Source organism: Podarcis liolepis (genome assembly GCF_965112155.1).
Source record: "Podarcis liolepis genome assembly, chromosome: 9".
Taxonomy (NCBI): Eukaryota; Metazoa; Chordata; class Lepidosauria; order Squamata; family Lacertidae; genus Podarcis; species Podarcis liolepis.
In genome coordinates, this window is record NC_139564.1 from 20,799,836 (window position 1) to 20,911,359 (window position 111,524).

At 42.5% G+C, this 111,524-nt stretch overlaps 6 protein-coding genes and 1 long non-coding RNA gene across 14 annotated transcripts; 2 read left to right on the forward strand and 5 right to left on the reverse strand.

The window, feature by feature from the left end:
* Positions 1-2,682: 2,682 nt before the first annotated feature.
* On the reverse strand, positions 2,683-18,848 carry EIF4E (eukaryotic translation initiation factor 4E). 6 transcript variants are annotated; one of them, XM_083459355.1, is made up of 7 exons: positions 18,352-18,848; positions 14,162-14,268; positions 10,881-10,976; positions 10,001-10,064; positions 9,229-9,342; positions 7,088-7,227; positions 2,683-4,547 (listed from the first exon to the last, which is right to left on the reverse strand). In XM_083459355.1, the coding sequence occupies exons 1-7, from the start codon at positions 18,367-18,369 to the stop codon at positions 4,433-4,435; spliced, it is 654 nt and encodes a 217-aa protein (XP_083315481.1). In that variant the 5' UTR covers positions 18,370-18,848; the 3' UTR covers positions 2,683-4,432. The 6 variants fall into 6 exon arrangements, with proteins under 6 accessions (XP_083315481.1, XP_083315478.1, XP_083315480.1 ...); XM_083459352.1 differs by having other exon boundaries at positions 18,220-18,384; XM_083459354.1 differs by lacking the exon at positions 18,352-18,848 and adding an exon at positions 16,579-17,934.
* LOC310686166 lies at positions 18,288-21,437 on the forward strand. Its single transcript, XR_014515732.1, has 2 exons — positions 18,288-18,412; positions 21,098-21,437. It is a non-coding gene; the product is annotated as an uncharacterized lncRNA (long non-coding RNA).
* A 2,857-nt stretch (positions 21,438-24,294) lies between these two features.
* On the forward strand, positions 24,295-46,829 carry METAP1 (methionyl aminopeptidase 1). The gene is made up of 11 exons (XM_083459287.1): positions 24,295-25,211; positions 30,836-30,887; positions 32,549-32,661; positions 33,889-33,949; positions 35,442-35,533; positions 36,530-36,613; positions 38,501-38,639; positions 40,555-40,686; positions 41,568-41,711; positions 43,579-43,644; positions 44,550-46,829. Exons 1-11 carry the CDS (start codon positions 25,098-25,100, stop codon positions 44,711-44,713), a joined length of 1,161 nt encoding a protein of 386 aa, XP_083315413.1. The 5' UTR covers positions 24,295-25,097; the 3' UTR covers positions 44,714-46,829.
* A 1,623-nt stretch (positions 46,830-48,452) lies between these two features.
* LOC310686118 (alcohol dehydrogenase class-3) lies at positions 48,453-58,172 on the reverse strand. The gene is made up of 9 exons (XM_083459288.1): positions 58,044-58,172; positions 55,969-56,070; positions 55,527-55,668; positions 55,179-55,266; positions 54,345-54,564; positions 52,287-52,547; positions 50,410-50,545; positions 49,315-49,453; positions 48,453-48,811 (listed from the first exon to the last, which is right to left on the reverse strand). The coding sequence occupies exons 1-9, from the start codon at positions 58,053-58,055 to the stop codon at positions 48,778-48,780; spliced, it is 1,134 nt and encodes a 377-aa protein (XP_083315414.1). The 5' UTR covers positions 58,056-58,172; the 3' UTR covers positions 48,453-48,777.
* A 4,108-nt stretch (positions 58,173-62,280) lies between these two features.
* Positions 62,281-75,080, reverse strand: LOC310686139 (all-trans-retinol dehydrogenase [NAD(+)] ADH4-like). The gene is made up of 8 exons (XM_083459343.1): positions 73,050-75,080; positions 70,332-70,433; positions 69,876-70,017; positions 68,420-68,507; positions 67,293-67,524; positions 65,881-66,141; positions 63,069-63,292; positions 62,281-62,706 (listed from the first exon to the last, which is right to left on the reverse strand). The coding sequence occupies exons 1-7, from the start codon at positions 73,065-73,067 to the stop codon at positions 63,254-63,256; spliced, it is 882 nt and encodes a 293-aa protein (XP_083315469.1). The 5' UTR covers positions 73,068-75,080; the 3' UTR covers positions 62,281-62,706; positions 63,069-63,253.
* Positions 75,081-82,591: 7,511 nt separating this feature from the next.
* Positions 82,592-97,691, reverse strand: LOC310686116 (alcohol dehydrogenase 1-like). Of its 3 annotated transcripts, none has more exons than XR_014515719.1 (9): positions 97,504-97,691; positions 91,607-91,708; positions 90,558-90,699; positions 89,276-89,363; positions 88,945-89,167; positions 86,829-87,089; positions 86,107-86,437; positions 85,699-85,837; positions 82,592-84,851 (listed from the first exon to the last, which is right to left on the reverse strand). XR_014515719.1 is itself a non-coding variant. In XM_083459286.1 (9 exons), exons 1-9 carry the CDS (start codon positions 97,519-97,521, stop codon positions 84,827-84,829), a joined length of 1,134 nt encoding a protein of 377 aa, XP_083315412.1. In that variant the 5' UTR covers positions 97,522-97,676; the 3' UTR covers positions 82,592-84,826. The 3 variants fall into 3 exon arrangements, 2 of the variants coding, with proteins under 2 accessions (XP_083315412.1, XP_083315411.1); XM_083459286.1 differs by having other exon boundaries at positions 86,302-86,437; positions 97,504-97,676; XM_083459285.1 differs by lacking the exon at positions 82,592-84,851 and having other exon boundaries at positions 85,626-85,837; positions 86,302-86,437; positions 97,504-97,689.
* A 2,714-nt stretch (positions 97,692-100,405) lies between these two features.
* LOC310686119 (alcohol dehydrogenase 1-like) lies at positions 100,406-110,076 on the reverse strand. Its single transcript, XM_083459289.1, has 10 exons — positions 109,866-110,076; positions 107,779-107,880; positions 107,019-107,160; positions 105,675-105,762; positions 105,345-105,567; positions 104,285-104,545; positions 103,778-103,913; positions 102,801-102,939; positions 101,325-101,385; positions 100,406-100,954 (listed from the first exon to the last, which is right to left on the reverse strand). The coding sequence occupies exons 1-9, from the start codon at positions 109,881-109,883 to the stop codon at positions 101,361-101,363; spliced, it is 1,134 nt and encodes a 377-aa protein (XP_083315415.1). The 5' UTR covers positions 109,884-110,076; the 3' UTR covers positions 100,406-100,954; positions 101,325-101,360.
* Between the last annotated feature and the right edge of the window lie 1,448 nt (positions 110,077-111,524).

Here is a 111,524-nt window from a genome sequence, read left to right on the forward strand (position 1 = left end):
ATTTTTCTCTTGGGTGGTAAGTGTTGTGACATTTCAGAAGGCTGGTATTAAGTTTCCCTAAACCATTTTTTCCCTTCTACGTAATATTAAAAGCAGGGGAAGTGATTTTTGCTTCAATTTCTTTGCTTTTTGAAAATCGAATTCTACTAAATATCTACAGCTAGCCTAACATTTAACACAGCTGATGGATTATATGCAAGCCCACCATTTGTTAGTATTCTAAGCCCCCCCTTTCTGGCAGGGCCCTTAAAAGAAGCACCATTTAAAGAAATATTTTTATGTATTGAAGGTTCAGGACGTTCTAAAACATTTCATACCTTCTTGCAGCTTCCTAAGCCAAATATTACACTTATTGTAGTGACTGAAATGCAGCTGCAAATTACAGAGCTTTTGTTTTAGCACCAGTAATAAAAGCACCAGTACAATGCTGTGGAGGCAGCGTTTTACTTAATTGCCATCTTGTTTTATTAGATGTTTACTGGCCTCTCTCTACCTTAGCTATGGCATCTCTCCCAAGATACTGCTAGGAACAAACAGCAGTTATTTGCTTTCTCATTATTTCCTAATACTTCAGACACCTCTCTGAGAATTCTCTAAATGGCTGCAGTCCTGAGCTCCTCAGGGATTGCCTGTTCTAGAAGGTTATCGCCGAAGATATTCTCCCAAGACTATGCTGGGTATTCCCTTCTTCCTACGAAATTGAGCAGGGATTAGGCTTTGCTATAGCGCTGGCAGATCAAGGAGAAGCACCAGGCAATATCTTTGTTACGAGGAAGCATGCAATAGGGTTGGGAAAGCTTTTTCAGTCACAGGTGAGGGGCAGAGGCAAAAGTGGTTGGAGCAATAGATGGAATATATACTTACAGTAGGTTGCATTCTCTCCAGGCAAAACAGTGAGGTTTTGACATGCGTATGTCAATCCAACATAATCATGCTGTATCACCACTGCTGAACTCAAATCTACATGCCCTCTCTCCCTTTAGGAGACTAGGAAGATGCCCAATGTCTTGCTTGCCCCACAGCTCCTATTGATGTTTATGGGCCACCTTGCTTCAAAACGTGTGGGAAGTGATTTGGTTCATTGTAACAATTTTACTTGGAATCACAGCAGCTAGATAATTGGTAGAGTACTTTTTTAAAAATTAAATTAAAATCACTATTAATTACTTAACATCTCAAATATTCTGTTCAGGTAACAGGAGTACGAAAGAATACACCAGTTGCTGCAGATGTAAAAACATGCAAATTCACACCTACTGAACCACTAAGAACTTTTGCCTTCATATTTGTCTATACTAGGACTGGTCTTTTAATTTTGTACATCTCTCACACCCCACACCCCAATAATAAAGACAGCTAACCAGATTACTTAGATGACAGTATTAAAACAGAGCATAAAGCATTGACAGATCACAAGACATATATTTTGTAATTCAGCAGAATCTGGGATGTGCTCAGTAAACTACTTCGCATTTTATGTTGCTTTTATTCCTAGATTTTGAATGCAGAATATTTTTACAAGAGGGGCTGGGAAAGGAGATATTGGATGAACGTGGCAGAAATCAGAGGGTTTGGAGAAATGAGATATGTAGACACAGGTCTCCAGCCACAAGGACCAGTGCTCCTTTTGGCTGCCCAGCCCTCTACAGGAAGTTGTAGAATTAAGAGGAGAAATACGATGGCGGTTAGGAACTTTTTTCAACACACCCATTCTCCACAAGGTGACCAGCACCAGCATCTGGACTTGCCACTACTGTACTGATTACCGAAACTTATTGAAACCAGATGAAAATCTGGTATTTTATTTCCCAAGTGCCAGTATGGCAAGACCACTTGCTGTACTTCTGTGCAACCCACACGGACACATCTGAAAAATCTTGTTTGCATATCTCCCACTCTCCTTTCAAGACATACTCAAGTGCAGTTTCATTGGACAGCTGTTCTTGCCCTTCTCTGACTCATGTTAGATTGCAAGAATCAGCTACACTCAAATTTGGGAAACCTGTAAATTAGGATTCTATCACTTATGAGACCAGCAACCAACTCAGAACAAAACTAGACATGGCATAGCTTTTCTTATTATTTTAACAACCCTTGCTGGGGGGAGAGGCAAATTTGAACCATGGTGCCTTGAGGGCTGTTGGTTTTTTAAACTGTCTCCCCATGACATTTTGTTAACTAACTTCCCTCAAAACAGGTTTTCTGTCCTGCAAGGGAAAGCATGTTAGTATGGTATCTGCAAGGTCACTCACTCCCCTGCCTGGCAAATAGCAGGTTCAGGAGGGCAATTTCAATTAGAACAGCATCATGCAAAGGGGGGGGGGGGAGAGAGTTTAACCCCTTCTCTGCACCACCTTCTCAATCCAATTAATCCCCCTCTCCATAACTTGACTTTTTATTATTGATTATTTTAAAGTATCACTGATCCTAGCTACTTATTTCCTGCATCGTAATTAATTGTACTCGCAGAGGGGGGCTACCCGCTTTAAGCATGGTTTCAATTTGCAGTCAAATCCAAAGCTTGTTAGATCCAGTCCTATGATTGTTGACAAGCATGACTTTTACAAAACCTTACAGACCTACAGACCAGTCACTCTAGTTGGCAATAGTAAAACTTTGGCCAGGAACTCTGTCATTTCATTGTGTCAAATAGCATTAGACATTATTACACACCACATATGCTTTAATACAAGAGTGTTTCCATTTATTACAGGGGAGGGGGTAGTATTAACTGCAATAATACAGTATCAGTTTTTATACAAAAGGCTACTTGGGTTCATGCTGGATAGCCTGCAAGAACCAAAAGGCAAAACCAGCACACCTGGGGAAAGGTCTCCCACCATGACATTTACCGTAAGCGCGGCAAATGTCAACCTTAGTATAACTGAAGTTCTACATAACAGAAGAACTGTTTTAGAGACAGATTTCATATCAAAATGTTCAGATTTTTGTCAGCTAAACACACTCCCAGGATTCCTCAGAACTCCTACTTGGTGCAATAATGGCTGTACCATCTAGTTACCATGGCCTGTATTTTGGTACAGTACTGAGAAAGTTAACATAACTTAGTGTGGTAACTGGTACCAAACTTCTACTCTCTAAGCCACCACTTCCAGAGCCAGAAAGCCATTTTGTTATAGTTCTGCAAAGTCAATACAGTTAGCTCATTTTCTGTCACCCAGTTTATTAGTTCCAGATTTTCTGTTTCCTGTTGTTGCAGTGGCAGGCCAGCTTTCAGCTATAATGTTCCATTGGATTATTCCATTTCTGAGCATGCTGCCCAAACAGCAATGTAATTCACTGAACAGTTAAACAAACATATCCATTTAAGATATAGTCACCGCAATGCAGTTCTGTCTGAAGATAACACTATGAAAATCTAGCACAACTCGAATTAAATGCTACCTTAAGGCTCAACCTCGCCTACTACAGAGGCCGCAATAGAGACCGCCTTATCAGTAGTAGTACAAAACAAGTCAATATAACGAAATAAAAGGACGAATCTACTTGTCTAAAAGACAATTCACTGTACACATTTTATTTACAGTTTTGTACACTGTCTTAATATGAATGGGACTGCGTTTCTATTCGAGCTGTTCTTAAACCAAAGCAAAATATAACCTAAGGAATACAAAGTGTTAAAATACAGCATAAGATACAAAAAACAGGAATACTATTTCTAGTAAGGAATGTAATTATGGTGTTACATTTTTAAAAATCCACAATTATGTTCAGGAAATCACACAAACATATCACTGATTTGACTTGAAATGCATGAAACTCGTAGCAAAGCTTTGATGTTACAAAATAATTACCAAAGAATGCACAAAATTAATGTTTATTAAACCTTTTGTCATATTCCCAGATAGATCCTTCACCAATGTTACATGAGCAAGAACTGAAATTAGAATATCACTAATGTTATCAGAGAGGGAAACAATAAATTAAATCTAGCAGCCATCAGCATTCATTACAGCAAAGACAATGCTGTATAAAGAAATATTTGCTAGAAAAATGTATGCATCATACTATTCTTTCAAACCAGCAAAACATGTTGCATACAATGCAAAGGTGAAAAAGTAGTAGTTTCTTCCCCTGTAGAAATGGCACTGTTTTTGGGATATATTTAATATAATATTTACTTTCCTAAGAAGCATCACAGAGTGGGCTAGGGAGACCTTTATGGTTTCAGTGAGCAAATGTACTGAAATTCTTTGATTGGATAAAGATTACTTCAGCCAAAAATGGGGGAGAAAAACAAACACAGAAGTACAAGACAAAAGCAAATGAGACTTTCACAAATTTAGCAACATTTAGATGGAAATCAGATTTAAATGCAGTCCACTCTGCTTTTTATATAGAGGCTTTGGTTCAGCTCCCAAATCTCGATTGCTTGACGCAGTCTCCTATGAAATACTCTGATGGTGTCTTCTTAAACAACAAACCTATTTTTAGTGGTGGAGCCGCTCTTAGTAGCTGTGTCAGCATGGGACTGATAACCAATCACTATCTTTGGAGGAAGTCCTAACCTTTCTTTGTACACTCTCCTGAGAAATAAAAACATAAAATATCTGTTTAAATTGTATTCAGCTGAAGAAAACAAGATGCTAATTTCACATATGAAAGCTCTCAATCCAAACAATTTCAGAGCTTTATATTCTTTTAAATACTAAATTGGCTGTTATAAAAATCTCAAACAACTCAGCAGTCAATTCATACTGTTTTCACATATTCTCCATTTCAACTTTATCTGCCCAATAACTGATGCTATCATCTGACAAACCTAACTGCTCTTCATTATATCCATAATGAATCACCAGGACTCACTATCTTGTAACTTTTTTAGTAAGCTCTGACCTATCTCTACTTTCAAAGAAAGGCTATTACAGGCTGAATGTCCCTTAAAACCATCTGTCTCCCAGTGGCAGCTCACAGCCCACCCCCCTTAAGGTTGGTAGCAGCTGTGACTTCAGCATCATTTTATTTATCTCATTTAGGCTATTTAAGGAAAAAGGCAGAAATAGATCCAAGGGGGCAGAAAACTCTTTCGCCACTAAAAGCTACATTAAGGAAGGAAGTTTGGCAAGTACAGCTTATCACTCAAAGGTGAAAGTGCACAACATCTTCTGCACAACAATTACAGGTGAGAAAGCCCTGATTACATCCTTTGAATAATGGGAAGCTGGTCTCATTTTGTAGGCTGGAGGCCTGGACTGAGATAGCTGCTGAGATCAGGGATCTTCAACCTTTTCAGACCCAGGACTCAGTTTTAACCCAAACAAGCATTCAGGGACCCATTATTTAACCTTTTACCATATTTGCACGGTGACTGTGCTACTGCTGCAACCCACCTTGAATCAGGCCCGTAACCTAGGGGGTCCAGACCCTCCAGCTGGCTTAGATAAAGTTAATTCATTCACTAGCACATGCACAGCTGTAAGTCAGGCATATTGTAGTGCAGTTCTCAAAATAGAATCCTATTCCAATACTAATTGCAATGCTTCACAAGCCTACTCAGAGGTCCCTTTGTACCATGTAAGGGTGCTTAGGTTTGCAGCCAAAATAATGTTTGATTCCTGACATGACCACAGCTATCTCATAACACTTGCACAAAGTTTTATTGGCTCTGACACAAAACTTCTATTTTCAGAGAAACGTGGCCAGTCTTTACAGAACACCTTTGATTTATTCAACCCATTCAATGACAGCAATTACAAGTAACTAAGTGTATGTCCAATAGTGGACAATATGCTGTATGCACGATAAATGCAGATGCTTGCAATCACAGTTTTCCTTTCAATAAATACTCATTCCAAAGTCTATGTATTTCCAAATCCATGTTCATGTGGCTTCAATGGATTTAATATACTTTCATAGAATTTAAATATACTCTGAATTAAACCTCCTCATTCTGTAATATGTAGAATATAAAGTCATAGGGTATATTTCATGCTTAAGCAACACTATAATCTCCAATCTTTTGCAACTGAAATTAGTACCCACTGTGAAACTGTCCAGAAACAAACCATTACATCATACTTGTGAAAGAGTAACAGTTTCAGCTGAACATTCCCAAGAGGATGGAGTTGTTTCAATTTCCTTCATTATCCTTGGCATCAATGGAAACAGGCTGCAGATCTATGCACATTTACCTGAGACTAAGTTCCACTGAACAGAGTAAGATTTCTGAGTAAAGATTATGAGAATGTATAAGATTAGGCTGCACATAGTGGAACACTGTAGGCATCATGATTAGCCATGGTTTACAGTGATGGGAATAAGCTGCAATAAGTTTGGGGTTTATACATTTCCATTCCTTCTCCAGTGTGGCCATGGAGGAGATGGGATGCTCTTGCTTCCATTTGCAATTAACTGCAGTTTAGCATTACATCCATACTCTTAACAGTGGTTAATTATGGGTTTTTTGGAAACAAACAAACTTCATATTACATGCTTTGAAATTTGCAAACCATCGTCAATATTAGCCAGTTAGTTGGATTTGGACAAAACAAGCTACCTTTCTTAAAAAAAACAAAAAAAACCCTGAAGTAAAAGCTTTTGATCTTCTCCTTGGAGTAATGCTGGAGGAATTGGAAAGTGTCTGTGCTCAAGCCTTGCAACATATTGTTCCTATCACAATAAGCCATGGTTTATAGCAGAGGTGGGAAATCACTTTTGTCCACTGGGTTGGGTCAAGAAGTGGCCACCCCTCTGTGGGCCGTTTTTGACTGTCAGGCAAATCCACCCACTTGTAAATAACCTGTTGTCATGGTGTCAAGAGGACCTGAGTCTGCCAGCCATCAGCAGGACTTGTATTCAGTGCTGAAGCCCTGCTGCAAAGGAACAATTGGGACTATACTCAAAGTCTCTTGATTGTTCCTTTGTCACCATAGCTTTACCAATCCCACACCTTTGTCATAGGGTGACAGGTGATCAATGGGTCGGCATGGCTGGACTTGTAAGGCTCCTAATTTGACCCACAGATCAGTAATTCCTTCTGCCTGGTTTATAGCGATGTCTGAACCAGCTCCACATGTAGGGTATTCTTAGGAAGACAGTATACTACAGTTTATTCAGCATAACTTACCCTATATGTGTAACAGCGTCCCTGTTTTCACATTCAGTAGTCCATATTGCTATTTTATCACCCTTGGCTCTAACATTAACAACTGCTCCACATACATCATCGCTGTAGTCATCAAAGGACTCTCCAATAAGGCACAACAGCTATAAAAGAGTAATAGACCATTAAACAATCTAAATAGAAAAAGACAACCAAATGAATGGAAGAAAATGAACACTACATAAGACAAGAAACTGTTCAACACTCCCCAAAATAACCAATAATATGAAAGCATTTTCAACTGTCTTTGGCAAGAAACCAGAGAACACCACACATCGGCTTTCTGAAGAACAATGCAGGCAATCCCTGATTTGTGCATCCAAAGGCTCTTACCTGATGAGATTACCACTGCATCTACCACTAGGATCAACCTGTTGCCAAGTGTTTGTAATACAGGGGGCCACAACTTACACCTAATTTACTTATACACAATTTACTTATCACAACCAGACGAGGGAAAGTAAATAAATATATGGAACTGAACCCTTGCATAAGGGGTGGGCCCACTGTACTCTTTCTTGCCCAGGTGCAAGTTCAGTCTGTTTCATCTACCGTAGATTTAGAATTGAGATAGCTCTTTGTAGTTGTTCAGTTAAGAGCTGGGTGGTATCAGGGTATTGATGGCATTCAGTTCCAAACTTTCAGCATCTTCAGTTATATGTTAAAAACCACTAGCAATAAACTGAGCTGCACAAAACACCACCTTGTCAACCTGAAAGGGCAGAGCTACAATTAAGGACCCTTGGATAGAGAAAGAAATCAAATTACTCAGGAGCCAGACCAAATATCCCTACTAGCCATACAAACTGGTCCACTGCATCAAAAATACCAAGAAGTCCAAATGTAAATGGGCATGGAGCTAAAGATGTGGCATTCTTCAAAACCCTGAACACAATGTTAGTTTGCCCAAGGCAAATGAGGCCGAAATTATCTATGTAACTGCAACAAGAGGCACCTTCTGACACCCCGGGCCAGAACTCTGTCACAAGCAAGTCAGAGACCTGGGTGATTTATCAGAAAACTACCAAACAAATTTGTGTCAAGTCCTATTTACAGATTACTCATACGTAAGGAATGCACATGTTGAAGGAGGCGGCATGTTGGCCCCACCGTTGATTTTGTGTCCCATGGCTAGCAACCTCTGAAAAGGAGTCCTGTGCTACTGGGTGCTACATGCAAGCAGCCACTCATGCTGAGCGGCTCCTTTTCAGATACCAGGAGCCATGGAATGCAAATTTAGGGCTGGGATCCACATCCATAAATGCAAGAGTAAGTCTACAGTAAACTGCAAATTCCTTCCACTTTGTTACGCCCTCATGTGACAACACAAATCCTCTAAAAACAAAAGCATCCCTACAGGATACAATTTTACTCAGATGGCGAACAACTTCCTTTGTTGTCTAAAAGGTCTACAAATAGGTACAGTCATACCTCGGGTTGAAGTAGCTTTGGGTTGAGTGTTTTTGGGTTGCGCTCCACGACGACCCAGAAGTAACGGAATACGTTACTTTCGGGTTTTGCCACTCACGCACTCAAAATGACGTCACGTGCACGCGCGGAAGCGGCAAATCGTGACCTGTGCAGACACGGGTTGCGTTCGCTTCAGGATGTGAACGGGGCTCTGGAACGGACCCCGTTCGCATCCAGAGGTACCACTGTACTATAACATACTCAGTAGAATTCAGCATGTGTTGTCCCATTTGTCCTACAGTCATTCTACCTGTTGCATAGTTTTCAGTGCCATTTTGGGGCGTTTGTTTATGACTGCAAGGGGGAAATCCTATCTATTCCCCTTCATCAAATCAGAATTGGCACTACCACCTCCCCACAACTCCCCGCCTCCCAGGGATCCCATAAGCTTTACAAATACTTGGGGTGGACCATGTTAATGAGCCTGGATTCAATGCCTAGGGAACCCATTACACCTTGAGAAGCTAATGGTTTAACTATGACAGACACAGTGTCTGCACAAGTTGTTATATCACCACTCACAGGTACATAGAAGTGGCAAATGATGGGTTCTTCAACATGCCTCTTCCCTTCAGGAATTTTGGAACAGTTCATCTCTCAAATTTAAGCAGGACAAAATAGCACAAAAAACTTACTGTCTCTAGCCAGAAGCGATCAAGGTCACTTCGTCGCTGCTGTTTGTTTAGTGTAATTAGCCACCGTCCTCCTCGTTTATTCTTCTCATCTTCCCACATGGGCTCAATACCATCCTAAAAAGTGCAATTTGAGCAAACAATAAATCTATATGATGCACAACGGAATATCACTCCATTTTAATGCAGCATTTGAACCCAGGTATTCTCATGGCATTAGGATTTTAACTAATTTGTCTTAATACCACCTGCAATACAATGGGTTGTACCCAACTAAGTTATCCTGTTGGTGCAAGAAATTCCAACTACCTAACAGGACCCCTCTGTTCTGAGGCTTTCCCCAATTAACTGCAGTAGACTGGGGTGGGGAGAGAAAGGCCTCTTGCTTTTGCGCTAGTGGAAAGACTTTGTTGGATACAGCCAATGTACAGAAAGACTTTCCTACTGCCAGAGAAGTTTCAGGACTAACTAGAAAAAGGATTTCATTTATAGACAGTAGCATGGAAAGAGGCAGTGTGTGGCAAGGCAGCCCAGAGACATTTAAGACTAGCAATTCACACCTCACTCAAACAGCAAAGTTCACTAGTGTGTGCCTGAACACATTATAGAAATCAAGTGTCAAGCTATGAATGTGCAACAAGGAAATACTAGACTCTGTGGAGGTGGAGTAGTGCGGTTTACATACAATCTTAAGACATTTTAAGACAGGGGACCCAAAACTAGTAACATTATTCATAATAATTAACAAGCTAATACTTAAGTTTACTCTGCATACCTTAAACAGTGAGTAGTCACAACCGGGCATTAAGTTACTAGAGAGCTGGATATGGTTATATAACCTATTTGGGAAAAACAAAACACAATTAAGAAAGTGAACTATCACAAGCAGTGCAAATTTCACCACAATAAATCAGGCTAGCATCTTAAATTTTAAGGTGCTTTAATTAGGAATATAAACTTATTCTCAACAATTAATTTCACGGCATGGGGGGAATAATTAAAAATTAAATCCAGTCACATGTGTATAAGATAAGGAACACTGACAATGTAAGACAATTGCTTCTACATTTTTATTACCTGAAATGTTTAGACAAGGGTTGTTAACCTGTGGTTCCCATTGGACTCAACTCCTATCAGTCCCATGGTCAATTGTCAGGGATGAAAAGAGTTGTAGTCCAGCAACATCTGGTGTGTCACAGGTTAGTCATCCTGACTTAATAAGCATAGCTCATAGGAGTCCCCAATACTTGATAGGTATTGAAGCTGACTGTTTAAAGTTCTCCTACGTTGGTGTTAATTAGTTTCATAATCAGCTACTTTTTCTACTAAAAAACTCTGAAGGATTTTTAGTCTGTGCCTGCAGAGATTTTCCTGAATTGTGCTTCATCTGTCAATTTTAATAAATCAAGGTATTTGCCAGATCCCTTTCATTCAACTTACTAGGTTCCCTCTTTTTCCTTATGTCATCCTGCATAACGAACAGAAAGGGGAAAATTCAAATTTCATGTTTAATTGAGTTTTGAAAAATGCAGTATAAACCTTCCCACAGAGGCTCTAAGCTAGTGTACAGGCTGATTTAAAAAGCTACACATTAGTATACTATAAAGAAATACTTCAAGAATGAATGAGACCGGCCTCTAAGAAGCTTCACTTACGCCCAAAAATCTTCAACAGTATCAAACTTTGAGATCAGACGAAGATTTGCTTGCCAGGTTTTACTTTTGTCATTTTTAAAGAACCAGAGCGCCCACCTGAAAAAATATTGATTTCTTGTTAGGCTACTATGTTTTATTACCCAGTGTCCTATTACGACTAAGAATAGTAATGACTTAAAAATCATACAGCATAGAAGAAATTTAGGAAAGAAAATTATAGATAGCAAGAATGCCCACAGGTTTAATTTTCAGATCCCACTGAACTGGGCAAGGTACTGAGGCTCTAGATCGCAAAGCTGACAGAGAAAGAATTTGATGGAAGGCCAATATTTATATTTAGATATAATGAATGCTTACCTAAGAAAGAAAGGGGGGAAAAAGATTATAAATACTGTTATTTCCAAAATTCAATCTCCTTCTGAAAACAGATTCTGGAGTAAAGCATATAATCTGAAGCATGCTTTCTGAACAATTTATCTACCTCAACCTAGTTAGTGGCATTCCATGGGGAGCAGTAAGCTTCTGTATCTGTACAACTAGAGGTTGCTTGTGCAAGTTCCTGCCAACCTAGCAGTTCGAAAGCATGTCAAAGTGCAAGTAGATAAAGAGGTACCTCTCTGGTGGGAAGGTAAACGGCGTTTCCGTGTGCTGCTCTGGTTCGCCAGAATCAGCTTAGTCATGCTGGCCACATGACCCAGAAGCTGTCTGCGGACAAACGCCAGCTCCCTCGGCCAATAAAGCGAGATGAGCGCTGCAACCCCAAAGTCGGACACGACTGGACCTAATGGTCAGGGGTCCCTTTACCTTTACCTTGTGCAAGTTACCCTCTCTGATCCAAAAGTCAGGGCTGCATGTATAGTGTCTAAAAATGTAAACTCCTGGTGATCAGGTGCATCAAGACTGGATTCAGTCCACCATTGCTGCTGCTTCTCACTAACTGACTGATCAATACCACTTTAGCTTTAAAAAGAAGTGCTTTGTGCACAGTGCAGCTGCTATATATGTACTTCTTTGGATGGGGATATTGCTCTAGGCAAAACTTCAGAAAGCACATAGAATCAACAGACTTGAAGAGTTGCCGAGTATTGTTCTGTGAAGTTATACATTCTACTCAGTCAACCACTCAAGGACTGCAATATCAATATTCTTATTTCACTAGAGCTATTTGGGGTGTGCTATTTTAAACTACTCTTGAAAATGCAACAGAGCTTCAATACATTCAGAAATATCTGAGCTATCCAAATTAGAATAACCAGGAACAATGTTTTTACAGGGTCACATTGACCTGGGAAAAGGAGATTTGATTAGAGAAATTTGGGGGAAGCAACCTATTTTGGTAATGAGAACCTAACACTACACCAGCACCATCATATCTTTTACCAGCTGTAACTCATCTTAAAAGTGTCAGGAAATTGCAGCAATGCATGTCTTTCAGCAAGAGGAAGGGGAAAAATCGTAAAGCAGGATCAACAAAGGACTAAAATAAAGGTACAGAGTCTCTTGCTCCTACCAGTTTATCTCCTGAAACAAGAAAATATGTAAACTGAAGCCACTAAAATTCTAAAAGCACAGATTTCATTACACATTTGTATGTGTTTTAAGCTATGAACACATATTCTGATATCTATGTTACAACCCTCTCAGTGCCACATTATATGATTAGTTGTAAACCCACATATTGTAATACTTAAGAGACAATATAGTATTTGCTAAGGGGTAAACAATGGGATCGGATTGTGGTCTATATGCTCTGTATCTGGACTTCCCAGAAGTATCTGACTCGCCCTGCTGGCAACCAACTCTTGGTCTGATCCAGCCAGGCTCTTATGAAAACTGCGTTCTCACCTAAGGCACTGAGTAGGTCAAATGGACATCAATAATTAACAGTTAAATGAAGTGAAACATAACTTTCAAAAGTTTTATTATCAGTATTATTAATATTTTGTTTATGATGGTTAAGCAGCATTAAAGATTCAGGTAGGTAGCAGTGTTGGTCTGACGCAGTCGAAATAAAAATAATAAAAAATAATAAATTATCCAGTAGTACCTTATAGACCAATTAAGTTTGTGCATGCATGCGAAAGCTTATACCAGAACAAACTTGGTTGGTCTATAAGCAGTATAAAAGTCTTCTTAAACAAAACAAAGGCAGACCTCAGAACGCAGCCCATATTTTAAAAGTTGAAAAGATTACTTCAGAAAAGGTCAAAGCAGATTCTAACTTGGTTCAAATGAGACATGTGTGAGAGCAGCCTAGAACCTTTGAAAGCTTTCTAGGAAGGTAGAAGTGTTACCTACAATGCTGAGGTATTGCAATTAAAGTTATGAGAAAGGAGATTCCGACTAAATATCAGGAATAATTTTCTGACTGTAACAGCTGTTTGACAGTGGAACAGACTCCCTTGGGACTCTCCTTACATGGAGGTTCTTAAGCTCGATGACCACCAGTCATGGATGCTTTACTTGAGATTCCTGCATCACAGGAGGTTGGACTAGATGACTCTTGAGGTCCCTTCCAACTCTACAATTCTAGGATTTTATGAAATGTTGTGGGCATCCATCTGTCTTAAGAGACAATGGAATGTGCTTCTGGGGTGAAGTCAAACCCCTGGAAAATCACAGCACCTGCTGTGGCTGCATAGACTAGAAACTCGTAACTGGTTTTCCAGTGTTCTTTTTGCTGCTTTAACAGTACTGAAGTGTCCTCTCCAGGGCTGCCCCTCTTCCGTCCTGTTTGCAACAAGAGCTATTTATCATGCAGCAATACTGCTGTTCAAAGCTCTACACCAGGGGTCTGGAACCTCCTGCCCACAGAACTCCTAATTCGAACCACAGGGCCATTCTTCCCCAGCCATGCTCACCGTACACCATATGACATCATGTGTGGTACAGGTGATGTTGCATCTTCCAAGGGGCAATCAGGAGTGTTATTGTAGGTCAGCAGTCAGTCGACTCCCAACTGCACCAAATGTAAGCCATGCTCCTGATTATTCCTTTGCATTCGGCACACAAATTATCACCAAATTCAAGCCATGCTGCTGAGGTTAGGTCCATTGTGTGCACTACAAGCCAGATCCCAGCTCCCCTTTTACAATTTCTTGAAATACATCCACTTTATACTCGTTTAGTCCCTCATGAAGGTTAGATTTTTATTTTCATCCTTTAGTCAAAAATTGCAGTAAAACAAATTTTCACAGGAATTTGCAAACAATGTTTTAAATGTAATTCATATCTGTAAGTTATAATATTCTATTATATTGTTCAGAGGAAACATGTCTCACCTGTTTTGTAATGGATGCTTAACGTATGGTTCAGGACTGACTACCTCCTGACTTGCTGGTGTCTCGGTTTTCTCTTCTTCTGAAGTCTGAGGGTTAGAAGTGGTTTCCTATATAAACAAAATACAAAGTTGACTTGTTGCATGTTTACTATTCTGATAATACTATGTTGCATAAGTTTTCCTTTTCGCAGGATAAGCACATCCAAATATACTTCCAACTCCTAATAATAATGAATTTGACCATGATTTTGCAAATGTGGACACTGTACCATTAGAGTTAGAATAGCTTCTTCATGTGGAGAACAAGGGTATTCTTCTCACACAGTTGTAGGTACATAAAAGCAGATTATCAAAATCAGGACCAGCCCAAGAAATTTTGAACCTGAGGAGAACCACAAAATGGTTCATGCCAGAGAAGGAAGAATGAGTGGAGATCTACATAGGGATTTGCTGCCCCTGTGGGTCCTGCCAGCTGAGGCAGGTTACCTTGCCCCATGGGTGGGTTGGCCCTGATCAAAACTACCACTTGGCTCAGGATCTCTATGGATTTCTAAATGTGTGGAAATGTCACTCCACAATGCAACATCAATTTACTTTACTTAACAAAATCTATACACCAACCAATTATAATAGAACCCCCAAGTGGTTTATAAAAAAGAAAACATTAAAATTGTAAAAAAAACCAATTACATTTGTGTGTTTTTTAAAAGCAAACTATAATTAATATTTCTCAGTGAACATCACATAAGTCGGTTCCATTGCAATTAGGCTTCATCCTAACTCTCAAGGAATTAGTCTAGATCCAAAGGGCGACAAGATCCTAAACACTGATACCAGTGTACCTCTTCAATAACAGATAGCCCTATCTGGTCATAATGTAGTACATACTCCATTTGTATATTGTACAGGGGGTTACATTCCACAGATGGCACATATACACACAAAAATTGCTTAGTTGAAACACCCCCCTGAAACTGCCCCTGTGCAAGCAGTCTTACATTCTAGAGTTGGCGCCTAGCAGGTCTTACACCCTACCCCCCCCCCATTTTCCGCCTTGGTTACTGGGCTCTAGGAGGCTCTCTCACAAACTTTGGCAAGATGTTGCAAGACCCTCCCAGGGTCCAGTAAGCAAGGAGTAGAGCATAAAACCTCTTTCCACGTTAGGAAAACCCTGCACAAAAAGAGCTTTTAAACTCTGCCTTTTATTGTTTAATTTGTGCGATTTCAACTAGACAGCCATCAACCATGTAAAGTCGTAATTGCATAAGGTGAACATGCCTAAGTTGAGAGTCAATTGTAAATTAAATTCACAATTTCAGTGGTGCCACTGCTGCTCTGCTAGATTTTTAAAAGCTTTGTAACATTTATTTCTTTGTTTTTATTTATTCTTTTTATATCCCACCTTTCTTCCAAGCAGCTCAAGATGGAGTACAGAATTCTCCACCTCCTCATTTTATCCTCCCAAGAACCCAATGATGTATCTTAAGTTGAGAGAATGTGACTGGCCCAAGGTCAACCTGTGAGATTCATGACTGAGTAGAGATTCAAACTCTGGTCTCCAAGATCCTAGTCCAACATATCACACTGGCTCTCTTAACCACTAAACTGCCCCAGAATATGAAAATATGGCAGGATTAAGTAATTATTGGGTTCTGTTATGCCATTTTGTATCCTAATTTGCAAGACTTGATAATATGATGCTGAAAGCTGTTTACTAAACTTAAGACTATACACAGCTACAAGTTCGGACCTTAGTAAATTTGAGACCACACAGAAACAGGAGACACAACGGACTGGATCAATATTAGGTTATTTGATCTTTGTTTCCCCTGAAATCAATGTGCAAACTTCCTCATAAATAATTTAGGCCCCATTGATTTCAGCCTATCTTAAGTAAGAATCCAGTCCAGTGAGTCAAGAACTCTGGGCAGTCCCAAGAAATGTGGTCTTATTACTAGTTACCACTCCTCAACAAATCAAGATTCTGAACCTGAAAGGAAGCTACTTCTAGAAACTGAAGATGGTTTAAAAAATAAAGCCAATTATGACAATAATTTAAAATTATTTCTGTCAAATAATGCTGCATTGCCAGATAATCTAAGTATCTGTCTGCTGACTAACAATGGTCTTCAGAACTATGTCAATTAAAATTAGCAAACAGAAAATAGCAATTTGACACTGCCAGCACAGGTACTGATGAAACACTTATTTATCACCTGCATTCTTTGTTGTAATTACATGCTCTAATCTGCCCATCACACTCTTCCTTAAGAATGCCTTTGAACAATCCACATCATATAGTCATAATCTCTTCAGCTAGGAATCCAAGTTACTCATATCCAACTGCGGCAACCAGCAACAAAATTAGTGCTGGTGCATAAAACATTACAGATACAAAACTAAAGACTGAATACTTACCCTTCCAATACTACATGGTCCAGAAAGGTTTTCAATCATGGTGATGAATACCTTGCAAAATATAGTACTTTAAAACAAGCCCCCTTCAAATACCCCACATACAGTTGGGCTTTGGACGATGATGAAAGTGACAAAAATGAGGAACTTGTTAAAACTGGGAAATATCAGAAAATGAGCTTTCAAAAGTGTTTGGGTACTTAAGATTATTATAATTATGGATCACTCCATAGTTATTCTGTTTCTTTGATGCTTAGGAAGCAGCTTGTATTAATGTGTATGGACTAAGAAAAATAATACATTTTAAAACTATGCCTACTCTTGAAAATTAGGTTAGCAATAGAATACATTTTCCTAAAGGCAACTGCAGAGGAGCATACTGAATTCATGCTACAGCCAGGCAAGACTCAGTCCTTCAGTAAAAGGTTGCTATTCTAAGACACAAGTTTAACTTGCTGCTGCTGCCTATATACAGTGTCAGAACCAATTTACAGGGCTACTTGGCTCATAGCCTGAGTTTCCCCCAGCACAAATGTTGCTAAATGAGCTGTCATAGTCCTCCACCGCACCCCACCCCCAAATCCTGCTTTTGAACGTTACCACTCCACCCACATTGGGATAGGTGGCAGTGACAAGCAAAGCAATTTCTTGTTTTGAAATTAACGATTTAAGCGATCTTTTGGTCACGACAAAGGTGTAAAGCTAGGGTGTCGGGTAGGGAGAAAGAAAAAGAAAGCAGACACCAAGGTGCGGGGGTGATTTGTATGGAAGAAGCTCAACTTTGGGCCAGTCTTCCGTTCGCAAGCAACAGATTCCCAAGGGCTTTAGGCAAAGTCCGGGGAATCCGAAAGCTGGTTCTTCCTAGTCGATCTTAAGGAGCGCCCCATGGCCACGTTTCCCTTGCGAAATACTGGTGTGAAAAAAGGAAGGCGAGAGCGGCCGGCGTGCGCATACTAGGCCCGGGACCCCCCGAAAAAAGGTGGCGTCTTCTACCTCAAGGACCGGGGCGGCACGAAACGCTCTCGGGGTGTGAAAAGAGAAGGCTGCGACCACTAGGCAAGCCGGCCTCAGCCCCAGCCTAAGAGAGGAATAGGCCGCTGAGGGAAACGTGGGGATGGGGGAGGTGCCACGGCGCCGTGTGGCGCCTAGCAGGGCAAGAACTGACGAGGGAAGGAGAAATAGGGAGGTTTTTGAGCGGGGCGGCCGAAGAGAGAAAGCGGCGGGAGCCTCTGAGCCGGCTCGACGCCCCCGGCCACGCCAAAAACGAAGAAGTTAGGTCCTCGCCCCCACCCGTAGGACACACTCTCGCCCGCCTCCCTCCCCTCACACGGGCCCTCTCGGGTCTCCTCTCTCCCCCTCCTCACGCGACCCCTCCCCTGCCGCCCCTCAACGCCCCCGCCCAAGCTGTGACGGCACAATCCGGCTCGAGCTTGGAACCCGCCTAGACCCCCCCCCCCGCCACGCGCCCCTCCTCTCCTCTCATCTCCCCCGCCCTCCGGCCCCGCTCGACTACTCCCCTCGAGTCACCTCATCGCACGCGCCGGCACCTTCGGCTCGCCGTACACGCGCGCGCGTCACACAGACACACACACATTGCCAGGCCGCCGCCGCCGCCCCTTCCCTTCCTTCCCTCTTTTTTTTTACCCCTCTGCTAGGATAGTCTCCCTCCGCCACGGTCGCCTTCTGGCCCCCGCCAAGCCTTTCCCCGGCCCCTCCGGAAGCCGAGAAGGAAGGCGCTGGGTCGGAGAGGGAGGAAGCGGGAACGAGGACACTCACCGGTTCCACCGTCGCCATCTTAGATCGCTCTGATCGTACAAGCGCGGAGGGGAGGGGAGAGGTAAGAAGGGGGAGGCGGATAACAAATCAGGTTCGAAAGCGATTGGCCGGCGGGGCGTCACGTGGGGGCGACGGCCGTTTTGGCGGCTCGGCGCGTGCGTGCGTGGGGTGGGGGCCGCTGCGGGGAGGGGTCGGTGCCCGAGGCTGGAGGGAAGGTGAAGCGGTGGCTTCTGGGAATTGTAGTCTCCGGTGAAGTTCTTTCCCCCACTTCCTTCCTTCCTTTCCCCCTCCTCCTCCTCCCCGCCTCCCCCCTTTCAGGAGAGACAGTCACGTGGGAAAGGCAGACAGGGGCATGTCAGGCTGAGGCGGCGCTGCTCGGAACGGCAAAGTGACCCCTAGAGTCCGAAAGCGGCAACTGCAGAATCTGTCTGCGTCTCGCCACTGAGGCTTGGCCGGACGGGCCGCTTGTCCCCCTTTCTGTCATGGAGGTGTCAGCATGTGTGATGCAAGCCCCTCCTCATCCCTCAAGTCACCGCCATTCACATCCCCATCCAAAATCTGATTGGTGGGCGACAGACGAGTAATCCACCGGCACGTCTGCCTCACCATTTCCACACGCAAGAAAAATATTCACATTTATCCGACAATTTACCGACCTGCGGCGTCTAATCGGACGAGGCAGCCCGTCTGCCTTGATCTGTGTGCCAGAAACAAGCAAAATGCACTGAAATGCTATAGACAGCTCAGTCGGTAGCACATGAGACTTACTCTCTGGCAAAAGATGCATTGCAGGGGGTTGGACTTCATGGTCCTTTCCTACTCTACATTTCTATGATGGTTATTTTAAGGTGGTTCTGGCTGGGGGGGAGCAGGGTAGTTGTTGGCAATTCCACGGATATTTCTCCACACTCTGTAATACATAAACAAATAGTTAAAGAGGAATGCTGGCATCCTTCAGAGATGAGGCACTCTGCTTCGTAATCAAAGGCAATCTGTCGTTAAATCGACTTTTTAAAACCTCCTGGCTAGAAGAGAAAAGCATTCTGCAAACTTGGAAGACTTAATCATCAAACCCTTAAAACAATGTGTTCCATTCAGGGGAAAGTTTGTAATGGCCGTTTAAAACACAAACCAACGTTAGCTACCTGACTTTAGGACAGATTTGTGTAATTCAGAAGTGGGACTTACACACCTTCTGCACCATGGTGTAACTTGGTAGGTGGGTTCTTCCACAATTTTAATCACATTTTAAAGTCATCTAAGAGAGCCATCCAAAAGCCTGCCAGAGCACGCCTGAGGGGCTGTTGAAAGTGACATTAAGGACTACTCTTCTAGGGAAGGCCACTGGAATAGTCTTTAGCCTGCTGGAGACCTCCAGATATACCTCCAGAAAACTGGAGACATAGAATAAAAGCCCAGTTGGCAGTATTCTACTTGGTGTGTAAAGCAAAACTGGGGTATGCCAGAGGAATCCAAGGATCCTAATCCCCTTCACTAACACATCTCCCCAACGAGCCCTGAATTACCCTAGCTCTGGAGTCGATGTAGTTAATTCCCTCCCATTGACCACCAAATTCCTTCTCATTAAAAGTTGCTGCTCCAGCTTCTGCCCTGGCCACAGCAAAGTAGCAGAATTTAGGAAGCGGTAGCTCTGCCACACTGTGACTATAACCAGAGTTATAATCTACAATCACATTATGCTTTGTGAAATTTGCCAGTCAATTGCTTTGCATGACACCTCAAGCTCTCCAAGGCAAAACCAAGCATATGGAAACAATCAGTTGAAATCGCTAAAATGTAACATTTTATTTTTATTCATCTATTTAAAACATTAAGACTGCCATCTTAATCCCATTTTTGTAGGAGTAAGACCCATTAGAGTAAGTTCCAGGCAGGTTGGTATGTAAAGAAGAGTTTCTTTGAGCACTTGGGTTTCAAGTCAACTGCTGGAAGGTTGTATCAATTTACTTTGACAGTGCACTGTTGTTGATCAGGTTCTCATTTTACTGAGGTGGGTGTTGTGTAGTTAGATTGTTTTCAAAACAGACATTAAAATAGGACTCTAAAAATTTAAATGCTTATGTAGGAACCAGGGCAGGGCTGAAAACTTACAAGTTTTTTCCTGGGGGTGGGGGAAGCTGGACAAATCACAGTTTAGCACTTGCCAGCTTTTTGGCAGATGTGCTGAAAATCATGTTTGTCTCCAAAGTGATCATCTGCAATGCTCTGGCTTCCCTTAGTTAAAAAGAGGATATATATTAGTTATTAGGTACTTATTTTCAAATGCCCTTGGGGTGGGAGTAAAATAATATTCTTTTGCATATTTTAATTTACAAACTTCATCAATATGCTTTCCATTGAAGAATTAAAATCTAACAGTGGACCAATAGCTAGAAGTCACAATGTATTAAGAGTGTTCATAAAGTTATAGATTGATTCACTGCAACTGTGAAAAAAGAAATATATACTTGCTTGCTTCTGTCAGAAATTTTCAAGGCATGCTGATTCCCCCACCAGGCATGCATTTTATGCAACTGCAAGTCTTGGTGATGTTGCTGCCTATTTGACAGCAAAGGTTGCAAGGGTTTTAGCTGGGGCAATCAGAATAAGATCCACTATTTTACTTTGGATTCAAAACCCTAAAATGTATTTTATATAACTGACTTTTTATTTCTATTCTTTGTATATCGTATTGTTGTTTTATTGCTATGGCCGATGGCTGACGCAAATATTCATTCATTCATAGTGCCTGCTTGTACTGGAAGTTTGGAAAGACATTTGTATTATGCAGATCATTGCATGAAGCATTTTGGAGCTGCTAGAATTAATTTAGAAACACTAAGACTAGCTCATGTTGCTGGGGAACAACTGATTTATTCATCGGATTTTCAGGTGAGCAGATGCTGTTGACAAGATCGGACTGAACCACAATGAAGGATGGGACCTATTCACATACATATTATTATGCAGACGTCGGGACAAGACAAACCTAGGAAGAGTTGTATTCCATTATTATTGTTGGTAGGGCGACGCTAAAGTCCCATTGGTTTGAACAGGATTCACAACTAAATCTTTACCAGTATTCAGTGGCGCTTTCCCATGCATAAGACAGTGGTGTGATGCAATCTTCTCTAAATTTACTATCGGGCATTACTGTGTTTAGTGAGGCTTACTCATAAGTAAGGTTAAGTTTTGTTGGAATGCGCCTACTCGCTTTTGCTGTGAAACTAGTACAAATGAATGTATTGTACACTGTTTACCCAAACTAGGCAGTTCTTGTTGCCCCTTGAGCAATTGAACCATGAGCGTTTTATTAGAGCTCCATCGCTTTGGAAGGTTTATCAGGAGCATTTGCAGCATTTGTGAAACCCTCGTGTAGTTTGTGGTCATGATCCAATGAGGATTTACATTCACAAAAGCAACAGTGTGTCAGGGTTTATAGTTTCCTCTTGAGCATCTCATCCCTTAAGTCATTTCCATCCTGGTATAATTTTATTGTATCATGCCAGTTTGATTCAAGAGACCTCTAGGTGGCATACAATTCAAAATCCGTAATAAAAGCAGTGGCACAAACAAGACACAACCACAGTTGTTACACAGTGCTTATAGATGCCCTAAAATCTTTTATTAAAATGAGCCTGGCAGATCTCTTGAGGGGGTGTTCTGGCATGTGGCTGCCACCACAGTGAAGGCCCTGCTTCTAGCAGAAACCCATCTGGTTTTACATAATGAAGAAATCTAAAGCAGAGTAGCCCTATAAGATTGTAGTACATGGGAAAGGGGAAGCTTAAAATCTAGAACCTTTGAATCTTTTAGACAATCCCAGGTAAAAGCTGCCCTGAATTTTTGTTTTAATTTGCTTTTATATACTTTCACATTGGTGTTTATTGGTTTTAGTTTGCATTTTGTTTAATGTTATTGTTTGTTTTTGATATTGTATATCCCTTAGAAATTTGTAAAATATTAAGCATTTATACATTCTAATAAATAAAGTGAATTGCAGCTGTTTATATGTGTGAGAAACAGTTTGCATGTGTGAGAAACGGTTTGCAGAGGAACTATATAATAAACCCGATTATGAGTGGATCTGAAAACAGACATGCACCTCTGAATCATAGACTACATATCCATAATTCATGAAATGTGGAAGGAATGGGAGGGGGATGTTGAATACATCCTGTTCTCGATGTACTGCCATTATCCAATGTATTTTTGATTAAACTATTATTAGTGACTAGACAAAAAAAATTGAATATGATGTTTTATTATGCACATGCCAGCACAGCATCCTGTTACAACTGACAAGATGGGAGTTTGATTGCCACTACTTTAATTTGGCTTCAAGATACACCCCTTTCTGCGAGTTTTCTCTTTAGTTTTTCAATTTGTTGAAATTCTTGTGAAAAACTAGAAGAGCATGGCTACATATATTTCAGGGCTTGGAGCCAGAGTCATTAATATTTTTATTGGAAGATATTAAGTGAAACCTAATGCTGTACAGAGGGTTGGGTGACTTGTTCTGGAGGCTGCTTTTGACAGTGCAAATATGTATTTTTACATTCTTAATGCTTCACAACATTTTCTATACATTATGTTTGTATCTAATCTGTACAACCCATTTGTTTATTTATTTACAGTATTTCTTACCTGCCCTTCACCATGAGGTCCCTGGGGTGGTTGCAACAGTATAATATATAATATATTGTTGCAGATATAGAGTAAGAGTTTGGGGGTGTCAAGGCACCCATACAGTGGCGTAGCGTGGGGGATGCAGGGGGGGTCGGCCGCACCAGGCGCAACATCGGGGGGGGGGGGCACACTCGCAGCTCTCTGCCCCTGCTAAAATCCACGGGTTAGGGGGCGCAAATTACTTGCCTTGCCCCGGGTGCTGACAACCCACGCTACGCCACTGCACCCATAACAGAGTTAGTGAATGTTAGAAATTAATAAAATGCTAGAATTTGGGACTTTGAAGGGAAGACACCAGGGCAGTAGAAAAATATGGGCGAAGCTTCCTTTCCAGGCCAGGGCCTCACCTGGGGTAGAAGTTGCTAAAAATGACAAAGTCATGAATACATCAAGGGAAACCAACATCAAGTCTACATCTTAGCAGGCTGGGACAGAGGCACAGAGATGGCGTGCAGGATCCCTTGGACTCCAATACTGTACTCCTGTGGGGAACAAGCCCTTCTTGAGATGTAATGCTCTGAGCTCTTTTCCAAAATAGACCCAGGTGTAAATATGTGTACGATAAACTAATTCATTACTCCTTGATTCCCAGTGGAAACGATCCTGCGTGAGTGCGGGGAACTCCCTGGAATTTTGCTACTGCTCAGCAGAGATTGGTGGTGAGGCACAACCTTTGTAACAATAATATTGAAACTGCAAACTTAAAATTATATGAACAAGTAAAACCATTATTTCTCTCTTTCCCCCCTCCACGTGTAATTCCTTGTGATTGAAGTAGAACATCTGGATAAAGGGAAATAGTGGAAGACAATGAAGTTCAGCCAAACATTTACCGTCAGCCACCACTGCTGTAAGATGTAACACTTTACTGACAAAAGTAATGCCTTTCCCCCTTTCAAAGTAAAGCTATTTTCCTAATCAAATCAATCAAAATTCTATTATGAAATCTTGCATATCTGATTTTCTATACATCGTTTTGCTGATTTTGTTTTTTAAACATCCTCATGCTTTTTGCATTAATAAAAGAGCAAAAACAACACTGTTTACAACACACATGCACACGATCCAGCCAAAACAAAGCACTTTTAATCAAGTGTCAATGAATTTAATGGGAAAGTGTGCATAATACTGGATATATTGGTGAAAATAACACAGAGAAATTCATTGCATTGGGGGAAACTGCTTGCAAAAAAAGTGCACATTAGTCGAAACTGCACATAAAAACGTGTGCACTAAGGTGCTGGTGAAATTTCTTTTTCTTTTTTTAATTGCAAATTGCTGCAAAACGCGAAGTGAATATAAGATGGGGGGGACGGGACACTTAAATGGACAGATTTTACACTGTAAGCTGCGGGGCTCTTTCCTGAAGCATCATCCCATTGACAGTCGACCTCCCACCCGCTTTGGCCTTTCCTGTCCTCAAATCGGTACAACTCCCACCGCAGCCCTTCTTTTCTCACCACCACCACCACTACTCCGCCGCCAGAACCTGGAGAAGAAAACACGTCCAGCAACCCGACCTTTTCTTCCACCATCAAACTTACAAGCTGGAAGGCCCCCTTCGGTGATCCGAACAGGATCCCTAGTGCTTATATTCGGGAGCTAGAGGCGTCGGGGCGCACACGACTCGGGAGTTCAGCCTCGGAGCTGCGCGTGTCTGTGGAAGGGAAAGGCACTCTGCACATGCCCAGAGGCACGCCTTCATGATCGCCCCTGGGCTGAATGCACCCGGACATGAAGGAAAGGAGGGAGGCAAATATATATATTTGCAACCGAGACTGAAATGACGACGGCTGGGCCTACCCCGTCCCATTCCCGCCCTGCTCCAACCACACACCCACACACCCCCGCCTTTTGTCGGCCTGCTCCGCTCTCGCCCAGCCGCCGGAGGAAGCGCCTACCCAGAGCGGGCAAGCGAAGGCAGGGCCGGGCCTGGAGCTCCTCCCCGTTTCAGTCAGCGGAGAGTTCCGCCTTTCCCTCCTCCCTTTCCCGGTTTGCCGCCGCCTGGCTGGGCCGCTCTTGTGGCGGCGGCGGCGGTGGCTCCTCCAGCGAGCAGCATGGCGGCCGTGGAGGCCCGGGTGTGCGAGACGTCGGGCTGCAGCAGCGAGGCCAAGCTGCAGTGCCCCACCTGCATCAAGCTGGGCATCCAGGGCTCCTACTTCTGCTCGCAGGTAAGCCCTTACGGCTGCTCCCGCGCGCGAGACAGAGGCGCGCGGGCTGCTGCTCCTCCCAGCCCAAGACACGGGCTGGCCGGCGTTCCCACGTTCCCCGCCCGCTGAGGGAAAACACGGCTGCTGCTCGCCTTCCCACAGTTTCCTGGGAGGGGGTTTTTTATGCCCGCGAATGGCTACCAGAGCTCCCGCCGCAGCTCCTCCCGCCCTCCCCGAAAAGCAGGTGGCGCATGAAGGCTGGGCCCGTCCCCAGGCAGCCCGAGCACGTTTTTTACTCGGAAGTAGCTTCCCAGGGGTCTGCTCCCGAGCCCCCTTCGCAAGCAGGACTCTCTCTCTCTGCCTCTCAAGTTTGCCTCCTTACGCCCCCCCCCCCCACTTCTCTCTTGGGTGCCCTGGGAAAGGTCTGAACCACACAGACACGGGTTTTATTATTTGCTTGTTTCCATGGTCTCTGTGGGTTTCCTTCCCGCCCGCCCCCGGCAAAAACAGCGCCCTCCTGTTGTGGCCCTGGGTTTCTTAAACAGGTCGAAATGGAGAGGTGGGGAAGGAGCTGGGTTTGGGGGACCCATTCTGGACCAGGGGAGCCTATGGAGCACCGCTGCCTCCTGCTGCAAACAGGCCACAGAAATGCTGAAGCGGTTCTTCCTTTTGTGTGTCCCCCGTTCTGTGTTTCCATGTGCAACAGCTGTTTTTATCTATTTCAGCTCCGTCATCAAGATTTGCAGGGCATTTTTCGGAGAGAAAGGGGCTGGGTATGATGGCTGTGTGTGTTTTTCCTCCAGCCTATCTACAAGTAATTGTTTCGGTGCTTCAGACATTTTTATTGCAGAGTGGATTTCGCTTCAGGTCTGTGCTTCAGAAACAAAATAGAGAACTCTGTTTTTTGGTGGCACTATTTGTGCACAGTGTGTTTCAGCGTGAGGTTTTATTGGAGCCAGGACTCAGCCCTGAAACTATTTTACTTTTTTATTGTCTCACTTAGTCCTAGAACATAATTGAGAAAGGTGACTCTGAGCATGTGTGGGAAACATTACTTTCATCATTTATTTGCATGCATAGGTTTGCAGTTTGTCTGACTTGTGAGGTTTTCAGTCAGTTTGAACTGTGGCACCTTTATTTTTCAGAAGCAAGCCAGTTTCTGTCCAATTATGGGTTAGAAGTGTGCTTTCTCTTAGATATCTAGGGTATCTGCCTCATGGGAAATTTAATCACTGAGATTGACACACAGCCTCTTAACTAATATTTCAAAAATTCACACTTGATGATTGGCTTTGACATTGTACTGTGCTAAAAGTTTCATGGGTTAATTATTTAACATGCATCATGTGGAGTTGTTTCTTTGGCCATGTGACACAACTGTCTTCCTGGTTATAGTCATGCACAGTTGACTTTGCAGATTTTAGTCCTTTGGAGCTAAATTTCTTGGAAAGAATTAAATAAGGTGTAGTCTGATGTTGACTGACTGTATTTCCTAATATGCTGATTTCAGGAACTGTAATTATAAATGCGATAATAATAGATTTTCCCCCTCTTAAAAGAAATGTAGAATGCATGAAGTCTTGCAAACCCCAAATCACCCAGTCTCTCAAACCTCAATGACATTTCCATTGATTAAAAGAAACACAAACAAGATAAAGTGCCCAAAGAAACAAACAGTAAAATCTTTTTGTTGTGCCTTGTACCATTATAATTACAAACATAGCAAGAGGTGTGATAAAACAATATTTTAAAAGAGAAGTACTTGAGTCCTGGAGATATAAGCTTACTACTTACCACTTAATTTCTGGGGTTAGAAATATATCAGTGTTGTGTTCAGCTATCTCTGAATCTTGATGCTGCAACATAATACTATCCTAGAGTTGAGAGTTCTAAAAAGACAGTTGCTGCAACTTAGTGTTGCCATTCTAGTTTCTCAGGGTCCTAAAAGCTTTGAGTGATAAGAGCAGTATCTGTTTACAGTGACCTTTAATACATTGAACAGCTGATAGGAATCTTAAGTGTGTTTTGATTTAAAAATGACTAAATTTTGCACCAAAACAACTAAAAGAAGAAGAGTAACATTAATAAGATAGAAATGTGAGGATGCAAGTCAGACAATTTTTCCAAAGAACATAAGAAGTTGGCCTGTTGGATCCAGCACCCTGTTCTCATATTGGCTAAACAGATGCCTGTGCTCTGGCCAAACAGACAGCGCTCTGCCTACCTGCAGTTCTCAGCAATCCAGAGGTACAATTACCAGTAATTCTCCATTTAGACCATTATTGTCTGCACTGTGACAACAGCTCTTCAAGGTCTCAGGCAGAGACCTTTCTCTTTACTAGTTGACACTTAGAATTGGGAATGCTAGGGGTTGGACTGGGACTTTTTTTTATCACCAACCAGACAAAAGAAGCAAAACTTGAAAGATGCCTCTCTCTTCACACTACGTGAATGAACATTAAAATGGTAAACATGAGTGTAAAATGATGTAGTTTGGGGCAGAAACCCTCCAGTATCACATACACGCAGATGGGATCTGAGCTTATACCTTCTATTTGTTTGTGAATATCTATATAATCAAGGATACTCGTACCTCAACGTTAGATTAGATGTAGGCGGAGTGATATAGCAGCATCATATGCTCCCAGACCAGCTCTTTGAGATTGACTAGATCAGCCTTTGTGAACCTGGTGCCCTCCAGATGTTTTTGATTACTTCTATCAGCCATAGTCAGCATGGCTGTACTGAAACTGATCTAGTTCATTCAGTGGTGCTTTGACTTCAGCTTTTCACATGCCAATTCTCATCCACCTACATGAGACTGATCTGCTCAGTGTCCACGCTTGGAAGGTTGGACTTAGAACCCCAGTCTGCCACGTCCAACCTGCTATTCAACCCATTGGCTCCGAATGATCGAAGCCTGAGTTTGGAATCATAAACTTTACAAAAACACGAGTCCATGCTGTAATGGGCAGACATAGGCTTGTGCAGATCTACTTCGTTTTTATTACTAAAACCCAAAGATCTACCAACCAGAGCCAGTTAGTTATAATGAAAGGACAGGGTGCATCCAAGCACATGATAAATTTTGTTTTCAGTACCAGACCGCAGTCATTTACGATATATAGTTAAGTTATTCATATACTGCTTTTCAGGCAAACCCCCACAAGCTGTTTGCATTGAATTATTATAGAATCAAAGAATCATAGAGTTGGAAGAGGGACCCCAAGGGTCATCTAGTTAATCCCCCTGCAATGCTGGAATCACAACCAAGACATCCATGACAGATGGCCTCCCAACCTCTGCTTAAAACCCCCCAGTGAAGGAGCGTCCACCACCTTCCAGGGGAGTCCGTTCTACTGTCACACAGCTCTTACTGTTGGAGTGATTAAAAATAAAAGTAGCATCATTTCCCCTTTGGAAGGGTAGTTGGCCCATTTGGAAGAGCTGCAAAGTTTGCAGTGGTAACTTATGTTGGATCAGCTCTCGCTGACACAAGAATGCCCATTTACGAATGTTGGGGAACTGGTAGCAATGCCTTCATGAGTTAGACACCACAAGAACAGAATATCCCATCTCCTAGTAAACGGAAGTGGTAGGAGATGACTCATCCCTTGTGTTATGTTTGAAAACAGCCTTCGGAAGGACCTTGAGTTAATCCAATCCAGCATTATTTTTCAGTGGGATAGGGATGAGTTGCATCTGCTCTTTTATATATAATGTTTTTGCTCTTGCTTTTACACTTGTTTTTAATGTGTGTTTTTGCAAGTCTCCTAAGCTTATCTTTCTAATAAATAAAATGATAATAAAGCAGTTCTCTTGTCTTTTAACGCACTGCTGGTAAACAGAAACGTAAACGTTCAGTAGGACATTTTTTAGGACACGAATGCTCTTTGCGTGTGACGGGCGGACTGTATTCCTGGCACCCACATTATACATGGGTCTGTATTGACCTCCCTGCCACACAATGCAGTAATGGATTGTAGCCACTGTCTTAAAATGTTAGGAGCGTAGTCCAAAAAGAGCAAAGGGAACACCCAGCCTTTTTATTAGTTGGTACTGCTTCTGTGTGAAACAGGCTCCACCGCTGCTTCATGTTTAGTGCTGTTAAAGATTGTGGGAGCAGCTTTAAGGAAGTTGCCTTATTTCTTACTGGAAATGGTTCTGGCCTTCATAAAAATGCTAATATGGTTCCTTCATCATATCTGGAACTTCAGAGTCCTCCTGATCGCCCACAGTGGGACAGATTCTGTATTTTTCTATAGCAGGGAGGGGATGAGTGTGACAAAAAAAGGGAAGGTTTTTGAGTAAAGAAAACATGAGTAATTTTGACTATCACTGTCTTGGCAGCTGAATGATTGTTTTTAAGGTTGTGCGCAGAGCTGGAGATGCTGCTTCACAGGAAAGTAATGCTTGTTTGTTTTTTGAGGGTGATTAAAAAAGGGGACAAAAACAAGCCTTTAGCATTATTATCATTATTAATTTATTAAATTTATATACCGCCCTTCATCTGAAGATCACAGGGCGTTTCCCATTGAAGTGAATTCCCTTAGTTGTCTAAATAAGTTTATGGAGGATAACAGGAGTGGGCTGCACTTCTGTCTCAATTCAAGGGTTACAGTGTGTGTCAAGTTAATCTGGTGTTTTGTGTGAAGACACCAGTGTGGAAAAGTAGAGGGCCTGGGGGGAAAAAAACAGCCAAAAGGTGCAAATCTCTCTCTTTATCAGAAGCTAAATGGTGTCCTTGAGCTAGCTGAAGCTGTTTCTAGAGGTAGCAAATAAACAAAATGGAAAATCTTCCGGTGCCATAAATCCCATTACTTTTCTTACAAGAATAGGAAAATGGGACAGTTTCACCATAACATGATAGCTGCTGGTGAAATAATCACGTTTGCTCTTGGTAATTACATAGCGGGAGATGTTCACTTGATTCAACATGGCTTCATGTGCAAGTTTGACCCCTTTGGAAGACGGAAAGGTGGGCATGGCGAATGGAAGCATATAAACAATTAGATTTGGTGTTGGTGCTAGATATGGATTTTGCAGCTGGTATGTGAGGCTCTGGGAGGGGTTGCACCTGGAGACAGGGGAGGAAACAGGGCAGCATCCATACACAGTCTGCAGAGGGAGTTACGGGATTGTGGAGCTGGCAGTGGTGCAATCTTCACCCATAATATGACTGATTACATGTTTGGTGCTGTGAAAATATTTTTCAGGGTGGATTACTATCAATGTAATAGTGGGGAAGCATGGAGTACTAAGAAGGTTCTCCTTACCTGTGCCATTGGTCCTTTTGCCATGGAGTTATTCTTCCGTAATCCTCTGGGAATTGTAGCTCTGTGATGGGAACAGGGGTCTTCTAATAGCTCACAGCACCCTTAACAAACTATGTTCCCCACGATTCTTTGGGGGAACCCATGAACTGTTAAAATGGTATCATAGTGCTTTAAATGTGTGGTGCATATGTGACCTCTCCAATTAACATACTGTTTTTGAACTGAAATTGGATTTCTTAATGATGTAAACATACTCCTGTCTATTTTATAGTCTATGTCTTGTAGCTTGCAGAACTACTTTATATGATTTAAATATATTGCAAAGCATTGCTAACTTTATACCACTTGCCTTTTTCTTTTTTCTTTAAGGAATGTTTTAAGGGAAGCTGGGCTACTCACAAGTTGCTACACAAGAAAGCAAGTAAGAAAATACTTTTGCTTTTATCATACTCTTTTGTCGCCCTGACGTGCACAGAGTTATAGGGGGTGGGGAGGGGAGGGTTGTAAGCCATTTAATCCAGCCCCTTGTTCAGTGCAGTTGTTCCATTGTTAAAGCATTCCAGGTGGCTTTCCAGCATTTGCTTGAAGACCTTCAGCAACAGAGAGCCTGGCCCCCGTTAGGTAATCTGTCCCACTGTGAACTGCTCTTTCTGTTAAGATGTTTATCTTCATGTTCAACCAAAATCTACCCTCCTGTATCTCAAGACCAGTAGATAGGGAGAGAAAAGTTCTGTTAGTGTCAACTTAAGGCCAGCGTGAAGATGGGCGCTCCTTTATTAGGCAGTACTTTCCAAGTCCCTCCCAATTCTGACCCAATTCTCATTAGGCACGTCCAACTCTCAAGAGGCTGTGATCTACTCCCAGTAAAAAATAATTGGCAGTGATCTACCCATTGTCATTGGAGGGAGGAGGAGCCAAAGTTGTTGATTTTTTTAGGGGATGGTTGGGCAGAGTTTTTGAGTTTTTGTTAGGGGGCATTGCACAAAGTTGCTGAGCTTTTTTGACGGGGTGATGCGACAAACCGCTCACCAACGACGACACCAATGTAGATCACACGCAGCGCTAAACGGAATACTACTTCCGCTTTCTGTGTTCCAAAACATGCAGTGCAGTGCCAAAGGAGGGACATAGCACCGGGAGTAATGTCCCATGATCGACCAGGATCACACATGATCGACCACGATCACACAGGCGATTGACCTGTAGATCGCGATCAACCGGTTGGACATAGCTTGCCTATACCACTTCAAACTGCAGGTATGGACTTGCATGTGATTGCATGCAACTCCATACAGCAGACATTCCCTTCACATTCTCTCCAAACAAAAAGCTAGGTGTTGTGGGGGGAAAGGGCTTTCAATTAGCCTTCTCCCTGATGTGCTTCCTTTCTATGTACAATATATATTTTTTAGTTTACTTTGTTTGGATGGGCATTCAGTTACATGTGAGGCTATCCTTGTCTGAAGCGGTGTAGCTCAGACGCTGGTTTGAGACTTTAGTTCCTTTTCCCCAAAAAAAGCTTCTGTTTATTTTCTGAGTCTTCCATGCACTCAATCTTACCCAGTTGTGAGTGGGTGTTTGTTTCTTAACCATTGCTGTTCTTCACTGCATCAGAAGTTGTTTCTAAATAGCTGGGAATGCTGTTGGAATATTATTAATGGCCAATGTGGTTGAGAGAAGCTGATGCGAATAAAAGCACAGAAAGTGAACAGAAAGTCAGTGGCACTCGTGGAAGCCATAAACTTTCAAATAATGGTTCTGTGTTTGCTGCCATTAATGACAAGGTTGAAGGATTTGATCTGTGTTCTGGTTGTAGTTGCAATCTTGAAATCTAGGTTAGGTTGCTTATGTATCATATCTTAATCCAGTTTCAGGAGCCTTTTAACAAAAAAAAAGTAGATTGGATCTGGAGAAGGCAAGCTTAAAAAGACCTGTTCTAAAGGAAAAGGAAGAGTTATGAATATACTTCTCAAATTCCTTTTTGACAGATATTCCTTCTGGTTTTTTTTTATGAAGTTGGTTGTCTTATAATTATAGCATTATTTTGTAATTTTGTTTTGTTGGGGTTTTTTTTTTTTACAGAGGATGAAAAAGCGAAGCGGGAGGTTTCTGCCTGGACTGTAGATGGTGACATTAACACAGATCCCTGGGCTGGCTATCGATACACTGGAAAACTTAGGCCACATTATCCACTGGTAAGTAGCTGAAATAACTGAAATGGTGTATCACTTTTAAATCCTGCAGTGATCAAACTGCAGTAAGAAAATTTCTTAGCAATTATGCTGCCCAGTTGGAAAAATGGTAATAGAACTGTAATTTTGTAAGACACTTACATAATTCTGGTTGTTAGGTTTTCAGGGGACAATATGCAGCAAAAAAGAAGTCAAGGCACTATCATAAAGTAGAAGACAGCATTAGGAGAGTATAAATTAATCCTACGGAAGGAGAACAAAGGAAAGGAAGGGGGCGGTCAAATCAATTTTAGCTGGATATTCAATAATTTAATAGTCATGCTCTCATGCTCCATTCCCCGGCCCACAGGTATCTTTCAGCCTGCAAATGGCTGAGCATATACTGCTAAGCAGCAGAGCAATTTGATGTGAGTAGATCTGATTTGGCAACACTTATTGGTCCTCTAGTACTAAGAACCTCAAAGTGTGTCGTGGGATTTAGAGGATATAGCTCATTTTGTGTTAGAGAAGGTGGAATGGGAACAAAGCAGAGAGACAGAATCTCTGTGGCGGTACTGCAGAACCAGAAAGCTTGCGGAATGTATGTATGTGGGACATGAGTTTAAATACAAAGTTGGCTAGCAGGTAACTCTGCTCATGCCTTTGTGCACTGAATGCTCTGTGGAAGAGGGTTTTCATCCCGTAGTAGTGGGAGATGAAATTCATCTGGTGTTTCAGTTTTTGAAGAAACACTTGATAATAAAGGGTAATCACTCCCTCTGCAGTAGATCTGATTAATGTAACAACAAGCATAATCATTTTGGGGTTTCCCCAAAATCAGTATCCTGTGATTTCAGAAATTATTATTGTTTATTAAATATCTATACTGCCCTTTGTCAAAAGGGCAGTTTACAATATAAAAACACAAAAATACAAACCATAATAACAAACAAAAACAATAACTACTTCTTCTTCTTATTAAATAAATTCCTCAGTTGGTGGGTTTGCATTCTTAAGATATAGTTTCTGAAACCATAGCTTGTTTGTTTGTCCAAACTCTGTTCATCTTAACTCTGGTTTGTTTACTACCAAAAATCTAACTCTATAATCTGAAACCATGGTTTTATTGTTGGGGAATAAATCTTGTTTCGTTTGGTGTTTTGTTATGTTATAAGCTCTCGGCTTTAAACAATTGATATCAGATAGGCTATGAAAATAAATATGTTTAAATCCCAATTGTGCTTTATTTAGATGCCAACAAGACCTGTGCCGAGTTACATTCAAAGGCCGGATTATGCTGATCACCCGCTAGGTAATTGCAGATACAGAACAATTCTCACTTTTCAAACTTGCGTTGGATTCAGGCTACATTATTTTTCTTTCAGAATGGATTTGTCTCAGATGGGCTTATCAAAAGCTAAGCTTATTTTTAGCAACCAGTTCCTTTAGAAAACAAGGCTTCAAAAAGCACTTAAAAACCCCTGTGAAGGTCTCAAACAGTGATGTTTCTTGAATCCCCAAATCTAGCATTGACTCCATGCTCTCACTGGATAGCAGAAATTTAGTATGTAGCAGCAGTCCATGCTGTTTCAGCCACGGTTTCTAGCTAGAGAACTAGAATGAATTGCTTGGGAAAAAAGTAAGTTCGGGGAGAGGCCCCCCCCAAACATGTTTGAATGGCAGCTTGATCAGAGTCCATTAAAAGTGGGGTATCCCTCAGACATCCCCTTTAGTGCTCACCAATACTCTCGGCTTTATATTTTGTTTATGTGGAGAGGGTTTGACTTTTTTGAGGGGGCAGTTTCTGTCTGTATTCAATTTGTTTGGTGTGTGTGTGTAGAGGTGCTGATTGTTTTCTGGGGTGGGAAATGGTGAAAGCCTGTGCATCATTCTTTGTGCTTCCATGAATTTGTGTGCAGTGGTACCTCAGGTTACATACGCTTCAGGTTACAGACACTTCAGGTTACAGACTCCGCTAACCCAGAAATAGTACCTTGGGTTAAGAACTTTGCTTCAGGATGAGAACAGAAATCGTGCTCCGGCAGTGAGGCGGCAGCTGGAGGCCCCATTAGCTAAAGTGGTGCTTCAGGTTAAGAACAGTTTCAGGTTAAGAACGGACCTCCAGAACGAATTAAGTACTTAACCCGAGGTACCACTGTATATGTTGCCCACAACAGTTTCCTAGATTCCTAATGTGCCCCCAGGTCCCAAAAAGATTGGAGACCCCTAAATAATATATATAAAACATTTATTACTTATTCCCTTCCCATCTGACTGGGCCTCCCCAGGCACTCTGGGCAGCTCTCAACAGAACATTAAAAACACGATAAAACATCAAACATTAAAAACTTCCCTAAACAGGGCTGCCTTCAGATGTCTTCTAAAAGTCAGATAGTTGAGTCATGTTGAGTTCCTGTTAGGCTTTTCTTTCACAATGGGGGGTGCAAATATGGTGGGTGGGTAGTCAAAACGTGAGAATGAGGAAGAAGAAAAGTCACTTTCCCAAGTGCTGTTTGGTATGTGGGTTTTGTGTCCCTTTATATCATAAACCTCTTGTCATGCATCTCCCTCTGCATACTTTCACCACTAACCCATTGTCAGGCATTTCTCTGCTACTCAAAAGCTAAATGTTAATACTGCCACTCTGGGGATGTGTGCTGGGCTTTTTGGGGTGTGTGTCATTTTACTGCTTCTCTTGAAAAGAGCTATTTCAGTTACATTAGCGCAGGTTTTGGGATACGGGAAACTTGCACCCGTTAACTAAAAATTATTATGACTAGATAATAATTGACGTTTCTCTTTAGGCATGTCTGAATCGGAGCAGGCTCTTAAAGGAACTTCTCAGATAAAAATTCTTTCTGCAGAAGATACAGAAGGGATGCGAATAGTGTGTAGGGTAAGTCTATTTTGGAAGATGTTATAATCCCAACAAATCTTAAGAGGGAATAGTTTTTGCATGCTTGTGTTAGTGAAAAGCACAAATAATTTGAGGTGTACCCAAAAAGGTGAAATCTTACTATATGTAATGAATAATGTTGAGCATGATTTCTGGTAAGGTCCATATCTCAAGAGTTGCCAGAATTGCATGGCTTTGTGTATAACATTTTTTTTAACTGTACCCCACATTTCATTTTGTTTTGTCAAGATTTGTACGTGAAATTCTGGTTAATGAATATTTTAGTCCGCATGATGACTTTTTAAAATTTAGACACTAATCAAATGTTTTATGCATGCTTTAATATGTTCTGAACACCCCATGCATTTGAATTAGCAGCATTTATAAAATTTCAGAAGAAGCTACTAAAGTTCAGTTAATTTGTTCTGTTTTATATAAATGGTGGTTACAAAAGCTGTGTGATTGCTAATTTTCTGTCTCCTGGGGGAAAGACTTCATGGGGAGGAAGTTGCATTTGGTATTGGTCGTCACTTCTCTTATCACAAGAACTTTTGTCCTGGTTCATGGTCTGTCTCGCCCCATCTGTAGCTTAAAATGAATTAGCAGTGTTCTACTTCATACTTCCTGATTGCTATTTCATTCCTCCTCTGGCGTGGGCAGAATAAACAAACCAGAAAGCCTTGCACTTCTTGCAATGTCTGAATGAGTGATCATGGTTTACAACTTCCTAGGAAACTACAGTCTGTAAACCAACAACAAACCATTGCTTAAGGAGCAGCATGGCAGATCCCTGGTTTGGGCATAACAGGATATCAAGGCCTTTCTCATTTGTTTTTCTTGCTCACTCTAGGGGTCAAGCAAAGTGAGAGCTGTCGGCCAATGCGCAGTAATTCTTTGCTTGTTCATTGGTAACCTCTGATAAGTCGGAAACCCTGACTTGTTATATGTGAATGTGGCCTCTGTCTTGATGATAACTTCTGCTTCTTTGTCTTGCAGCTTGCTAGAGAGGTGTTAGATGTTGCTGCCATGATGGTAAAGCCAGGTGTAACTACTGAAGAAATAGACCACGCTGTTCATCTAGTAAGGATACTTCACTGAGCTTCTGGATTTTTGTTTCTGCTGTGCCTTTATAATTGGTATATTTGGTATCACGCTTCCTTGATTTTCCTGTGCAGTTACAACTATACATACTCCATCGCTCAAAGCACGATTTCCATTTCTTAAAGCAACCTGAGAATGCCAAAGGTTCTCCGGTGTCGTTTGCTTCCATATGTGTAGCCTCTGACATTCTCTAATAGGCCCAATATAGTATTGTAAAATGTCCTTCCTTGCCTACCTTCTTTCCTACCAAGTTTGCTCTGTAAACAGTAGTTGTAGGATGTGGCATTCTTCTGCCCCATATGCCACTCTGGCACATATGCCAGGATGTTTCAAGGAGGCTGTAAGCACTAAGGTGCAACTCTACCCATCCTCCCACTGCAGTGGAAATAGTTTTTTTAAAAATTATTAATAGAAGTTATCTCAGCAGGGTTTCAGACTTGCACATTGCTGCATTAAGCGGATGAAATAATTTTAAAGAAAAGTAAAGATTTTAAAAATATGCATAGCATTTAAATGGTGCTGTAGCTCCAGGGGCTTCAGATAAGCTTTAAAAATGTCCTTATAAGGTAAGTCTGTATTATTGTACCTGCATTGAACCTAGCTGCCTAATACCAGGTCATATTATAGCCTATGACAGCAGGTCTGGGTCTCAGACAGAGGTCTTTCGACTTCATCCTTTCTTGAAATGGAGATGTTTGGAATTGAACCTGGACCTTTGGTATGCAGAGCTTGTGCTGTGGTCCTTGCCCATGTTGCCTGGTGCTGATAACACTGAAGTTGCAGGTTCGATCCCTGTATGGAACAGCTGTTGCCAGAGACCAGGCTGAGGAGTACTGCTCTGATGAGGAATGGTGGGAGCCTCCCCCTGCTCCTGACCAAGATCCTGAAGCTGCCCAGGAGCAGTGGGGCAGTATAGATTTGGAACAGTGGTTTGCAGAGGGGCATAGTTCTGAAGACAAATTGGGAAGAACAGGGGTGGGGGGTGAACAGCAAAGTGAAGACGAACTGGAAGAGAGAGAGAACCAACAGACTCTCTCTCTCTGGAAAGTGTCCAGCCTATCAGTCCAAGGTCACGTAGAGCAGATGTGGCTACACAAAAATCACGGTGGTTGCGAGATCAGGTTGCAAGACGGAAGTGACGGGGGGGGGGAGTGGGTGGAAACCTTAATTGGGAGTACCTTCATTCCGAGAATGGCTGCTCTGTTTTTTTTCCCTGTGATCATTAAAGACTCTTTACATGGTAAGGGACTCTTTGCACTTTGTCCTGCTTATCTACGGCCAAAGGGAGGGAGGAAGCCGAGCCCCGGAGCCTGACAGCTGCATATTTCTGCATTGCAGGGGCTTCGACTAGATGATCCTTAGGGTTCCTTCCAACGCTAGAATTTTATGATTCTATGACTTGCCTAAATCTGTCTGGAGTTTGTGGTATGGAGAACATTTGACCTGGGCACTTGCTGGTTCAGAGCTCAGTCCCTTGGCTACCTCAGTGCACCAGCTCCTGAATTCACAGCCAGGGGCAGATTATTCTCAAAAAACCATTTAGATTCCCCCCCCCCCCCCGCGCGGATATGTTACATGGAAGCATGTAATGTGCATATGAGTCAGGCAGCTGTTAATGTAGGGTAGAGTAGCAAGCTGTGTTTCACAGGACTGTTTGGTTAAGAAGACCCCCATGTAATCCAGAAGCTTAGCACAGCACTGAAACATTTGGTCTAGGAAAAGGTTACCAGCCCATTCCTAAATAAATTGACTTGGACATAAGTCATGCTGGTTTGGTGGATCATATTTCCCGATTGTCACACTTAGGCCCCTTGCCTTTGTCCTAACTCCTTTAGAATAATATGAATATTTCAAAATCTCTTTCAGGCTTGCATTGCCAGAAATTGCTATCCTTCCCCGCTGAATTATTATAATTTTCCTAAGTCTTGCTGCACGTCAGTAAATGAAGTGATCTGCCATGGAATCCCAGACAGGCGACGCTTACAAGAGGGTGATATTGTTAATGGTAAGAAAACCGATTAAGTAATTTTAGTATCCTTTTAAAAACTTTGTATGATGTTTGGAAAGATGCCACTAATGAATAGGACTTATATTTGGATTCCCCCCCACCCTCCTTTGAAATACAGGTTGGTCTTACTGGTTTTTTTAAAAAAATTCTAATGGCGAAACTCATTTCTCTTGCATAGGTGCATGTAAATTAAACTGTAAGCTGTGCTGGTGGGGGGGGGGGGGCGTGTTCTCCATAAGAGATTTCTTTTGTTTTATTGTGCAGAATCAAAGCTGCAAATGAATATTCTATATGGGATGTGTGAGCTGGGCTCAGGGGCACGGATCCCTTTTGCTGCCAGTACGGCTATACATCTTGGTGAATGATAGCACAGCGACCTTAAAGTAGATAGAGGAAATTTGTGTGGTGGTGGTGGGGGGGGAGGAATTGCAACAGTTCATTCTAAATATCTTCCAATAGTGGCAGGATATAATTCATTGCATTGCCTGTTGGCTCCCTACCCCAGTACTTTGGCTTTTCAAGTGATTGGTCTTTGCCTTCCTGCACGTCTTCTGAAATCATATTGGAATAAATAGTGAGTTGTTCTGGAACTATTGTGGAGTGAGCTACTTGAAATTTGCCTCCTAAAATTGGACCCTGCAAAGCTGTGGGTTATAGCCAACAAAATCGTCCCGTTAGCCCAAAGACTTCTGCCTGTGCAGTGGGACTTCTTCTCCATGTGTGCTCCTGTCCCTCCCAAAACTGTTTTGAGGCTTTCCCCAGTCTTCTGGAGAAGATTTTGGGGCTGGGATAGGGCTTGAAGGAGAGAGGAGGGTTTTGTGTTAATGGAACAATTTCATTGGATGTAACCCTCTTACCTCAAGCCCCATGAAGTTACCTTATACATTATGCTTGTCTCTTACATGGAGGTTCAGTTCCAAGGGTTACATATATGCATGAAAATAGCATATACCCAAACCCTTGTAAGCCTCCCCACAGTTAGTGCGATGTGGAGAGTGAGAACCGGCACACTGAGCAGGCCTTGCCCAGCAAGCAAGGCAGAGAGCTTAAATGCTCTTTTTGTGCCGGGTAACCCAAGCAGACCTGGTGCGAAAGAGCTTTTATGCTCTCCACCTTGCTTGGGAGTCGACGTGTGCAGCTTCAACCAGCTTGCCTTCAGCCGCGTATGGTTGGAACCGTAGAAGCCAAATGCACGTAAGGTGCAGGCTTATTGTACTGAATCAGACCAGGGGTGTGTCTAGCACAGTGTCCCTTCTGACCAGCAGTGAGACGTTTTAAAACAGAAACTGTGGCCAAGTAAACTTATATCTGTCAAGTCTCATGAGAGGTCTTTCTGCACCCCTTTTTTAAAAGCTGGAGTTGATGCAGATTGACCCTGGGACATTCTGCATGTAGAGCAAACGCTCTCACAGTGAGCCTATGGCTCTGCTTTTCCACTCTTGGTTTTCATCCCCAGATCCTAGGGCTGTAAGAGGCCTAAAGCTTGTCCCGTGAAGTCCACCTGTCTCAAAGTAGAATTGTCTCCACGTTAACTCTTACAGTTTACGCACATCATAAACCAGGGCATTGCTGTCAAAAGAATTATTTATTGGCTACAACTGGTTGTTTTTTGTCTTAAAAATATGACATTGTTACCCATTCACTCTGACCTGTCTGGGGATGACAGAAGTCGATTTGCAGTGTAACCCTTTGCATGCCTCCTTGGAAGCACTGCATTCATGGGTGCTTACTCCTAAGAGGGTGTGCATAGCCTTAATGTTGTCAGAAAAGCTTCTTAATATCGCTTCTCATTCCCTCTCTACTGCTGGTTTTATGGCATCTTTCCTCAATATAATCACATTCCTTTTATAATAATTTTAGGGTCAGAAACATGAAATACAGGAAATGCAATGTTTTCTCTTGTTCTTTACAGTGGACATTACTGTTTATCGTAATGGTTATCATGGGGATCTCAATGAGACATTTTACGTTGGGGAAGTTGACGAGGGTGCAAAGAGGCTAGTCCAGACAACATACGAGTGCCTAATGCAATCCATTGATGCAGGTAAGGGCTGGCTGGAGCCTATGGTTTCATGTCTCATTTTTTCTTTCTTGTTCTATCTCTGACATGCGACTGATAGACTGCTAGATATTCTGGGCGCTGTGTCATTATGGAGTGTGCCTTAATCCAAGGTAATGCACTGTGCCAAATCACTGCCAAAAGCTGTACCTTCAGTGCTACTGAATGGCATACAAAGATCAATCTGGAGTGATTAATTGCAATAAATTGCTTGAATACTCAGGCTTGAATGGACTCCTTTGTGGAGATTCAGCTACAAAAGAGATGGAACATCAAGTTCAGGATTTCTTTCTGGCTATCTTGATAGCTGCAGTCTGTTTATCTTGTCAGACTTCTGTCCTTACAAAGGGGTGATAAATATTAAATAAACAGAAGTGTTTGAAGGCATACTCTGAAATTTATCAGCTTTAGGCACGCTATAAGCTTTTTGTTTTGATTTTGTGTGTGGGGATAGTCTGGAAATACTTAGTAGGCCAGACAGTGAGCTTTGACAGTTAAACACATGCGTAGGTTGCACAGATGACTGGAGTTATTTCCCATGAAATGTTTGGCATTTGCAAAGGTTAATTTCTTTATTATTTTTAGCAGTGAAAGCTAGATTGGAAAAGATTACCAGCATAACTGTCTGAATATCAGAATTTGAATCTTGCATTTCTGAAGTATTAGATTAGAATTCCCTCCCTTAGAATACTTTTCTGCCATAAGATCTCCTTTGAGGGGTAGTGTTTTCCTGTTGCTGAATGTTCTTGTGCACACAAAGGATCATTTCTGCTGGGCAGAAATACAAATAATAACCTTTGCCATCATCAATTAGCTGATCCTGTTTGTGTTCATTTTAGTAAAGTAACGTATGACTTACTTTGCAGTGAAACCTGGTGTTCGATATAGAGAGCTGGGAAATATTATACAGAAACATGCTCAAGCCAATGGATTTTCCGTAGTTCGGAGCTACTGCGGGCATGGGATTCATAAGCTTTTCCACACAGCTCCCAATGTGCCACATTATGCCAGTAAGTATGGGCAGTGTCTGCTGCTTCTCAGTTGATAGCAATCATTAAGAATTAACTATTCCATGCACTTCCCCAGACTAAAATAATGAATTCTCACATCCTGTGAGCTGTAGCCATAAAGAGCCTTTGGGGTAAGTTTTACAGAGATAGCAGAGGTACATACTTCACATAGTTCAATTCAGATTGGCACAAGAGCGAAAAGTAGCCTCCTTCTCTAACCATCCTTGTGACAGCGATTATCAGCTTAAATACGCCTTATTATAGGTCGGAAGCAAGGCACTAAGGCAGCCTTCTCTAACCTGGTGTTCTTCAGATGTTTTGGACTAAAACTCCCATCAACTCCAGCCAACATGGCTGTATTTGTTGGGAGTTGGAGTCAAAGATATATAGTGGGCATTAGGTTAAGGAAGGCTGAAGGAGAGTATTTGCTTTCCATGCAGGGAGCCCCAGTTTATGGCTCTGCTATTCCCAGTAAAGGTAAAGGTACCCCTGACCGTTAGATCCAGTCGCGGATGACTCTGGGGTTGCGTGCTCATCTCGCTCTGTAGGCCGAGGGAGCTGGCATTTGTCCGCAGACAGCTTCTGGGTCATGTGGCCAGCATGGCGAACCAGAGCAGCACACGGAAACGTCGTTTACCTTCCTGCCAGAGCGGTACCTATTTATCTACTTGCACTTTGATGTGCTTTCGAACTGCTAGGTGGGCAGAAGCTGGGACCAAACAACGGGCGCTCACCCCGTCGCGGGCATTCAAACTGCCGACCTTCCGATCGGCAAGCCCTAGGCTCTGTGGTTTAACCCACAGCGCCACCCACGTACCTGCTATTCCCAGTACAAAGGATCTTATGAAACTGCTGCCGTTTGAAGCAGACAGAGCTGGGCTGAAGGTCTGCCTGTATGAAGCCGCTATATATTTATTGATATTATTATTATCTCTGTATATTTGAAATGGCATGCAAAGACCACCAGTTCAACAATAAAAGCAGCAGAACAATTAAGGTTGTTGTTCTTTAAAAAAGAATAAATCTAATAACCTAAGAGCAGAAAAAGGACAACTTAAAACAGAGCCATCCCCACTCAAAACCAACAGCAATAAAATTACAAAACAAGTGAGTTGCTACAGACTTTACTTCTTGTGGAAGGGCAGTCCACAAACAAACACCACCAGTGAGAAAGGACTCTCCCGAGTTGCCACCCACCTGCTTTTTTACCTAACTGGGGCACCCAGAGAAAGACTTCTAATGCATATTGGCATACATTACATGTCCTCTGTGAGACTGACTTCACAGTATTGCCTCCACAATTTGGTCTGTGCTCCTGTATAGACCGCACATGTATCTCCTCAAATATAGCTAGAGCCTTGGTCTCAGGAATAATGCAGAATCATGAGCTGTTTAGCTAAACTGTGGATCATTTTAACATCTGAACCTGAGCCTGCTTCGAAACCATGGTTTCTTTTGGATTTACAAACCAGGATCTGAAACCACAGTTGTGCGGCTGATTTGCAAACCATAGTTTGTGCTAACTGGGACTGGTTGTATTCTGAATTGACAAATGACTTTGGGCCCATTACTTCACCTAAAGAGGCTGCTGCTCCATGGAAATGGGGCAGGAGTGAACTTAAGCTGAGTGTTGAGCAGATGGGAAACCAAAACAGTCAATCGATAGTTTGCATGTTGTAAATCAGAACTCAAAAAACCATAGTTAGACCTTTCAACACTATGGTTGGCACAAACCACAATTTTGTGTTGCATCCCACTCCAGAGGTAGAAACAAAATTACCACCATTTAAGTTCCCATTGCATTTTATCTTGTATCTCTTACCTTCTGTGAACTCTTACACTCTCTTGTTCCCTTTTGCCTTTTCAGAAAATAAGGCTGTTGGTGTAATGAAGCCTGGCCATGCGTTTACAATAGAACCAATGATCTGTGAAGGTAATTATGCAGCTGTGGATCTAATTCTGATTGCAGCCATTTTTCTGAATGACTTTTCTTGGTCTCTACTCAGGAAACACCTACAGGGTTAATGCTTCTCAGTGCTTTGTGGCTCACCTATAACTTTACTACAACAGCAATTTCCTCCTGAGCATTACTAAATAATGTCTTTGCAGCATGTACTGTATTCCTGGCATTACAACTTGTTCATGTGGGCACAAAGGATTATATCACCCGTAAAGTCATCTAAATGAAATGTTACCAGTTCTTAACAAGGTCATATGAACAGTCAAATTCTTCCAAAAACATTCCAGGTCCAATTAGACACCAGAAAAGAGCCGCACTGTTAAGCATCATATTTCTTAAAAGACTTTACTTCAAGAGATTCTGAGGTGGTCTTTGGTTTTCTCAACCTTTTACCTAGTCTCTACCTTTTTGTGTAACAATCACATTTCAGAGCATTTTCAGCCATTGTTAACAGATTTCTCAAGGTAGATTCTCTATCCGCCAACCATTTTGCACAATACAGACCTTAGTTAAATTAAGGAGATAGTTTGTGCTGTATTATTGATTCTTTTATTGGCCATTCTTTTTATACTGGAATCACTTTGATATGCCTCATAGAAAGTGGTTCATAAAATAAATAACGAATAGACGAATGAATGGAAGCAATATGCTGGGATAGTATATTATGAGTGTCAGCAGGATACCCTAGCCAACAACAAAAATGGAAGTGAATAGAGGAGGCGCAGGAAGAAAAGACACAGGCATCAAGGCTATTTGTACAAAAGTAAAAACAACACCACCACCAAAACCTGAAACTGCTGATCAAAGACTCCTTTAAAAAATGTATGACGTTCTCCCCCCTTTAAACAAGTTCTAAATTTTTGCATTCTTCTCATTAGGTGGGTGGCAAGATGAGACCTGGCCTGATGGCTGGACTGCTGTGACGCGAGACGGGAAGCGTTCTGCCCAGTTTGAACACACACTTCTGGTCACAGATACTGGATGTGACATCCTAACCCGCCGGCTGGATAGCATTCGCCCTCACTTCATGACTCAGTGCTAGTGTAGACCAAGCTGGGAGGCCTGAACCCAAGCATCTCTTCTGCTCTGTACTATGTGTTTCACTAAGCGTACAGGCTAAAAGGGGGGGAATTTATCATCTGTTTTTCTTCTTCTTGACTGTAGGTAGGAGATGCAGCCTTGCATTGAGAGGTTAATGCCGTAGGCTTGAAAAGCAGAGAGGTTTTAGAACCTCAGTCTCTGCTCTCCTGCCACCCCAACATTGTTTGAACTTTTATTTTTTCTTCTTCAAATCATTGTCCTTATGGTACCTCATTTCACCCCCTCAGCCAGGCTTCTGTCACTGCCGCCATTCTCAGCAGCCCTACATAGCTTCTTTTCGTGGTGGATGCAAGGATTCAGAAACAAGCCTTTCTGTTTTTACAACACCTGAGAGTTTAAACTTTTTCTTGTTCCAAAGGCAACCCTTCCTTAGCTGTTTAAATAGACTGGGCTTTCATCTGTATAATTCAGAGGTGGAATTTTCTACTTGAAAATGTTGAATCGGAATTTTGTTCTGTCAACCCCTCTTCCACCCTGTTGTTACTGTATATGGAAGTATAATATCTGCCTGTTAATTGATGGGCCTGTTTCTCTTTGGCTGGCAATTGCTACAGGTAGTTCTCTGTCTAAGGGGGCTGGGGAGGGACAAAATTACTGAAATGCTGCCCTGCGCAGGTTTTTTTTTAACCAAAACACGGCCTCAAGACGGGTAGTGCTTGGCAGCCAATGATGTTCCAAGGTTCGCTTTGAAGCAGCTAGTTTTTAATTTTAGATAAGGAATGCGATTGAAATGGGGAAGAGTTTCTGTTCTCCTGTGTGCATTCTAAAAAAGGGCATGTCCCAGAAGTCCAAGACCAATCTCTTTAACAGCTTCTTTCTAATCTGCAGTTAATTTATGTGCGTGTAACCATGGCCAAGTGGTTGCCTGCCATGCAGACCACTTGGTGCATGGTTTCAGTTAATATTACAGAAATTGTGACATGCTACTTTGCAGGAGCTGGATCAATGGCTCTGTGTTTGGATTGCTACTTCTGTTCTGGATACTCCCATTCTGGGATGGCCAAAAAACCACCTCACTGGATTGAAGGAGAGAGATTTCACCAAGTAGTCATGAGGATTGGTCTATATCAAGTGTTCGACTTTGCCCCCCCCCCCGTGCTATTGGACTACAACTCCCATCATTCTCTAAATAATAACAATAGTAATAATAATTCCCAACCACTTTAGCCAATGGGGAGGGATGATGGGGATCCAAGACTGAACACTGTGTCTACAGAATAGAGAAAAAGTTGCTGATCCTGTTTTTATATTGCAGTCTGACCACCTTTTCATGGCTCTTTGTGGAAATTGTGCGATACTCCAGTTAGCCACTGCAATTGTTTCACCAAAGCAAATTGTTCTAAGCAAAGATAATGCACTCGAAAGAAGCAAATATTGGACAGCCCTTGAAATTGCTTGTGTTCTTAGGCCAGGTACAGTACGGGCAATTCTGGCATAATTTATCCTCCCACTTTTTCCAGCGGTAACTTTGTAATACAGATCTGGGAGATACTACTACTGTTGTTGGGGAAGATTTGTTTCGTTGGGCTTAGGCACTTGCTGCTGAGGCTTCCATTCCACAGAGAAAGGTGGTTTTTCAACCACATTTTCTTGCCTAGTGCCCGCTCTAACCTTACAATGTTGGGAGTTCAGTAAACTAGTGGAGAGAAATCAGGTCATAAAATCATGGGCACAACATGCCACATTTCTACTCTGGTGTCGGACATCTTGTCAGAAGAATTGCAAGGAGTTCTGAAAGCCCTCAGCATCTTACCCATGTCAACAGCACATAACTCCAGCTCTTTAGACAGCTTAGGGCGGTTGTGACTAAACTCAACAAGAAATTGAATGAAATCTTTCCCAGAGTGCCTCAGTTTTTTTTTCTTCCTGAAAGTGTATTGTTGGGACAATGTTTTTCATTCTGTAATGTGTTTAAGAGGCGGTAAAGTGACTCAGAAATGTTACAAGCACTTTCGTGCATGTGCAGAGATTTTAACAAAACAGGCTGCAATATATCTTGAGTGCAGTTAACCAATGTATACAATACATTTAAGGAGATTAAAAGTCTGGATGGTTGACCCTGGAGTCTATTTTGCCAGTTACTTTTAAGCAGTATAACCTACTTCTCCCTTTTAATCTTCTCTATGATTAAAGGATTGACTTCAGCTCATGGAATTAAACCTAGAGATTCTTCAGGGAAACCATTCAGTGATGATGAAATAGGGCATGTTCAGCCCTGGGCCCAACTGATCCTACTACATGTGCTTTTTAATGCACATTTTCAATCTGCAAACAAAGTGGAATCAGTCATAGTGTTCTTTCCTGAATGGTAAGACAAGCTGGCTCACCCCCGCCCTGCAGTAAGACAAGCTGCCTCCTCCCACATGAATTGCAAGCAGCTCCATAAAGACTTAATGGTGAGAAAATCAACTGAGCAGGGGAATGTTCTACATTTTAATCTTGCAGAGCATACCAACTTTTTGCATATGCAAAATCTTCCGTCTGGTACAGATGAAGCTCTCTGAATAGCCCCGCTCTACCTTTTTAAATATACAAAATCTTAGCTAGAAGTCTGGTAAGTAATTGCTGAATTGGGGTTTGGCTAGCAAAACAACCCATGAAGGTGAAGGCAGGAATTTTGTGTGTGTGTGTTTTTCCAGCTCACGCAGGCCTAAACCGTAGTTCTATAGAATAACGTAATGAAGGACTATATGGCAAATGGTGCTATGCAACTAGGATTTATTCAGAGTAGAGCCACTGAAATTAATGAACATCACTTGGGTCTCTTAAATTTCAGCAGATTAATTTGCACATGTAGATTAATTTACCACCCTTGCAAAAAAGGGGGGGAATAGGATGAGATGCAAGTAGAACAGTCTTTTTTCAAAGATTAAAAGAAGTTAGCAGGAGTTACTGCATTTGGGGGGGGGTGTCTTAAACCCTCCCCATATATTGTGCTAGTATTAGTCCAATAAATGGGAAGCTTGGCCTTTTTAAAGAGGGCGCTGCTAGACTTGCCTGCCTTCACTTTGCTATGCTCAGGGACGAACCTGTTTTGGATACTGGACTCTGAAAAATGGGTGACTTCTTGCAGCAGGGCCTTTTCCAGATGTTTTTAATGAGACAGAGTACACAGTTGTAGCCCAGACCAGAGTCCATTTCCCCTGTCAATATCCAATCCTTGTACACTGAAGTTCTCAAATTGCAGTGGATGATGTCATAGCAACTGCTTTACGAGAAGCCAGATTTGAAATCGAAACTATCAACTTACCCCTATTATGAGAGTTGTAGCCACTCTGGTTCAGGTGCTATTTCAATATGACATTATAGCTGCATTTTTTTTTAAAAAAATGTAAGCTAGTGGAGCAAAGGGGAGACTGCGCTCTGGAGCTCCTGCCACCTGCTATTTCGGGGAGGGTGTGCACCTGGCCCCCTGCATAACCCATTTGGTCCCAAGTTTGAAAGCATCTTAGCCACAGACCTGCAAACACTAGCTTTTGTAAGCTGGCAAAAGCTCATCTGTTTCATCTAAAACAAAACCCTTGACATGTCCTGACCTGCAACAAGAGAGCTATTTATTTATTTTTTTGTAGCATGCCTTCCCCGCTCTCCACTGATTCAGTCCAGGTGAGAACTGACACCCTCCAAACTTGCATGCCATAACCCGGATTTATTTAAGAAAAGGGGACAACGCAGCTGTATGCCTATGTAGGAAAAAGGTTTTAATCATGATTCTTCTACTCGGGTTAATACCTCCCAATTGCAGGGTATTTTAGAACAAAAAGACACCGATTGTACTTGAGTTCAGTCTAACAGCAGTCAATAAACTGTTTAACTGCAGAGATTTCTGGCACTTAGTGGTACAGTAAGACATGAACAGATATTAGCTGTGTCTAAGATCAGTGTTTTGTTCACATTGTCAAGAGCAGGTGATGCTTCTAACTAGAACAGCTTTTCCTAAATCATTTTTGACCAACGCATCCTGAATTACTGTTGCACTGAGTTGAACTGCGGTGGAAGTTTTCTTCAGGCTTCTTGAAACTTAAGGACACTTCGGATGCTGCAAGAGTGAAAGCAAAGAGCTGAGATCATGAATTTGATTTGTACTGTCAAACTTGATTTGATCTTATTTTAAGAAAACTGGCATGGTATCATGCAGCCTTCTGCAACATGGTGCCACAATTGGTCACACTGATCCTATGGGCAAGGCTTCGAGTAGGAAAGACGCTATTTACTCCTGATGATCATGGGGGCACTGGGGCAGCCACTACAACAAAACATCACAGGGTTGTTTTGAGGAAAAGTAGATTGCTATATGTTGGCAGGATAAAGGGAGAGAGAAACTTGCCAAGGAAAAAGAGAGAAATCTTTCTCAATGGTTGCTTTTACAATAAATATGCATGCACCCTCCTGTCCCAAAGCATACAGTTTAGATAACTGAAAGGTAACTTCTGAGTAGACATAAATGGGATTGTGCTGTAAGTGATGTTGTCATTCTAAAATCTGTCCCAGCACACAATATATAAAAAGTAAACTTGTTGACAAACAGCAGACAGTACCTACCTCTTTCCAGCATGCATGAGTTCAAAAGCCTCATTGATTTTGTTAAACGGTAAAGTGTGAGTCACAAATTCATCCACTTTTATCTTTTTGGACATGTATTCCGCTACCAGCTTCGGAACACTCTCTACACTCTTCCAACCTGTTAGAAAATGAAATAATTGTATACCGAATGTGATGTGACACAGCAAGATGGATGAAGGAGCATTACAAAAGTAGTATCTGTGTCAGACAAGGAAATCTTAATGATGCAAGCCTGAAACAAAACTCTCTTTTCTCTCTCTAAGCTAGAAAGGGAGAGTTGTCTCTTGGCTATCCTTGGCATGCTATATTACTGCATTTGTAATGTGGCTGCAGCAGCAGTAAGAAACCTGGAGCCTTCCAGATGTTGCTGGCATGGCCAATGGTCAAGAAAGACTGGAGTTGCAGCACAGCAAAATCTGGAAGACCACAGGTTCAGCACCCTATGGTGCAGCCTTGGGATTGTCTGTGCACAATACTGAACTGACTATCTGAAAGTTGCAGGGCAGTAATAAGCAACTTGCGTTAAAATCACAGTAGACAGAGCAATGCTCTCATGTAAGAGCCGGATGTTCGGCTTTCAAGGCAAAGTTTGCAAACCAGAACACCTACTTCCAGGTTTGCAACGTTCGAGTTCCAAGTTGTTCGTGAACTAAGCTCTTCGAAAACCAAGGTACGACTGTATGTATAACTTAAAGATACCCTTTACTAATGAAGATAATCATCCAGAAGATACTTAGGAACGTACTGCATTAAGAAAAATTGTGGAATCTCCTCTAGGCTTTTTCTAAGTAAAAAGTCTACATGGGCAAGTGCAATGTATGCTTTTAGAAACGGGATATCCTGTTTTGGATTGGAGTATAAGACTGGAACACACGTCTCTTGCGATTTTGATGTCCTCTCTTAATGTCCTAGTGTATACATGGAAGGGTTATGCCACAAGTTTGCTAGCCTTTTAAGGTTCATGGGATTCATTAACAGTTGTCCATTTCCTGTGCAGAAATGCACACATGCACAAGAACATACTGTGACTGCCCTATGTAAGACAGGTTCATCAGCACCCCAGCAAAGTTATACCTCCAAAGGCAGTCCCTTTCCATGTTCGTCCAGTGACTAGCTGGAACGGACGGGTGGCAATTTCTTGACCGGAAGCAGCAACACCAACTATGACACTCACTCCCCAACCTTTGTGGCATGCTTCCAAGGCTGCTCTCTGTGGGAGGAGGAGCAAGTGATACAAACAAAAGAAGTGGATGGGTGGAAGAGAAGCATAGTTCAGTAGCAGAGCACATGCAGACAATCCCAGGTTCAATCCTAGCATCTTCAGGTAGCAGGAGATGGAAAGAGCTGCTGCCAAGATAAACAATGCAGAGCTTGATGGACCAGTGGTCTGACTTGGGATAAGGCAACTTCTGGGTGACACTGTGGGTTAAACCACAGAGCCTAGGACTTGCCGATCAGAAGGTCGGCGGTTCGAATCCCCGCAACAGGGTGAGCTCCCGTTGCTCGGTCCCAGCTCCTGCCAACCTAGTAGTTCAAAAGCATGTCAAAGTGCAAGTAGATAAATAGGTACCGCTCTGGCGGGAAGGTAAACGGTGTTTCCGTACGCTGCTCTGGTTTGCCAGAAGCGGCTTAGTCATGCTGGCCACATGATCCGGAAGCTGTACACCGGCTCCCTCGGCCAATAAAGCGAGATGAGCGCCACAACCCGAGTCGCCCACGACTGGACCTAATGGTCAGGGGTCCCTTTACCTTTAATGTTCCTAGAGAGATGCTCCAGGAAACAGTATATTTAGAAGGAATGATTGGTAGGCTGCTCAAGAGATCACTAGTTGCAAATATTTAGAGATGCAAATCCAGAACTGGCTATGGATGTTGGCTATGGCATCTAAATGCAACCTTCATGGCTGCAGATCAGCACAGAGTACTGGCAGAGGCTTCCCAGTTCTGGAGATGGCGTTGATGGATGCTGGTCTGACTAGACAAAACAGGCCTTCACCAGACATTTCTGATGACTTTCATTATGCCCTGGCTCTCATCCATGCCCCCACCCTTGCCACATTCCAGGCTCCACTCACCCTAGGGTGCTACCTATGGCAGTGTTTCCCAACTGGTGTTCCGCGGCACACTAGTGTGCCGCGAGATGTTGCCTGGTGTGCCGTGGGAGGGAGGCGGGTGAGTCAGGCGGCGAGAGGCGGGGCGGCGGTGGCGAGGAGAGGCCACCCAGCGCGGGGCTCTCACCGTCTGCCTGCCTGGCTGCCTGCGTGGCGCTGACGTCACGGGGCTGTAACGTGCCCCACATAGGCACACGCGGGGCGGCGAGCGAGCTCCCTCCCACATCCCATCGCCGCTCGCTTCGGCCGGCCTACTGGGCTGTCGCAGGTGGAAGGCCTGCGCATGCGCGAGGTTTTCGCGCCTTCGGGATTCCCTTCACGCCTTCCTCCTCCCGGGTCCTTGAGAGCGCGGGAAGCGGCAGCGCGAGACCGGCGTTGAGCCTGGTAGGTATTGCGCTTGCCAAGGCAGTCATTTGGGAAATGAAAACTTGCAAAGCAAGCAACCAGTTCAATCTGAAGTACATGTATGCTTAATATCCTGTATCTGAAACCTGTTCTGCCCCTCCCCCACACTTGGTGCCATTTTCATCTACACATGCAGCAGAGTAAGTTGACCCAGAATAGTACCAATTCAGATGGCAGATGGGAGAATGACAGTGCTGAATGCTTTCCCATGTAGAACAGTCCCTGCAAATAAAAACCTAGCATATTTGGAAGAGGGATGCTAGCCTAACCATTACCTTCTATGCTGTTACTATTTTTTTATTTTTTTTTACATAAGTAAAAAGTGACCTTTCCCCATCTGGCATGGTGGTGTGCCTCGAGATTTTTTTCATGAAACAAGTGTGCCTTTGCCCAAAAAAGGTTGGGAAACACTGACCTATGGACAGACACACTTACCATGACACCGACGTTACCGATGCACTCAAATGAGTAATCTACTCCTCCATCCGTCAACTCCACCAGGACCTCCTGAATGGGCTTCTCAAAGTCCTTGGGGCTGATGCACTCTGTGGCCCCAAATTCCTTGGCTTTTGCAAATTTGTCCTTGTTGAGGTCAATCCCGATGATCCGGGATGCACCTGCCACCTTGCAGCCCATGATTACTGCTAGCCCAACTCCACCCAAGCCAAAGACAGCACACGTAGAGCCAGGCTCCACCTGAAAGAAAGAACACTCACTTGAAGGAGAACAGTTCTTAACATCGAAAAAATAGCAGCTCTGTCTGCTGCAATAAACCAGGCTCTTGCAAATGGCTTGTTGAGCTGAGTTAGTCTGCACTTAGAATTAACTTTGAACTAGTAACACAAGCTAAAATCATTGCTTGCTGTCGCTGCCCATCTCAGATAAGGAAGACACATGTCTGATAGTTAACTCTTTATTGGCTAGAGAAATACAGCAGCTTCCCCAGTGCTCTGGATACACATTCTCACACACTTGTAGCCTCTAAGCAGCAGTCCACAGGTCTGAGCCCTATGGAGCAGCTGCAGCAACAGTGGAGCCTCTCATCCAGTTTATATACTCTCCTCTTGACGGATTACATGCCCATAATCTGAGACTTCTTCTGCATGGAAGTCACTGCTGCTCTTCCCTTTTCAAGCCCCTCCTGGTTCTAGGGAACAGCTGGGTGGGAGAAGGTGGGGAGTCTGACCTGTCCTTCACCTGAGCTGCACCTTCTTCCCACATGCCTGTCTTCACCTTGAACTGCCCCGACTCCCCAACTTCCCCTGGCCTTGTGGACTGTACCAAACCCCATAAATCACTGGTCCACTCTTCTGGGTCACTCCCCTAGCCCCCTGCCTCTGCCACACACTCTTCTGAGCCCTGCCAGTCCACGACACTGGCTCTCCTAACTCACTGGTTGGATCTCCAGCCCCATGGGCTTAATTAGGCATGCAAGGTTTTTTTCGTCAAGCCATACTTAATCCCGGGATGGTGGGTTTGAGCCCCACATTGGGCAAAAGGTTCCTGTTGGACTAGGTGACCCTCATGGTCCTTTACAATTATATGATTCTATACCCACCAGCTGTCAGATGTGGGGCAAGTCAAGATGTCAGTGGGTCAAAAGGGGGCATACTGACACAGCCAATTAACTGCCCTGTGCACAGTGCTTTGCAAGCCCTGGTGGTCAGCTGATCAGACCCAACTCACAATTGCAAGCAAATGTTACTAACAGCGGTCTCTGCCAAACTGGTGCAAGTGAGCAGATGAGGGCCAAAAGCCTTTTCCTCCCCAATGAAGTCTCCCAAGGGGGCGGGGCGGGGATTAGGTTTAAGGGAAGGCTCTGCCTCTTAATTTGCTTTATGAGCACCTACCTCAAAACTGTTTGCACTGCAAGGAGTGGCAGAAGCAGCAATGGCATGGAGGTGAAAGGCAGTTCATCAGCACCCCAGCAAAGTTATATTGTACCTCCAAAGGTTTAACTTAACTCCTGTTTAAACAAGCTGTGCTTCTCACTTTCAGGACAGGGATGTGGAGCCACAGCTCGGGGATGGGGGGTGGCTCCCAGTACATTTCCGAGCACAATTCAAAGTGCTGGTGCTGACCTTTAAAGCCCTAAACAGCCTCAGCCCAGTATACCTGAAGGAGCATCTCTACCCCCATCGTTCAGCCCAGACACTGACGTCCAGCTCCGAGGGCCTTCTGGCGGTTCCCTCACTGCAAGAAGTGAAACTACAGAGTGGTGTCTGCCCTGTGGAATGCCCTTCCAGCAAATGTCAAGGCAATAAACAACTATTTTACTTTTAAAATCCAACTGAAGGCGGCCCTTTTAGGGAAGTTTTTAATGTCTGATGCTGTATTGTATTTTAATATTCAGTTGGAAGGCGCCCAGAGTGGCTGGGGAAACCCAGCCAGATGGGTGGGGTATAAATAATAAATTATGATTATGATTATTATATAACGCTACTCTATGCTCAAGAGTCAGAAAAAAATCAACAGGAAGTCAGGGACCCCAACCTTTGCAGTGTTCAAGGCTGCTCCATAGCCTGTAGAAACCCCACATCCCAGCAAGCAGACTTTGTCCAAGGGAGCAGAAGCATCTATTTTCGCCAGAGAAATGTCTGCAACGACGGTGTACTCTGAGAAAGTGCTTGTCCCCATGAAGTGGAGAACCTGTTTTCCTTTACACATGAACCTACTGGTACCATCGGGCATCACTCCTTTTCCTTGGGTGACTCTGCAGAATAAAATCAGAACAGACGTGTTGTTTAGAGAGCACGTATGGTCACACCAAAAAGCAACAGGCCCATCAGAAAAAAAATCATATTGGGGCCATACCTTTATTAAGCCAACCAGAATATAGTTACACTTTAGGGTGCTTTGTAAGACTTGACAACCAGCTGATCGCTGCTGCTTTATGGTGCCTGCAGACTCTCTTGGCTGAGCCAGGTCTTTCCAATGCCACATGTAGCATCACATGTGAAGTAGGTGGGTGTGGTTTGGCCAAAATGGCCTTGCAGACCAAATGGGGAGATCTGCCACACCTTATTAGGTTTCTGCCTATGTGCCAGAGAAGTTGAGAAAGGGATACAGTCTCTGTCATGCTACACAAAGCAAGAGACTTCTCCAGATGCCAAGCTCTCTGCAAAGCTCAAAGAATTTGGAAATAATTTGCGAAGCTTTAATAATTTGCACTTTGTTCTGGGCAACTGAGAACTGGCGATCGCATAGGTTAGTGTGTGCTTTTGGCCATCTGGCTGCTGCATTTGTGAACCCCTGGCACTGAAGTCCGTGCTCTGTATGACAAAGGAAAAAATGGGGAAGGGGGAAGCAGGGGAGAAGAGGACCAACCTTATTTTCTGGCAGAGATTGGTTTTAGGGTTTAAACAAAACTTGCATTCTCCACATTGTGGGATGTACAAAGGGATTACTGTGTCTCCTGGAAAATACAAAGAGTTGGTTTTTTATTTTTTAAAAAATGTTTCCAATACTGTTAACTGATAAAAAGCACACTGTGTTAAAACTAGATGTTCCGTTAGAGCATGACATACTAATAGTTTTATACAAGTGGCATGTTTTGTGCTATCAAATTGTTCCAAGGCAACTTCAGATGTAAAGCAATGGATATATTTCTGCTGAAGAGTTGGCCAAACTACGATGAGCATTAGGGTCCTTGCATCTTAAGCAGAATCCCCTTACCTGGTTTGAATTTGGTCACTCCTTCCCCAACGCTCTCCACAATCCCTGCTCCTTCATGGCCCAGGATAACAGGAAAACTCCCTTCAGGGTCAGCACCGCTTAGAGTATAGGCATCCGTGTGACAAACAGCAGTGGCAATGATCTACAAAGTCATGAAGAACAATCAGATTCAGCAGGTTATTTGACAGGCATTGTGTTTTCAGGGCACTGGAGCTGTAGGGCAGCTGAAGGAGAGGCGGCAGGCAGACTGCAGGAAAGCACTGCGTTGCCCAAAATAGCAGCGTGGGTCTTGTGCCTGTGCTTACCCCTAAGCCGCCCTACAGTGTCGAACTGCGTGGAAGCTCCCTGCCCCCAGGGTGTCCACACGGCTAGCTATGCCTCTGGGTCAAATATCCTAGTCCCTAATGGTTTAGGGCAAGCAATGTAGCAACTATTTCATTACCTTGATACGAACTTCATGAGCTTTAGGTGGTCCAACTTCCACCTCCTCAATGGACAGTGGTTTACCCGCTTCCCAGGCAACAGCTGCCTTGCATTTGATAACCTAAATAAGAAATAGAAAGAGTGCCCTATGACATTGCACAGCAAGCTTGTATAATGAGCTTCCTTCCTTAGAGGCTGAAGTCACACACTACAGACGCTTTGGAGCTGGTGGAGCTCAAACTGGTGGAGCTCAAACTGGACCTTTGCTGGTTAACAGATTGTCAAACAGCTCCGAGAGCTGCTTGTGTAGGTATTGGTGATGGTGGGGGCACCCTATTTGTTTACTTGCATCATTTACAGGCTGCCCCATGGCTAAAAAAGTTATCTCAGTGGCTCACATGAAAATAAAATCAGTTCAAAAATGCGAGTGCAAGAGCTACAGTCTATGAAAGGCCAAACAATTCTAGCATCTGTAGAATCTGAGAGATGCAGCAAAATATACAGGCACAGTTCCTCTCATTTCCATGAAGCAATAGGCCGTCCATGTTTTACCTTGTTTCACTCGCCCATCTCAGGGAAAATTCCTGCAAATACCCAGGCAAACAGGTGCGATGAGAAGGTCTACCTCCTCAATATGTTTGAACAATAAGTGAAAACTACATCAAGTTACTAACCCGAGAGAAATCAACTCCATGTAACTTTGTGATTATTGAACGTAATCCTGTTTGCTACAAATGGAAGTGGCTGGTACATTTTATCACCTACAGCAGATGGCAACTACATACTGGGCAAGTATTATGAGGCAACCTATTGGTTTTTCTTAATATAATTTATATAATGCAATTCAATTCTTAGCATTTGTTACTAAAAATGTAAAGATAAAACTGATAATGGCTCCTATTATTATTGTGCCCAAATCCTCTATGCAAAATAGCGACAGATAAAACAAAACTTCCAGTGTCACTGAAAAGAAATGCATGCTATTTGACCCGTGTTGTATGGCTGCAATGTCCTAATTGACCAATTAAGAAAGCAAGAAGAGAAAATGAACTTGTTATACAACTTGTTCATTCCTTCAGTGACAACCTCTTATTGAGCACAAACACTACTGCCATGGATGTTTCAACTTGTATTTATTGTATATCCATGTTGTACACTTTTGTAATAGAAAAAGTAAGTAAAAACTGTAGCTGTAGTGTTCCTGCTTAAAATAAGGTTAATGTGTGTGTATGCCAAGGGACCAGTCACAGAAAATTTAACCAGCCCTAAAACTGGTTAGTTTCTCACAGAGCAAAGTTCACAAAGATCATATGCCAAGTAAAATATTTGCATTCTTCAATTTCCCCTTCAGTTAGGGAATTTCAAGTTTAAGAGTGAAATATGGAAAAGGCATTAGTCAATGATTTACATATTCTGCATAAAAGGGTTTTGGAAATAACAGTCAAAATGAAGTTTTTATAGGAGGTACTAGTTAGAATCTGGTACAGTATATTATATGACATGTGTAGCGTAAGAGCAACGCAAACACTAGTTTTATAATTTATGTAGGCTAAAGGAATCCGGACGATAGCATGGGTCGCCGCCGGAGCCCTAGCGGTTAATCTGTGCCAGTCGCTTTCCCCTGCGTTTTTGTCCCATCTTGACGAATTTCCCTGGGGCGCAACTCTGCATGTTTACCCCCGAGAGCAAGGGCCGTTGACTTAAGTGGAGCTTACTTCCGAGTAGAGCGCGCACTGGGGCGCGACCTCCAAGCTGGTGCCTTTCCGCCGGCGCCTCGTCGGAAGTAACGAAAACGCAAAGGGCGCCCGGGAGCCTCTGCTCGCCCGTTGCAAAAGGCTCCCCCCCCCCCCAAGACCCCTAAATTGACCCCGACTCGGAAGCTTTCCAAGTTCAGACGTGGGCTTGCAATCCTGCGCGCTTCCCTGGGAGGAAGCCCCACCGAGCGCAGACGAGGAAGCACGCTCGGCCTGCAAGGGAAAGAGCAGCGGCGCGCTCCTTCGCCGTGCCGCGTCGCCTCCCGTTTCCTTTGCACCCGCAGGAGGGGAAAGGCGCCCGCGCTGCTTGCCCGGGGAATGTTCGACGGCTCCAACTTACCCCGCTCGCCATCAGCGCCGCTGCTCCGCCGCCTGCAAGTGCCCCTTTCTCGCCGTCCGCGAAGCAGCTGCGGAGCGACTTGGGGGCATGCGCGCTCCTTCGAGAGCCGCCCTCCAAGCAGGGGCGGGCCGAGGAAATAGGGCGCTGCTCCCTCGTCTCGCTCGTCTTCTTAGGGAGAATTGCAGTGCCCTCTGTCGAAGGATGCTCGTTCAGGATGAATTCCGCTTCAGGAGGCTGCGATTGCAAGCGCAGCTCCTTAGGAGGCGGGGGAAGTCCTGCAGAAATCTGTGGGGCTGGAGCAAACGTTTAGGAAGAATCACCGAAAGGGTAGAGTTGGAAGGGACCACAAAGGTGGAAGGATGGCCACAAGGATCATCTAGTCCCAGCTCCCCTGCAATACAGGAATCTTTTCCCCAACGCAGAACTTGAACCCACGACCCTGAGGTGAAGAGTCTCGTGCTCTCTACCGACTTGAGCTATCGGGCTGCAAGGTTATTGTCGTTTTGTGGTTATGAATATCTAGGCCTCGGCTTTTCACTTTGGTATTTTCCCTCACAACTCTTGTTTCCATCTGGCTCCTCAACCGACACATCCATGACAGGATTTTGAAAATGGCTAAACTGTCCAGTCAGAAGTACAACCAGAGCAGCTTGGAGATTCAGAGGCAGATTTGTCCCCCAGTAGCTGGACTAGGCCATGGAAGTACAGTGGTACCTCGGGTTACATACACTTCAGGTTAGATACGCTTCAGGTTACACACTCCGCTAACCCAGAAATAGTGCTTCAGGTTATGAACTTTGGTTCAGGATGAGAACAGGAATCGTGCTCCGGCGGCACGGCGGCAGCAGGAGGCCCCATTAGCTAAAGTGGTGCTTCAGGTTAAGAACAGTTTCAGGTTAAGAACGGACCTCCGGAACAAATTAAGTACTTAACCTGAGGTACCACTGTATTTGGTTGCACTGGGGGTCTGGAGAATTTGGCCTGAGGTTGACTTTGAGGCTGTTGTAAGCAACTGTGTCTCTTAAATCTCCATAAACTGTCAGCAAACATCTTCAAGGCCCCAGTGTAAATACCAGTATTCCCTTATGTACATAATGTCCCCCTTAATACACTAACAATCTTCGTTCATCCTGTCCAGTGTTGGTGTTCATCTCACTCTTAAGCTTACTATACTAGCTACTAGGTTGTTTTGTTTTTTTTAAATAATATTTTATTAGGTCTTAACAATAAGAAGATTTAGAAAAATAATAAAAACAAAAAAGATACAAAGTTATAAAATACAAAGATACATACAATAAAACATTAAACACAAAAAAGGAATAGAAAAAAGACATAGTAAAAAAAGGAAAAAACAAAACAAAAATTCCCTCTTTCTTAAAATCTCCTCTTTAATTAACTTATTTTCCTGACTTCCTCACGTCTCCCATTTTTGTATCCCGTTTAAAAATTAATTCAGCAAATTCATATCCTATTATTCTATCTATAATTAATCCAGTCTTGCATTTTACCTTGTTGCTAGAACCCCTGCAATTCATTTCAATGTCCTCAACATTCAAAAATTTTACAATATTTCTGCAAATAAGTTTTAAATTTCCTCCAATCTTCTTCCACCGACTCTTCTCCCTGGTCTCGGATTCTGCCAGTCATTTCCGCCATCTCCATATAGTCTATTAGTTGCATCTGCCATTCTTCCAAGGTGGGTAGGTCTTGTGTCTTCCAATGCTTTGCGATGAGAATTCTTGCTGCTGCTGTAGCATACATAAAGAGAGTTCTATCGCTACTAGGTTGTTTTGAAAGCACTCCGAGTGAATTGGTGTTGGAGGAATATTAAGGAAGCCTAGATACCTAAACCTGTGTTTATACAAAGCGACACCTACACAAGCCAGCAGCCCTTAGTTCCTTGCTGATGGATGAGGCCTGAATGTCTTTCCTTCCATCTCTCAAAGAGTCCCAGGGCAACTCACAGTTAGACAATAGTGGTTTTTGGAGTGGGTGGGAGTGGAGCAGGCTCCCTATAGCTGCTCCTGGTAGTTAGTCCTAGATAGAACAGTAATCTGAGGCAGTGTGGAAAATTAAAATGTAGACTAGACCCAGCCAAGGCAGCTAGGTGTTCATGTTGGCCCCAAATGCTACAATAACTCTGCCTAGTTACAGAAGTCATATTCCCACTTAATGAACCACGCCTCAACTTTTGGAGAAATTTTATTTTGGCACAGAACTTCCTAAAGGCCAAAAGTATATTGTTATAGGATTGTGGTGGTTGAGGTAGCTTGATTGTCACTTTTGGAATACCCTCTCAGCCAGTAGTTTTATATCCGTAAAACTGGATTCTTTAGAAAGAGAGATTGCTGAATGGTGAGACCAGAATCTGTGGAGTTAATGGCTGCAAACCAAGTTTGTAGTATCTTTTTGCATGACTAAAAAATACAGTGGTACCTTGGGTTACAGATGCTTCAGGTTACAGACGCTTTGGGTTACAGACTCTGCTAACCCAGAAATAGTACTTTGGGTTAAGAACTTTGCTTCAGGATGAGAACAGAAATTGCGTGGTGGCGGCAGCAGCGGGAGGCCCCATTAGCTAAAGTGGTTAAGAACGGACCTCCAGAACGAATTAAGTTCTCAACCCAAGGTACCACTGTATAGGTGATGGTTCCCACAGAAACTACTAATAGCAATACTTCCAGATGGTGGGTTAAAAGGGTTAGAATCTTCCCTCCTCCTCTGGTTGAAAGGGATATCATTGTTGTGCAAAGGATAGCAATAGTCCTGGACCAGTCTTGTCTTGAAGTGGGTTAGGAAGAGACAGAGAGCTTTACCTGACTTGCTCTCTGCTGAATCCAAAACTATGGCATTGCGGGGCTAAAAACCTAACAGAGGAGCAAGTTATGTTAATGTGTTAATGTTGTGAGTCTTATGCTCAAACTGCCTTTGTTTGTAAGTAAAACCATATATCACAAAGACACTACCTCCAGTGATCTTCATTCCAAGAAAATGAGCTACCACCACAAAACCTCTTGCTGCTTGGAGATTGGAGTAACAATAGTATTCACGTGAATTATTATGTCATTCCATCTTTTTAAAGTTGCCACCTTTTCCCAGGCAGGGTTATTCCACCTTTAACAGCCTCATGTAATTTAGAAATTCAACTCTGCAGTTTTTCTGATCACTTTTCTTTTGTCAGGAAAAGATGCTCCTGTTGGATTTGTGGTTTTTGTGTGCCTGTTAAATACACAGAGGCTTTTACAAAAAAAAAAGGGGGGGGAGAGAAGAGCTAACCTAAATCTTCATGTTATTTCTGATGAAGACTTACAAATTCAGAATATAGAACCAAAATGCAGTTGGCTGTTAATTAAACTTAGGTATGAGAACATGTCCTGTGCTATGAAAGTTTTAAAATGGGATAAAATTACCATATATTATAATATCTGTTTACTTATTTATTTCTCTGACATCTACTAGTGTTAAAATAACCATAAAATCAAGTTCTTGATTTTTATTTTCAGGATGAAATATTGAGCTTCAGAATCCATAAGAAGAAAAAGTTGACGGTAGGTGGCACTATAACATTCTAGATAAATTATATTTCAGTCACTGCAGTGTTATGACTTATAGGCTTCCTGTGTTTAGAAAACCTTTCTGTGTTTTGTGTTGTCTGATGAGGAACTCTTCGCAACTACCACTTAAACTCTGAAAATTGCAAAAGATTCTGGGGTGTGTGCTAGGGTGCCCACAACTCTCCTGAGGAGCTAGCTGTACCCATCTCACTCTTCCATTGTCTCCTGAGATAGACGGATGCCAACAGTAGACCCTGGAAGGGTAGAGCAATAGTGGTGAGCAATTAAATGTGTCTACCACTGCTGTTCTCAGTGAGGAGCCTCTGATAGCTTTTACCTAGGAAGAATATAATACTAATGACTTCCAGTAGATTTGTAATGAGAAATGAGTCTTAAGCACTAGGTGTCCGCTTCATATTTAAACCTATGCAGTATTGCAATTTGCCTCCCATATTCTGCTAGTCTACAATTCCCATCACTCCTGATTGTTGGCCATGCCAGCTGGTCCTTTTAACCCCTTGACAGGGGCCTAATTTTGCTCAGCTGTTTGTTGCAAACAAGCCAGCAACACTTTGGGAATCAGTTTGGTAGGGATGTCAGAAGCTGGTTTGGTTATACTGAGAGGAGTTTAGAAGTGGTATTATGGGAAAAAACCCCCACACAAAATGCCATCACCCTGAAGCGAGGAACTTATTGTAAATGTTTTATTGTGACATCAGATTAAATCTATTGTTTTCACATGATAGCTTTAACAGAAAAGTGATTTTGTACACAAGTGACCCTACACATTTATAAATGTGATGCGTCAACACAATATTCATATGTAGGTATTAATTCATGAGTGACACAACACAACAGGAATTGTCAGTTTTAATAGTGACCTGACAGTACAGGAACTAAAAAAGTTGCTCTAAAATATTACACCAAGGCTTGGAGATGTTGAATTCTATGCTCATGTATCACAAAGAAATGCTTTTGCAAACAATGTCCAAGGGGATACCATTAATCAGAAGTCAGTGGGGCAGATCTGAATAAGGATCACATTTTGTTGGGCTTCTAGTCCTCCGGCGTTTGTACTGGGTTCTTAGTACACCAATACAGTTCGGTTGCTGAAAAACGGGTAAAAAGCAAAAGGGGGAAATGTATGTGTTCATTAGCAAAAGGGACTATGCTAAGCATCTGTTACTGGCCTATTTCTGGTGATGCAGTTAGGCTGCTTGCACACCAGGGGTTTAGTGGGTAGAGCAGTTGTTTTGCAGGTTCAATCCCCAACAGCCCCATCCTTTATATGCCCAGCTGAAGAGGGCATAGAGTCCTCGCCCCAAGACTGCTGATTCCTTATGTGTCTGTGGTGCTGTTTTTGCTAAATGAGCAACAAAACTTAAGAGCGTGACCATACGAAATAAAGGGAGTGATACACATGTGTGTGTGAACTTGCCCCAAGAGTTTCGGGTTTGTTGTAATGCCTTACCTTTTCCCTTGACGCATAAGATCAAATGCTTCGTTGATTTTATCAAAAGGCAAAGTGTAAGATACAAGTGCATCCAGGTTGAATTTCCCTGCCATGTAATCCAACACCAGGTTTGGTACAGAATCCACACCCTTCCAGCCTGTGAGGAGGAAAACAAACAGATTCAAAACTGAATTCCTGATTTTTTAAATATGACACTGTTCGCAAATATGCCAGCATGTTGACTGGGAGATATCGTACAACAAACTTGTTTTTCCCAAAGACCAGACTTATTGTGTAAGGAAAACTATAGGGAAATGCACAGAAAAGTGTGGAGTCAAGCTTGCTCTGACACATTATCATCTAACCTCCCTGCAAACAAATCAGAATGAACGATTTTAAAAAAGCAAGTCATCATGAACTGCCCCCCAAACTGCATGGATGATCTGACTGCCTGAATATTGTTGTGCCAGTTTTTCCTCCTGTTTTACCATCCACTTTCCCAGCTCCTGGGGCACACTGCGCATGGGCCCACACTCTAGAATGATGTCGAAACAGGTTTTCATTTATTTCTCAAAAGTGGAACAGGCTGTTCCATTTAACATCCACCAGATATTTGGACTCCAGAAATGGGAGGCAATTCAGTAAAAACATTCCAGCTGTTGTGTTTTTTGAGGTTGGCTCAGAAAGAAATATCATCCAGATCTGGGAACATTTGAGCAATTGACAATAAATCACAATTATTTTGTACTAATTGCTTTGGCTGCCATAAAAGCCACAAAACAATTGAATGATTAGTAGGAATTACTGGGACTAAGGCATTTTCTAGTACGGTGGGACAGTAACTAAAATCTGTGTAGCCCCATTCCCCATTAACTTTCTATTTTGTACAAGTCTTGTTGCCTTTCTATTTAGTGTCTCCTTTGCTTAAGAAATCTCTAGTGCTCTAATGAGAATTTATGTAATCTGAGATAATTATTTTACTTTCAAAAAACCTTTAAAAGCCACTGAGAAAAAAGCTTGCATGCTCTAGACTGTGCCATCGATGTGTCACTCTTCTGACTTCATTCTCTTAAGTCAGGGGTCACCAACCATTCTGGGGCAGTGGGAAGATTTGGGATCTTGTGAAAGTGACGTGGGCACCACTTACAAAATGCATGCTGTGGAGTGTGGTGCATCACAAAATGACTGCTGTGGGTGTGTGACGTAATGAATGCCACATCAAAAAGAGCAGAAAAAAGACAAAGGGCCACACAATGGTGAGGGAATATTCCCCCATCAGTGGGGACAAAGGAATCTATTTCACCACTACATTTGCTCACAGAGAGAAGCTGTTTGCACCTCTCCTCTGTTCAGAACAGACAGAACAGGGCCTGTGTCCAGTTCTAGTATCCAAAGAAAAGTGGGCATGTTTAAGGGAACATGTTCAATATAGGAGAGGCCAAGCAGGCAAACAGGAACTGAAGAGAAAGAGCAAATAGTCTCAGGTGTTGCAGGTTTTTTAAGCAAACTTTTTGTGGGCATCACAGGAAGTGCTGGTGGGCACACTGGCTCTCATAGAAACACGTTGCAACCTCTTCTTAAATCATGAATGGGGCAGCATGAGATGACCCAGTGCCAGAAACTGATCTTGATCCTGACACGATCCATATACGGACCAAAAGGGCTTCAGGCATCATGCTTGTCTGTAGTCCAGTACAAAAATGTAGAGAAATGTAATAAATATTAGCAGTGTGCACATGATGTTATCAGCATCAAAATAGTAGCCTATATTCACCCCTTCTTTTACTCTTGATTTACGCTTTCAGGAGGAAATACTAAAAATCTGTTGCCGAAATCCATTTGCAATATTTTGTTTGCAAATTAAGTCCCTGTCTGGGGAAGCACCCAGAGTTATATGCTGCAGTTGAATGACCATTTGGCACCAGTGCACTGACAGGTTTCCATTTGCAGAGGTCTTACCATCTCATTAAGGCAATAAAGTTTTGTCTCTGTGTTGTGTGCATTGCAGAAATATCTCCTGTCACCCACCAGGTATAAAAGCCCCCTCTCTCCAGTTTACGTGACACTAAGCATAGCCTGCCCCCCTAGCTACATTTTACATGGATGTCCTGAAGGCATTAGGCAGGTGGAAAGGTGGCTCTTTCGAGTCCCAGTATAGTCCAGCTTTACCCACACCTGCTATTTCTGCTTGTTTCTGAACAGTTTACCCAAATCTATGTCCTTACTTACAGTACATTGGGATCTGCTGCCCCTGTCAATCCTGCTGCCTGAGGCAGTCACTTCACCTTGCCTCATTAGTGGGCCAGCCCTGACCTAGGCTTACTATATTCATATAGGAATATATATGAATATGCTTACAATGATCATATAGGAAGCGAAAACGCCCCAAACCCCAAAATCGCATCCCATAGTAAATAACATGTGACAAATGGGAGAGACAAACTGCTTCCTTTGTTGAACAGTTGAGTTTTCTATTGCACTGTAAACAAAAAGTGAGGTTCCCTAATGAGAACCTGCAAGTCGGACCTTGGTGTGATGTGGTGGTTGCATTAGTCTAGAACTCAGGAGACCAGATCAGCTTTAAAAGACAGACTTATGAGTTCTCATGAAAAAACTAAGCAAGACCACATTCATTAGGGGTGGATTTTGAGAAAATCAGGGAATTCCCGGTGGAATTTCAGGAAAAGCTTAGATACAATTGAACAGCTTTCTCATTACAGTTGTTGGATTTTGCTCATTCTTATTTATAACATAATATTTTAGCTTTCTTGCTTTTATTACCAATTTTTACTGCATTGTAACTTTATTAAGTGAAGGCTAAAATACATACCATTACTTTTATGTTTCCAATGCACTCGATGGCAAAATCTACCCCTCCATCGGTCATTTCAGCTATAACCTCTTGAATGGGGTTCTTGAAATCCTCAGGACTGAGGCAGTCAGTGGCTCCCAGCTCTTTTGCTAGTGCAAATTTGCTTTTGTTAATGTCAATCCCAAAGATACGAGATGCTCCAGCTGCTTTGCAGCCCATGATAGCAGAAAGGCCGACCCCTCCCAAACCAAAGACAGCACAGGTAGATCCAGGCTCGACCTAGAATAACATGAGAGAAATTCACAGGGAACTATTTTTAATATCTGGATTTTCTTTTTTAACAAAGAACCTCTTGTCTATTTGGCTGAAACAAAAGTAAACCACAGGGTGGGTGGAATTTCCTCTTCTACACAACTATTAAGGGAGAGAGCCCTGCCCCCTTGTGCATCCCCCATGCAAAAATAAACAAAATCTACCCCTATACAAAGCTAAATGCAGAGAGGAAATAATTTTCTACTCTGGTCTTCTTGACATGATAGTTCCCTCACCCTGCGACATTCAGTTAGCTGTGCCTCTGCTTGCAGTCTGAAGTAAAACTGTTGACACAGCTGTACCACTGCAGAGAGAATTAGGCCCAACTTAATGTAGGATAACCAGCCTCATATAACCAATATGCTTAAGTCTAATAAATGCATGAAGAGGTTAATACCATAGAGTAAGCTGTCCAGCCTGCTTAAGCTATGTCGCTTCCTTTTACCTTGGGAAGAAATAAACTTCCCCCAGCCTACTTGAGAATTCAGTATGTGAGGAGGGCTGAGTTGGTTGCTCCAGCTCAGCTGCATGGCTTTCATAAGCCTCTCATGTGTTCCTGTACCAATAGTTTAGGAACTTTCACGACTTTGTAACTAAGCTACGTTTTACTGCCTTTGCAACTTTTCTGATGGATGTATGGAAGAGCACATGAATCTGACCTTTAGAGAGTTTATAAGTAAACAATTTTTTTACTTACCAAATGCATGGTCTTTCCCTAAGCTGGGGAAAGTGGAGCACTTTGGAAGGAACTTTTAAATGGGACAGTTTTGGAATTCACTTGGAAGGGTGTATCTTACAGCCTATATTTCCATGCTTTACTTTGCTGCATATTTGGTGATTTTAAATATCTGCTGGGGTTCTCTCACCAAAGAGTACTTGCCCCAAACTTGGATCTTGGCTTTCAGGAAATTCTTCTCTTTTTTGAATCAGCACTTAAAACTAGTAGTCTGAGCACGTCTTGCTTAGCAAGGGGTTGAAGTAAAAGGCTTTTGGGATCCTGCCAAGTGCTTATTTTTGTAAAGATTCTAGTTGGTCTTGACATGGCAAAAATGTTGATACCTCCCCTCCCCCTGTTAATTATTTTTTTTAAAGTAAGACTTGAGCCATCATGAACTCACCTTGGCAGTATTAATAGCAGCTCCATAACCCGTGGAAAAGCCACACCCAATCAAACAGACTTTATCTAGAGGAGCAGCAGGATCAATTTTGGCAAGAGAGCTTTCTACCACAACTGTGTATTCGGAGAAGGTACTGGTTCCCATGAAATGGTAAATCTGCTTTCTTTTGCACATGAACCTGCTTGTGCCATCAAGCATCAGGTCTTGGTCAGAAATTGGTGTCTTTGCTTTGCTGCAGAAGAAAAAAACAAAAGTGAAATATGAGCATCCATGGGCATCCAGGATTTTTCTTGGGGGGCAGCCCAGGCCTTTTGTTGGTGGGGGCAGGTCTTATGTTGGGGGAGGGTAGAATCTCAGTTACCTATGTATTTTCACTTTTATTGATGGGGGGGGGGCAGCTGCCCCTCCATGATCCCCCCTGGCTATGCCCATGTTAAGATCCAAATTTGCTTATTTAACTTCTAAGTATAAATACTGTATGCATAAAATTTCTACACACATACCTCAATCCTCCATCTAGATAAGCAGCAAGCATGATCAGAGTTCAAGGATACATTCCAGGCAGGCAAAAAAATGCTTGAGAAGGAGGTGAAACAGAACCAGTAGCAGGCATGACTGGGGAGAGTGTGTAGGTTGGGGAGAGTCCCAAGGAAGAGATGGAGAGGTTTGGATGTATCTACACAGATGTGTAGATTTAAACAAAAAGTGAGTCCCCCGAAACAATATACAGTATACACAAGTGGGGTGGTAGATAGGGCAGAGATGCTATGTTAGCTTCCTGGCAGTTGGGTTACTCTTCCTCACCATGAAGGAAGCGGTAGGGAGGTTGTCACAGTGTAAATACATTGGAAGGCACACTGGATTGGCTCTGGTGCATTTGCACTGTGCTCAGCTCTCTATTGCCTCACTTGCTTTCATTTTCCCTCCTGGTAAGGAACAGGTTTTGGCAATATTTCTACTGATGGCTTTGCAGCTCACTTGCTAGGTAACCTAACCTAGGTTACTTGCATATATCGCTTGCCTGGTTTATTGAGTTGGCTTCAGCCGGCTCCAGAGTGCACATGTGGGCGAACAATGTGGCAGCTGCAGTAATTGGTGCCTCAAATAAATTTACTTGAAATGTGTACCTGATCCGTTCACAGAGGTTAGTTTTGGGACTCAAGCAGAACTTGCACTGTCCACACTGAGGAAGGTACAGCGGGATAACTTTGTCACCTAAACAAAACAACAAGAACGCATGCAGTATTACATTTATTTCTGCTATGAACTTCGGTACAAGGCAAGCCTTGGGCTCATGAACTCTCCCCTCTCTTCTAGCCTGATCACAAAGCCATGTTCAGATGCTTTTGCTTCCATTCTTGATTAACTGCAGCTTGTCCTGTTGTCTACAGTTGAACAATCTGTGGTGGATCTGATGGTTTGAAATGGTCTAGCTGTGAGTCATGAACCTGTCTTGCTTCAAACAAACCATAGTTAAGATTAACCACAGCTTAAGATTCAAGTGCAATGTTAAACTGGGTAATTCAAAACAGAAGTGAAAGCTTCCTCCTCATACCAACACAAAGGGAAGCATGCTGTTTAGGAGTTTATATTGACAATGGGGAATATTTTCCAGCCTAAGGCCTGTGTTCTTTCACAGAGAACCTCCCAAGGGCCACATGTCAACGTGGGCAGAGCAATAGACACGATTCTTACTATATGACAGCATAATAGGCTACATTTGAGCCATGCAAAATCCAGATGTTTCTACATTCACACCTTCCAAAAATGTTCAGCTGAAAATTGGGGTGTGTGTCTTTTGGTGCTGCACTGCTCCGCAAGTCAGCTGGCTGCCTCCCCTGCCATAGCCCCTACCTGCCAGCTTCTCGTATGGGCTAGCCCCAGTCAGCAATCTCACTGCCCTGTTGGGGGCCAGTTGAAGTTTTGAGATTGTTTTCAAATGCGAGTTCATGCATGACAACAGGGATGCCAACTTGAATAAAATATTGGGGGGGAGGTACGCCCCACCCCACATAATCGATGACATGACGCAGTGCACGCACACCATTTGAATGATAATGCACATCAACTTTGCAGGGTCCCCGGTCCCTTCAAATATTTTATTGGGGGAGGGGAAGCCCCCTCAGCCCCTAGGAGTTGGGCTCCTATGCCTGACAATAAAAACACTCCTTTTTTGAACAGCCGTTTAAAGCAATCAAAGCCCTTCACGTGCATGATATAGTTGCAATCCTTACAAAAATTCTGTAAAATGCAGGCAATCCTATAAGGTACTTCCTGTTGCAGTTGCACTCAGACTGAGAGAGTGTGGCGTGCCAGAGGCCATCCAGTGAGGTTTTGGAAGATGCAACATCTAAACCAGGAACTTCCTTTAGCCTACTACAGTTTTAAACTGTTTAATTTTTTTGATTTAATTGTTGTAACTCACCCTGAGACCTTAGAGTGAAGGGCAGGTATTGATTATTTAAAATAACAACAACAACAACAACACCATCACCACCACCACCACCACCTTTCAGGCAGTTGAGCATCTTAAAAAGAGAAATGGGCCAATGGCATGGAGGACAATTTATAATGTATCAGTACCTGGTTTAAATCTAGTCACACCTGGACCAATGCTCTCTACGATTCCAGCTCCCTCATGGCCTAGTATGACAGGGAAAAGGCCCTCTTTAAAACTTGGACTCATGGCATGATCATCTGTGCGGCACACCCCGGTGGCTATAATCTGAAAGAAAGACATAAAACACAAGTTGATAACTACATGGTGAGGTGGTAATGATGCAGATTCACACTCATTCTCCTTCATAGGCTTCCATATTCACTACTGTCTTTTCCCATATTCATCCTCTAATATGTGTCCTCCAGGAACTTTAGGGAGGGCGTGGAAAGCCAGTGTGAGTGTATCGGGGAGAGACCTTTCCAGAATGGCCTCCATGTTGTTGTTTGCTGTAAGTTACAGTTGACATTATTTCAAAGCTATGCTTCTCATGTAAGCTGTGGGGTATAATAAAGATGTTTCTCAGATCTTTGGATGCTCACCTTAACTCGTATTTCATGCTCTTTTGGAGGGGAAACTTCAACTTCCTCAAGGGAAAAGGGTTTCCCTGCTTCCCATACAATGGCAGCCTTGCATTTAATAACCTGGAAAAGAACCCATTGAACTGAAATGTAAGGTTGGTATTAATGACCCCGGAGCTCCCCCGTCCCCACAGCCCTGTTATTTTATAGCTCTAAGATCAGATTCCGCATAAAAAGAGACTGCTAAAGACAAACTTTGCCTAGCAGTTTACCTTTGGCTAGGTGAATGGGCTTTTGCACAACTAAAAAGATGGCAATAGAAGCTAGTAGTTGGAGATCCTTGTGGAAAGTGGCATGTCTTTCTTCAACCCCATCTCCCCTGGCTGGAGGTGATGCCATCAAGTGGTGTGTGTAAAAGTAAGAGAACGTATGTTTGGCAGTAACAGAACCAGGTCACTCTGAAAGAGACAGAGGCCTGACTCATTCTTTGTGAAAACCTGGTGCCTACAGCACCGGGAGTTCCTTTAGAACGTTAATGGTGGAACAGGACCAGTTGCAATGTGAATGCTGTGAACATTTCATCTTAGCCTGTAAATAAAACCTGTTGCAGAAGTACCATCGGTCTCTGGCTACCTCATTAAAAGGAAACCAACTCCAGGGTTTTTTTTAATCTATATCTAATCTATATCTATATCTATATTCCAATTATTAAGCAGGTTGTCAATAAAATAAATAAAAACAGATCCCCTGAAATGTAGTTTTAGGGCTAAGCAATTGAATGGTTTTTACTGCAAGATACTTTGAGGGCCAGTCTTGACATGTGCTTAAATATGTAGCAGATGCCTCCCCACCACCACCACCACAGTGGTATCAACTGGAGACTTTTTTTCTTAGGTTCCTAGTCATTGGAGAGGAGTCCAATCTCCATTCCATTCAAGGCAAGGGAGAAAAGAGATAAGCTTCTCCTTCCCATGTGTTGCCTTCACCGTAGGAATCAAGCTCTTTCGTCCCTGTAATTAGCTATAGAAAAACAAGATATGTAGCTGCCTGCTAGGTATGCCTAGGTTGGCCTTCAGTCTCATTTGAGGGGGAAACTATCGTACATTTTTTGAAAATTAGCCATGTGAAATGTCTTACATGTGTCGAGACTTCAGAAGAATGTGCTGGGGGCAAATCCAGTCCAAATCTAGTTTTTAGCACTTGCCAAAATTATGTTGGCTGACTCCTATTCCCATTGTTATGTTGGACACATCCCATGAACCAGCTGGACGTGGATTGATTTCTACTGTGTGTGAATTGTCAAGACCATATCAATCCACTCTTAGCTGTATTACAAAATACACAACAATCAGATGATATCCAGATGTGAACAGGGTAGCTGCCTACATATTACTATTATTTGGTTTGATTTATAACATGCACTTCCTCCAAAATGAGGAAAAGGAAATTTCACCCAGAAAGCATAAGTGCATCACCCAAAAAAAGGACACAAATTTGCATTTGTTGATTTATATGGATGCATGCTAATTTAGAAATAGTTACTGTGCTATAAAGAAAAAAAATTTCATCATAGCAGCCCAGGTGCTGCTAAGTGTTGATGGGCAAGTTCAAGACCCCAGTTCTGCCTCCTTAGGGTTCTTTATCTTTAAAGGGTTCTAGGGTTCTTTATCTCTCACTCTGTCTCTGTCTCATTGTTCTGCATGTCTGTGGAAAATACTAGCCATGAAAGCATCTCTGAGCTGGCACTTCTCTTTATTAAGGACACTCATGGGAGGTCAAGCCAGCAATGGTTGCTATCCAAAAATCATCAAGGGGTGCTCACGATCAAGTTTTAAATTTGGAAGTGAAGAGACAGATACTGCAATCTGTATCTGATCTGTGTATGTGTCCTAAGTCATAAGAAATGGTAACTGGGCTGGAGCATCTTCTCAATGGAAATAAACCTTAATAGGTTGGTTTTTGGGTTTTTTTTAATGAATGCATAAGAATGTGGAGCTTTCTGTTTGGAAGAGGGAGGATGAGAAGTATGGGGGGCACTATAATGCTTTATGTGTTGTCTTTGGCCATCCCCTAAAGTACTACCCAGATATCAGTCTCCTTTCCCTTCTCTTCCCTCTGCCTGCAAGCCTGTGTTAAGAACCCTACCAGTAAGCTGCAGATAACCCTTTTAATAAACCAGATTACCAACTAATGCACAGGGCCTGAATTCAGTAATCAAGACTGACCAGATATACAGCTTATAAAAGTAGAGCCCTCTAAAGCAGAGCACATCTCCTTTGACTGCATCACTGGGTTGAATGACTAAGGAGAGCAAATCAGGGTGAATGTGGGAGAAATGCACATTGCCATCAGTGGTGGACCTTGGGGTCTCAAATTTCAGTAGCTCCCTGTGTGACACCAAAAATTGGCAACCCACTCCTCTCACACTCTATTATAAATAATAGTTGCGGTGTCCCCTGAGGCACTCCTGAGGCTTCATGCCCAGTTACAACCAAGCCAGTTGTGCTCCCCTAAATCCGCCTCTGTTGCCGTATAATTTCCATGCAAACAAATTGGAAGGAATGCATAATAAAGACTGGCTTTAATCTAGCATTTGCAGAAGCTTTGTGCAAACAAATCACAGGGAATTCTCAATAAATGAGTTATCTGGAGGGTCCCATAACCACCCTGTCCAGCACTAAAGGGAGAAGACAGCAGTGCATGAATCAGCATGGCTGCCAGTGCACACCCGTTTCTTACTTTGCCAGCAGTGCTCATACTTCGTTCCTGGGGAGATCAAGACGAATTCAGCTGGGATCCCTTGGGGTCAGTGGCTCTGTGAAGGAAGCAGCTTGTAGAATCTGTGTCTTGGGAGGGAAGATGTGGCCTAAATATCAGCTGGAATTCCTCTTCTGCCACTCTCTCACTTTACCCTTACCACCTGCTCCCTCTTCCGTCCTACCAATGGAGGTGTTCTTGTTTTTAAGCCCTCTGTCCTCAACCCGTTTCTGCAATTATAACTTTTCCGCAATTATAATGTAATCCCAGCACTCAGAACTACTTATTTGTATCTATGCAGCCAACATCCTTTCCCCCTTATACCTAGACTTTCAGCGCATGCAAACATATAATGTTCAGTAGCGTGTCAGTGCAAACAACTCTAGTGACAGGAGAGGCTTTAGCAAAAATAATGGTGACAATGATACCAGCTCTTTACTCTGGAAATGAGAGTGGGGTGTGGGGGAACTGTGCTGAAAATAAAGTCGCTGTAATATGAACCTCACCACTACCCTTTGCTTATACAGTGGTACCTCTAGTTACAAACTTAATTCGTTCCGGAGGTCCGTTCTTAACCTGAAACTGCTCTTAACTACAGGCATGCTTTCGTTAATGGGGTCTCTTGCGTGTTATGCCACGCCACCGTAACACGATTTCCGTTCTCATCCTGAGGCAAAGTTCTCAACTCGAGGTAACTCTTCCAGGTTAGCAGAGTTTGTAACCTGAAGCGTTTGTAACTCGAGGTACCACTGTAATTGGTAATGTAATCCCAGCACTCAGAACTACTTACCTGAATAGCAAGTCTATTTGAGACTGACTTGGAGATCATATTCAACAGTTAGATCAGCTGATCATCACTGATTTTGCCTTTTAAGATTAAGTTTCTTGCTTACTCAAAGCAATGTTAAGCACAGCACTATTAAGAAAGAAGCAACCTATATCTGAATTTTAATCAGAAAAAGTAAAACAAATTGTTCTTTAAAAACCCTCTTACACATCTGTTTTGATTGAATAGTTTTTCTGCTTCCAAAATAGCAACCAAGAAAGAGCGATCGCACTAAATTCTTGACTCCAAAGTTTGCAAGGGGTAGAAGGACATGATTAATTGGCCCCATGGAGTTCATTTTAAGCCAGATGGTTTTTGTCTACAATTTGATGCATGCTTACATGGGAGTAAGTCCCACTGACCTCATTCATAGTATCATAGGATTGTGCTGTTACTTAGGTAACCAAGTGCATATCTGAAAACAGGGATGGGGAACTTGTGGAGCTCCAGATGTTGAAATATAGCTCCCACCATTCCTTACCACTTGCCACGCATGCTGTCAAGGAATGATGGGAGTTGAAGTCTAACAGCATCTGGAGGGTCATAGGTTCTCCATTCCCTCCAGCAGTGGGGTGGGGGGTGGGAGACTACTTATTTTCCCCCAAGTTTAGCATGTAATTCAGGAGCCGACACTGATCTGCTTGCAAACTCCCTGGACAATTAGGTGGGGTGTAATGCTCAAGGAAGACTGGTCCCAGACAAGCTGAAGTAGACTTGGTGTTATTCCTTACAGTCGCTGCCAGCTTTCCAAATCCAACATATGCTACATTTACAATTCTACTTCCTGCCTTCCCACTCAATGGGGAAAGGTTGGTGGAGGTGGAGCGGAAGGGGCTGTTGTGAGTGGGGACACTGGGGGGGGCGGGGCTTACATGCATAGCTGACACCTCCTACTTATGTTTTAAATTTCCTGTTCAAGGCATAGCACATAGGGCTTAAGTGCTACATTGCAAGAGCACCACCTTGGCTGCGGCAATAATTAGCTGATCTCACTGGTAATTCTCACTCATCTAGGCCTTTAAAGCAGGCTTAGGCAAACTTGGCCCTACAGATGTTTTGGGACTACAGTTCCCATCATCCCTGATCACTGGTCCTGTTAGCTAGGGATCATGGGAGTTGTAGTCCCAAAACATCTGGAGGGCTGAGTTTGCCTATGCCTGCTTTAGAGCTTCTGAATAACTTAGGAGGATCATAGGACCATAGACACAGACCGTCCTGAGTCTTCCAGGTGTAGGGCGGTATATAAATTCAATTAATAATAATAATAATAATAATAATAATAATAATAATACTTATACTTAGTGCTTTTTTCTTTAAAAAAATGTACAGTGCTACTTCGGGCTACATACGCTTCAGGTTACATATGCTTCAGGTTACATACGCTTCAGGTTACAGACTCCGCTAACCCAGAAATAGTACCTCAGGTTAAGAACTTTGCTTCAGGATGAGAACAGAAATCGTGCTCTGGCAGTGCAGCAGCAGTGGGAGACACCATCAGCTAAAGTGGTGCTTCAGGTTAAGAACAGTTTCAGGTTAAGTACGGACCTTCGGAACGAATTAAGTACTTAACTCGAGGTACCACTGTATAGGGATACTCTCATTTTGACTCAAGAAAATCACCATTTTATAGCTGAAATCGGGGAAAATGAAGAAATGGACAAAAGTACAAAGATTCACAAAATGTTTAGGGGTATGCGTACCCCCAGAAAAAAGGACTGATAATAACCATCAACTGCTCTGGAAAAAAGGAGTGGAAGCACAGAATGAAAGCATTTGCATGGAAGAAAAAGCATGTGGGTTGTAGAAGGATGTGAGTGATTAAACTTTCTTTTCCTTGTTGCCACAGCCACTTTGCACATCAATGGGAAACATGGGCCACGCAGTATTGTAGGGTTTTTTCCTTGCAAGAAGACAGTGGCCAAAATCTCAGTTCCAACACTATGGTATTTGCAAATATGTCCCCAAGCAAAATGGAAAGATAGTTTCCTTACCTGGGCCTGCCCTTCTGGAAGTGTCCTGTCACATGCATATATAAGCACAAATAATATTGCAACACTGGGATTAAGCACTAGAACAAAAATATTAATATTCTGCTTCAATAAATATTTGTTGCAAAGGCTGGCTTATCACTGGTCAACATGGTTTTGAATGAGCCACCTGCCTGAATGTTTATTTTCCTACATTTTACTTTCTGGCAGGATTCCTCAGAATTTATATGATAATACGTATTGATTTAAATAAAAATATTTTGCAAACTAAAGCTTCTAGTTTGTGCCTGTTGTTGGAGAAGGCCTCTAGCAGATCTGAAAATGTGATTGATTTCTTAGGAATTTTCGTTTACGACTAAAGAATCACATACATTGTCACTTTGGCTGAGATTAAGTGCAATGTAGCATCTTGTCGGGGTAATCAGACATCAATTTAATATTTTTATGTCGCCGTTCATAAGTCCTTTGCTTTACCACTAATTCATTTCCTTTAGCATCTAACCACTAATAATAATAATAATAATAATAATAATAATACTTTTTTATTTATACCCCGCCCTTCCTGGTTTAAAAACCGGGCTCAGGGCAGCTAACAGCAAATATATAAAACATTGATTAAAATGCGACTTAAAGCACTGAAGCACATTCTTTTTGTTCTGTGCTGTGTACTATCTCTGATAAGCCTCTCATTGCCCACCTTATCTGTTTCAACTAACATTGATTTTCATGTTGCTTTATATTATGTTATGTTCCATTTATGACCTTGGGATCAAAGTAATTATGTGGGATATGTTTATGGGCTTGAATTGGTTTCCATAGTATGTTCCTCACTGAACACGACCTTTTTATCTGTCTTGCTCATGCCTTGCGTGTGGACTTCTTGGAGATATCCCTGTAGCCATTGTGGGAAGCAGGAACATTATCGCAAAGGTTACAAAACAAACTCAGTTTTATCTTTAGGTGCCATCACAATTCATTTAGCTTTTAGTTTTGTAAAGGGAGGCCAGCATTGCACAATGGTTCATGTTTCCGTGCTATTGTATTGATTCTAGAGTTTCTTCTCTAATCTGTAGCGACCAAACATTTCATGGCAAAGAGGTATCTGCAGCCCAGCAACATTTTAACTTGTTTCAGCAGACCCAGATGACAGCTGGGAAAACAAGACTTTTGGCGTTTATTGTCTGTTATAAAGGAAAAAATGGCTTGTTGATGATTTCCCTCAGGAATCCCCCCCCCCATTTATGACAGCTTTATATACAAGTTTATGACCACTTTGAGGAGAGACATATTCACACTAAATGTGTGTGGCGACTGAACGGAATTATTTGCAAAAAATGACAGGGTTCTTGTTGCTACTATGTTGTATGCTATTTGTTGTCCTGATCACTGCCTGACATCCATTTCACCACCAGGATTTGTGCTCTTCCTAGTTCAGAATAAAGGCAATGAAGGAAATCAGGAGAAAAGTATTTGCACTTCCTTTGCAGTCATACCAACTGCTAGTACTGTTTCCTGCTCCTCACCTCTTCAAGTGGTGAGAAATCTCAGGGATAATGCCGCAATAAAAGAGGGGGCCTGCCCCCACCAAAGTTGGTGAGCATTTCCATTCAAATAGTATGCGTGCACCATGTCATGGGCTTACCTCCCACCCCCAATATTTTATTCAAGTTGGTACCCCTAGCTTGAGGAATGGATAAATCTGCCAATTTTGGTTTCCTTCAATTTCTCATGTCTCCAGTTTCAGATTTTTGCTAAATTTCCAAGTTTTGCATTTTTAAAAAGTCCTCATGAAAGTCCGTCAGTATTTTAGTGTACATTTCTTTAAATATAAACATTTTTGCAAGCTCCTGCCCCTAATCCCATGCATTTTTGCATTTTGTTTATGTAAATATGTGTGTTTCATTCGTACTCTCCCTAAAGCAGGTATAGGCAACCTTCGGCCCTCCAGATGTTTTGGACTACAATTCCCATCATCCCTGACCACTGGTCCTGTTAGCTAGGGATCATGGGAGTTGTAGGCCAAAACATCTGGAGGGCCAAAGGTTGCCTGTGCCTGCCCTAAAGCAATGCAATTTTGTATGTTGTTTTCGCCAATGTAATCACTTTTATGCATACGTTCCCCTTTTATGCGTAATTCAACCTTTGCGAACAGAAAACCCCAGTTTCAGTCTCTGGTATCTCAAGGCAGGGCCAGGAGAGAACCATGCCCGTAATCCTGTAGAGCCGCTGCCAAGCAGTGTAAATGATACCGAGCAAGGTGAACCTATGCTTTCACTCTCTAAGGCAGCTTCCTAAGTTCCTATAATCGCTAAACCTGTCATTGGCTCTGGGTACCACCTGTCATAGGTGCCATCTCACGCCGAAGATTGTGGGTGCCCACAAAAAGGACTTCAACTTTGCCCATTGACTTTAGTGGGGCTCAGACCCCACAAATATATTAATGTGGGTGCCAAAGCACCCACGGCCCCCTGGAGTTGGCTCCAGTGCCTCCTGCTGTTCATCTCTCTGCCTTCAGTCCTATCAGTTCCAGTGGATACCAATCACCAACCATGTAGTTTGGCCCCCAGGGAAGGTCAGTAATGGTGCAGAAAGCAAAATCACCCCACCTAGCTATACAGTTCGTAGTTAGATATATCGCAGGAGTGGATTAGATCACACAGAAGAAAAAGCACTTCCCACCTGGCCACGTCCACTTTGAACTGGCTCATTGTTAAGGATTAAGCAAGTTTACTCTTACTGTTAAAATATACAATGATGTCATTGCTTTTGCAGTAGCTTTGTAGACAAACTGTAGCATGTGTTTTGCTCTCCCTTTTTTCTTCTGAAGTGAAACAAAGAGCCAGGGGTTGGATTTGCGGAGGAATTATCAAAATGTCCCTGGCTAATGTAGCATAAAGCAGTACAGAAGATTGCTTAAACGTTGCTATGTACTCTAGGTCACAAATACGATAAAGCCTCTGTCCTAAAGGATATTAATAATATCCTAGATTATTACAGTCCAAATATGTGAAATAAATGCTCGTTTGATACGGGCAGCATATCACCTGACACAAGAACAAGAAAGCAGCAGAGACTGCCTTTAACTTTCTAGGTGCATGACTCTGACTTTACAATACAGTGGTACCTCAGAGGTCGAACTGAATCCATTCCGGAAGTCTTTTCCAGCCCTGTCAGGAGATGCCAGGGATTGAATTGGGGAGTTTTGCAAAGCAGATGCTGTACCACTGAGCTCAGGCCCTTCCCTCTGTGGTCCCATCCTTCCTTGGTGCAAGTGGCATGCAAACTGCTCCCCTGTGGCAAGAGCCCATGTTGCTGAGGTCAACATTTGAATACATATGGATCCTTCTTACCCAACTGTTGCCTAGTCATGGAACATCCCTTCCTCAACCACAGGACCACACAACCAGGTTAAGAATAGAAGCACTGATTTGGGCAGCTAACCAATACGATATAATGTTTCTTATTGTGTTATACTATTGTTTTAATGCATATTTTTAAAATCCTGATTTTAAGCCTCCTTTTGCAAACCACTAGGCCAAAAGATGAAATTAAAGCAAATTTATTTGTTGCGATTATGCCCCAACTATGTACAGTCCTCTGTGTGGTTTATAGATCCAATAATTTATGGCCGGTTGGAAACCATAATCTATACATGAAGGGGGTTTAGAAAGTTTTTGAGGTCAGCAGTAAGAACTTTTAAACAGAAAACAAATGAAAGTCAGTCCACAAAATTTAGATTTGGTGGGAAAACAGTAGTACATTCATGCTTGCATGCCATGGTTGAGGAAGCGAAGCCCAATCATATCAGAGCTGAGATGGGTATTTAGAACGGTATGATAATGTGGAATAAAATTATAGTGATTTGAGTGTATTTTACATCGTGACATTTTAGGATGCAGTTAAGCTTATATATTGCAACACAGTCACTGTGGAATCTTTCCAAAAGTAGCTGCAGCCTATTTTAAAATAATGCATCAGTATAGTTTGACCTTCTGTTCCCCAAATGACCTCTAAAAATATGACAGCTGTAAAACAAAACATTTCATATCTTTAAATGGAAATAAAACTCTAGCAGGAAGTTACAGTAAATATTTACATACTGTGAGATTATTGCTGGACAAAGATTTTGCTTAAAAAAACGGAAAGCCTTAATGGTTCTTATATAATGTTTCCTTATATAATTGAAACAGCAAGAAATCAGTCAAAAGAGTGTTTCTGCTGCAATCAGATTACCAAGAGTACCAAGCACTTAAATGAGGGTTGGAGGAGGAATCTGTTTTACATTCAGAATTTGTAGTTTCTACTCCAGGAGAGCTTGGCCTGCATTGGGTCGTCTCTTGAATTGAACACCTACTTATGTCTGAGACCGTGATTATGTGTGTGTGGAGAGGGGTTTGATTTCTTTTTTAAAAAAGTGCAAGTAAAACACTTCCTATTTCCCAGTATAAACGGGTCAAGTCTCATGTGGTAGTATATTTCTGCAACATAATGTTGTAAATATTAGTAAGCTGTGATGGGTGATAAAACATTTCCAGTGGGCTTGTCAATTAACCTTGAACACATAATATGTGTTATTGTGGGGTGTGTTTTTTTTGTCAGCTTCCCCTTATAGTATGCCCACAGTAACAAACAAGTGGCCAATGCTATAAGAATGAATTCCATTTTCTCTCTTGTCTGCCACTGTTAAGCTGTTTTTCAATGTCAAAACATACGCACTGCAGTGTCGGGAAGTAAGAACTTTCTGATTTCTTACAGAAAGGAAGTAAGAACTTTCTCATTTAGCTGTTGCCGTGGCAAAGTGCATAGAGTACGTGGCAAGATTAGATCTTTCTCAGGAAAGCTAACAAGAACAGGCATGGTTCCTGTGTTTAAGAGAGGCTCAACTTCCATTGTTTGAGAAACGACAGGAAGGATAAGAGTTCACCAAGAATGGAATGCATCGGCTGTTGAGCATTAGAATCACAGAATTGTGGAGTTGGAAGGGACCCCGGGCCATCTAGTTCAACTCCCTGCAGTGTAGGAATCCTGTCCACAGCCTTCCCCAAGTGGCTCAAAACACCAACCTTCTAGTTAACAGCGATTGTTCATGCGAAATAGCTAGGGCATCTTTTTCAGTCTTCCACTGAAATCTTCACCAGAGCCAGTGATTCTGTTTTTCTGAGGTTTGGCTGGCCATCTTCCCCAACTGTGTTGCACACCACCAAATTGCGGTAAGTTGTCTGGAGGTCATGTAGGAGCTTTGCTGCCCCACCCATCCAGGGAAGCAAGAGACGTTACAGTGATACCTCGGGTTAAGTACTTAATTTGTTCTGGAGGTCCGTTCTTAACCTGAAACTGCTCTTAACCTGAAGCACCACTTTAGCTAATGGGGCCTCCTGCTGCTGCCGCGCTGCCAGAGCACGATTTCTATTCTCACCCTGAAGCAAAGTTCTTAACCCGAGGTAATATGTCTGGGTTAGCAGAGTCTGTAACCTGAAGTGTATGTAACCTGAAGCGTATGTAATCCGAGATACCACTGTATCAAAATTCAAAGACGCAGCCTAGTGAAACACTCAATGAGAATGCAAAGCAGGACTGGTGAGCGGTGTGCCCTGTGTCAGCAGCAGGCAGCATGGTGGGGCAGCAGAGCTCCCCTGATCTCCAGACAACTGTGTCACTGCTTACTGGGGTATGGTGGAGGGGAGAGCAGCATAGTGCAAGCTCACTGGTGGAGCCAATCTGACATTCCTGCTGGTGTGTTTGCACCACACTGACTTCCCCACCACCTTGCCCCTTCACCTCTCCTCCCTGTCAGGTCAGGTGACCACTATTATCCTACCACACTGCCAGCTACTCATCTGGGAAGAGGGTATGTGACTGAGGAGGGTGGTTTTTAAAGGTGGGTCCTTAGGGCCACATAAAGAGGTGGGGGCACATTTGGCTCCGAACCTGAGTTTCCTCACTCCCATACTGCTACCTGTATGAATGTATGTTCTCATTTTCCTAAATGAATTTTACTTTTGCTTAATACTTCATTTGTTTTTATCCTGGGTTATTCGGGAGCTCTGAAATTCACCAGTGCCTCCTCCCTCTTGAAAATACATTATTTTTAAATAGAATCCAGAACAGAGCTAAAAGCAGGGTGGCTGGAACATCACCCCAAATTTAAAAAGGCACTCGTGAATCTATATCACCTTTAATCCTGGTGGTTTTAAAACCCCTTTCAATGGTGGTAGCCACCCTATGATTAGTGTTGGCATGACAGCTAGTTGGCCTTCATTAACTTGTAACTGTCAAAGGTCACACCAAGCAGGCTCTATGAGAGGCAAATATGCAAAGATGGCTTAAAGTACCCGTTGAGATTATGCTAACCCATTTTCACAATTGCGGAGCTTGAAGTACTGATACATTTCCATTCATTAGCTGACTTTTATGTCTGAAATTCGTGGATCATATTCAATTAAAAGCTTTAAACTCCCAAACAGTGGCTGTTTTACTTGCCTCTTAAAAGAGTATTTGAAAAATATCTGGCTATGGATAATATTATGTTTCAGGGCTGAATATATCAGGAGCTACAGAGTAAAAAATATCCACAGGCCAGTGACGTAAACTAAAAATCAGCCATACAGCTGGCTTATAGTTAGTGAAGATCAAGTTTCAGCTCTGAGCTTGTTAACAAGTTACACAGCTAAATATATACCCAAGCCACTAAAGGAGACATCAGAAATGGGTGGTTGTAAAGGTCTGTTTATTCAGCTATATATGTCCTTTTTTGGCTATTAAAGCCAGTTAGTAAAGTCAGTAACAAAAAGGAAATAGTTTCCATAGTGTAAGTAGCTATACCCTCCAGATTAGGGATGGGGAAGAAATCTGAATTGGTTTGCATTTCAGTGAGAAGCTGCTTCCTTCATACGTTTCGAAGGAAAAGACAATTATCCTTTGAAATTCTCATGTCTCTGAATTTTGCGATGTAGTTCTCCAACCAAGCAATGTGCACTAAAATGCATATATTGGGAGAATATACTTGAAGAAATGCATGTATCAGTCAAAAACTATATACAAAAATGAGTATATTAGGAGGAACACACACTAAAATGCTGATGAATTTTCACGAGTACTTTTTATAAAAGGGCGAATTGCTGCAGAGATGTGTGGAATTCAATTTAAGAGTGAGTTTCTCTTTTGAGTTTTTCCCTTTTTCCAAACTGACGACTTCAGCCACATCTTTCCCAGATGTTGTTGGACTACAACTCCCATCATCCTTGAGCCCTGGCTATGCTAGGAACAGGCACCCAACAACATCTGGAAGGCACTGCATGCATGCCCCCCCCCGCTCTTCACTAGCAAGTGCTGTTAGTGCTGTTGCTCTAAAAGAAAAAGCACATTACACAATTAGCAGATCATGTCTGTGATGCAAAGAAGGAATTTACACGCAGGCAAGTTTCCTCTGAAGTTTCTTTTGAGCCTCTACTCAATTTACAAACTGGCCTTTCTCCTCAAGAGTGGGAGCCACTGCACAGAAAGTTGCAGTCAGTGCCAATGGAGAGGCCTCGCTCTTTTGGCTTGCAAGCGATGGACTCTCTACAGTTAAACTATTGCTGCTTGTTTGCTTTCTGTTGAGCTCCTGGGGAACATTTTAAAAGACTGCTCTGGGGCACCCATATATCCTAAGATGTCTGAGGAAATGAGCATGTGATTGGGTGCTGCTTACAGAATTCCTAGTCTAATCGACTAGCCAGGATGGTGTTCATATAGGCCTTGCTGGAAAAAACAAGGGTAGTACCTATCAGCTGTTCAGGAAAGGAACAATGTTGTTCTTCTTGCTCTCCAAGTTAGCTGATAGTGCTATCACCACTCATGCATACTTAGCCTGCCCCAGATGTAATGAGTCCCACTGAGATGAGAAAGAAGCATTGTCAATTGCGCCAAGGAAATGTCTTGTCAAAGGATCACATTGTAAGAACAACCCACCCACAGGGACAAAAGGTCCAAGTATGATTAACATAAGAATCTAGGATCAGATCCTTGTTGGATCAGACCGAGGGTCCATCTAGTTCAGCAGTTCTCAACCTGTGGGTCCCCAGATGTTATTGGACTACAACTCTCATCATCCCTGAGCTCTGGCCTTGCTAGCTAGGGGTGATGGGAGTTGTAGTTCAACAACATCTGGGGACCCACAGGTTGAGAAAGGCTGATCTAGTCCAATGTCCTGTTTCATACAATAGCTAACCAGATGCTTCTGGGAGATGCACAAGCAGCTCATGAAGGCAATGGGCCTCTCTTATTGGGGCTTCTCATTAATTATGGTATTGATCTGTTATAGGCTGTATTCAGGGGTGGGTTATATTTGGAGCGATATGGTGGTATTCTTAGGGATATACTTCCCCTAAATCTGGAGGTTTCATTTAGTTATTATCCTCCGTAGCCCTAGTCAGAGAATTTGTTAGTCCAGCACTGAGTGAAAGGTCTAAAGGGTATTGGCTGCTGTGAATGGGAACCCTGATCATGCAGAAAGGGTCAAGGTCACAAGCAAACTGTATATTTAAAGCATACACAAAGCACATTGTTTCTCAATCCTGGGAACTCTAGTTTGTTAAGGGGTCTTGGAATTGTAGCTCTGTGAGTCAATCACGATTGTTAAAGTGGTGTGATAGTGTTTTAAATGTGTGGTGTGTTCACAATGGCTCATTGCAACAGGGGATGGTGAACTGGTTGGAAGGTTCCTAGTTGGACACCAGAGGGCTCCAGCAACATCTTAAAAGCACCAGCACCCTGCATTTGCAGGGCTACAATAACGGATATAAGGGTTACATGTTTCCCCTACATTTGCTTCTCAACTCTTACTGGTTGTAAACCCTCAACCATTTCAATAAAAGCTCAGTTGAATTTGGGGAGGGATGCAAATGATCTGCAGGATGGCAAGCTGTATTCAGCTGTGGCCCCTCTTGCTAGATGCTTCTGGAAGTTTAAAACAACAAAACACAGCGAATACTGAAAGAGAAAAGGGAAAACATTAAAATAACTATGAAAAAGCACCCTAGCAACATTCAGTAGACATCTGGTGAGATCATAGCAACAGCCTTGACTCTGCTTGGATATTTTATAGCTAGGGCTGGTCCAAGATATTTTTTGGCTTGAGTCAGAGGACAAGATGGTAGCCCCTCCCTCCCATTCCATGTTCAGAAGCTGACCAGACTGGCTACTGAATCCTATTCTGACACAGATGACGCGACTGCATCCATCATTGTGCCTAAGGACAACAGGCTAGTCCAGGGGATGTAGGTCTGTTCACATTGCACCAACAATTTCTGTCCTTCCCAGTTCTGTGCATCTCTTGGCATCTGCCACCTGAAGCAGCAATCTCACTCTGACTAATGTCAGGGCTGGCTCTGCTTATAGCTATTAACAGTCTGTATACTCTCATCTGAGGCATTTTAGATTGCTTTGATGAAAGTCAAATTCTGACATTTCCAAAGCATGTAAAAAGGAACATGAACATTTTCACTTTCACTCCCCCCCCCCCATGTGAGATGTCACAGGTTCTTTTGACTTGAAGACTGACATGGAGATGAATGTGTTGGATTTGGATCAGGGAGACCCCAGTTCAAGAGGAGTGACATGGCTGGGAGGTTGGCATGATGCAAATGAACCAGCAGGAACACTGGATTGGCTCTGCTGGGGTGTTTTCACCACACTGACCTCCCAGCCTCCTCAAACTTCCGCCTCACCCCTCAGCTTTTGGGAGGTCAGCCAAGTGCTGCCACTCCACCGTTCTATCTGCTACTGATTGAAAGGAAGGAAGGGGGAAAGTCTAAAAAATAAAATATAGAACCCATACCTTTTTCCTGCATGTAAAAGCTCAAAGCCTTCAGCAATTTTCTCAAAGGGTAATGTGTGACTTATTAATGCATCCGTATTAAATTTCTTTTTCATGTAATCAGAAACCAGTTGAGGGAGAGCATCTTTTAACTTCCAACCTGGGGTGGGGGCAATAAAAGCACATTGGATCAGCATGGAAGCTGGATGCTTATTATTTTTAAAGAACAGAAAATGTCGGGATGTGTGAGCTATAAATTAAATTTTTTTAGAAGATGAGGATAACTCCTGTTTATAATTTAAGAAAGTAAGCTTAATAGAATCAAAGGCCAATGGGATGGAGGTACTTAAGCAGAGGCTGGAGGGCCATCTGTCAGGGTTTCTGTGGCTGCAGAGAAGCAGATTTCAGCTAAACATTAGGAGAAACTACCTAGTGTAGGGAAGCAGATTGGCTCAGTGGGTGATGGGCTTCCCTAGGCTGGAGGTATTTGAACAGAAGCTGAAAGGCCATCTATCTGGGATGATGTGGTTGTATCCCACTCTGCAGATCCTGAACTGAGGAGATTCCTGTTCTATGGATCAATGCAGTAGCTGCCATATATCACCAACTTTAACCAATCCACACCTCCAAGCAAGCATCCTATTAATTTCTTTCCTGTGAGGAGCAGAGTAGGGTCGATGGAGAGCTGTGATCCTGCAGGAGGTGCCCCAACAAGCACACAGGTGCCATGGCCCAAATGGCAGGATTTAAGGGCAGTGACCTGTTTGGGACACACAGAAAAATGAGGTCAGAAATGGAAATGGTATTGCAATATAAAAGCATATGAACATAATAGCCTGGTGGATCAGGCTAGTGTCCCAACTAGTCCAGCATCACAGTGGCTAACTAGATGCCTGTAGGAAGCCCCAAAACAAGACCAGAGTACAGCAATGCTCTTTCCTCCTGCATTTTCCAGCTAGTAGAATTCAGAAGCATATTGCCTCCAACCGTGAATCCTCCCTCTGTCTTCAGAATTTCCCACCTACTGGTAAATCTTTTACGTAGTCCCAGCCAGGTGCATTGCTTATATAAGGAGAGATCACAGATGTGAGCCCTGGGCTGAACAGGAGAGCCAAAAAATGGGGATGTGAGCATCAAAACAGAAAACATACCGCAATGTCTGTGCGTCCAATCACTTCAAATGCGTAGTCCACACCAAGACCTGTCATCTCTACCAGAACTTCATTCATGGGCTTCTTGAAATCTTGAGGAGCGATGCATTCTGTGGCTCCTAACTCTTTGGCCTTAGTAAATTTATCTTTGTTGATGTCAATCCCAATAATCCTGGATGCTCCAGCAACTTTGCAGCCCATTACAACAGACAGTCCGACACCTCCCAAGCCAAATATGGCACAGGTAGAGCCCGGTTCAACCTGCAAATTAATAAAAACTACATTAGGGACTTCCCAGAACACAAGTGATGTAGCAGGATTGAGGATCTGGGAGGAAGGAAGACTGGCAGACTGGAAGAGAAGAGACATAGAGAGACAGAACTGAGAGACACTGTGGTGTAGTGGTTACGGTGTTGGACTAGGACCTGGAAGATCACGGTTCAGATATCCATTCTGCCATGAAGCTCACTGGGTCACCTTGGGTCAGTCACTGGGAATATTGAGGGACCTAAACTAGTTGGGGTATATGCCACCTTGAGCTCCTGGAAGGAAAGATGAGATACAAAATATGTCATGGACTGGTTGGATGCAGAGGAATGTTGGGAGGAACTAGCTGGAGAATCACAAAGAGAGGAAGGCTCAGAGCCTGCGGAGTGGTGTGGTGGGATAATGATGAGTTGTCACAGGGAGAAGAGGTGGTGTCGGAAGCTGAAGAAGTAACAGGGTTTAGTGAGCTGGGAAAGTTTGTGGCGCAGAGAAGTCCAGAATCAGAGGGAGAAGCTGAAGCTGGGAGGTGAGTGGTGTCAGCATCGCCCATGAGCCAGTGCCACCGACTGGACTCATCCACTTCAGCCCCGACTGGGCCAGGTGAGCTGGGGTAGCACTTCCAGAGACCACCTTCTGCACAGGAACAGGTCAAAGAGCTGTGGACTCACAGCTTAGAGTTGTGAGCACCGGATTCACTCCAACAAGAAGACAGTCGTCGCACAGCAGAGTATAGCAGAGTACAGCAGAGCATAAACGACTCGGAGAACAGCTCTGTATCTTCTTTATTCTATCTACAACTATAATACACAACTATATACAGAGCTAAATGAGGTCTAAACGAAAAAGCTGAACTGCACTGAGTGTCTGCAGCTGCTCTTAGCAGCAACCTTATCTATACGTACACTGGTGCCTTGCAAGACGAAAAGAATCCGTTCTGTGATTCTCTTTGTCTAGCGGTTTTTTCGTCTTGCGAAGCAAGCCTATTGACGGATTAGCGGATTAGCACTATTAGCGGTTTTTAGCGGCTTATCTGCTGATCGGATCAGCTGATAAGCGGCTTAGCGGCTTAGAAAAGGGGGGGGAGGAAAAAAACCCCGCAGGAACTCGCAAGACATTGTCATCTTGCGAAGCAAGCCCATAGGAAATTCGTTTTGCGAAGCACCTCCAAAAGGGAAAACTCTTTCGTCTAGCGAGTTTTCCGTCTTGCGAGGCATTCGTCTTGCGGGGCACCACTGTACGATCTCTCTCTAACACTCAGTCTCTCTCTCTTCGACACTTTGATGTGAGGTTGGAGCAGAATAAGTAGAGAGCAGAAACCGCCCCTCCTCTCTGGAGAATCAGCAGAGAACATCAGCAGATTCTTGGATATGGGAGGGGTGAAATATCCTCAAGTGGAGATACACCAAGAGGCAGAGATGAATCAGGCTGGTGAAGAGTCATGGGTGTCTCCCCCTCCTACTGTGACAAGCTCCCTCCCCACTTATCTCTCAGAATCAGAAGAAGCATGAAAAGGGAGGAGAAGAGGTTAGGTTCACACAGGTACAGTCTCTGATTGCTTGAGGGAAACCCTGGAAAGGGGACTTCTGGGGAGTAAAGCTGGTGAACTAACAATGCCTGGAAAGTAAGATTAAAACACAATGACCTACCCAAACAACAGCCTTTTGCTGCTTCCTTTTAGAGGTACTGTTGGGAGGCTTGACCCAGTGAGAGCAGGGAAGTTCAAGTAGCATCAGTTGTTTTTTTTTTTTTTTGGAAAAGTGATATCTGAAGGTGCCTCTCTTCTCTAGCAGGGAGTAAGCATACTCTTGTTTCACTTATTTGAGAAACAGAAATATGAATTGATTCTTACCTTGGCACAATTGACTGCGGCTCCATAGCCAGTAGAAAACCCACAGGCAAAGAGGCAGACTTTATCCAGTGGAGCATCATTGTCGATTTTTACAATGGAAACCTCAGGCATAACTGTGTATTCGGAGAATGTGCTCGTCCATAGGAAGTGGTGGATCTGTTTCCCTCTGCAGGTGAACCTGCTGGTCTTATCTGGCATCAAATTTTGAAGAGGTTCACAGAGGCTGTTTGTGAAGATTCAGACTGGTCTGTATCATAAATTGGACTAAATACTAATTTTCCATATTACTAAGAAAAACAAATCTTTAATAGAAGATGCCAGATGAACTTACTGGGACTTGAGACAGCAGTTAGCTTTAGGACTTAAACAGCAGCCACACTCTCCACACTGGGGAATACAAAGAGGAATGACTTTGTCACCTTGTGGGAAAACAACAAGGACAAGAACAAAGTTTAAGTTCATAGGCTTATTGTTCTATCCAAAGGCCATGACAAACTTGTAGCAATAGTATTAATGAAATACAGAACATACATGCATAATGTAAGCCAACATCCCTGATGTAAGGGAGAGAAGTTACCAGAAACACAAACAAACTCAAATCCAGTTTGATTTCAGATTAAGCCTCCAAATTGCCACAACAATTTATAGTGATTTTTATCTAACCCCCTTTTCCTGATTAATTTGTAGCCAGTACACAGAGGGCCCCTTTGCACAAGGAAGCTTTTATTGTCAACCAATAAAGCCAAAGCATTTCTGCCAGGGTATACTTGCTTGCTTGTGTGAGAAACACAGTGATATTAACAAGGAATGTTGGAAAAGGAGAAATGTATTTCAGGATTGGCATCAATGCCCAAAGGAAATCTGATGGTGGGCAAGGATCCTTAGCGCATGCAATCTCTTATCCCCTCCACCAGCGTATTTTTTTTAAAATTGAAGCTTTTTCATAATACAATACAATAAATGAAAACAAGAACAAAAGAAAGAAAGAAAATGCAAAGTCATCTCTCAAAGGTAGCTCTTAACCCTTATCTCACACAAAAAGGAGCGGACCCTCGCAGCTCTCACCTGGGAGCTTCCCTTTATCCCACCCCCGCCTCCCACCCTGGGAGCTCTTTCCTTGCCTGCCTCTCACATAGGGTCCTTCACCAACCCACAGTAGAGGACACCAGAAGGAAAACAGAAAAGGGGGGGGGGAGAGCTTGATTTCAGATTGAACCTCCAAATCACCACAACATTTTATAGTGATTTTATCTATCTCTTTTTTCCTAATTATTTTTTAGCCAGTGCTTAGATTGCTACTTTGTCTGTTACGAAGCTATTGGAAGAGGTATTTCAACAGAGAAACATACTATCAGGTTTGGTGGCAATGCCCAAAGGTCATTGATTTGGGACAAGGATCCTTGGGGTATGGGGTTTCTTATGATTCTGATGGGTACTTGAAGAAAGAGATTATTTCTAGTACATAATGTGATCCTACAACTCCCACCATCCCTGGCTATTAGGCCTTGATTGCTGGGGCTGATGTGTAGTCAAGCTATTTACACCATGCTTGCAAATCCTAGTGGTGTCCAATACACAGGCACTTCTGAGTTTCTGATCTACCCCATCCTTACCTGGCTTTACAGAAGTGACTCCTGGTCCAATACTTTCAACAATTCCAGCTCCTTCGTGACCCACAATAACTGGGTAGTCTATGTTTGGGAAAATGCCTTCCAGTACATGATCATCCGTCCTACAGATCCCAGTGGCCACTATCTGCAGGGGAAATGCAAAATACAATTCCAGTACTTTCACTGCTTCCACCTAGCAAACATATTCATCAGGAATTGGCACTGAATTTTTTTGTCTCTGTCATAAACATGGGTCTCCAGGTGAACAGGAGATCATGCAGATACCCTGTTAATACAACTGCATCCCCTGATGGAGAAATAGTTTGGAAACAGAGCCCTCAAAGAATCAGGTATTCACAGAGAGGACCAGCTCACATGGGAAGTTTCAGCAAGAATGTTACCCACTTGATCTCGTTCAGATTTTACTAACTGTGATGCAAAGGACTAGCCAGAAATACATATTTGGAGGATATGATCTAAAGGCACATGAGGCTACCGCTTTGAAGAAGCTAAGCAGGTCCCGGTATGGTCAAAGCATACCAGGTAAATCATCAGATGGTATTACAATATGGTAAAATTGTGCCTGGGTTGACTTATTTCAGACTGCAGCTGTGGCATGATTCAGGGGCTGGAGTCATATCACTGGATAATCTTTGTATGAAAGATAACAGGGAGAATCTTTCACTGTTAATCTTGTTTGAACTTGCTTGGAGCTTTTGGATATGCATTGCTTCTTATTGCTGTGTAAGTTTCAAATGCAATCACACCAAAACTATTGCTGAAATTCTGCACAAATCTGATTGAGAATTTTGCAGGATCTTTCTTCTTTTGCATGGAGTCCATTCAGTTCTGCCAAGAGCTGCCTTGTCAATAGACACTGGTGAGGAAAGAATAACTTCTGAGTTTTAATTATAAGTCTTCCAGAACCATTCCTCCACCACTCAAGACTCCCCTATCCAAGCTTTCAGAGTTTAGGCACAAGATCCTCAGCCACTACAATCATAATTCACAATGAATGAAAGCACCTTCCCTTTTGGAATAATATATTTTACCTTCACTCGAATTTCATGACTTCTTGGTGGTGCAACCTCCACCTCCTCCACAGAAGGCATTTGGCCAACTTCCCAGATGATTGCAGCTGTGCATTTAATCACCTGTGGAAATGGAGTTAATGAAAACAAGATCAAAGATGAATTTCAAAGGCAGGACAATATGGGAGGAGGCTTTCCCTCAGATGTTAGGTCCCAGGCCACTGAGGACTTAAAATCTAAGCCCCAGCAGAGATCAGTTGTCCTCATCCTGTGCTAGTATTGCCAAAACAGCAGGTTTTGCTGCCATTTTACACTTCTTTTTAGCATCTGTGTGACAGTTTTCTGTTCCTTTTAAAAGTGATGGTGCATTCACAGTTTTCCTGAGTTCAAATGTGAGATTGGAGGAGAGACACAGTCTGGCCAACTTTCCCCCCACCTACATTCTGTGTGCTGTTTTAAAAGATGACAACAAAACAAACACATCAGAAAACAAGGAGAGTGATTTCCTCGGTCTCCACCTCTGTCCCCTCCGCACCCAACCCCTGCAGTATAACAATTGCATTCCATCCTGCCGCCTCCAATCTCTGGTTCTGTTTGGATAAGCTAATCCAAACTAAACATTTGTATTCCACTACTGCTGCAAACTACAGAAAAAGGGGAAATAAGAAATGGAATTGTAGTGATATGTAGAGCATAAGGCCAGCTAAACAAAAAGGAGAAAGTAAGGAACAATAATGTCACAGGAAACTCAAGACATTATGCATTTGCATTTGATCACCTGTGGAAATGGAGCCAATCAAAACAGGTCAGAGATGAATTTCACAGTGTACCTTATAATGATTCAGTTAAGATTACAGCCTTAGAGTTTCTGTAGTCAGCATGGAGATTGCCACTTTCACCCTACAGCAGGAGTGCGCAACCTTGGCCCCAAGGCCTTATTTCAAAATTGCTCTGTATATTATCAGTTCAGACTGCTGGCAAGAATAATCTCTCCCTCTTCCAACAAGACATTTTGTATTTGCTCAGTTTGCAGCCTGGCTCACCCTAACAGCTTGGGGTACGTACAGTGGTTGCCTGGACTATGCTAAACCATTGGTCCATCTATTCCAGCGAGAGAGCAGGGCCACTGGCATAAACCAGCAGGCTTGTCTTATGTTCTTAGTTACCACTCTTCAACCCATCCACTTGAATATAGCTATTCAGTCTTCATACAATCCAGTCTCTGCCCTCCACCTCAAAATAGCCACTCAAAATAAATAGATGCAGTATAGAAGATGCTCTAATAATAATAATAATAATAATAATAATAATAATAATAATAATAATAATAATAAATTCATTACCTGCACTACACTAGCAGGTCCCAGGTGCGTTACAACCATCGAAAATTAAAAAGCAGAGATCCCTGCCAAATACCCTCTGCAATTTCTACACAAAACTTTTGTTGCCTCAATCTTACATGTGTTTGCTCATAAGTAAGTCCCATTGTGTTCAATGGGACTAACTTCCTAGTAAGTATGTTTGGGACTGCGGCCTTGCTGTGAACTAGGTTGTACACCCAGAAATGTGCACAAGAGAAGTGCGTGTCTTTGTCACCGTTTCCGTTTTGGTGCAGTTTGCCATTTACTACATTATTTGAGTCACTGTTGGCTATTTAACATAATTTATGTATCTGTTGTGGGCTTCAAAAACAACAACATGGCGCCATTGCCACTCTTAAGAGAACAAGGCAGAAGTTCATGTGAGCTTAGGTACCTCTTTTGTAGAAAAATGGCACTGGAGTGAATACTGATCGTTTTCATTGGATTGGAATGGATCATATTCACTGGATTGATTTCCAGCCTGGATATGACACAAACTTACAAACCTGCAAATTCTGCTTCCGTTTCGGAGAGAATTCTCCGACTTCCCTACTGGATTCTGATTTTATGCTTCACCCTGTTGTTGCTGATGAAATCTCAACAAGTGCTTCGTTCTCGAAGTTTTCCACAATGGGATATAGGTACAAATTAGTTTGATACAACAACCATGAGGCATAGCCAGGATTTATGTTGGGGATGGCAGGCTCTGTTAGAATTCCTGCTCCATGATTGCAGTCATGGAATTGTTGTTTTTCACATGACGTGGTATGTTTTGACTCCACAGAGTGGGAAGTGATGGAGACAGGATGTTTGTGTTATTGTGTTCCGTGAAGTGGGACTATTGTCCTTTGTTCTTTCTCTCTTTGCTGTCTGATGCTAGAGAGAGAGGGAGCCATGTTGCAGTGCTCCGTGTGTATTTACATGTAAATAAAGTAGATTAGCCAAAATACTGAGGTCTGTCATGCGAACTGCAAAGACTCTGAGGATCCCTAAGTGTGCTGATGTCTGTTGGCATCGTTCGCTGTGATTTTCGGGCTGAAGAAAGCTTTTGAAGCTCCCGAACATTCAACCAGGAGGGAGAGAACATGTCAGTTGGGCATGTGTCTCTGCCAGGGTCCTACTCGAGTGTAGAACAAGCTCCTGACAGGCTTCATGTTACAGGGGGCAGAACCTCAGTTAGTTAAGTATTTTTATTGATTTACTTGATGGGGGGGGCAGCTGCCCCCTGACCCTCCTTGGCTACGCCCATGCCCGGAAGCCCTTTGCTGTGTATCTGTTCCCCTCACCAGTTTTGAGCCTTCTGTTTTGTGCCCTTAGGCTTCATTCATATTAAAGAAACACTAAAAATGGGAATTTGGGTATTATAGGAGACTGCACTGTCAAGAATCCCGCATACATAAAACCAGGGTGGATTTAATTTAAATCAAATTGATTTAAATCACTAGTCAGTAAGACTTGATTTAAATCATTGTTTTTTTTAACAGAAAGACTCATACTTTCTTGTATAATCTTAGTATTTACAACCAGATGAAGGTTTCATTTTTGGAATAATAAATTTTCAGAGTAGTTTTTACAGTTATATTAAAAATTACTGATTTGGTTATACTATTAGAAATACATAGACAGATAATTATAAAATTATTGTGTGGTTTAATAAGTTAACTGTTTATATTTGTACAACTTTTCTGCTGCTTTATTGGAAGGAGAAAAATAATTATTTCCTTAATAACAATTTAAACTATTTATTTAACTAAAACAATAACATTATAGCATATGTTTGTTAACTGATGTGGTTAAGCGATTTTTTTTAAAAAAAACCTCAGACTGAGTTTTAGCACACATGAAAAACTTAAAACAAATCCTTATTTCCTGATGAATAGCCTTTGGATTATAATGTAACTTAAATAGAAAACTATCTTTAGAAACTATCTTTATTTTAAAAATCCGATTTAAATTTTAAAAATCTATTTTTTTTTGGGGGGGGGAATCATTGATTTTTATCCACCCTGCATAAAGCTGTGTGTAGTTCATGATAAGCTGTGGATTCTCACATGACTGTTGCACCACAAGCTACTATAAATCTCTCTCCTTGAAATACAGCTCTTCTGAGCTGTTTACCACTAACAGCAGCCTTTTCTAAATCTCTGCCTGCAGCATTCAGTTACATAGTTATTGTGGTATGCAGTTAATATACCAGAACAGTCAAGGTCCACACCCAGTTCTTTCATTTATAAGGCATTTTATAAGGCATTTTAATAGTACATAAGTTGCATCATTTAATCTCCATTTAATGAAGAATAGTTTCTGCCATGTATGAGTAAACGTGGGGATTATTCCCGATGTTGAACCTGCAACACCTCAGGTGAGATTTGTAGCCCTGTTTCCAGGTAGTATCCCTTCACAGGTTGCAGGTAGAGGCTTGCTTGACCCCTCCTCTGTACAAAACATTCCTGGCACCTTCAAAACAGGTGTGTAGGAGAGAAGCCTGGGCTGGAGAAACTGTTCCCTTCAACAATGGGGAAGGAATTTGATCCTGGTTCCATTTTAATAAGAAATTACCTAATTAGGACTCATTTAACCAAAACATAGCTGTTTGAATTTTGTGCTTTTTTTTCATTTCGCAGTGCTGTTTTCCAATCGAAAAAAGATGTACAAAAATGCAACTATTAGGAGGGAATGTGCATAAAAAGTCATGCATAGATGTGTGTGTGTGTAAAAAATAGTTCACTATATTTGGGCAAATTGCAAAAAGATTAGTCAACTGCGTACATAGATGTGTTTATTAGGAAAAAATTGCACTGAAAAGCTGACAAATTGTCATGTGGATATTTTTTTTTAATCACAAATTGCTACATAAATGTGGAGAACTGAATTTCTAGCTGAAAAAAGATAAAACACAGAGAAAAGAAACAGACAGTTTTGTTTGTCTCTACTGACATCTAGTCCAATATAACATGTCCCTGGCTGTTCTGTGCTATAAATCTGAAACCTTTTGATAGATATAGATATAGATATAGATATAGATATAGATATAGATATAGATATAGAGTATACACACACACACACACACACACACACACACACACACACACACACAAAGAGAGAGGGATCAGTAAAGATAAATGTGTTTCTGGTATAATGTCTTAAAGTTTGCAAGGGTGAGAGACATCAGCTCCAAATACAAAGCCAGTTGTCATATCTCACTCCTGCAAATTGTTTCCCCCTTACATTGCGCTAGAAGGGCCATGAGGGGGATGCAACACTTGCACTTCATGTTGACATACTTGTTGTAACATGCAAAGCTGTCCAAAGGTTCATGTCTTATTTCTCCCTTTAATATGAAGAACATTGTGTTTCTTTGAAATGGTGCACACTTATATCTCCAAGACACATGAACGTGCATAAAACGCTTCATCCGTTTAGAATCAGGAATGTCACAAAGCTCATAATGGAGATATTTAAGGAGCTCCCTTATACAGTGGTACCTCAGGTTACAGACGCTTCAGTTTACAGACTCTGCTAACCCAGAAATAGTACCTCGGGTTAAGAACTTTGCTTCAGGATGAGAACAGAAATCGTGCTCCGGCGGCGCAGTGGCAGTAGCGGGAGGCCCCATTAGCTAAAGTGGTACCTCAGGTTAAGAACAGTTTCAGGTTAAGAATGGACCTCCAGAACGAATTAAGTTCTTAACCCGAGGTACCACTGTACTGAGTTGTATGGCAATCTCTCTTGTTATGATACTGCCGGCAGGTATCACATCTGGCTGACTGCTCCTTTCTACTCTCCTACTTGAAATTCTTTAAACAGGGCACCTGAGTCAGACTATGGCCTATGGCATAGTACAACTCTAAGCTTTTGCACCACACTTTTCAGAGTTTAATTTCCACCGCAGATGGGAGATAAAAATACTGATTTGTAAATCAAACTAGAGAGTTTTGCTTTCTGAGGCAAAAGGGCAAGAATATTTGCATAACTGAAAAACAGAGTCTTCTTATGCACTGATGCAATTAGATGCAAGACAATGTCAAACATATGCTGCTGGGAACACTGTAATTATATACATGCCATTATACAAATGACAGGTTTCTTATCAAAATAAGTTGGTAAGGTTTGTAAAAATATTTTATCTCTATATATGTAATGGATTATTTAAAAATAGTAACTTGGGTAAAGCAGCCTGCCAGTTGTGGCTGAGGCAACCTTTAAATCCAGAACTTCTTCCTTTATTATTTAACGCCTACACAATACAATGCCAGCTTTTTAGCATTGTCGGGAAAATATAACATCCTGCTCTTTGTCTCCTCCGCGTATATCAAGCAGGCTTATGTTTGGAATCTACAAGTAGGAGATAAGTTTTTCCAGCTTGGTCTTTGTAGCTGCGAAGTGAATTTGCACAAATAAAAATCAGAGGAGGTATCTCTGCTTTGGCAATGGGGATATAGCAACACTTAGCTCTTTCCTCTTCAAAGCAATGTAGCATCTGTGCAAATGCAAACATTAGCATGTTGTGTTTAGATATATTTAGATAGACTGAGCCATAAAAACAGTCTTCCTTACCTTTCCTGCAGTTGCCATGTGTCTGGATCGTGACTTTCAGTCTTCCCACAAGTTTACTTCTTTACAAAGGACTTCTCTTCTTGCTTATCACTCCTTGCCTAATGCAAGAACATACACACAGAGTACTATTTCCACCACACACACACACACACACACACACAATGTATTATCTATGATAGGCCATCTGAGAAAGGGGAGGGGCCATTTCCAGCTGGCATTCAAAGTTATTTCCTTGGCAAATATTTAGTTTAAATCAAATCCGCCTGGATCTGCCATCTAAAGTTAACTATTAAGAGCTAGCACAATACTGTACTGGATCCAAAAAGAAAAAGGTCAGCTCAGTTACAGATTTTTTGACTAAGAACTTGTACATACTAGTAAAAATCATTCTGGTCCGTGTTCGCTTTCTTAAATTATTTATATAAAATAGAGCATAATCACAGACAGTGCGTTTACTCAGATGCTAAAAACCCTTAGGGTCAAAACTGGGAGAGAGAAATTCCATTACAAGTTTTTGAAGAATATCTGTTACTTTTGTTCTCATGCCAGCTCTCTCATGCCATTTCCTGGTTTGAATCTCTCTCTCTCTCTCTCTCTCTCTCTCTCTCTCTCTCTCTCTCTCTCCCCTATCTATTTCCCATGGCTGTGTGTATACACAGTGAATCACATTTAAGTGGAGGGGATGCCTGTACTGAATGCAGTTCTTCCACCTCATTTGCAATGCTTCCTCCTACTTGCATAGTTCCCCCCTTTTCTGACTGGTCTCCAGCTAAAATGTCTAGTGTAGATATAGCCCCTGCCCCTGCCTAGGCACCTGGACAGAAGCAACTCCTTCCAAATCCCTTTAACAGGATACCCCTGAACTCTGGAGAGGCAAGCAGATGTCTAAGCTGCCAAAGTTGTGGGCAAAACCATCAGAGAAGGCCAATTAGACCGATGGACAAATTCCTGCCTGGCAACCTGCAAAGTCCATCGCAAGGTCAAGCACAGCACACATAGCATAACAGATAGGGAGGATGAGTAGATTTGACCCGAAACTGTGTGGGGTGGTGGAGGCTGGCAGCAATTTATACCCGGAGGGTGGACCAGAGAAAACCTGCTGACTCAGTCTGTTGTAAACAAAATCTGCCCTTTTCCCCTTATGGGGTATCCAAGAGCCCGTATAGAGTCCTTACGTGGGTTCCCTATTGGTAGGAGAAAATAACAGAGGCCAACCAGAGAATATTGAGAAGCAAAGCGGCCAGTAAGCCTGATCTTTATTGATCTGTTGCAACAGGGTGCTCCCCTCACACACAGAAAAGGAGGAGAACCCAGAACAACGGTGTGCCTGCCCTTATATAGACATTTTAAATTCCCTGCCCTGGAGCTCAAGACCACCCCTCCATACATCATACATACATCACAGAAGGGGTAACCCAAGACCACCCCCCACAAACATCATAACTACCGTATTTTTTGCACCATAACACTCACTTTTTTCCTCCTAGAAAGTAAGGGGAAATGTCTGTGCGTGTTATGGAGGAAATGCCTACGGGTGGCATGCCTACGGATTTTCCTCCTCTAAAAACTACGTGTGTGTTATAGTCGGGTGCGTGTTATAGAGCGAAAAATACGGTACATCACAGAAAAGGTGGTCCACAACAGAAATATGAATGTTGTTGTTTTTCCTGTCTGCCAGGTTATCTGATAATGCCTTATCTGATTGCCTTTCCTGGTAGTCTGTCACCCTTTGAAATGGTGATTACTCATTCCTGAGACAATGGGAAGGCTCCCTGACCCTCTCCCTCCTTGCAGAGAAAACATTTGGTCAGCTTGGGAGTCAAAATGGTTTCAGGTCGGTCTTCCTGTGTTGATCTATGTACGTGCTTGGTTGGTACATTTATGAACATTTATTATATATATAAAGGTAAAGGTACCCCTGCCCGTACGGGCCAGTCGTGTCCGACTCTAGGGTTGTGTGCCCATCTCACTTAAGAGGCCGGGGGCCAGCGCTGTCCGAAGACACTTCCGGGTCACGTGGCCAGCGTGACGAAGCTGCTCTGGCGAGCCAGCACCAGAGCAGCACACGGAAACGCCGTTTACCTTCCCGCTATAAAGCGGTACCTATTTATCTACTTGCACTTAAGGGTGCTTTCGAACTGCTAGGTGGGCAGGAGCTGGGACCGAAAGACGGGAGCTCACCCCGCCGCGGGGATTCGAACTGCCGACCATGCGATCAGCAAGTCCTAGGCACTGAGGTTTTACCCACAGCGCCACCTGCGTCCCATTATATATATATATAAGACCTTAAATTTTATTATTACAAGTTGGGCCCACCCCTCGGGAGGAGCCAGCCTTGCACCCTGCCCGTGACTGGCCAATTTGTGGGCAGGCTGCAAATCCGACTTCCTGACTGGCGCGAGAACCCTTTTCGAGGTCACGGCGGCCAGGAAAATCTCCAGAGCAGATGTTAACTGTTGGGTCATGGCAGGGGTACCGCCTGACGAAAGAGAGTGAGTGAATTTGTGCCAAGGAGATGTCTTGTTGAAGGGTCACATTGTAAGAACAACAGGGGGTAAAAGCAGCTGCACCTTGTATTGTATGCACGTTACAATAATGTATATAAGGGTTAAATGTTTTCCCTGCATTTGCTTCTCTTGTTGGCTGTAAACCCTCAACCATTTCAATAAAAGCTCAGTTGAATTTTGGAATGGATGCAAATGATTTGCAGGATGGCAAGCTGTATTCAGCTGATGCCCCTCTTACTAGATGCTTGTGGAAGTTTAAAACAACACGGTGAATACTGAGAACGAAATGGGAAAACATTAATGTAAATATAAGAAAGCACCCTAGCAACATTCAATAGACATCAGGAGAGATCATAGCAACAACCTTGACTCTGCTTGGAGACTTAAAAAAAAAAAAAAAAAAAAAAAGGAATCAGGCCTTTATTTATGAAACTGCACAAATTCAGCTACACAGATAAAATAATCACCTTGATAGACAGTAAAGTATTTTCTGTTGTATGACTCCCCCCGTTGTATTTTATTAAATTTTCAAAAATTTCACATATACATTCCAATACATAAAGCAAAAGAAATAATTATTATCGACTTCTCATCCCATTTTTCATGGGTTTTTTTATTTCACCCCTTAACTCCTAGCTCTTATACAATAACAATAATCTCTAATTCCTTCTATTGCTTGTAGTTCAAATCCTGCTCGCAAATTCATCATACTAGAATATTTCTTTAAATAGTCCCAAAAAGGCTTCAGTTCTCCCACAAAACAATACTCATTCTCTTTTTGTTAGCTGTTTGCTTTGCTGATTCTGCATAGTCCATCGCTTATCCATTCTTTTTTGGTGAGAACCTCTTCCTCCTTCCATTTTTTTGCACAAAGAATCCTAGCTGTTGTCGTTACATACATAAACAGCTTAATCATCTTTTTCTAACTTCTGCCCCTATAATCCCTAAGAGAAAAGCATCAGGGTATTTTTTTTGTGTATGATCACTTTAAACATCTTTTTTATCTCGCTGTATATCATTTCCCAAAATATCCTCACTTTCTTACAAGTCCACCCTATAAAAAAGATCCATCTACTCGAGGAACCTTCTTATACATTTTAGACAATTTGTTAGGTGTTAGACACCATCTATGCATCATTTTCATATAATTCTCTTTTAAAGCATATCAAGCAGTAAATTTCATGTCAACTTTCCACAGCTTTCCCCATGTATTCATTTATATATTATGTCCTAAATCTTTAGCCTACTGTATCATTGCTGACTTAACCCTCAACCATTTCTGTTGAATTTGGGGAGGGATGCAAAGGTACGTACCCAGCTGAGACCCCTTTACTAGTTGCTTCTGGAAGTTTAAAACAACAAAATGCAGCGAATACTGAAAGAGAAAAGGCGAAACATTAATATAAGTACAAGAAAGCACCCTAACAATATTTAGTAGACATCAAAAGAGATCATAGCAATAACCATGACTCTGCTTGGAGAATATGAAGCTGGTCCAATAGATTTTGTGGCCTCAGTCTAAGTACAAGATGGCATCCCCTCCCTCCAATTTGACCAGAAGCTGACCAGACTGGTCACTGAATACTATTTTGATTGAGGAATACCATTGTGCCTGAGGAAAACAGGTTAGCCTAGGGGACACGGCATTTCACATTGCACCAAAATTCAAGTCCTCTGCCTAACAATAGGGCCGGCTCTGCTTATAGTACTTAAGATATGTGTTGCGATTCTGTATGCTGCCATCTGGAGTATTTTAGATTGGTTTGATAAAAGTCCAATTCTGACATTTCCAAAGCACTCACAGGGTGCCTTTGGACCAGTCACTATTTCCCAACTTAACCTACTGCACAGGGCTGTTGTGAGGGTAAAAATAAACCACAACAATATCATTGGAGGCAGTAGCAAACAGCATAGTGGTTGGGGGGGCAACATTCCATGGGCCTCTTAACAGTTGAGTCGCAGCCGCTTACTGAGAAGCAGTTTCAGCTTAGTGGCAGAACATCTACTTTGCATGCAGAAAGTTCCAGGTTTTATCCCTAGGTAGGGGCGGGAGGGTCCCTACTCCGAAATCCTGGGGGGCTTCTGCCAATCAGTCTAGACCAGGGTTTCCTAAACTTGTGTCTCCAGCTGTTTTGGGACTACAACTCCCATCATTCCCAGCTTACAAGACCAGTGGTCAAGGATGATGGGAAATGTAGTCCAAAAACAGCTAGAGACACAAGTTTGGGAAACCCTGCTTTAGACAGTACAGTGGTACCTCGTGTTACATACGCTTCAGGTTACAGATGCTTCAGGTTACAGACTCTGCTAACCCAGAAATAGTACCTTGGGTTAAGAACTTTGCTTCAGGATGAGAACAGAAATCATGCTCCAGCGGTGCGGCAGCAGCAGGAGGCCCCATTAGCTAAAGTGCTGTTTCAGGTTAAGAACAGTTTCAGGTTAAGAACGGACCTCCAGAACGAATTAAGTTCTTAACCCGAGGTACCACTGTACTGAGCTAGAAAGACTACTGGTCTGCCTTAGTATAAGGCAGCTTCTTATGTTTTAAGGAGAGGGAGAGGAATGAGATGGCTGGGAAGTTGGCATGATGCAAATGCACTAGTAGAATCACTGGATTGGTTCTGCTGGGGTGTTTTCACCACACTGACCTCCCAGCCTCCTCAACCTCTCGCCTCACCCCATAACTATCGGGAGGTCAGCCAAGTGTTGCCACCCTATCATTCTATCTGCTACTGATTGGAAGAAAGGAAATGTAAGAATGTAAAAAAAAAAAAAAAATAGAACACGTACCTTTTTCCTGCAAGTAAAAGCTCAAAGCCTTCGGTAATTTTATCAAAAGGCAATGTTTGAGTAATTAATGCATCCATATTAAATTTCTTGTTCATGTAATCAGAAACTAGTTTAGGGACAGCATCTTTTAACTTCCAACCTGAGGCAGGAGAAATAAAAGAACATTGGATTAGTCAGCAAGCTTGATTATGGTTATTTTCAAAGAATATAAAATGTTAGGATGTGTGAACTTTATTTTTTTAAAAAAATTAGAAGATGAAGAAAACTCCTGTTTATGTTAACAATGTAAGATTAGTAGAATCAAAAGCCAATGGGATGGAAAGACTTTTAAAATAAATAAAGACTGCCCCCAAATTTAGTCTGCATACCTATTATGTCCACCAAAACTTTGCCACACTGTCCATCAAACTCATATTTGGGTTCCTCACTTGCACAGATTTCAATAGGTGGCTGTCTCCAGACATTGCATTGGCAAGTCACCATATAAATGGGTCTAGGCACCCATTCTGAATCCTCTAGATTTCACTTACATTATTTTGCAGCCCACCAATAAGGATGGCAACTTTCATTAGAGGTTTTTAAGCAGAACTTGGATGAATGTTTTAGCTGAGTTTCCTACATTACAGGGTGTTGGACCCTTGGGGTCCCTTCCAAATCTACAATTCTCTGTTACTCCATTGGGCAGAACTAGGATCAATGGGGGAAATTGCAGGGAAGCAGATTTCAGATAAACATCAGGAGAAACTTCCTAATCACAAGAACTGTTCAACAAGGTCATAGGACTGACTCAGTAGATGATGGGTTTCCCTGGGCTGGAAGTATTTAAGTAGAGGCTGAAGGGCCATCTGTTAGGGATGCTGTGGCTGAATCCTGCACTGCAGATCCTGCACAGAGCAGGATCTACACTCAGTGACCTTCAGCATGAATTCCTGTTCTATGATTCAGTGCAGGAGCTGCCATATATCACCCATCCGCACCTCCAACCAAACATCCTGTTAATTTCCTTCCCGTGAGGAGCAGAATAGGTTCGACTGAGAACTGTGCCCCTGCAGGAGGTTCTCCAACCAGCACACAGGTGCCATGGCCCAAATGGCAGGATTTAAGGGCAGTGACCTGTTTGAGACACAAAGAAAAACAAGCTCAGGAAATGATAAAGGAACATAAAAGCCAGGATCCCATCTAGTCCAGCATACTATTCTCACAGTGGCCAACCGGATGCCTTTGGGAAGCCCACAAACAGGACCAGAGTACAGCAGTCTTCTTTCCTTCTGCATTTTCCAGCAAGTAGAATTCAGAAGTATATTTCCTCCAACCATGAAGCCTCTCTCAGTCCTCTGAATTTCCCACCTAAAACTTTTACATAGTCCCAACCAGGTGCACTGCTTATATAATGACAGATCAAAGCTGTGAGCCCTGGGCTGAACAGGAGAGCCAAAAAATGGGGATGTGAGCCCAATTGATTAGCACCAAAACAGAAAACATACCACAATGTCAATATTTCCCGTCACTTCAAATGCGTAGTCCACCCCAAGACCTGTCATCTCTACCAGAACCTCATTCAGGGGCTTCTTGAAATCTTGAGGAGCGATGCATTCTGTGGCTCCTAACTCTTTGGCCTTAGTAAATTTATCTTTGTTGATGTCAATCCCAATAATCCTGGATGCTCCAGCGACTTTGCAGCCTATGACAACAGACAGACCGACACCTCCCAAGCCAAAGATGGCACAGGTAGAACCAGGCTCAACCTGCAAATTGATATAAACTGCATTAGGGACTTCCCAGAACACAAGTGATGTAGCAGGATTGAGGATCTGGGAGGAAGGAAGACTGGCCGACCGGAAGATAAGAGGCATAGAGAGACAGAACTGAGAGACACTGTGGTGTAGTGGTTGTGGTGTTTAACTAGGACCTAGAAGATCACAGTTCAGATCCCCACTTAGCCATGAAACTCACTGGGTCACCTTGGGCCAATCACTGTATTAGTCCAACATGGGAATATTGTGAGGCTAAATGTTGGGGGGGGGGGGAACCATATATACCACCTTGAGGTCCTGGGAGGAAAGAAGGGATATAAATATAATGAATATAATTAATAACCAACTGGGCAGGAATCATTGAAGAGAATAAGGGATGAACAAGAGAAACAAAAGAATGCAGTTGGGAGGCTGGGATAAGGAACAGCCTCGGATAGGGAAAGAGGACCTGTGTTGCACTGCAACACCCATCACCCTAGGCGACATGGCCATTCAGAATGTAGTCTAACAGTGCCTGGATGTGACATGTTCCCTATTGGTGGCCTATGAGGTCAAAACACACTGACTTACCCAACCGTCAGCCCCTTGCTGCTGCTTTTTAGAGCTACTATTATGAGGCTGGACCCATTGAGAGCAGGGAAGCTCAAGTAGTATCAGCTATTTTTGCATCTCGGAATTGTTACAGGAAAAGTGATCCCTGAAGGTGCCACTATTCTTCAGCAGGGAGTAAGCAGACATTTGTTTCACTTATTTGAGAAGCACAAGGGAATCAATGTGAATTGATTTTCACCTGGGCATAATTGATAGCGGTTCCATAGCCAGTGGAAAATGCACAACCAAAGAGGCAGACTTTATCCAGTGGAGCATCAGTGTGGATTTTTGTGATGGAAGCCTCAGGCACAACCGTGTATTCGGAGAAGGTGCTCATTTGTAGGAAGTGGTGGATCTGTTTCCCTCTGCAGGTGAACCTGCTGGTCTTATCTGGCATCAGATTTTGAATAGGTTCATAGAGGCTGTTGAGGAGATTCAGACTGGTTTGCATAATAAATTGGACTAAATGCTAATTTTCAATATTACTAAGAAACACAAATATTTAATAGAAGATGTCAGATAAACTTACTGGTTCTTGAGGCAACAGTTAGTTTTAGGACTTAAACAGCAGCTGCATTCTCCACACTGGGTAAGACAAAGAGGAATGACTTTGTCACCTTGTGGGAAAACAACAAGGACAAGAACAGTTTAAGTTCAAGTTCATAGGCTTATTGTTCTATTCAAAGGCCATGAAAAACTTGTAGCAATAATATTAATGAAATGCAGAACATACTTCCATAATGTAAGCCAACATCCATGATGTAAGAGAGAGAAGTTACCAGAGACACTAACAAACTCAAATCCAGCTTGATTTCAAATCTCCAAATCACAACAATTTATATTGATTTATACTCTTTTCCCCTGATTATTTTGTAGTTAGCATATACAGGGCTACTTTGTGTATTATGAAGCTATGGTTGTCACTCAAAGGAAACGGAACCATTTCTGCCAGAGTGTACTTGCTTGATTTTGTGAGAAACACAGTGATATTAATAAGGAATATTGCAAGAGGTGTGTCAATAGGGAAGCATATTGTTATTTTTTTGGGGGGGGTGCTCCTCTAAACCCTAGAAATTAATATATGGTAGGATTTTGATTATTTGGAGTATTGAAGGAAAGATTGCAGACCAGCGGAAAAATCAGGCTAAGATTACTTTCCAAGCCAGGGTCTCTCCTGGGATAGAGGCATTAACATAACAAAAGGCATTGAAGGCCCATCTAGGAGGAATCTGGGCAGGCAGAAGGTTGCCAAGATAACTTGGTATGAAGTGACAGGAAAATATACTTTTTAGCAAGGTGTCCAGGGAAGAAGTGGGTGAACAAAGTCTGGGATCCATCTTAGGCAGACTGGCTGAAGGCTGGCTGAAAGATAAGCCTTTGACTCCAGGGCTGCACTTCTGTGCAATGACAATGCTGTAAGATTTGGACTCCCTCTATGCACTGAAGATGTAAATAGGTGAATAAATCATATTTCTTAAAGCTACAACAATCTCTGCCATGTCTCAATTCTCCAAAGGAACACAGACCCTGGCTGAGGGCCTGGAACCTCCTGGAATCATGCTATCACTCAGCAGGAATAGGGGATGGCATTTGTCCAACATTAGTAACACTATTTTCATGCATACCTTACATTTCTGATGGGTACTTGGAGAAAGAGATTATTTGTAGTATATAATGTGAACAACTCCCACCATCCCTGGCTATTGGCCTTGATTGTTGGGGATGATGAATGTTGTGGTTCAGCAACATCTGGGGGCCCAAAGTTTCCCCATTAGAAGATAATTTGTAGTGAAGCTATTTATGTCATGCTTGCAAATCCCAGTGGGGACCAATGCACAAGCACTTCTGAGTTTCTGATCTGCCTCATCCTTACCTGGCTTTACACAAGTGACTCCTGGTCCAATACTTTCAACAATTCCAGCTCCTTCGTGACCCGCAATGACTGGGTAGTCTATGTTAGCAAAAATGCCTTTCACTACATGATAATCCGTCCTACAGATCCCAGTGGCCACTATCTGCAGGGGAAATGGAATATATATTATTTCAGTACTTACTCTGCTTCAACCTAGCACACATTTTTGTCAAGAACTGGCACTGAATTTTTTTGTCTCTGTCAAAAAAATGGGTCTCCACGTGAACAGATGATCGTGCAGATACCACATTCACACAACTGCAGGTATTCGCAGAGAGGGCCAGCCCACAAGGAAAGTTGCTTACCAAAGTTTCAGCAAGAATATTACCCACTTGATCTGACCAAAAGGACTAGCCAAAAATACATATAATCTTTGTACGAAATACAATAGAGAGAACCTTTCACTTTTATTCTTTTTTGAACTTGCTCAGAAGTATTGGATTTTCTTTCATCTTATTGCTGTGTACGTTTCAACTACAACCTCAACAAACTATAGTTGAAACTCTGCACAAATGTGGCTGAGACTTTTGTGGAATCTTTCTTCTCCTGGCAGGGAAAGAGCCACCTTTGAGTTTTAAGTATAAGTCTTCCAGAACCATTGCCCCACCACTCAAGACTCCCGTATCCAAGTTTTCAGAGTTTAGGCACAAGATCCTCAGCCACTGCAATCGTAATTCACAATGAATGAAAGCACGTTCCCTTTTGGAATAATAAGTTTTACCTTCACTCGAATTTCATGGCTTCTTGGTGGTGCAACCTCCACCTCCTCCACAGAAGGCAATTGGCCAACTTCCCAGATGATTGCGGCTTTGCATTTAATCACCTGTGGAAATGGAGTCAATCAAAACAAGATCAAAGATGAATTTCAAAGGCAGGACAATATGGGAGGAGGCTTTCCCTCAGATATTAGGTCCCAAGCCACTGAGGACTTAAAATCTAAGCCTTAGCGGAGATCAGTTGTCCTCATCCTGTGCTATTATTGCCAAAACAGCAGGTTTTGCTGCCATTTTACCCTTCTTGCTGCCATTTTACCCTGTGACAGTTTTTCGTTCCTTTTAAAAGTAATGGTACATTCACTTTTTTCCTGAGTTCAAATGTAAGATTGGGGGAGAGACACAGTCTGGCCAACTTCCCTCCCGCCTACACTCTGTGTGCTGTTTTAAAAGATGATAACAAAACAAAACACAGCAGAAAACAAGGAGAATGATTTCCTCGGTCTCCACCTCTGTCCCCTCTGCACCCAACCCCTGCAGTATAACAATTGCATCCAATTCTGGCCACCTCCAATCTCTGGCTCTGTTTGGATAAATTAATCCAAACTAAACATCTGTATTCCACTGCTCCTGGCAACTACAGGAAAAGGGGAAATAAGAAATGGAATTGGAGTGATATGCAGAGCATAAGGCCAGCTAAACAAAAAGGAGAAAGTAAGGAACAATAATGTCACAGGAAACTCAAGACATTATGCATTTGCATTTGATCACCTGTGGAAATGGAGCCAATCAAAACAGGTCAGACATGAATTTCACAGTGTACCTTATAATGATTCAGTTAAGATTGCAACCTTAGAGTTGCTGTAGTCAGCATGGAGATTGCCACTTTCACCCTACAGCAGGAGTGCGCAACCTTGGCCCCAAGGCCTTATTTCAAAATTGCTCTGTAAACTATCAGTTCAGACCGCTGGCAAGAATAATCTCTCCCTCTTTCAACAGCGCAAAGGAAGGAGAAGAGAGGGAGGGATGGAGAGGGAGGAGGAGAATAGCTGAAAGAGAGATGGGAAAAAGCTGGTTCTGACCCCTTTTGGCTCTGGTCCTGCCCACTGCTAGTATGTGACCCTTGACAAATTACACCTAAGGGAATGTGGCTCTCAGTAGCTAAAGGTTGCCCATCCCTATCACATGACTTGCAAGTGTCACTAGACCAGCACACCTGTGCTTCCAAAGTCTACTGCCTACAAACACTTTAGTAATACCCAACCCACACCAACAAGGATGCCATTTTATGCTGTAATGGTTAATGGGGTTCAGTAAACAGTAGCATTCGAATAAATAATATTATGATCATTATTGGACAGGGCCTGTATTTCAGTAACAGAAGACAAGCTTTTAATACAAAAGCTTCCAGGTTCAGTTCTCTGCATCTTCAGTTAAACGTTGAAAAGACCTCCATCAAAGACCTACGAGGGCTTCTTTCAACCAGCTAGTGCCAATTTCCTGATGTTAGTAAATGAAATATCAACTTCAGGTCAATATAATTATTTGAAACTGACAGTCTGCATGACTATGTCAAACCATATACACTTTTGGGAACACTGTAATTATAACATTCATTGTTATAAAAAATGGCAGGTTTATTATCAATATAAGTTTGTAAGGTTTTTAAAAACAATTTATTTCTATGTATGTAATGAATTATTTCAACAACAATAATAACTTGTGTAATGCAATCTAATGGTTGAGGTAACCTTCAAACCCAGAACCTCTTGGTTTATTATTTAATGCCTACACAATGCAATGTCAGCTTTTAGTATTCTTGGGAAAATCGAGTGTCCTGCTGTTTGTCTCATTCACTTATATCAAGCAGACTCTTGTTTTGAATGTATAAATAGGAGATAATTTTTTACATCTTGGTCTTTGCAGCTTTGCAATTTGCACAAATAACATTCAGAGGTTTCTCTCCTCTGGCAATGGGAATGTAGCAAAGCTTAGTTCTTTCCTCTTCAAAGCAATGTAGTAGCTATGCAAAAGCAAACATTAGAATGCAGCGTTCAGATCGACTAGACTGAACCATAAAAACAGTCTTCCTTACCTTTCCTGCAGTCGCCATGTGTCCAGATCTGGCTTTCAGTTTTGCCACAAGCTTGCTCCGTTACAAAGGACTTCTCTTCTTGTTTATCACTCCTTGCCTAAAGCAAGAATGTAGAGATACACAAACAACTATTTCCTCCAACACACACATAATGTATAATCTATGATAGGCCAGGGTCCATTTCTAGCTGGGATTCAAAGTTCTTTTGTTCCTGGCAAGTATTTAGCTGAAATTAATTCCCCCTGGAGCTACCATCTAAAGTAAACTAACATTACGAGCTAGGACAATATTGGATCTAAAAAGAAAAAGGTCAGTTCAGGTACAGACATTCTGTCTAAAAACTTGTACATACAAGTGAAAATCATTCTGGCCCATGTTCTCTTGCTCAAATTATTTAGAGTAGAGCATAATCACACACAATGCTTTTTACTCAGATGCCAGAGGCACACACTTTTTACTAATGCATAAAGGAGGGAGTGCGGAAGCTGTTAGGGTCAAAAACTGGGAAAGAAATTCTATTACAGGTTATTGAAGAACAGGCAAATCCTCACTTTTGCGCGATCGCGCATACACACAGCACCAGGAAATAATTAAACAATTTATTTCATAGCCAGAAATGGTGTGAGAGACCTAGAGAGTCCTTATGGTTTTCTGCATGTCCTCCAGCCTCCAGAGCTCCCAATTCCTGTTGTGGGATTTACCAGAAGGAAACCAGTGTATTTTCTTTTGTGTGTTCTTCTACCCAGTGGAGGTACCTGAGGGTTATTTGAAGAGCTTAATAAACAGTAGAAGTTCACATTTCAAGTGGTTTTTACAAGGGAAGCCAAAAACTTGAAGATAAGCCTTGATCCGGTTTCTGCCCTATGGGAGAATACGGGCTTCCAGATTGCAAAGATCACTGCATTTGGCCGAACAGATGTTGGCCATATAACCACCGGAATTGCTATTATATGTTTATCACATCCACCCTCCAGGGACTCAGGCAGTAAATTGCCTCTCTCCCATGTCATCTTCACAACCTTGTCCTTGAAGGATATTAGGCTGAATGGCAGGGCAGAGTGTAGTGATTGCCTCAGGTGGCAGATGTTGAGGGATGTGGAGCTGACAGTGCAGTGAGTCGTGAGCCCTACCCTGTGATCTTTAAACTAGCTGCTCTCACGTGTGGTGAACTCAGTCCCATTGTCAATGTTGAAGTAAGGATCAACCAGCCTGGCTGGCTTTTGTATCAAGAACCAATCTGCTATCACTGGTCAAACTCTTGTCTTAGACCCCTCTTTAGCTCTGTGGCCTATGGAAACAACCTTAAATCCCAAGGTCAAAACAAAACATTAGTATGGTTGTCATTAGTGGCTGCGAGAATGAGAGTGGCTCGGCTTTGGAAATCTTCTACTCCCCCTTTGCAAACAGTTTGGCTCTAGTACTCTCAGAGTAGCTCAGCCACCACCAAGGAGTGCTTTGGGTATGGTATCAATTCATCCACTTATATAAATAAAATTGTGGGAGTGCTCCACCCTCCTGTCACTCACATGTCAATGTGGAGATTTTATCTTGGTGTAGATTAACAAAATTAAAATGTGCTTACGATGTGCTTATATTGATCTGTTTTGTGCTGCAACTCTGTCAGCTCTGCAAACTGCACCAATGTTTTGGAAGGCAGTT

Coding starts and splice junctions, on each gene's coding strand:
- LOC310686118 (XM_083459288.1), bottom strand. Junction 55,669..55,968: donor CTCATGAAGTTCGTATCAAG/GTAATGAAATAG, acceptor ATGACTTTGTAG/ATCATTGCCACTGCTGTTTG. Junction 48,812..49,314: donor CTCATGCATGCTGGAAAGAG/GTAGGTACTGTC, acceptor TCACTCTTGCAG/CATCCGAAGTGTCCTTAAGT.
- LOC310686139 (XM_083459343.1), bottom strand. Junction 67,525..68,419: donor AACCTCTGTGAACGGATCAG/GTACACATTTCA, acceptor TTTCTTCTGCAG/CAAAGCAAAGACACCAATTT. Junction 63,293..65,880: donor TTGGAAACATAAAAGTAATG/GTATGTATTTTA, acceptor GATATCTCCCAG/TCAACATGCTGGCATATTTG.
- EIF4E (XM_083459352.1), bottom strand. CDS start 18,369: ATGGCGACGGTGGAACCGGTGAGTGTCCTCGTTCCCGCTTCCTCCCTC. Junction 10,977..14,161: donor AAGCATCCATTACAAAACAG/GTGAGACATGTT, acceptor ATATTTTTTCAG/GTGGGCGCTCTGGTTCTTTA. Junction 9,343..10,000: donor GTGACTACTCACTGTTTAAG/GTATGCAGAGTA, acceptor TGCACTTTTTAG/GATGGTATTGAGCCCATGTG.
- LOC310686119 (XM_083459289.1), bottom strand. Junction 105,568..105,674: donor AACTGTTGCCTCAAGAACCA/GTAAGTTTATCT, acceptor TCTCCTCAACAG/CCTCTATGAACCTATTCAAA. Junction 104,546..105,344: donor CCGCTATCAATTATGCCCAG/GTGAAAATCAAT, acceptor ATCAATTTGCAG/GTTGAGCCTGGTTCTACCTG.
- METAP1 (XM_083459287.1), top strand. CDS start 25,098: ATGGCGGCCGTGGAGGCCCGGGTGTGCGAGACGTCGGGCTGCAGCAGC. Junction 32,662..33,888: donor TTAGGCCACATTATCCACTG/GTAAGTAGCTGA, acceptor TGCTTTATTTAG/ATGCCAACAAGACCTGTGCC. Junction 41,712..43,578: donor CAATGTGCCACATTATGCCA/GTAAGTATGGGC, acceptor TTGCCTTTTCAG/AAAATAAGGCTGTTGGTGTA.
- LOC310686116 (XM_083459285.1), bottom strand. Junction 89,168..89,275: donor AACTGCTGTCTCAAGTCCCA/GTAAGTTCATCT, acceptor CTTCACAAACAG/CCTCTGTGAACCTCTTCAAA. Junction 86,438..86,828: donor TTGGACGCACAGACATTGCG/GTATGTTTTCTG, acceptor TGTCCCAAACAG/GTCACTGCCCTTAAATCCTG.